Source organism: Cricetulus griseus, chromosome X (genome assembly GCF_003668045.3).
Source record: "Cricetulus griseus strain 17A/GY chromosome X, alternate assembly CriGri-PICRH-1.0, whole genome shotgun sequence".
NCBI lineage: Eukaryota > Metazoa > Chordata > Mammalia > Rodentia > Cricetidae > Cricetulus > Cricetulus griseus.
The window spans coordinates 107,872,320-108,016,498 of NC_048604.1; the positions used below are offsets into that span (position 1 = coordinate 107,872,320).

General features: G+C 39.9%; 2 protein-coding genes and 1 pseudogene across 5 annotated transcripts; 1 reads left to right on the top strand and 2 right to left on the bottom strand.

Moving 5' to 3' along the window:
- Positions 1-14,789: 14,789 nt before the first annotated feature.
- Phf8 (PHD finger protein 8) lies at positions 14,790-112,317 on the bottom strand. Of its 4 annotated transcripts, none has more exons than XM_027432192.2 (22): positions 111,888-112,317; positions 110,445-110,633; positions 91,032-91,117; positions 90,524-90,632; positions 85,545-85,705; positions 84,603-84,744; positions 82,860-83,046; positions 79,615-79,777; positions 69,287-69,374; positions 68,475-68,581; positions 66,587-66,678; positions 63,398-63,487; positions 61,250-61,552; positions 60,406-60,509; positions 55,791-55,969; positions 55,291-55,376; positions 54,625-54,758; positions 53,697-54,007; positions 34,994-35,089; positions 22,233-22,342; positions 18,124-18,460; positions 14,790-17,301 (listed from the first exon to the last, which is right to left on the bottom strand). In XM_027432192.2, the coding sequence occupies exons 2-22, from the start codon at positions 110,540-110,542 to the stop codon at positions 17,213-17,215; spliced, it is 3,072 nt and encodes a 1,023-aa protein (XP_027287993.1). In that variant the 5' UTR covers positions 110,543-110,633; positions 111,888-112,317; the 3' UTR covers positions 14,790-17,212. The 4 variants fall into 4 exon arrangements, with proteins under 4 accessions (XP_027287993.1, XP_027287994.1, XP_027287992.1 ...); XM_027432193.2 differs by having other exon boundaries at positions 111,884-112,317; XM_027432191.2 differs by lacking the exon at positions 111,888-112,317 and adding an exon at positions 111,610-111,749.
- Positions 44,506-46,688, top strand: LOC118239411 (annotated as a pseudogene).
- A 24,630-nt stretch (positions 112,318-136,947) lies between the features above and the next one.
- LOC100761443 (E3 ubiquitin-protein ligase RNF168-like) lies at positions 136,948-138,578 on the bottom strand. The gene is given in 2 exon segments (XM_035450308.1): positions 136,948-137,178; positions 137,181-138,578. Coding segments are annotated over 2 exon segments (1,539 nt in total). The 5' UTR covers positions 138,574-138,578; the 3' UTR covers positions 136,948-137,032.
- Between the last annotated feature and the right edge of the window lie 5,601 nt (positions 138,579-144,179).

Genomic DNA, 144,179 nt, shown 5'->3' on the forward strand with positions numbered 1-144,179 from the left:
CCATGACCATAGCAACTCTTATTAGGAAAACATTTCATTGAGGTGGCTCACTTACAGTTTCATAGGTTCAGTCCATTATCATATGGTGGGGAGCATGGTGGTGTGCAGGCAGATGTAGTCCTGGAGGAACAGCTGAGAGTCCTTCATCTTGGAAGCAACAGGAAGTTGATGACTGAGACACTGGGTAGTATCCTGAGCATAGGAAATATCAAAGCCCACCCCCATGTGACACACTTCTGTCAAAAAGGCCACACGTACTCCAACAAGTCCACACCTCCCAATAGTGCCACTACCTGTGAGATTATGAGAGCCAATTACATTCAAACTACCACACAGTCCATCTGTTGCAAAAAGAAGCTTCTTTAGTTCACTTCGAGAGCTACACGTATCTGTGAATATACGGATAAGTATTTAGAATGAAGTTACGAATTATACTGGTTTAAGAAGTTGGCAGCAGTAAGTTCTCTTCTAGGGTTTAAAGCCTCTCTAACCATGGGTAATTGTCTGTGTTTAGAGTGCCAGAAAATATTTCCTTCCTGTTGAGCATACCTTAAGTCCAATTAGGCAGCTGTTAATTAGTCCCAAAATAAATAAGCTCCACTATTGCACCTTTGGGGATATCTTGGTGGGCTGGTCATTATTGTGGTTCATAGGCTTACAGTTATGTAGACCCATATATTGTTTTTCTCCCTAGGCAGTGTGCATAGCACATTTGAGTACTATAAAAACTAGTCTTCATGGAAGAGGTTTTTGGGTCAGTTCCAACTTGATTCCTCCAAGGCCTGTAAATCATATGTCTGAAGTATGTGTTGTCTTCAGCAATAGGGACTTACCTTCCACTTCTAGGAGGCAACCAAGGGCAATGGAAACAGCCTATGTTGTTTTGGGAGACTAAAGAGTCCCCTATGAACAACTCAAAAGGAGGTTTCTCATTCCTGGTACTGGGGTTTTTGTTAGATAGACTACAGATAGCTCTTGTGGGGGAGTATTATCACCCCAAATTGCATAACTGCACTTAAGCTATATACTCATGTATACATATGCATTTATATGTTGTGATGGCTATTATTGATTGTCAACTTCATTACATCTGGAATTAACTGAAACCTGAATGAATGCATACCTGTGAGGGATAGTTTTCTTTTCTTTTGTTTTGTTTTTCAAGACAGGGGTTCTCTGTGTAGTCCTGGCTGCCCTGGAACTCTCCCCGCAGACCAGGCTGGCCTCAAACTCATGGAGATCTGCCTGCCTCTGCCTTCTGAGTATGAGAGTGCTGGTAGGATAATTTTATTAATTAAATCATTTGAAGTGGGAATCTGGATCTTTGACAAGGGAAGATAAACCTTTAACCCAGATCTTTTGGGGTGGGAAGATCCATCTTTAGACCATATCTTCTGCTGGCAGCCTATATAAAGTACATAGAAGAGGGAAGCTTTTGTTCTCTGCCTGCCTGCTCTTACATTCAGTAGCAAGTCCATTCCTTCACTGGCTTTAGATCCTACTTCTTTGGGATTTAAGCACATGCTAAAGACCTGCTGAGGCATCCAGCTTCATGGACTGACAACTACTGGATTATTGGATTTTGGTGCCAGAAGTGGTTCTAGAGTAACAGAAGTATAAGGATGAATATTTTAAGTATCTGGAATAGGCATTCCAATTTGCCAACCTACAGTAATTGACACCTCTCCTGGGAGCTCACAGAGGTTCTGAAATCCCATAATGTGAACTATTTTACAAACTTAAGGAGACAAATGCATTTGATTATGTTGATCCACCAATTGTGAGAGGCAACAGATTTGCTGACTCTGTAAATGAAATTTTTGTCAATTTGTGGAAAAATAAGGAAAATTATGATGCTGGTTGGTTGCTCCTAGCATCTCTGGATAAATTGACAAAGAAATGAATGATCTTTATGATAAAATTAACCAACTTTTAGCATCTGAGAATATGGTGACAGACAATGAACTCAGTGATAAAATTGACTGGCTCCAGATGCTCATAAACAGTCTAAAGGTTTCTAAGTGTGCCCTGGAAGAGAATCTTCTCTCCAGCAGCCACAGAGCTCGAGTTGTGTAAAATCAAACCAAAGCCCTTATAAGGTTGGCCGAATTACAGCAAAAATCCAAGTCCCAGACTTTGGAGGTGTTGGAGATTAAAGTCAGGGCAATAATTGGTAAAGAATGGGCCTCCTCCAATGACTTGGGATGGGGAAGTATGGGAAGACCCTACTAAAGCTGAGAACTTTAAACCCTCAGCCTCTTCAGGCTTTATGTCACCTGACGAAGTAGTCTCTCCACTCTCAGCAGAAGGTATACCCCACTCCCTGAAAGATTGCCTTTTCTACTTTGACTGAGGAAGTTAATCCTTCATTGTCTGCTAAACCAGCAGTGACTTTCTATGAAGGAGATGCCAAACAAGACAATACTGATGTCCCTCAGAGCCCATCAATAGTTCCCTCTAGATCTACAGCCAAACTTAAGGCAAAGGAGGCTCCTAGAGGGGAGATAGAAACTATAGTCCATGAGGAGGTAAAGCTACACTACTAAAGAGCTTGATAAGTTTCTAATTCATTCAGCAGAAGTCTGAGGATTATGTGTGGGAATGGATTTAAGGGAGCAGGATAATAGTGGAAGGAGTGAAAAACTGGATCAGGCTGCATTTACTGATATGGGCCCTCTGAGTGCAGATTCAAGGTTTAATATGGAAGCTCACACAATTAAAAAAGGTGTCTAAAGTTTGATTGGTTGGCTTAAGCATTTGTCAAAAGCTGGCTTAATGAAAAGGAGTTGAAGAGGCCTGATATCCATTGTCTTAGTGTGATGAAGGGATGTTAAGGCTCAGGGAAATTTTAATGCTAGTGTGGATACACTTCCTCAAACCTAATTCTCCACAATGGGAAGGTCCAGAAGACATGCCCTTCACTTATCTTGTAAGACAAAATGGTGAGAGGAGGATCAGCACATTTGAAGAGTTTTGTTGTTGCCATTTACCTTGTGCCAGCCAGACCTTAGGGTTGGAGACACTGCTACTCAGTTGCATGAATTAAATACAATGGGTTTAATTGGGCCCTGAAATAGCAGGGGTCAGTTGGCAGCACTGAATTGCCAAAGGCAAGGTGATCGTAGTTATCCTAATGGGCAGCACAGACAACACAATGTCCATAATGGCCTAGCATGTTATGGTCAGCGCAGGCAAGGTGAATTTTATGGTGACAGGACTTGTATGGATCTTTGGTCCTGGCTAGTCAGTCATGGTGTTTCTGGGCATGAAATAGATACAAAGCCTACTGAATTTTTGTTTGATCTGTATAAGCAGAAAAATTCTCAAACAAATGAAAGGCTACATTGAATCATGGCAAAAGAGAATCTCAGCCTGTGACCCAATTTCCAGCCTGGAGCCAGTTTGCAGACCCAGAACCTCTTGAATGAAGGGATGGCCAGGTTCTCCTGTTGTTATCTTTTTTGCAATCCTCCCCAGCAGGACTCACAGCCCTTTACAAGAGCAACTGTACACTGTGGAAAGGAAGCAGTCAGACTTTCCAGGTCTGTTGGATACTGTTTCAGAATTGACACTGATTCCAGGAGACCCCAAGAAGCATTGTAGCCTCCCAGTTAAAGTAAGGGCTTATGCAGGTCAGGTGCTGAAGTGTGACTCAAAGTAGGTCCAGTCAGGCCCCAAACTTTTTTTCTGTTGTTATTTCCCCAGTCCCAGAATGCATAATTGGGAAAGATATATTTAGAAATTGGCAGAATTCGCACATTGGTTCCCTGACCTGTGGAGTGAGGGCTATAATGATTGGAAAGGCTAAATGGAAGCCTTTAGACTTGCCTTTGCCAAGAAAAACAGTGAATCAAAACCAATATCACATACCTGGAGGGATTGTGGGAATTTCCCTTTAACTCTCCTATCCGGCCAGTACAGGAAACAGATGGAACATAAAGAATGAGAGTTGCCTATCAAAAACTCAATCAAGTGGTGACTCCAATTGCAGCTGCTGTACCAGATGTGGTGTCCTTACTTGAGCAGATTAACACATCTCCTGGTACATGGTATGTAGCTATTGATGTAGTAAATGCCTTTTTCTCAGTACCTGCCCATAAGGACCACCAGAAGCGATAAACTCTCCAGCCCTGTGTCATAATTGAGAAGAGATCTTGACTGTCTCTTCCACAGAATATCATAATGGTACACTATATTGACAACTTTATGCTGATTGGACCAAATGTGTACGAGGTAGCCATCACTTTGGACTATTTGGTAACAGCATTCCTCCGTGGCCTCTGGTTTAGTTCCTGCCCTGGCTTCCTTGATGGTTATAAGCTAAACAAACCCTTTCCTTCCTAAATTGCTTGTAGTCATGGTATTTTATCACAGTAATAGAAACTGCTAAGACAGGCTCCAACCTGGGCCTTTCTTAAACACTTAATCTAGTTATCAAAGCACTTGACAAAGTTACCAATGTTCTTTTTCTTAGCACAATTCTAGCAGATCAGTCTATATATTTATTTTATGCCTGCACAACACTATGTTAATTGTAGGATTTTTGTTTGGTTACTGAGACAAGGAGTCACTCTGTTGCCTAGTCTGACCTGGAAGTGACTAGGTAGCCAGGCTGACCTTGAAATTATGATCATTCTGCTTTCACCTTCCAAGTATTGGAATTCCATGTGTGAGCTACCACACCTAGCTTGTCATTATCGAAGCTTTGAATTATGTCTTAAAATAGGGAAGTGTGAGTCATTCACTTGTTCTTTTCAAAATTAATTTGGTTATTTTTTTGTTATTTCATATGAGTTTTAGAATGAGATTTTTCCATTCCAAGAATAGAAAATGCCACTAGGATACTTCAGCTACCCCCAAAAGTGTCAGCGAATGCAGGGCTACATGCAAAGATCAAGTGAAAGTATGCTTAAGAAGCATTTAGATTGCTGGGCGTTGGTGGTGCACGCCTTTAACCCCAGCACTGGGGGGGAGGGGCAGAGGCAGGCAGATCTCTGTGAGTTCGAGACCAGCCTGGTCTACAGGACAGCCTCCAAAGCCACAGAGAAACCCTGTCTGGGGCAGGGGGGGAGAGAAGCACTTAGATTTCCAGATCCTCTCCTTACTCTGTGAAATGAGTGATATATTTCCTATGCCCTAGGAGAAAAATATTCTTTTTTAAAAGATTTTATTTATTTATTATGTATACAACATTCTGCTTCCATGTATATCTGCACACCAGAAGAGTGCACCAGATCTCATAGTGGATGGCACCATGTGGTTGCTGGGAATTGAACTCAGGACCTTTGGAAGAGCAGTTGTGCTCTTAACCTCTGAGCCATCTCTCCAGCCCAAAAAAGTAATATTCTTACAAGAGGGAAAACAGATCATCTCTAGAATGGAGGACACCAAGCATAAATGAAGTTATGAATCCCTTAGTACAAGAAAGTGAGCATATTCAAATAGATTATCAGGCATCTGCGGAAAATGTCTAACATGAAAAACAGAGAGATGGGAAGAAACTTTCATGACACTATGCACTAAGAAATAACTTTTTAAGAAAGCTACTAACCTGGGGTGGAGGTGAAGCCCAGTGGTAGGTAGTGCATCTGAGTAGTGTTTGCTGAATGCCTGGGTTTTATCCTTAGCAAAAAGCTATCAACATTTACTTTAAAAAGGAACAAGAAGGGCTAGAGAGGTGGCTCATCATATGACTTAGTGCTCTTGCAGAGGATCATAGTCTTGTCCCCAGCACTCACATTGTGGCTCACAACCATTGTAAAAATCTGAGGACTTCGGGACTTCACAGGCACTAGGCATGCATGTGGCACACACACACACACACACACACACACACACAAACACACACACACACACACACACACACACACACACACACACACCAGAAATCAATCCTAAAAATAGAAACAAGACAATGATGGTATAATTTTAAAGAAATGTGCTCTTAGAACTTAAACTTTATCAGATATGAACAACTTATTAAGTACTACATACGTTTGAAATTGTCCAGAAAGTGGAAGTCAGAGGACAACTTGTGTATATAAAATCACTCTTTCCACTACATAGGTTCTGAAAATCAGGTCATCAGGCTTAGTGTCAAGCACCTTACACCAAGCCACCTGGCTAACCAATTTCAGAATATGTGAAATAACTGGGCAATGTGTAGACTGAGAGCCCTAAATTATCTTTATCATACTCCTGCCTGAAAGATACAAAGATCTGTGTGGAAGAGGGGTAGAAAGATTCTAAGAGCCAGGAGTGATGGATAACCCCAAGGAAATGTCATTTTTCAGACACAATGGGGTTGATGCACATATGAAGCTACAGAGACTATGGAGCATGCATAAAACTTGCACAAAATCAAACCAAACATCCCCCATGGAGACAGCGAAGTGGGTACAAAATCCTACCCCCCCAAACAAGAAGCCACTTGCAATTGCTACCTGCTAGGAGAGGGAAGTCAGTTTTCGTCAATGGAGTGACACTGGGTATATCAACCATTCTCCAGGGCAGGCCTCATGCTCAAGAATGAATAATTGACCAACACAAAGCAAACTCCTTATTTATGTGTGCTTTTTTTGTTAGAGAAAGAATATTAGGTTGGGTAGGTGGGAGAGATTGGAGGAGAAATAATATGACCAAAATGTATGAAAAACTTAAAAACTAAAAACTTGTTAGGAGTATTAGATATGTTTCAAATCTTCCAGAAATTGGTAGTCAGAACACAACTTGTGGAGGTCAGTTCACTTCTTTCACCACGAGTTCTGGGATCAAACTCAAGTCATCATGTTCAGGATTCACTTTCTCCCTATAAATACTCAGTATCTCCAGCACCTGTCACCTTTAAAAACAGTGTTCATTCTTTGTTGCTTTTATACCTTTGTCTTTTTCCCTTCCCTTTAATATCCCCCCCCCCCCGATCACTGAGGCAGCAGGTGTTCCTTGATTTGTGGCTGCATAATTCCAATCGCTGACTCCATGTTCACATGGGTATGTCACTTGTGTCTGTTTTGTCTGATTATTATAAAAGCATTTTCATTAGATTTGGGGGTCATTCAGATGATCCAGAATGATTTCCTCTTCTGATCTTTTGTTTAGTTATACTTGCAAAGACAATTTTTCTAAATAAAATGAATGTCATAGGATAGTTTCAGGGATTCAAATGAAGACACATCTTCTTGAAGATCAACATTCAACACACTATAGCTACTACAGTCACTTTGCTTTTCCATACAGCCATTAGAATAATCTTGGAATAAATATGTTGGAAGTTTCTATTAGAATCACATTATATTTATATATGAACTAGGAGAACTGTTATCCTTATCTTCTAAACAATGAATTTTTTTAGAACTTTAAAAATCTTTCATCAGCATTTTTCATCATATAAGACCTGACTATGTTTCATTATACACTTAGCTGTTACATTTTGAAATTTTATTTGTGTTCAATTTATACATTTCATGTACTTCTTAAATTTAATCTTCAAAGTATAGAGTTCTGGTTAAGAGAACTACAGTTCTTTTATATGTGGTCTTACATACTGCAGCCTTTCTGAAGTCATGTATCAAATCCCATAAGTTTTGTGGAATATTGTATGCAACAATCATTATATCTGCAAATAAAAACAACTTATCTCTTCCTTTCCAATACAGATACCTTTTACTTATTATGCATCACTAATTGGTCTGGCTTCTATAGTTGGTGATTTAGTTTATGATTTATTAAAGTTCGACTGAGGGTACAGAAAGCAAAACCAGCCATATTAGTTAGCTATAGAAGCCAGGCGGTGGTACACACCTTTAATCCCAGGACTCAGGATTAAGAGGTAGATGGATCTCTGAGTCCAAGGCCACCCTGGACTACCAGAGAGTGAATCAAAGCTCAGGCATTTAATCCCAGGATTTGAGAGGTATAAAAGGTAGAGGCACTCAGTCTGAGAGTTAGTCTCTAGCCATGTTGAAGAGAGCATAGCAATCTGAGTGAATCTGAGGAGCAGTGAAGTCGGGAGCAGTCTGAGGATCACCCCTTTGGTCAGAGCATAGCTAGTAGCCGGCTGCTTTGCTTTTCTGATCTGCAGCTTGAACCCCAATATCAGCCTCTGGGTCTTTTATTTATCATGCTACAAATAGTAAGCTGAATATGAATAGTGATAGGAGCCATCCTTATTTCTAATCTTGGGAATATTAAATGCTATACCTTTGTAGGCACTTACCAAGTTTAGCAAGTTGTCACAGACTGAATATTTATGTATTCCTACTCCAAAATTCATTTGCTGAAGTCCCATATACTGTGAGGGATTTAGAAGGTGAGATATTCAGAAGATAACCAAGTTTAGATGAAATTATGAAGGTGAGACCCTCCAAATATGACTAGTACCTTTATAAGAAATCTCACACATGTTCTTACCTCACTTCTACCCATCAAACCACCAAGTGAAGATACAGCAAGAAAGTAGTTTGCAAGATAAACAAAAGCAAAAGGATACTCTGTTGTTCTGGAATACAAAATTTGAACAGCAGGGTTGCTTTGTTTGATGAGACAATTCTCATTAACTTGCCAGATCCTGCCTGTAAGCATGTATGCAGGATATTCCTTTAAATATTTTGTGTGTGTATGAGTGTTTGCCAGATTCCTGCCAGCATGCATGCCAACAATTTTTTGTTTTGTTTTTTTGAGACAGGGTTTCTTGGTTGTCTTGGAGCTTGCTTTGTAGACCAGGCTGACCTCAAAGTCACAGAGATCTGCCTGCCTCTGCCTCTCAAGTGCTGGTATTAAAGGCGTGCACTAGCACTTTAATCCCAGCACTTCCTGGCTCATGCCAACAACCTTTTTTTTCATGACAGGGTTTCTCTGTGGCTTTGGAGGCTGTTCTGGAACTAGCTCTTGTAGACCAGGCTGGTCTGGAACTCACAGAGATCTGCCTGCCTTTGCCTCCCAAGTGCTGGGGTTAAAGGCATGCATCACCAATGCCAGGCACTTGGCCAACAACTTTGAAAATTATTTTTTAATGTGTGTGTCCATTCACAGAAGCCAGAAGCCACCCTTAGGATCCCCTGGAGCTGGAGTTATAGGTGGTTGTGAGCAACCAGATATCATGGGTGCTGGGAAACAAACCTGGACTTGTACAAAAGCAGTAAACACTCTTAACCCCTGAGCCATTTTCTCCAGTACCATGCAGTGGATTCTCTAAGATTAAATATTTAAGTATGATTGTAGAGTATATAAATATGAAGTATTAGTGCACTCCCATTTATATGAATTTCATAGACTATATTTTGATCACACATTTTCCCAACTCCTCCCTGCTCCATACTCACCTAACTTCATGTTCTCTCTATTAAAAACAGACTGTTACAATATGCAAAAGTCCTGCACAAGCTCACTCCAGACAAAAACTCAGCTTTAAGGAGAAGCCATTCTCACAAATTTCCACCCCTAGCCAAGAAGCTTTTTGTAAATGATAGTTTCTGAAAAGGGGACAATCAGTTCTCTTTAATGGAGTGAACTGAGTATTATCAACTACACTTCAGGGCAGGTCCCGTGCTACTTAGTAGTCAGCATTGCAGCAGTATATTGTTTCCTTATGTTGCTTATGTTATCAATTTTGTTTCTTTTCTTGTTCCAGTTTACAGTTTTAGCACAGTATTCATTATAGCTGCCCATGGAAATTGAGAAATATATTATATATAGCTCATATTTATTTTTATTTTACCTGTATAAGTATTTTTTTTCGAGAAAGGGTTTCTCTGTGTAGCTTTGGAGCCTATCCTGGCACTCGCTCTGGAGACCAGGCTGGCCTCGAACTCATAGAGATCCACCTGCCTCTGCCTCCCAAGTACTGGGATTAAAGGCGTGTGCCACCAATGTCTGGCACCTGTATAAGTATTTTGCTTCAATCTGTGTACCATGTGCATACCTGGTGCTCACGAATGTGAGAAGTGGGCATTAGATTCCCTGAAACTATAGTTATGGATGGTTGTTAAAATGTTGTGTGGGTTCTGGGCATTGAATCTGGATCCTCATAGAGAACAAGTGCTTGTAACCACTGAGCCATTTCTCCAGGCCTTTATACTACTTTATATTTGAATATGCATGGATATAGAAGCTTGATACTTTTTCATTATTGTACAAAATTAAGAAATGGTAAAAATGACAAAGTAATAGTTTATGTGATTAATTTTTTTTTTTTTTTGGTTTTTCGAGACAGGGTTTCTCTCTGTAGCTTTGGAGCCTATCCTGGCACTCGCGCTGGAGACCAGGCTGGTCTCGAACTCACAGAGATCCGCCTGCCTCTGCCTCCCAAGTGCTGGGATTAAAGGCATGCACCACCAACGCTCGGCAAAATGTTTGTTTTTTGAACTTAAGATTACTTATGTGATTCCATTATAATGACTGATTGAACATGATTTAAAGCAACAACAAAAACAAACAATGGTCCTCATCAGAAACCAATTGTGCTGGAACTCTTCTGTCTTCCTGGCCTCCAGAACCTTGCTAATGTGATTTTCCTTTTTTAAATTTACTTAGTTACATGGTATATTAGAATGATTTTGCAAAAACTAATCATGCACCTTTTAAATGTACTCCACTTATTCATGATGTATTTTTAATATACTGGTGAATTCTATTTGCTAATATTTTATGAAGGATATTTACATATATGCCCACATTGATTTCCTTGTACTATCTGATTATGGTAACTGCAATATTAGCTGAACAGGATGCATTGAAAAACCACCACCTACTACTACTCTTCTATTTTCTGAAAGAACTTGTGTAGAAATATTAATTTTTGAAACACTTCTTACAATTATCTAGTAAAACCATCTGAGCCTGAAGATTTGGGTGCAGGAGTTTGAATTAATTTTCCTTGGTAGTTATAGGGTCATTCCATCTTTCAATGGTTGTTATTGATGGGACAATCAGGTCTTTTGACAAATGTTAAAATTACATATCGTCTATTATCTCAAGTTTTAAATTAAGTATTGGGTCCAAAAACTAATTATGATTGTATACCTTCTCAAACTACATATTCACAGAAATTCTGCTTATCCCTGAAGTTATAGCTACAGTTAAATTACTTTTTTTCTGAGACAGGGTTTCTCTGTGGCTTTGGAGGCTGTCCTGGAACTTGCTCTTTGTAGCCCAGGCTGGTCTCGAACTCAAACAGATCGGCCTGCCTCTGCCTCCCGAGTGCTGGGACTAAAGGTGTGTGCCACCACTGCCCGACTTACAGTTAAATTTCTTAAACTTTCTCTCCATATACACTTCTTCCTAAGACACTCCACCAAATTACTTAGTCATTGAGCAAGACTTACACTTCAACTCAGTTCTGGAAAGAGAGTAGACTGAAATTAAGGAAATTGTTACCTTCCATTTTTAGACAGACACTCTGAACTGATGGGATCTCCTGCTTATACTGGGTAGTAAGCAGGTCAAATCTCATTTCTATTTTCTGACTTGAAGCTGGTAACACTGCTTTACCCTTTCAAAGATAGTGGGAGTCAGAAGCAAAAATACACTAGCCCACTATTCCTGCAGAGATTCTAAAATCTCTCCACTGTCTCATTTTCTTTCTATCAGAAGACATCATTCCGTGTGTACCAGACATGATTTTTCTTTATCCAAACTATTCTGATAGTAAGAATCTGATTGTGAGAACCTTGAAGTAGTCATTTGGACAAAATAGATGTGAAACCTTGAAGAGGAAAAAAAATCTTAAATTGGGTTCAAATTTGTATTAGTTTTTTTGAGACAGGGCCTCTCTATGTAGCCCTGTTTGGCCTGGAACTAGCTATGTAAACCAGGTTGGCCTTGAATGCACAGAAATCTGCTACCTCTGCCTTCCAAGTGTGGGAATTAAAAGTGTGCACCACTATACTAGGCTCAAAACTTTTCTTAACAGACAGACAGATAATAATAAGCCTGCCCAGGTCACAGAACTCAGTCAGGGTGTTGGTGATTTGAAAGCAAGGTTCTCCCCCCTTTTTCTTTTCTTATCTTTTCTTTTCCCTCCTTCCCGTGTTTTTAAGACAGAGTTTCTCTGTATAGTCTTGGCTGTCCTGGAACTCAAGTCTGTAGACCAGGTTGGCTTTAAACTCACAGAGATCCACCTGCCTCTGATCACTCTGGAGATATTCTTCAGGATACAACTCTCTGCTACACTGTGGACACACAAATCTATTGGATTTGAGATTCAAAATGATCTTCTAACACAGTGAAGAAGGATGGGTTTTGGAATCAGGCAGATCCTTCTGTGAAAGATCACCGGCTGACTTCAGTCTTGTTAACTAAAAACTAGGGCTAATTATCAAATGGTTAAGAAAATTAAATGAGATATATTAGGTAAACTAACTCAATGCCACCAAACACTTAAACAAATGGCTATAAGAGGTGGTAGGACAGGTTGTTAACAATACAGGTTCTAGAACTAGGCTGGTCCCAGAACTCAATACATTTGTGATGCTTAAAAGTTACTTTGTTATTTCCTTACTGCAGAAATTGGTTAAGTGTGTTGGTGCTTCTTAACTTCACAAAATACCCAGATACCTGGTAAGAGGGAATCTCAAATGAGGAATTGTGTCCATTAGAATGGCCTGTGGGCAAACCTGTGGAGCATCTTATTAATTAACAATTGATGTGGGATGGCCCAGCTTACTGTGGTTGGCATCACCTCAGCTCCTGCCTCCAGGTGCTTGCAGCATGTGGTCCTAAGCTGTAATAAGAAGGCAGGCTGAGCAAGCCACAAGGAGCAATCCGTAAGCAGTATTCCTCCATGGCATCTGCTGTATTCTGCATTGTGTTCCCATTTTGACATCCCTCAGTGATGTAAGCTAAAATGAACTCTTTATTCCTCAAATAGTTTTGGTCGTAGTGTTAATCACAGCAATAAAAGGCAAACTAGGACAGAAATAGGTACCAGGAGTGGGTTGGAGCTGGCCGGAACTTATGAGACATGCTAAGTATGATGTGGCAGGTAAGTGAAACTGCACAAGCCCTTTGGGGCCCAGAAGATTGTGACTGAATCACAGATATGGAACACTGAGCTACAGAATTTGATTATACTGCTGGATGGTTTTGCTTTTATTTTATTGTGATTACCTTGGTTCTTCCCTGTTAATCTGAATTTAATTTTGTATGAGTCCAGGGTTGAAAGACTATATTTTAAAGAGAACTTGGGCTTCTAATGTGTTGAAAACTTAAAGACTGGGATTTTTAAAGTTATACTTAGTTTTATATTATGATAAACATGTGATCTTGGGAATAAACAAAAGGAATGGTTATGGTTTAAATAATGATACATCTGTGTGTCAACCTGACATGGGGTCAGTTATGCTTGACACAAGCTAGGGTCATCTGGGACGAGGTTAACTTCAATTGAGAAAATGCCTCCATCCGATTGGCCTGCAGGTTTTGGGGCATTTTCTTGATTAATAACTGACATGGGCAGTGCCACCCATGGGCAGTGCATGTGGCCCTGGGTTCTATAAGAAATCAGGATAAGCAAGCCATGGAGAGCAAGCCAGTAAGCAACACTCCTCCACAGTCTCTCCTTCAGTTCCTACCTCCAGGTTCCTATCTTGGCTTCCCTTAATGATGGATTGTAATCAGACATGAAGCTGAATAAACTCCTTCCTCCCCAAGTTCCTTTTGGTAATGGTTTCTACCACAGCAATAGAAGACAAACTAAAACAGTAAATATGGAATGAGTCAATATACATAAAGCACTAAGAATAATACTTGTTATCTCTTATGAGTATATTCCTTCCATTGCACTTAAGCACAGTAGTCAATCAACATATCTGTAGCCAGTGAAAACTAGGCCATGGCACAGTGGAGCAGGGGTTACCTTGTTCTCATAACTGGTCAACATGCTGAGAATAAGACTATTGAAAGATGAACCCTAAATGGGACATCTATGTGTTTAAGCATATATAAATGGACATCTTTAAGGTGAAAGAAAAATATGAAAGAGGGAAGGGAGAAATATGACCTGGAGGAAGAAGTGAATTTTTGTGGAATGGTTTCTAACAGGTATGACATAGCTGTGACACTTGAACTCTCAGCAGCTGATTATCAAGAAGACCTGCAAAGGACTGGGCCTCTCAGCCTTCTGTTATGGAGAGGGGAAGGGAGGGGATTACAAGGCCTCATCCATATTCATATCTAAGGATATGAATGAAGTTAGTTGATAGTTGCTGGGGGAGGAAGAGATATTTTCTTTACTGGTAAGGTACTCATGTTCCAGTAAATAACCTCCCTTCCATGCTTCTGTAAGCATCCCTAATTAAACTCAGTAGCTACCAAAGAAAGAAAAGACATGATTGGAAGAAGAAGGGGACTAGCAGGAATGGGGAGTAGTAAAGTGTTATGGGGTGGATAAATATGATCAATATATATGAATGACAATGTCATGAAACACATTATCATTTATAACTAGTATATGCTAATAAAAGTAGCTCATGAAAACTATTGAAAGCTTTCTCATCGAACTTCTCAGGATCACTGAATTGTTGTACCTTTTATTTTCTGCTTATTTTGCTTTTAATTCTGTATTTCATGTGTTTAAACTGTGCCTTTGAGAACAGGATCCTGCCAAATTCATACCTCAGGTATAATGCTAGGCACCAGGGAAATGTCCACTGATAAACTGCTGAATGAGAGACAAAAGGAAAGTACAACTTGAACCCCATACCTTACCACCACCACCACCACCACCACCACCACCACCACCACCACCACCCTGATAATGATAGTGATAATAATAATGCCAAGCAACAAAACTGTCAAGATAAATCACTTTTATCTCTACAGGAAAGGGAGTTCTAAAAAATATATAAATTACATTAGTAACACAACATAAGAAAAAACAAGGGGAACAAACAACAGAGAAATCTGGATGATGCTATTCTAACCTATTTATAAAAAGGCCCTGCATCAGAAATCACAATCCTACCCACTTCTAAAAATATATTTAGACATGTACAGAAGCGGTGGGTTTGTTTTTAAATTGTTTGTTTTTTTGTAAAAATATATTAAAGGTGAATAGAAATCCTCTCTGCCCTCTTATCCTACCCCAGCTCTCTGCTGGGGATTGCAGATCAGAAGTAACTATCTCACCATGTTCTAAACCTTGGTTATTCCCAACTCCTCTCCACCTCACTTCACTTAGAACCTGAAACATAAAAACAAAACAACAACAACAACAACAACAACAACAACACACACACACACACTAGCTTCTTTGGAAAAGCATAACTCTGAGGGTAAACTTGCTTTTCATTGGAAACAACACAAAACAACAGGAGACTCTGAGAACCCAACTAAACTAAACAAGCCCCATCAGAGGCTGGGTTTCAGCTCCACAGAACCTTCTAACAAAGAAACAGAGGGAAAAGAGGCCTGGAATGGGTGGGGAGAGGTGCTAGCAATTAGCTGCCTTTGAAAGATCAAGAGGGAGTTTCAATGGATGCAAGGGCTGGGGACCTGTTTTTGGTGACAACAGTCAGCCTTTAGTCAGGAAGTTGCCCATATAGGGTCAGAGGCTTCTCCTGCTTCCCCCTTACTTCCCCACTACTGCCTTGAAATCTCCGAGATAAGCAAAGCTGAGTAGAAAGGAGGGGAGTAGGGACCTCACGTGCTAAGGGGGAGGTAGCCAGGCCTTTTGCCTTTGGTGTGACTAAAGGAGGACTGCTTGGCCCCTGGGGTCCCCAAGGTAGAAAAAGCAATATGCTAAAGTACCCCTGATTCCAAGAAGGATGGAAAGGGTGGAGCTACAGAAAAAAGCACAAACATAAAGATAACACAGAGGCCTCACAAATTCCCCGTGGTCTGCATCATAGCTGTTAAACTCCCCAGAAGCACTAGGCAAGCTGGGGTGAGGACCAGTGGAAGGTAGAGGACACTCCCACTTGGGCAGTGCCAAAATGGGTTGTTTGGAGGGGGCAGTCTCCATTAAGTCCAGATTGCCAGTAAGGCAAGACAAAGGGAGGTGGGGGCACTGTCTGGAAAATGGTGACAATCACAAAGGAGAGGAGAAAAAAAGTGGATCAGAAGATCTGCTACTTTACAGATGGGCATCGTTTCTAAATTCAGACTTGAATAGCCTATATGCAATAGGCTTGAATGTTGGCCTGTGGTCTGGAAGAGTAAAGGTCCAAGGGTGAAGATTTGAATCCTGAAGTCTTCTTCAGACTAAGACCTCAGATGGGGAAAGAAGCATGGAGATTCCTGATAAATGACCCTGTAGGGTTAGGTTGTCTCACCATACCCTCTCCAGAAGGTCCAGGCTGTGCTTTGTGGTATAGGTGGCAGGAGCAGGCTATAGAGCCAGAGTTATCAATGTGGCAGGTACTTTGAATTTCTAGGAGGTGGGTTTGTACCTGCTGGAACCCAGTTATAGCTATGGTGATAATGTTCCACAGGTCTTCAAAATACAGGCAAATTCTTGAAGATCATCATGGGGCTTCATGTGCAGTCAGACAAAAGTAGTCTCCCCTGGTGGGCTAGGCAATAGTCATGATCAAAGGCTTGGGTATATGTCTTCTTCCCCTTGAAAAGTAACAGGAATCTCCTTTTTTCCTCCCAAAGACAGACAGAGTCAGTTTTTCCGAGGCCAGCTCTGGAGATGGCCCATAATAGGGCGATAAAGGCCCTCTTCATTTTCCTCATGAAAAGAGGCAAAAGGAGATAAAGACCACAATCTTTCAGGAACAAGACTGAAGGCAGGGCATATCCACCAGATTGGGAAGAAGGGGTAGGAAAATGGGTGGAGGTGGGGCAGGCTTGGAGACAGGGCTGGATTTGGAGCAAATGTTGAGCACTGGGCCTCTCACTCTTGACGAGGAAATGGAAGGGCCCGGACTCCTTTTATGCTGCTCCTCATTGTTCATTTCAATATGGGGAGAGGGTTGGAAAGAGTACAGACAAGGTGGAAGGGAAATATGTGGGAGAAGCAGGAAAAGGTTCTTGTCAGTTGGAAACCTTTCCCATTTACCTGCTTGCTACTCATGGGTATGGAAAAGGAAGGCAGGATAATCATAGTGGAAGTGAGTAAGGGAGTCGGGGATAGTCCGTGCCTTTGGTCAGTCCCAAGAAAGCAGGACAATGCACCTTGTCCGGGGCTCATAGGATCCAGGAGTGCCCCGAGTTGACAACGAAGAAGGCAATGGGGGTGAAGGGGGTGAAGTAGGACACGATGGGGCTTGGCTCACAGAAGTAACTTGCCATTTCTGTGGATTTTCAGGATGCGGCCAAGTCTCTGCTTTGCTGTGGCCAGGCCCTTTTTAGGACGCTTTCCTGTAAAGGAAGGGCAAAGTAAGCAGAGGCTTTATGAGCAACTTTGGCACCAACTGTTCTTGCACCACCCCCTCCTTTGTTTTTCTCAACAAAGGTTCTTCATCCTTATGCCATATAGGGCAAGAAACCCTCCTTAACGGCTTCTATTCAATGCCACATGCTTGGCTCTTCCTTCTCTGATTGCTGCAGCAGCCATAAACACTACAGTTCTAGTTTTCTGGCTCTTTCCCCCCACTGACTTCTTTGAGTTAAATCATGTTCCTTAGAAAATTCTGTAAGGAGGTCAATATGCTTCAGTGTCATTCATGTTATCCTGACCACCAGTGAGTATAGTTCAGTATCCCTAAGGGTGCCATCCTCAGGGTCTTCTTTCATTAGAAACTCCCATGCTAGTCAATCCTAAACATCAAACCAAACTTAGTATCCTTGAATTACAACCATACTCTAGGGATTGGCCAATGAGTGGAAAAGGAGAGTTTGAATTCTCTTGTTCATGCCCCTGTCTCCCTACATCAAATAATTTCTCACACCCTATATGATCAAAACCATTATTTCCATTCACCATCTCTCTCCTCATTACTCTCATCAGAGATGCTATGTTGTGTTTCTCTATTCCTTCCTGAACCTATGGATGTACATACTACCTACTTCCAATCCATCCTCCACTATGACCACTTCTTCATGGCCTATTGAGCTCAAATAGAAGCACCTGAACTTTGGTTTTCAGTGTTCCTTTCTGGTGTTCTCATCTACAAGAGCACTTAAGATTTAGATCAGGGAGCTTTAAGATTGCTCATTTTAATCCCCATTTGGGTCATGTACCTTGTCCTGCCTGACTGCTCTGGGAGCCAACTGAAGGACGTCTCTGAGTCAGGAAGACTCCAGGGGCCATGGGAGTGGTGCTTCGATTTGCTTGAGCCATGCCAAAGGCATTGGGACGAGCAGTATACTCATGGTCAGCAAGACTTCCTGACAGAGCTTCTTGTTTCGGCTCAGGAGGTGGCTGGGGTGAGGAGGAAGTGAGAGGCTGGGGTGCAGTAGCCGGTGTTGGTGCAGACACTGTAACGATGACATTGGAATCTTGAGGGCGAGGCTGTTCTGCCTCCTTCAGCAAAGGCTTCTTCTTGATATATTTCTTCTTTTGGGCCTTTTGCAACTCCTGAAATACAAGCCAAGTCAGAGGAATGATTAAAGAGAGAAGAAAAGAGAAAGAAAAATCTCCCAGAAAGTAAGGAGACAATGGTCAATAAGTTTCTGCAACCTGCCACTTCTTCCCCAGCCCTTCTAAATTTGCATTATTTGGACCTACAACAAAGGCCATTCCAATGCCTATGGTGATTTCCTTGGTGTCATCTATCCTTAACTCATCACTACCACTTAATAGTCCCAGAGCAAGAAAACTGTAAATGATTTTGAAGACTTGGGTTTTGGTGAACTATGGGCATTTCTAGTAACTAAATTTATACTAGCAGCTTAGGCATTTTATTTACTTTATCTTCTTATTTAATTCTTGTAACAGTCCTATGTGGAAAAAGCTCTTCATTTTACAAATGACAAAACAGAAGTGCAAGGATATTAAGTAACTTAAGCCTAAACCCTCATGTAAAAGTAGTTAGATCTAGTATCTAACCAGCTTACAAAACTTCTCAAAATCAACTGGGAGAGTAAAGTATTAGCTTTGGAATAAAGCAAACCTGAGTTCAAACCCAGGCTTCTGTTTTCTAAATTGGATGACTCTAGTTAAAGTTACTAACCTTTCTGAATTTCAGCTGCCTTGTTTGTTTTTCAGAGTTGTTAGAAAGCTTAAATAATGACAAAAATATGTAAGACATAAAAGGAACCCAGCAAGTAGTTAATTATTATTCTCTATTTCCTCATAATATCTTTTTTCCTTTTGCTGATCTTGTTTTTTGAACAGAGGACTTGACAGTCTTTTAATCACTGAATCTAAATATCCTAATTTGGATAGATTAAATGAATATGAGTTTGTGCCACTTCTTCCAATATCTTGTATTTCATCCACTTATTGCTCTATGGATCATCTATCCACTGTGTAGTGGATAATGCCTGGATAATGGGAATGAGAAGCCCTGAGAACCTGGAAGATGGTGCTGGGAACATGTGAATAAATTTACTTTCTGAAATGCCAATCAGCCACACATAACAATTCTATTTCTTAGCTTTCTCTTGGTAACAAAAGCCTAGACCTGCCTTCAGAAGACCTGTTATGCTATGGCTACCAGAGAAATTTCTGGAGGATGAAAAAAATGACATTAGTAATGCATGTCAGGCACTGTTCCTTAATTATTCACTTAATACTTTTAAGGATGAGAAGAATTATACTGCCATTCTAAGGATAAAAAGACTACGGCAAAAAGGCTAAGTTATTTTTCTTTTGTTTACGTGCATTTGTGTTTACGAGAGAGAGAGAGAGAGAGAGAGAGAGAGAGAGAGAGAGAGAGAGAGAGAGAGAGAGACAGAGACAGAGAGAGAGACAGAGAGAGACAGAGAGACAGAGAGTCATGACACAAGTGTTAAGGTCAGAGGACAACTTGCAGGAGTAGGTTCTCTTCTTGTACCCTGAGTGTCCTGGAATCAAATTTAGGTCACCATGCTTGGTAGCAAGTGCCTTTACTTACAGATAGATCTTTCAATCCCTAGAATCCACTCCCCCCCAGACAGGGTTTCTCTGTGTAGCTCTGGCTGTCCTGGCACTGACTCTGGAGACCAGGCTGCCTCTGAACTCACCTCCTGAGTGCTGGGATTAAAGGCATATGCCACCACTGCCTGACTCCACTGTTTTTGTTAGATTTATTTACTATGTATACAATGCTCTGTCTTCATGTATCCCTGCAAGCCAGAAGAGGGCACCAGATCTCATTACAGATGGTTGTGAGCCCCCATGTGGTTGATGGGAATTGAACTCAGGACCTCTGGAAGAGCAGCCAGTGTTCTTAATCTCTGAGCCATCTCTCCAGCCCCTTTCCCCCGGCTCCACTTCTTAACTATTACTTATCATACTCATCCCCCAACATGAAGTCTCCAATCCAGAAATATCTCTCTCTCTCTCTCTCTCTCTCTCTCTCATTCACTCACTCACTCACTTATTGATTCATCATGTGTGGAATACATCCCCACTCTCTAATAAAGGATGTAAAATATCATTAAGATCATAAGTGCCATGAGATAATGCAATATAGAAATACAGATGAAGACCAAAGAAATAAAATGGTAGTAGTTGATGTGAATGGGCAGAAGGAATGGTTTATGCTAAAACTATAAAGGTATAAGACAATGTGGTACATGTGGTAAATCATGAACACTGTAGTGGAGTATGGTTGACAAAAGATATATATTTGATGGCAGTCAGGTGATTAGAGAAGTCACTATAGAATAAACAAAGAAGGCTTTATGTGTGATAGCAAGGAGCAATATTTTCCTGGAATGCTTCCCTGTTACCCACTCACTCAAAAAACCAAAACTGTCTCTAATACCACCCCCAACTTTAAAGCCTCTTCTTTTAAGTAATTCCATCAACCCAAAGAATAGTTACTCCTTAGAGAGCACTAAGAGTAGTTTCACACTTTGATCTGTTTGTTTAAATCAATAGAAAAACCGTTATTTACTAGTTACATATTATGTGGCACTAATAAATGACATGGGAATATTTTAGTCAAAGATGAGCCAATTGGCCTGCTTGATTTCTGCTGGTTCCCAGTTAATAGTCCCTAGGATATTTCTTACAAACTTTATAGCTATATATTAATATCATATAAAATAATTCTTAAATATTACTTATATAGGATATAAATAGTAAAATATATAAACATTTAGGTATTTCACTTTACTGAAAAATCAAGTGGCATGAAATCAGAAGTTAGAGGATATGAGTTTGAATCTTGTCTCCTCCAATTATTGGCTGTCTTATCCTGGACTAGTCACTTAAAGTGAGCCTCATATTCTTCACCTGTAAAAATGATGAAAATATCTATTGAGCAACACTACTGGGCATATTATATAGACATTGTACATAGGTATGCCTAACATTAAGCAGATGCTCAATAGTGCTCTAAGCTATAGGAATGTGGCATGAGGAGCTATGTGGACACTGTTAAAAAACAAAAACTTCACCCCCCAAATGCTCCTAGGGTTTCTAAGCATACTACATGTTAAAACACATTGTAAACTGATGCTAAGAGGTAAAACTGATTCAGTGAAGGTGACCGTTTTGGAAGAAAAATGGTGAATGCTGTTTTCTTGAGAAAAGCATTGTCTGATAAAGGATATAAAAACCCCTCTTTATAAAAGGCCAAATTTCAGTACTGGTGGGTGACTCAAAACTTAAGTGTACTCAACTGAGTCACTTCCTCAAGACTAAATCTAAAGGCAAATGACTGACCTAGTCTTTTTTATCTGAATATTTTCTCTAATACATATTTTACTTGTTATTTTATACATGCATGTAGTATATTTTGATCACATTCACTCCTAACTCCCCTACTTCCAAAGCCTCAGATTCTCCCAATTCATGTTTCCCTCCCAACTTCATATCCTCTTCATTTTTTAAATAACCTACTGAGTCAAATTAATGCTGTCCATTACACATGGGTAGGGGACTTTTCATAGGGCATTCGTGGCCTACCAGGGACCACACCTGTAGAGACAACTGACTCTCCCTTCCTCTCCTTCTGCGGGGATTTTATATACTTAGAAAGGTATGTGATATCAACAAGGACACTTCTCTGGCCTCCCTTTTCACCCTAAATCATGTCAACTATGTAACCTATGAAAGTAGCTTGTCACAGACTTGGGGTGTAAAGGATATAAGAGGGGCTGGGATACTGCCAGCAGAATCCTACCACCCTAAAGGTCTGAATTGTGAGGCTCTAAGTTATCAGTAGCAAGGTCATGGGTTGGGTATCAACACTTACCTGCTGGGCAAGCTTTGCAGCTGCTGCAGCCAAACCTGTTTCAATAGAGGCCACTCGGGTGCCCTCACGAACAGGACGATCCTGCTTGGGCAGAGTTGGAGTCACACGGGCTGCAAGGGAAACAGGATGCTATCTATTTGCCAATTATATCCCCCAACTTCTGACTACCCCAAAGGTGGCTGTCTTAGTCTTCTTTCTTATAGCTTTTCATGAAAGCCTATTTAATGACCAAGGCATACATGAATATAAATTAACCCCCTTGAACTGGCATTTCAAGTTGCTCATGTGCTTTTTATGTTCTTGTTCCTGGCTTACCTACTTTCCCTACCTTGTTTCTGGACCTATGGTTTGAATGCCTTCTCCAAATTCATGTGGAAACTTAATTATCATTTTAATAGTTTAGAAGGGAGAACCTTTTTTTTTCCAGACTGTGTTTCACAGTAGCTATGGAGCCAGTCCTGGAACTCGCTTTGTAGACCAGGCTGGCCTTGAACTCACAGAGATACACCTGTCTGTGCCTCCCAAGTGCTGGGATTAAAGGTGTGCGCCACCACCGCCAGGCTAGAAGGAAGAACCTTTAAGAGGCAATTAGGTCATGATGTCACTGTTCTCCTGAATGGTATAAAACTATTACTGTAGGAGTGGGTTAGGTTCTTCACCTACCCTCTTACCATATGATGTCTTCTATTTATGGGACAATTTAGCATGGAGGCCTGAACCATGTCAGTATCATGGTCATAGAATTTCCAGCCTCCAGAACCATGAGAAAAATAAACTTTTATTTAGAATTTTCTCAGTTGTGACATTCTGTTATAGCAGCAGAAAACAGACTAAACACTCCTATTTTTTGTTACTCCAGACAGATGGTTTCCTTATTACACCCCCAGAGTATGATATTGCATCATCCTTCCTTCCATACTCATACTTACCTTCTGAACTGCTTAGAGCATGTATTTTCCTTTTGCCTATTTAAAACATACCTATCCCTCATACAAAATATTTGGGACCTCCCTGAATCCAATGTTCTTTTCTCTCTCAGAATTTATAATCTGGGCTAGTGACTTGATACGTAATACATACTACCTATTGAGGATAATTATTTTATATATATGCCAACCAAACAATGAGTTCTTAAGGATCATGGCAAAAGTTTTTTTTTTAATAAGAGTGAATTAAAAAAAACTGTTACCTGTTTATGCTTTTCAATAAGCATATTCTAGGAGAAACAAATATCCTCAGGTGAGAAAAAGATTTTCTTTACAAACAAATCCCAGCTGGGGCTGAAGAGATAGCTCAGTAAAGTGCTTATTATGCAAGCATGAGGACCAGAGCTCAATCACCAGCACCACATAAATTAAAGAACAAACAGAAAAATAAGCATTGATGATGGACACTTGTAGCCACAGTGCTGGGAGGCAGAATCAGGAGGATTCAATCAGCAAGCCCAGGTACTAGTGAGAGATCCTATCTAAAAAGATGATCAGTAAGATGGCTCTTCAGGAAAAAGCACTTGACAGCACAAGCTTGACAACCTGAGTTCAATCCCTAGAAGCCACATAAAGGTGATAGGAGGGAACTAACTCCACAAAGTTGTCCTTTGACCTCCACACCCATGCCCACCCTAGTAATAATCATAAAAATAAAAACTAAAGAACAAGCCGGGCATTGGTGGCACACACCTTTAACCCCAGCACTCGCAGAGGCAGAGAGGCAGAGAGGTGCAGAGAGAGGCAGACAGGCAGAGAGAGGCAGAGAGAGAGAGGCAGAGAGGCGCAGAGAGAGGCAGAGAGGCGCAGAGAGAGAGAGGCAGAGAGAGAGAGGCAGAGAAGCTGAGAGGCAGAGAGGCAGAGAGGCAGAGAGGCAGAGAGGCAGAGAGGTAGAGAGGCAGAGAGGCAGAATCTCTGGGAGTTCAAGACCAGCCTGGTCTATAAGAACTAGTTCCAGGACAGCCTCCAAAGCCACAGAGAAACCCTTTATTGAAAAAACAACAAAACAAACAAACAAACAAATTAAAGAATAAGGGCGCTCAGTGGGTAAAGCACTTGTCCTGCAAATGTGAAGACCAGAGTTCAGATTCTCAGAAACCACATAGAGCCAGATGCAGTAGCATCTGTTCTTGATTCCAGTGCTCTCAGAGCAAAATAGAAGGCAGATACAAGAGAAACCCTGAAAAGGATAGGTCAAGTATTCTGGGGTATGCAGCAGCAAACAACAAGAGATCTTGACTCCCACAAAGTGGAAAGCAATGATGGACATAGCCCAATATCAATGAGCAAGTGTCTCCCCAGCACTGAGATTACAAGTATGCATCATCAATGCTTGTTTTTGTTCATTAATTTATGTGGGTGCTGGTTGTTGAGCTCTGGTCCTCATTCTTGCACAAACTGAGCTATCTCCTCATTCATGCAAGTCCTCTGACATTCATACTCATGCTGTGCATATAAACCATGGTACAACTGTGAAGGTCAGAGGACAGTTTTGGGGAGCCGGTTCTTTCCTTCCAAAATATGGGTCCTGGAGATCAAACTCAGGTTGTTAGGTGTGGTGTCGAGAGCCTTTACATGATGAGTCATCTCAAATGGCCTTATACTTTTGAAAGGTAAACATGTTTTGAATAGTCAGACAGAAGGAAACAACCATTAAAACCTATATCCAAACACATTTGAACACACACAGGTAGGCAGGCAGGCAGGCAAACAAGAATGCCAGTTTACAAATGTAGAAGGAGTGACAGACTTAAAAAATCTTAAGTTTGCAAGTCCTAATGAAACATTGGTTCTAGATAATTGGATATTTGCATAGTAACTAAGTATTAAGCTAGTCCCAAGAATGAAAACTATAAACTGGGCATGTTGGTGCATGCCTTTAATCCCAGCACTTGGGAGGTAGAGGCCAGTGAGTTCTCTGTGAGTTCGAGGCCAACTTGGTCTACAAAGTGAGTTCCAGGATAGCCAGGGCTGTTATACAGAGAAAACCTGTCTCAAAAAACCAAAAAAAAAAAAGAAAAAAGAAAAAAAAAAGAAAAGAAAACTACACTTTTTAAATTGAGACAGCACCAACTTATGTAGTATTCCAAGTATGAACTTTTGGGGTTTTCTTGTTTGTTTGTTTGTTTTCTTGAGAAAGTGTCTTACTATGTGGCCCTGGAACTTGCTATGTAGACCAGGCAGGCAATGCTCAAACTCCCAAAGAGCTACCTGTCTCTCTGTATGGATATTAAAGGCAAAATCCTCCATACCCAACTCCAAGTATGAATTTTCATGTTATTAGTGACAATTGTAGCAAAATAACATGAAACCATGTGGAATCAGGCAATTCATAGCATTATTTGAGTTGTTAAGAAATTAAAAGCAAGCAAACTATTCACAGTATTTTGAGAATTTAAAAAAGACAAGGATAGAAAGGATGCCAAGAGAAAAGGGAATACTTTACACAAATAACTCAGTCTCTCAAAAAGCAGCAATGTCACATGAAAACAAATAGACAAACCTAGAAGATGATATTTGGCTACAGATTAAGAGTGATTTAAGAAGCATGACAGTCAAATGCCATATGGATTTTGTTTAGAATCAATTTTAAGTAAATCCATTAAATATACAATGTTTTGATTAAAAACGCTCGAAAATTGTTTATGTGCTTGGAATTAGATACCATCATGTAATTAATGAGTAATCATTGAATTTGTTATATATAGCAGGACTATGGTTATGTGGGAAAAGCACAGGAGGAAATGGCATAATATCTGGGATGTGTTATAAAAGTCCTTGGTTGGTTTGTTACTGGCATTATAATAGAGAAGAATTTCTGAATAAACCACATGAACTTTGGTAAGCAAGTTATGCAGGAGATTGAAATTAATTCTTTTTTTAATTTTTCAAGACATATTTTTTCTGTGTAGCTTTGGAGCCTGTTCTGGAACTCTCTATGTAAATCAGGGTTGCCTCGAACTCACAGAGAGCTACCTGCCTCTGCCTCCCAAGTGCTAGAATTAAAGGCATGCATTACCACCACACGGCTGAAATTAATTCTTTAATGGTGATATTTTGTCTGTTTAAAATATGATCTAAAAGCAAATCCAGCAAAAATACTAACACATAACTGTGTGTTACAGATATTGGGGCATCTTAAATTTTCCTCTTCAGTCCAGTGTAGTGTTTTTAAAATAGACTATGGTGAGGGATATGGCTCAGTTGGAAGGGTGACTGCCTAGAATGCACAAGGCCCTGGGTCACCTAATATCTCCTAAAACAAGGTGTGGTTGTCCATGCCTGTAATCCCAGCACTCAGGTAGAAGCAGGAAGATTATCAATTCAAGGTCATCTCTGGCTATATAATGAGTTCACATTTAACGTGGGAAACATGATGCTCAGCGTCAAAAAAAAAAAAAAAAAGATCACACATCTTTTGAAACATTTGTCTCTAAACCCAGGATACTGCCAGGACCCTCCCTGACTGTCCCAACCCATAGGCCCCTCCCCTTGCCACATCCAACCCCTCCACCTAGTCAGATCTTACACCTCCTTCTCCAATAAGTCTGCCTGACCCTCCCCTCTACATGCCCTCTCCACCTATCCAGATCTAGCCTGGGTCCCACATCCAGTTCTCTAACCTAGTATGGTCACCCCTGCCTGCGCCACTACCAATCTCTAGGCTTCTACCAAGATCTTCTCTGCCTTCCTCTGACACACAGGCCCCTCCCATGCTACATCCAACCTCTCAGATGTACCTTCACACTCTAGGCTTGAACCAGGACATGATACATCTTGCACACTAGTGCAGTTTTTTCTGTCTAACTGACTTCATTCCACTTAAAACATTCCCAACCTCTAGGTTCAACTAACCTAAGTATCTTCTCTTCTTCTACTCCAACCTGCTCTGCTGGGGTCCAAATGGTCTGCAGATTTTTCTTAGCACAAACCCTGACCCAGATGTGGCCCCCTGACTGCAGAAAACTGCATAGGAGGAATGTCCTTTGGGGCAAAACAAGGCCACAAGGGCAGGAAAATTTGGAAGAAACAACTCAGATAAGAGGACCAAAGATACTGTTCACACAAGTTCTGCTTGCAATGCTATCTCTAGCAGCTAGTTAAACAATATATAAAGACAGTGGGAAAACTAATGTTCATTCTTGAAGTGAACCCAGAGTCTTATGTCTCTGTCTACAATTACCCTATTTCTAGGTCCCTGTGATGCCTATGGCTTCGCTGGCCAAGCCACTAGTCTGTTCACATCAGACATAGAACAAAGGAAATTCATATGCTCAAATAAAAAAAATAGAAACAATATGAAAGATCATGCCCAGATATCCCCTTTAAAATGTACCAGTCCTGCAGAAATGTTTGCCAATGAGATTACCTAGATGAATCCCAGGATACAATTTAAAAGAACCATAAACTTAATCAAAGAATTCCAGGAGTTTAAAGAAGATACAGAGAAACAGCTTAATTAAATTAAAAAAAAATATACGCCTGAGTGATGCCCAAGAAAGCACAAATATAAAGCTGATGGAAATGGTAAAGACAACCCAGGACTTGAGAAAGGAATTCAACTGAGAGATAGAAACAATGAAGAGTTAGCTCAATAGCCTAACTAGAAAATTCAAAGGAAAGCCTGAGAGAATCAAGTAGAAGTTATATCAAAGAAACAAGGAATATGAAAGTTTTTAAAAACACAGGAAAGGAACATATAGGAAATGTGGAACGCCATGAACAGACCAAACCTCCAAATTATAGACATTGATGAAGGAGAAGAATCCAAAGTCAATGGCATAGACCAGATCATGAAATTTCCCCTAACTATGGGAAAAAACAAACAAACAGACAAGCCATAAAGATACAGGAAGTGTACAAAACACAAAATAGATAGGACCAGAGAAAAAACTTTTCATGGCATATCATGATCAAAATACTACATATATAGAACAAAGAAAGAATATTGAAAGCTGCAAAAAACAAAACAAGCAACCAAAAACCCTAAGCCACAAATGAAGGATAACATCTGATTACTCAATGGAAACTTTGAAAGCCAGATGAGCTGGGAGCAATGCATTCCAAGTCCTAAAAGATCATGATGAGCAAACTAGAATAATATAGTCAGCAAAACTCTACCATAGTTTAATAAACAAAATTACCCATGATATAAACAGCCTAAAATTATATTCAACAAATCAAACTTAAAGAAAAGTCAGGAAGTAATATTTTTGGCTGAAGAGAGGAATGAGTATAACCAAGAGACTGTGGGAAGAAATATGAATCCATAACTACTAAACTATAACTACTAAATACTAAACTATATACTAAACTATAAAATACCAGTAGGAATATAAACACAAAAAATTAACAACATGATTACAATTAACACATACATTTCAATAATAACTTTAAATATTAATGGCCTCAATTCTCCAGTGAAAAGACAGGCTGACTGAATGGAACAAGAACCAAAGTCTATTTGTTGTTTATAAGAAACACATCTTAGCTTTAAAGATAAGAATCGCCTTAGAGTAAAAGGATGGATAAAAGTACCCCAATCAAATGGGACTGAAAAGCAAGCAGGCTTTGCTATCCTAATGTCTGACAAAACAGACTTCAAAATAAAACTAATCAGAAGAGATGAAGAGGGATACTTCATTCTAACAGGGGAACACTTAACTAAGACATTACTATTCCAAACATATGTGAGCCAAACTCTGGTGTGTCCAATTTCATAGAAATAGTACTACTGGATTTAAAGAAACAGATTAACATAAACCCATTAATATTAGTAGTAGGTGATTTCAATACCTCACTTTCTCCAACAGGCAGGTCATTGGATTGAAAACTAAACATCATTAAATGGCATCATACATCAAATGGACCTAACATATCTACAGAATATTCTACCCAAACACCAAAAAAATACACATTCTACTCAGTATCACACAGAAGCTACTCGAAAAAGACCACATCTTGGAACATAAAACAAACTTTACAAACTCAAAAAGATTGAAATAACCTCACGTATCCTATCTGGTCACAACCAAATAAAACTTAAAATTGACAGCAAACAAATCACTAGCAAATACACACACTCACGGAGACTAAACAACTCATTACTGAATGACAAATGAGTCAAAGAGGAAATTAAGAAAGAAGGAAAATGAAAACAAAGTAACAAAACCTCTGTGAAACACTGAAAGCAGTCATAGAAGGAAAATTATAACTCTACATGTGTGTATTTAAAAAGTGTGTTTATATATATACACACGTATGTATGTATGTATGTATGTATGTATGTATGTATCTATCTATCTATCTATCTATCTATCTATCTATCTATCTATCTATCTATCTATCTTGTTTAAATGAAAATTTCCCATCTGGGAAGACAATTCTCCCTTCAAGAGCCAGAAATTATCTAACAAAAAAAACCAACAACAGGCATGAGAAGCCCTCTTTGAGTTGTTGGTCAGGGTTCTCCAAGAGATTCCCCAAACATTGTAGGCTATTGCTACTGCCTTTGGTTGCCCCCATCCCAGAGATGGAAGATAAGTCCTTATTGCTGAAGACAGATACCATGCACCTCAGACACATGACCCAGAGGGCCCTGAGTTGGAACTGATATGAAAGCTTCCTCTCTGATGACTAGCTTTCATAATGCCAGAAGGTGCCATTCAAGCTTCCAAAGGAGGGAAACAAGCACAAGTTCTACCCAGCCATGATGCCTGTGAGCCACAGCAATGACCAGCATGGCACAAACCCCCCAAGGGCGCAGTAGTGGCAAATATACCTTGGTGGTAACCAATAGCTCTCTATTGGACTTCATACCCATTCAAAAAGAGGAATATCATGTCTGATTATGGAAATCTAGCCAACTACCCAGGGCTAGTGAAGTCAAGAATCTTGGGGGAGAACCTAAAACCACTTTTCTGAATAAGCATAATTCTTTAACTACATTCTATATATTTGTACTAAAACCCATCGTTAAGTGTAGTCCTTACCCTGCATCAGGAAAACTTCTCTTTGTAAGATATATAGACCATTTGAGAAAACTGTAACCAATTAAAATGCAGAGTTGTGGGGGTCAGTCCCAAGAGGCATATCAAGAAAACATTCCTAAAGATCACTGGGAAGCGGGGACAGAAAGATTCTAAGAGCCTAAGGATCAGGAGCTTTGCTGTGAGATTGTATCTTCTAGGAATGCCAGAAGTGATACCTACAAAGTCTCAGCATGACTCCATAAACATGAGCTGAACAAGTACACAACACTAGACAAGCCAAAGTAGATAGGGAAAGCCCAGAGCACCTCAATCCTATATAAAACACTATAGGGAACTAAGGAAGGGTGAAAGTGGGATAAATAAATAACACCAATGGGTTATCCAATACCAAATTGTTAGTCCTGAAACATACATACAGTTAACATAATACTTACTGACTTAGCAGGTGATATTTATTTAGGAATATATGTATATGTAACAACAAATAATGAAAATAGGTCATGAATTTGAAAGAGAGAAAACAGGAGTATAAGGGAGGAAAGGGAAGGGGGAAATGATGCAATCATACTAAAAATCTCAAAAATAAATTAGTAATAAAAAGAGTCTTTCTCCCCCATTGATTCTGAGCAGACTAATTTGTAAACTGTAGACTACTGCTCAAGTGATACAATGTGTGACTTCTAAGGTGAAGTTAGGAAAGGCAAGTTCTTAGTGGATTCCTTGAACACCCATGCTTGCAAACCTACCTAAGCTGCTAATTAACAAGTCTACCTACTCTGAGATTACATAGCAATGAGGAAGCTAGTCAGATGGGGAAACCACATGAATCCTATCACAGCAGGTACCAGGCTTGTAAAACTTATAAGAATCAAACTCTTGGCTACCAGGATAGCTTCAGCCTTCAAAGGTCTTCTGCCTGAGGTCCCAGAAATCATGAACTAGAGTCAAACTGTTCCCATTATGCCCTTCCCAATTCTTGAAACATGGGCACATAAATATGATAAAATGGTAGTTGTTTTAAACTAGAATAAAAAAGTCCCTCATTGACTGAATCTGGAGATTTTTTAAGTGAGTGAAAAAAGACATTTTTGGAAGGCAGTTGGAATTTTTTTTGCTTATAGACTGAGTATTATAACATCTTATAGAATTCTTAACTGACAAATATTGATATAAACAGTATTATCATAGAAGGAGGCATTCTTAGGAAATACTCAAATATAAATGGGCAAAATGTTGATAGTTATATATTATTTTGAAGTGCCTCAGGAAAAAAAAACTATAGATAGATAAATAAATATGGATAGATGGATGAAACAACTTTGATAAAATGTTAATATTATAGAAGGTAGGTATTAATTAATGGGCATTTATATATGTATACGTTATTTTTCTTATCCTTGTGACCAAATATCTAATAAGAGGTAATTTAAGGGAGAAAAAGTTTATTTTGGCTTGGTTTAAAGTTCTTTTTGGTTACAGTTCATAAAAACAAACTATTGTCAAAGGAATAGAGAAGCAGTCTCATACATCATTTTGTGGGAGTATAAACAATCTTTAAGATGTATTTTTTGGGTGAGAGCCAGGTGTGTTGCACACAGGCAAATGTCTATGAGTTCTAAGCCAGCCAAGACTACACAGTGAGACCCTGTCAAAAAACAATGAACAAGTAAAATGTATTACTAATCTTCCAATTTAATAAAAAAGGCAAAAAGAATCTATACATGGTATTCATATGTAAATGATTGATTTCTGAAAACCTATGAAACTGTAACAGTGGCTTACTCCAAATGGAGAAGTAGAAGGCTATAGAATAGAGTAGGGGAAAGACCTTTCGATGTTTATCCTTATACACACTGACCACTCTATGATTTCATAGAGATTCCGTCTAAATAAATTACCAGAGATACATGTAAATATGCTTACTTCAAATTTTATTACTAATTATAAAACCTGGCAATGGCATAAATGCCCCCACATTAAAGGAGAAGTTAGGTATATTCATGGAGAGATATTTTTAGCTATTAAAGTATTTATATACAAGTACAAAGGAAAATGTTTGTCATATACTAATACAAAAGCTATAATTTGTTTGTATTTTTTTACAGTCAGTCATTAGTAAATACAGAGTGCTAATCACAAGACAAAGTATATATTTCTTTGATAATACAACCAAGAAAGAACAGTTAATGGAAAGATGGGGAAAATAGTAGATCATAAATTGATGAAAGGAGAAATAGAAACTAGGTTGATAAATTGAGAAATGATGGTAAAATCTCTTTGAGACAAGGTCTCACTATGTAGACAAGACTGACTTCAATCTCACTATGTAACCATAAGTCTGAAATACTTTTATTTTCTGAGACAAAGTACTTACCATGCAGACTTTGCTGGCTTGAAAACTACTATAGATAAGGTTAGCCTCAAACTCACAGAGATATGCCTGCTGCTACCTCCCATTGCTGAAATTAAAGACATATGCCTGGCAAAAATATTTTATCATAAACTTATTTACTTACTTACTTTTGTTTTTTCAAGATAGGGTTTCTCTGTGCAACATCTAGCTGTCCTGGAACTAGCTCTGTATACATTTATTTATTTTGTGAAGGGATCAAAGAACAGCTTGCAGAAATCAATTCTCTCCTACCATGTGGGCTCCAGGGATTGAACTCAGGTTGTCAAGCTTGGTGGTAGATACATGCTGAGCCATCTTAAAGCCTAAACTTTCAATCCTTTGGTCCTTCTATCCCCACATCCCTTGGGCTAGGGCTGCAGGCTGTGGTACTACAGCTGGCTTAAATATTATTATCTTGAGTTGGGAAGCATCTACCAGAAAAATAAAAGAAAGGATGTTGCCTTTAAGGCATAGAGTTGAAAGCAGAAAAAGCAGAGAGAGAACGCTGCTGTTTAACCTAAAATCCTCCATATCATTTTATGTGCTACACACTACCTTTGATTAAAAAGCAAAAAAGTATAAAGTTTTATTATACACAGTAATATTTCAACCCCTCTTCCCCCAGTACTAGGGATTAAACCCAGAGTCTCACATGATAGGCAAGTATTCTACCACTGAGCAATATTCTCAGCCCCTACAACAGTGTTATTTCAACCAGAAAAAGAAAAAAAATGATAGAAAAACAAAACACACCGGGCAGTGGTGGCCCATGCCTTTAATCCCAGCACTGGAAGGCAGAGGCAGGTAGATCTCTGTGAGTTCGAGGCCAGCCTGGTCTACAGAGCGAGTTCCAGGATGGGCTCCAAAGCAATACAGAAAAACCCTGTCTCAAAAATCAAAAACAAACAAACAAAAAAGAAAACAAAAAAAGAAAAACAAAACACTAGAAGGAAATGTCAAAATGTTAACAGTGGCTGCTTCTGAATGGCATCATCCTGGATGACTTACATCTTCATAATTTACTTTTAGTACTTTAGTACTTTTCACATTTTTCTAGTATACTATTCAAAAGTTTTTTTTCTTCATAGAAGAAACTAAAGGTTATAACTATAGAAATAGATAGAGAAAATATGTCTGATTTTGTATATTGCTGATTCACTCATTAAAACACATTCCAAGAATTATAGAGATCATAAGCTTAGCCATGTAATTTGCTGTAGTTACTCGGGCAATAGCAAACGTGACACAGTAGAAGCTTGAAAAGTGTGTGTATATTGAGGTTTATTCTTTCTTGCTGATGAAAATTCAATTGGCACTCTTTGAAAAATCCTGGACTGGTCTCCTGGAGGATAAACAAGTGTATGGAAAAAGGACCAAGCTATCTTTATACTACCTAGTCCAAAATTGAGCTGTCTGAGATTGCAGGAACAGCTTAACCAACCTACAGAATCCTGAGAAATGGTAAATATTCTTTTAGGCCATTGAGGTTTGGGTATTTTGTTAAGCAGTAAAAGCACCATGGGCTGGGGAAAAGAATTCAGTGGCTAAACCACTTGCCACATAAGCATGAGAACTGGAGTTTGGATCCCCAAATTCATGTAAAAGTGGCTGTGGTAATGAGCATCTACAATCCCAGAATGCCTACAATGAGATGGAGGCAGAAACAGGAGAGTTCCTGAAAGCATGGCATATTGCAGCACTGAACAAGAGATCCTGCTTCAAACAAGGTGGAAGTCAAGGGCCCACACCTGAAGTTGTTCTTTCACGTCCACATAAGCACAACTGCATGTACATATGAACAATCACACACGAGTGAAAACACACACTCAAACACTACATATAGAAACATACATCATACAAATTCAAATTTTAAAAAGCTCCCAAATGTTAAGTGTAAACATTCAAATCAGTGAGAAGAAGAAAATTATTTTCTCTCTCAAAATTCCATGTTGAACTCACTGACCTACTTTCCCTCTCTTCCTTCCCTTCCTCAGTGATGACTTCTTAGTAGGTTATAATCTTGAGATTCTTGCAGAGCCTAAGAGTCAGCAAAATTTTCCTCCTTGGAAACAAAATTACCATGGGGAGCTGGGATGATGGCTACCAGAATGTTCCTAGAAGCCTCAGATGGCTTATTGAAACTTTCCTGGTTTCCTTCGTCGCTTGAGATGACATCAAAATAAAAGCTATGAGTTTCCTGGCTTGATTACATAAACTGTGTCACACAATCATTTTAGCTCTGGCACCTAACATGATACTAAATGTAACAGATGTTTTTTGACTAAGCAAATGAATGACTGAGTAAGATCTCCTTGTATCACATTATCTCATACTTTAACTTGTTTTCACTTGATCACACCTGCAGAATTTAAGATACAGATACTAGATCACCTTTAGGACTCCATGGAGCATCATCTGAATTCTTCTTTTTTTTGGGTCGAGATTTCAAAGCAGGGTCATCCTCATCAGACTCCAGGGATGGATATACTGTAGGAAGAGGTGAAAGCAGGAAAAATGAAATCTCATCCAAAAAGGCAATGATAGAATGATACATACTTCAGTCCTTCCTACTCCTCTTCAGGTATACTCATTTACTTATTCCTCAGTCAAATGCAGAAGGTCCCTAAATACCTCACATTTTGTGCCTTTTCTATGGTTGTACATTTGTTATGAAAGTCCTTCTCCTACATTCACCTAATTCTGACTTATGTGGCCAACGTCACTCAGGTGAGTTACTTGGCTCACCTTTTAAAAATTTAGCCCTGTAAGATGCTTTTCCTCACTCTTGTAATCTGATTCAGATTCTTCCTTCTCAGCTCTCCATAGCAACCTGTATTATGCTTGCACTGGAGATGCCTTATTGTACTTAGAAACTGATTATTATATCTACTGCCTCTAATTACAGATTAAAGCAGTCCCATACAATGAAGAGCAGCTATTTTGTTTGTGAAATAACAGGAAAAATAAACAGCACATACTTAATACACATAAAACCATTTAAATTGAACTGGGACCAAGATTAGTGGAAATGCATGATCTAACTGATGAAATACCCATATACAACTATCCTACCTTACAGAAACAAATACAAGCATAAAGAATATCACAAAATTAATTGGCAATTCCTTATAATCCATAGGCAAGACACTTAGGATTTAATGGGAATATGGTCTAGAAAGATCCTATTGATGAATGAAAATTTTGATGCCACTCCCAAGCCTAGAAGAGAATTTTAATTAACAACCTCATAGGAATGCTCCTCCTACTTTTTTCCAGAGGGATTCTCTACAGAAAAGTGAGTCTATTTTTCAGACCTTCCTCCTTCAGCAAAGAGGTAAACACTGTGCCTCCTAACTCTATTTTCTTTCAAGAAAGGAGGATTCAATTGTTCTTAGAAAGGACTGAGTACTAATAACACAGCTCTTTCAGGAAAAGCCATCAATATTACTTTGCAGGTCTGAAAGGTTTGCTACTCCAAAGAAAATAAGTATGGCATAGCAGAAAGACTTGGTATCTTAGGGTCAGAAAACTACTCTGAAATATTGCATGACATAGTAGTGGCCTAAAAACAGTTTCAGACATGGATGTCAATAAGGAGGCCTCTGCACTCCAGGGAGCCTCTGATGGTGGATTAGTATTTTTCCCTGGTGCAAGAAGGGACTTTGAGAGCCCATCCCACGTGAAGGGTTACACTCTGGCCCTGGACACATGGGGAAGGGCCCAGGACCAGCACAGGAAGATTTGGTGGACTTTGCAGAGCCCCCGTTGAGGGCCCTACCCTGCCTGGGGAGTGGTGGGTGGATGGGGTGGGGGGGCTGGGGGTGGGGGAGGAGGGTTGGGGGTGAGGTGATGGAGAGGGAAAAAACAGTTTCAGAGTCTTAACCCATAAAATCAAAATAATAGATAATACCTAACCTTGCCTTACAAAGTTGTGTTCAAAAGTTGTACTTGAGAGATGATATGTGTGGGCCAGGAAGATGGCTCAGCAGGTAAAAATGCTTGTTGTGCAATCCTGGTAACTTAGGTTTGGTTCCCAGAACACACATAAAGGTGGGAAAAATGGGCTACATGAAGTTGTTCTCTGACTTCCACACATGCTATGGCATGTGCACCCACCCACACATGATATTTTCAATTTAATAAGAAGAAACAGATAATGTATAAGTAACTTCATAAGAAATTCCATTCTGAGCTTCACATTTTAATCAACAGGTAATAAGGTATAGATTACAAATTAAGTCTATGCATTGAAAGAACATATATTTAAATATGGATACTAAAATACAAGGTTGAAGCCACTTTCTAATTTTAAAACATCTTACTAAACAATAGTAATAACTCAGTGTGCAACGGGCATAAAGGCCTGTATAGGAACCAATGAGAAATAATATTCTTTGTTTTTTGGGACAAGGTCTCACTCTGCTGCCAAGGCTGACCTCAAATATCAAATGCCTCTGCCTCCTGAGTGTTGGGATTACAGGTATAAACCACCATGACCAGCTCTCACTAAGATTTTTGTACCTATTTCCTTTTTTATTAATACTTTTAGTTGGCATACAAAAAAATGGGTTTTGACATTTTCTGCACATATGACTCCACCCTCCTTTAGCTGTTCTCCTCAGTACCGATAAGCTCTAAAAGTCTAAAATAATACAAAGCATCTTCTCCAACTACAAAAAAGCAAAAAAAATCAATAACAGAATGATAAATGGAAAATTCCAAATTAGGTGGAAGTTATATGTACTCAAAAAGAATCAAAGAAATAATCACATGTGTGAGTTCAAAGACTGTGATATGGGATCACTGAGATGGCCAGTGGGTAAAGATGCTTACTACTAAACCTGAAGACATGAGATTAACCTCTGGGATCTACATTGTAGAAGGAGAAAAATCAACTTCCACAAATTGTCCTCAGACCTCCACACATATATAACATAAAAATAGAACATAGAATAAAATAGAAAATAGAAAACTTTAAAAGATGCTGAAAAAAGTGCATAGATAGCAATTTAAACCTGCAAATACTTACACTTAAAAAGATGAACGATCCTAAAACAATAGCCCACCTTCATACAAAAAGAATTATTAAGTCTTCCATCAGACCCTGCCACCATCTCCATACCCAGAGGCCACAGTTTACAAAAGAGCTTTGCCTGGTGACTACAGCCACCCACTCCCATCCATCCCTTTACACAGACCTAGTGACAGACCTGTGATGCTGATATAACCTGGTTAGTCCCTCCCCTGTAAGCCCATCTTCCTCTTCCACTCTTATCTCCACAGCTCCAATACTGGCTTTGCCTGGCCTAGGTCCAATCCAGCAGCTCATACATACATACATACATACATACATACATACATACATACATACAAAATACATACATCAGTTTTACCTAACCTAGTTCTAGACACATGGTTACTGCACTGGTTAAATCTAAGAAAGCTAAAATCACACATTAGACACACAACCAAAGAAGTCCACAAGCCCAGGTCACATCAAAAAACAATATGAAAAACCAAAACAGTATATGTCCCATCAAACCCACTAGTCCTATAGAAATGTTCTCTAATGAGAACTATCTATTTGAACCCCAGGGCATAGAATTAAAAGAACAATAATAATGTCATTAAGGAATTCAAGAAGTTTAAAAGAAGATACAAACACCTCATTGAACTTCAAGAGGATAACAACACACACTTAAGTGATGTTCAACAAAATATGAATATAAAACTGAACGAAATAATGAAGACAATTCAGGATTTAAAAACTAAATTGAGCTGGGCATTGGTGGCACACGTCTTTAATCCCAGCATCTGGGAGGCAGAGGCAAGTGGATATCTGTGAGTTCGAGGCCAGTCTGGTCTCCAGAGTGAGTGCCAGGATAGGCTCCAAAGCTACACAGAGAAACCCTGTCTCGAAAAACAAAACAAAAAACTAAATTGAGTAATGAGATAGAAATGTTGGAGAGAACTCAAGCTGAAATGAAAATGGAATTGACAAACTCAATGACCTGACCCTCAATCCCCAGCCCTCAGCCACTATTCCTAGCTCACTTCCACTTCTTTGTGACTCTCCAACAACCCTCAGAACCACGTTCTACGAGGGGCACCAAAGACACCACACTTGGCTTCGGACCCAGGCAGACTACTAGTAGACACTCTTTCCCTTCCTCTATTCTCAGCTCTCCAGTGCTGAGCCTCCTCCTTCCAGTTCATCTCGATTCCCCTCAGACTGTGGCCATCTGTGGCCAGATCCAAAGTACCCTTAGTTCTGCTTCTGCCACCCGTTGTGAAGCCAGACCCCAAGTCCTAATTAAGACACTTCCAGAGTCAGTCCCCATCCTCTGCCTGTAAAACTCAACTCCAAATGCATAAGGACCTAAACCACAAGTCACATTAAAGGGAAAAAATCAGAGTAATACCTGATTTCTCAATGGAAAATCTTAAGGCCACAAGAACCTGGAGTAATGCACTTCAAGTTCTAAAAGACCACAACTGCCAACCCAGACCACTGTTCGCAGGAAATTTACATAGTTAAGGAGAAAGGAAAATATTCCATGATGCAGACTAAAGCAATCTTTTGGGTGTACAATATGGTTTCCAATTTTGTGTTTTTATGGGAATTGTTTTTTTGTGTATGAGTGTATATTTGTGTATTTCTTTTTTTTTTTATTTTCAAGACAGGGTTTCTCTGTGGCTTTGGAAGCTGTCCTGGAACTGCTCTTGTAGACCAGGCTGCTCTGAAACTCAGAGATCCACTGGCCTCTGCTTTCCAAGTGCTGGGATTCAAGGCATGCACCACCACTGGCTAGCATGAGTATGTATTTCTTACATTTTTTTCTATTCTTGTTTGTGTTTTTTTCTTTTGCTTGCTTGTTTGTTTTCTAAAGAGACAGTAAGAAAGGGATTGAAGTTAGGTGGCTGGGGAGTTGGAGAGGATCTGGGAAGAGTTGGGGGAGGGGAAACCATGATCAGAATACTTCTATAAAATAGACTACATAATACAACACACACACACACAAATCAGAATGACTCCACATATCCAATCTTACTGTAAGATAATAAAACATAAAATCAAAAGAAACAAATCTCTAGTAAATACACAAATTTATGGAGATAAGGAAATAAAACAACTCATTACTGAATGATGAATGGGGCAAAGAAGGAATCAAGGAAGAAATAAAAGAAAAAAAACTGGTACTTAATGAAAATGAAAACATAGCACAATAAAACCTCTGGAGGGAAAAGTATGGCTCTAAGCGCCTACATTAAAAAAATCAGAAAGACTCTGGGGCTGCAGATAAGGTGCAGCGTTAAGAGCATTGGTTGATCTTCCAGAGGTCATGAGTTCAATTCCCAGCTACCATATACAGCTTACAACCATCTCTAGTGGGATCTGCTTCCCTCTTCTGCCATAAAGGTGTACATGCAGATAGCGCTCATGCATAAATAAATAAATCTTTAAAAAAATCAGAAAGACCCATGTCAGCACTGGGGAGTCAGAAGCAGGCAGATCTTTGTAAGTTCTAGGCCAATCTTATCTCCATCGAAAGGCTACACAGTAAGACCCTGTCTCAAAAACAAACTTAAATCAGAGAACACAAATATGTGACTTAAATATATAACTCAAGAATTTGGATAACAAGAACAAAGCTAATTCAAATCCAGTGTATTGAAAGAAATTAAAAAAAAAAACCACAGCAGAAACTAATAAAATAGAAACAAAGAACACAATATAAAGAACCAAGAAATCTATTTCTATAAGAAGATGAACAAAAATTGACACTCTTGGCTCAACTAAACCAAAGAAAGAAATACTGACTCAAATTAACAGAATCAGAAATGAACAGGGAATCATTTATAACAGACAAAAGGAAATTCAGATTATAATTCAATACGTTAAAAACCTGTAGTTTAGTAACTTGAAAAATCTAAAAGAAATGGACAAATTTCACACAAACCACCAAAGTTAAACCAAGAAGTGGTCAACAACTTAAACAGAGCTATAACAGGAAATTGAAATGGTAATAAAAAAAATCATTCTAAATACAAAAGTCGAGGTCCAGATGTATTCACAGATTTCTAATGGATTTGCAAAGAACTACAGCCAATCCTTATTAATTAAAAAGTAGACATAGAAAGAGCACTTCTAAGCTTCTTTTATGAAGCCAGTATTATTCTAATACAATACCAATACCAGGTAAAGACACAACAATAAAACAAAAAAAAAATCACAGACTAATATCTGCTGAACATAGGTTCAAAAATCATGAATAAGATACTTACAAACCAATAAAGACTTTGATCAAAAGATTATCCATCAAGACCAAGATGACTTTATCACAGACATGGATAAAGGAATTGTTAAAAATAAACAAGTCAATAAATGTAACATACTACATAAATGGACTTCAAGACAAAAATCACATGATTGCCTCAATAGATGCATTAAAAACCTTTGATAAAATCCAGCATGTTTTCTTGATAAAAGACCTAGACAGAATAGAATTGGAAGAAAAAAATGCTATGTGACGTGACGAGCTGCCTCAGGTTCTTGCTGCCTTCCCGTTGCTGTTGTCATCGTCGTCGTCGTCTTTTTTTTTTTTTTTCTTTCGAGACAGGGTTTCTCTGTAGCTCTGGAGGTTGTCCTGGAACTTGCTCTGTAGACCAGACTGGCCTCAATCTCAAGACATAGGCCTGGCCAGGTGGTGGTGGCACATGCCTTTAATCCCAGCACTTAGGAGGCAGAGGCAGGCAGATCTCGGTGAGTTCAAGACCAGCCTGGTCCACAAGAGTTACTTCTAGGACAACCAGGGGCACAGAGAAACCCTGTCTCGAAAAACCGAGAGGGGGGCTTGTCTCTGCCTTCCAAATGCTGGGATTAAAGATGTGTCTCACCACCACCCTGTTATTTCCCTTCTTTACTATGATGTATTGTACCCCTTTTCAAATCATTAAGTCATAATAAACCCTTCCTTCCTTAAGTTGCTTCTCAACAAGCATCTGATCATGTGAAAAGAAATAATGAAGGAAATTGGTATTGAGGACTGGGGCTATTTGCTGTGATAAACCTGCCCATAGGTTAATAGGATTCTTTAATTTTTTATTTTTTGTGGACAGATGTTTTGCCTGTATGTTTGTCTGTATATCACATGTGTTCAAGATGCCCAGAGACTAGAAGAGGATGTCAAACTCCCTGGAATTGGAGTTACAGTAGATTGTGAGCCACCACATGGGTGCTGGGAATGAAACCTCCATTCTCTGGAAGAGCAGCCAGTGTTCTCAATTACAGAGCTATCTGTCCAGCCCTGTGGTTGATACGCCTTTAGAACTGGTTTATAGGAGGAATGTAAAAGAATTTGATAATACAGGCTAGAAAAGCCCTTAAATACAGCAAGCAAAAAAAAAGAGACATTAGAATAGGATTTACGAAACCAGAATGCTGAAAGAAATATGGATAATGGAGGCCCAGTTCTTGAGGTTTCAAAAGGGAACAAGATCTCTATCAGAACCTGGCCCAGAAGCCAATTATATTCTAGCAATTGATCTAGCTGTATTCTGAGAAAGTCTAGCAGTGTCCTGAGAAAGTCAATTAGGCTGAATTAAAAGGCAATACTTTTTTGTGTGTGGAATTTCGAAATCTCAAGACAGGATAGCATTTAGGTTAGGATGGGTCTTAGTTACTCTTTGTTCTTTTTATCCAATAATGCAGAAAGAAATGAAAAGTGTGCAGTGTGATGAAGAAAGTAGCTTGACTGAGTTTAAAAAGGTGGCTGTGTAAGGTACAAAAGTAAGTGTAGTTGTTAAAGAGGTAATTAGCACTATTAAAGAGTAACCTGGTACTCTGCACTGGGATGACACGAAAAGTATCCTAAGGGTGAAACTCATCTATCAAACGCTCCAACTAGTGAACACGCATAATTTTTTTTTGGTTTTTCAAGACAGGGTTTCTCTGTGTAGCTTTGGAGCTTATCCAGGAAGTTGTTCTGAGATTCATCTGCCTCTGCCTCTCAAGTACTGGGATTAAGGGTGTGTGGTACCACCGCCCAGCTGCAAATTCATTTTAAGAGACTAAAACTGACAATATCACTAAAGGGGTTCCTGGTTTAAAAGCAACTTAGCAAAAAAGAGAAAGAAAGAAAGAAAGAAAGGAAGGAAGGAAGGAAGGAAGGAAGGAAGGAAGGAAGGAAGGAAGGAAGGAAGGAAGGAAGAAAGGAAGGAAGCTTTTTCTCAGATTCAGCTACCAAAGCACACATAGGGCACTATATCTTTGATCTAAGATGGACAATAAGTATCTTGAGCTGGCAGCTGAACATGGCAGCATCACCCACATGATACTGGTTTTGCAGGCATAAAAGATTCAGAATTGAGGAAGTAATCAAGTTTTGCACCACGGTTCCACAGAGTTGTTGAATCCAGGCACTATGTGGCAGGGTTGGAGTCCCTGCAAGGAGACACAATATGACAATGTGTGAAGCTATGAAAGTAAAGTTCAAGTTACAATAGAGACTCTAGGGTACTGGAGAATCCAGTACCATAAGATCTATTTGCCAAGGAGTGTAGCTGGCACAGAGGTTATGCCTGCTGCAGGGAGCAAAGCTGGAGGAGGAGTGGGGATACTCAGTCCCTTGGAACTCAGATGATTCCATCACAAGCCCCAGATGCCTAGCATGGAAAGCTGTAGCATTTGGTACTTGCCCTGCTGGGTTTCAATCTTAGATTGGTCTGATCATTCCTTGCTATACCCCCATTTCTCCATTTTGGAATGGAAATGTTTACATTGGAAGTGTGTGCCTTCCTGACTTGAATCTTACAACTTTTGGATAGTGTTAGAATTATTAAAGACGTTTGAGGTTGTTTTTTTTGGGGGGGATTGTTTTGGTTTTTTGAGACACAGTTTCTCTGTGGAGCTTTGGAGCCTGTCCTGGCACTTAATTCGTAGCCCAGGCTGGCCTTGAACTCACAGAGATCAGCCTGCCTCTGCCTCCTAAATGCTGGGATTAAAGGCATGTACCACTACAGCCCAGTTTGATGTTGTAATGAATACAATTTTACATTATGAGATGACCATGAACAAACTGGAGAGGGGCCAGAGCAAAATATTATGGCTTGAAAGTAAAATGTCCTACTTAGGTTTATGTGTCTGAATATTTAGTCCTTAGCTGGTGGCTGGAAGTTTCAGGCAGATACCTAGGCAGCTCAAAGGGCCCTGTGTTGTGTGGCCATGTCACTCGTTACAGGGCTGCATAGGGACTCTACACATGCTCGAGCTCCCCCTTTTAAGCCTGTGCCCACACCCCCCCCTCTCTCTGTTTCCGGTGGTTGACCACTAATTCTCTCTTACTCTCTGCTCTGTTCTTCCGCTCTGTTCTTCCATCTCTTTCTCTCTTTGCCCCTCCCTCCTCCCCTCCCTCCCCCCTTCTTTCTCTCTCCCTCTGTCTGTCTGTGTCTCTCTCCCCACCCCTGTAATAAACTCTATGGTTAATGTATCTCCTAGTTTGTGTTCCATCTTCATCTCACGACTTCTAATTTAAGCAGAACAACAACAGTAGCACTGTTGTGGAATGTTTTTATACACTGAAAAGCTATGTCTTTGCCAAGGCACCTTCTGATTTGTTTAATAAAAAGCTAAATGGCCAATAGCCAGGCAGGATTTTCAGGGCAGTGAGGACACTGAGAAGGGCAGAGATGCAGAGAGTTGAAAGCCAGCCAGAGGAAGCAGAATGGGCAATACACAATAAAGGTAATAAAGCCATGAGACAAAAAGTAGATTGATAGCTATTGGCCATACTTTTGTAATTAATAATGTCTCCATGTCATGATTTGGGAGCTGGCAGGTGGGATACTGTTCTGGCAGGTTGTGGAACCTTTAGTTGGAGAACCCTTACTGGAGAAGTGGGTCCATGGCGGAAGGTATTGAGGTTTTGTGGCCTGGCCCCACATCCTGTCTGCTCTGTGCTTTTTGTTTATAGAAAAAATATGATCAGCTGTCTCACATTCCTGTTGCTATCATTTCCCCACTATGACAGACTGTATACTTTTTTTAAACTGTAAACTAAACTGTTCTTACATTAAGTTATATCTTGTTAGGTATTTAATCATAAAAATAAAAAAGTAATTAATATATACATTAATATGTTATTTCTCTAGAGTAAAAAATCCATTTTTCCTTGGAATTATAATTTGGAGTACACATAAAGACAGATGAGCAAAGTCTAAAGTACATCAAGCAGATGAAAAAATTTTATAGAATGAAGATGAGATTTATCAAGATTTCCAGATACAAAGGAAGAAAATAACAGCTAGAGATGAGAATCAGGAACAAAATCTGATGTGTTGGTGTATACCTATAATTCTGACAGTCAGAACTAGAGGCAAGATTTTTGATACAAACTAAAATCATCTGAGAGTCGGGAAACACAGTTAAGGAAATGCTTCCATAAGATTGGAGTGTATGTGGGGCATTTTCTTAGTGATTGATGAGTAAAGGCCCAGCCTATTGTGAGTGGTGCCATCCCTGGGCTGGATGCTGGTCCTGGGTGCTATAATAAAGCAGTCTGAACAAGCCAATAAGCAGCACCCCACCATGGCCTTTGCTTCAGCTCCTGCCTCCAGGTTCCTGCCCTGTTTGAGATCCTGTCCTGACTTCTTTCAGTGAACAGCTATGTGGAAGTGTAAGGCAAATAAACCCCTTCTTTCCCAATTTGCTTTTCAGTTATGGTGTTTGGTCACATCAACAGAAATCCTAAGACAAAGATCAAAACTCTAGCCTGTCTTTAGCTAAAAGGTGAGTTTACGGCCAGCATCTGTCTCAAAAACAAAACAACTGGCTGGGTGGTAGTGTGCACACCTTTAATTCCAGCACTTGGAAGGCAGAGGCAGGTGGATGTCAGTGAGTTGCAGGCCAGCCTGGTCTACAGAGTGAGTTCCAGGACTGTCAGAGCCCATAAAAATGGTTTTGCTTCATCTTGGCTTAATGTCAGAGTTCAAAATTATCCTTACTCTTCCAAGGTTAAAGTCACAAAACCTAAAGGTCTAAGGTGTGGCTACTGTAGGTCTTAGGCCTGGATGTCTTATCTAAATAACAAGACACTTGGTCTGAGGTGTAGTTGCTCTTAACCCTTAAGGCCAGATAACAGGAAATTTAGTCTAAGGCATGGTTACCAAATGTTTGGAGAATTAAGGAAGAAAGTCTGTTTCTTCCTTGTATCTTGATAAAGAAGTCTTTTGCCATTTTCCTCTTTTTGGTTGGGGTATTCAAGAATGTTGAAGAATAAAGTTGGGGCATTCAGTATTCACTGGATTGCCCTCCTGACTCTACTCTGTGTCTCTCTCTTCCTTAGTATCTTTAACTGCTGTTTCTCAAACCACACTCCCCCTCTCAGGTATGAACCAGGCAAGTCAGCTGTATCTGACTGAAGCACCACACACAGACAGGCTACTACAGACTGGCACCACAACGTGGGCTTACTACTGATGGCTACTACACAGGACAGCCAGGAATGTTACACAGCGAACACTGTCTCGAAAAACCAAAAACCAAAACAAAGCAAAAAACAACAAAAAGACACCAAAATTTAAAAAAAAAAAAACCTAAAAGCAAAATATACTTGACACACATTCATTTACTCCCTCTAAGGTCTGCTTTATCACTAAAATATGGAAACCTAATAATAGTTATGTTACAGGGGCTATTTCCTTGGATATCCTGAAAGATCAATAAGTGGCAGTAATGACTCTCATTATAGTATTATTGTTACTAGAAGTACTGCTAGCCAGTGACAGAAAAGGATGAACCACAGGATGCAGTACTACCAAATTAGTAAAACCAAAATACTGAAATGAAACAACAAACACCTTGACTTTGGGTACACATCTATGGCATTTCTAGGCCAGAATAAAGCAAAAAAAGAATAGAAAACCTATGTGTTAAGGCTTTGATAGGAATACAGTAATAAAGGCCTTGTTTTAAAAATCATAGGATATGGACACCAAAATAGAACTGTTTCTGAGTAACAGGCACAGAAAGTTGCTAACAGTCAAGCTTGCTTCATTTTACACAGTACTAATATTTACTACTTTTTAGGATTCTGTATAAATTTCTTTTAAACTGACATCCTTACTTAATGATATTATATAATCACCATTGGAAATAGAAAATTCTTGCTTGTAAACAAAACTAAACATCAGCATAAAATTTTAAAAGGGAGAACCAAAATAAATAAATAACAAATAATAAATCTAACAAAGGAAGTATAAGAGGTGAAAAACTACAAATACAAAAATAAATGAAAAGATATCCAATACCAAATTGGATGTCTAATACTGTTAAGACAATAATATTCAACAAAATGACCTACATATGCAATGTAATCCCTTTCAAAACAATTTTGAAGAAGTGGAGAAGTTGGTTCTAAAGTTTGAATGGAACACAATGGACCCTTAGTAACAAAAACAATTGCAAATGGAATTCAGTCACATATAAAAAATATTAACCTCTGTGATCAAGCTGGCTTTACTCCAGAGACACAGAGATGGTTCAATACACAAAATTCAATAAACATAATCCACAATGTAAGTAGACTAAGGGACAGAAACCACAGGATCATCTCATTAGATGCAGAAAAGGCCTGTGACAAAATTCAACAACCCTTCATGATAAAAGTCCTAGAGTATCTAAGGATACAGAGGGTATATCTCAACAATAATAAAGGCAATATACAAGAAGTTCACAGCCGTCTTTGAAGTTGAGGTGAAACCATTCTGAGCAAGGTAACCCAGTCTCAAAAACACAGGCGTGGTATGTACTCACTCATATGTGGATTTTAGACACAGAGTAAAGGATTGCCAGCCTGCAGTCCATGCTGCTGGAGAGGCTGGTAAACAAGGAGGACCCTAAGAGAGACATACATGGTCCTCTGGAGAAGGGAAAGGGACAAGATCTCATGAGCAAATTGGGAGCATGGGGGAAGGGATGAGGGAACTAGGAGAATCAGAAGGGGAGAAGAGGAGGGGTGAGGAAGACATGATGGGGCAGAGAGGTTGAGTTGGGGGAAGAACAGAGCAAATGAGAGATAATATAATAGAGGGAGACATTATAGGTTTAAAGAGAAATCTGGCACTAGGGAAATGTCTGGAGAGCTACAAAGATGACACCAACTAACAATCTAAGCAACAGAGGAGAGGCTACCTTAAATGCCCTCTCCTGATAATGAGATTGATGACTAACTTACATGCCATCCTAGAGCCTTCATCCAGCAGCTAGTGGAAGCAGAAGCAGATACACACAGCTAAAACTTGAACTGAACTGAAATCCAGTTGCAGAGAAGGAGGACTGATGAACAAAGGGGTCAAGAGCAGGTTGTGAAACCCACAGAAACAGCTGACCTGAACAAGGGAGAGAGAGCTCTTGGTTCCCAGACCGATACCTGGGAAATCAATGTGGGACTGATTCAGACCCCCTGAATGTGGGTGTCAGTGAGGAGACCTTGGAAATCTATGGGGCCTCTTGTAGTAAATCAGTACTTATCTCTAGCATATGAGTAGACTTTGGGAGCCCATCCCACATGGAGGGCTAGACACAAGGGGGTTGGCCTAGACCCTATCCCAAGAATATGACAGATTTTGAATACCCCCTATGGAAGTCCTCACCCCCTGGGAAGCAGAATGGGTATGGAATAAGTAGGGTGTTAGTTGGGTGGGGAGAGGGAGGAGGGGAGGAATTGACATATAAAATAATTTTCTTTCTAATAAAAAGAAAAAAAAGAAGTTCACAGCCAACATCGACCTAAATGGTGAGAAACTCAAAGCATTTCCACTAAAATCAGAAAGAAGACTTGGTTGTCCACTTTCCCAATCCCTCCCTGTTCAAAAGAATACTTGAAGTCTTAGCTACAGCAATGAGACTAGTGATGGAGATCAAGGGATACAAATTGGAAAGGAAGAGTCAAGGCATTTTTATTTTCAGATGATATGGTTCTAGATGTAAAAGATCCTAAAGGTGCTATCAGCAACCTCCTACAGTTGATAAATACATTCAGCAAAGTAGCAAGATACAAAATTAGTATATAAAATTGGTAGTCTTCCTATATACAAATGACAACCATACTGAGAAAGGATTCAGAGAAAACAGTACCTTTCACAATAGCCTCAAAAAAATTGGAATAAATCTAACTAAAGAAATGAAATCTTGTACAATAGAAACTTTAAGACACTGAAAAGAAAAACTGAAAAGGACAACAGAAGATGGAAATATTTCCTATATTCGTGGATTGGCAGAATAAATACTGTGAAGACAGCCATCCTGTGAACAAGCAAGCTACAGATTCAATACAATCCTCATTAAAATTCCAATAAAATTGTTCACAGAAACTGAAAAAACAATCTTAAATTTCACAAGGAAACACAAAAGTCCCATGACAGCAAAAATGTCCTGAATAACAACAGCAAAACTGCAGAGCTATAGTAATGAAAACAGCATGGTATTGACATAAAAAACAGACATGTTGATCAATAGAATAGAATTTTGGACTCATAAACACACTTGAGTTTTGACAAAGAATCTTATAATACTCAAGAGAAAAAGACAGCTGGTCATACTAGACAGCTAGATGTAGAAGAATGAAACTTGATCTTCATCTTTCACCCTGAACGTAAGTCAACTCCAAATGGATCTAGGACCTTAACATAATACCTGATACCCTGACTCTGATAGAGTAGATAGTAAGGAGTATATTTGAACTCACTGGTACAGGAAAGGACTTTCTGAATAAGACTATGATAGTACAGGCATTAAAACCAAAACTTAATAAACTGGACCTCATGAAACTAAACAATTTTTGTACAGCCAAGGATACAATCACGTGAAGAGGCAGCCTATAGAATGGAAGAAATCTTATCAGAGATGTGCTTGTGGCAGTTTGAATAAGAATGTCCTGTGTTTACACATATGTTTGACTCTTTGTTCCTCAATTGGTAGAATTGTTGGGAAGGATTAAGAGGTGTGCTGTGGCCTTGTTAGGGACTAGGGGGTGGGTTTCAAGGTTTCAACAGATTTGTGCCAAGTCCAGTACACTTTTTGTGTCCTGCTTGCAGTTTTAGATGTGGGCTCCCAACTGTTCCTTGATGTTCCACCATCATGGATGCTAACTCCCTAAAAACCTAAGCCAAATCAAACACTCTATAATTTGTGTTGGTCACGGTGTTTTATCACAGCAATGGACAAGTAATTAACACAGCATTCAACAGAGGGTTAGGATTTAGAATATATAAAAACAAAGAATTAAAAATGAAATGAACAACCCAATTAAAATATGAAATGCAAATGGTTGAAAACATTTTAAAATGTTCAACATCCTTAGCCATTAGACAAATACAAATTAAAACTTTTCTTCTAAAGTATGGATAGATGGCTCAAAGGCTAAGAACACTCACTGGCTGTTCTTCCAAAGGACCTGGGTTTGATTTCCCAGCACCCACATGGCAGCTCACAACTGTCTGTAACTCTACAGTTCCAGGGGATCCAATGCCCTCTTCTGACCTCTGTAGGCACCATGTACACACATATCTAAACATGCAGGCAAAGCACCAGTCCACATCACATAAATGAAATACTACAGAAAAAAAAAAAAAACCTTCGGCCAGTTCACAGTAATCCCTGCACTTGGCAGAGGCAGGCAGATCTCTATGAGTTCGAGGCCAGCCTGGTCTACAATGTGAATTCCAGGACAGCCAGGGATACACAAAGAAATCCCGTCTCAGGCTGGAGAGATGGCTGAGAGGTTAAGAGCACTGACTGCTCTTCTAGAGGTCCTGAGTTCTATTCCCAGCAACCACATGGTGGCTCACAACCATCCATTATGAGATCTGGTGCCCTCTTCTGGTGTGCAGATATACATGGAAGCAGAGTTGTATATATAATAAATGAATAAAATCTTTAAAAAAAATAAATCCCATCTCAGAAAAACAAAAAATCAATATAAAACAAACAAAAAATGATGACAAATGCTGATGAGGATATGGGAAAAAGAAACACTTATTCAACACTGCTAGGAATGCACACTGGTATCATATTCCCTAAGTGATAAAAAAGAGCCTTGTAACTATTACTCTGGGCTTAGGTAGTAAATGAGATGATCAGAAGGCAAGAGAGATGGCCTAGTTGTAAAGTGCTTACTATGCAAGCATGGGAACCTGAGTTCAATTCCTTGCCCAACAAAAAAAGCCAGCCAGGGATGATGACATGTGTCTGTAATCCCAGCCCTGGGGAGGCAATGACACAAAGACTTTTGCATCCTGTTGGCTAACCCAGTCTAGCCAAATTCTTTAGCTACATGTTCATTGAAAGACCTTGTCTCAAAACCTAAGGTAGAGAGCAATTAGTGAGTAAAGGCACTTGCTGCTAAGCCTGATGACCTGAATTCAATTTCTAGAACTCACATGGTAGAAGGAAAGAATTGACTTCCCTAAGCTATTTTCTGACCTCAACACATGTGCAGTGACATGCAGCCCCCTCACATATGCATACACATCCACAAAATGAATTAAGTAAATGTTATTTGTTTTAAAGTACAGAGAGGAAAAAACCAACTTTAAAGTAAGTGGTGTTGATATAATTGTACATCCATGAGCCAAAAAATTTAAGCAAACTATGACCCAATATACTGTAAATAAAAATTTACTCAAAATGAATAAAGCATGTAATACCTTAAAATAGGAGAAAATTGTCATTGACTAGGTTTATATAGTAAACTATGTAACTATAGAGACACAGAAATCAAAATCCACTGAAAATAAAATTAATAATTTGAGCTTTGCAGAAACAAACAGATTTGTTACGAAAGTTAAGAGAATAAAAGACAAAATATAGTTTGGGAGATAGTATTCATAAGTGAAATTCTCATAAAGGACTTGCATCCAGACCATAAAGAAAAAGTTTTGAGGCAGTTCAGGCTGGCCTCAAACTCACTATCAAGCTGACTAGCCTTTTCATGGCAGAAGCTATCCTTACCCTCTTCCTCTATCTCCCAAGTGCTGGAATTATAGGTGTGAGCCACTACACCCAGCTCCATTTTCCAGAGTTTTACCCCCCCCCACACACACACAGTTGGGCATGGTAATTCCAACATTCAGTAGTCTACAGCAGGAGAATAACAAGTTTAAAGCTACCCTGAGCTTTCTAATCAAACCTGCCTCAAAAATTAGAGAGCAATATTGTAATCTTCCTGTAAGGAGATCACTTGACAGTGATACTATGATGCACAGCAAAGAGCAGACCAGAAAAAATGAGGAAAGGAGACAGTCAGGAGTCTGGAACTACAGTAGCCAAGATTGGAAAAAAAAATCTCTCCACTTCTTGCCTCTAACTCTTCTGTCTGCTCCCCAGTAGAACTCAAGCACATTAGACCTACAGAGACATGAGAAAAATACCTGGTGCTCCTCTCTAACAAAAAAGGAAGAAAAATTAGCATATCTAAAATATATGAAAATAACCTAACAAACACAGAATAAGAACTCCTACAAGGACTGGGGATATAGTTCAATTGTAGGGTGTGCGCCTAATAAACAAAAGGCACTGGGTTCAATTCTCAGTACCACAAAAACAAAATGAAACAAGGAAGCAAGAATAAAACAATGAGAAAAGAACATCTACAAATCAATAAGAAAAAATTTTGAGAAGAAAAATAGTTGAATGAACAGACCCCTAACAGAAAATGAACAAGGAGGGTCTACTAACATAAAAACCAAAGAAGCAAACACAACCTTTAGCAATGGAATTTAAATGGTCAATATCCACTGCTGGTAAGAATGTATGGAAAAAGGTATTTCTCATACACTATTCAAAAGCTGAAACTTTTGAAGCACAGTTTAACATTATTAATTTGTATCTCGTACACAATCTTTAAACCAATAAGTTTTTCAATCCTAGAGAAACATTTACTAGTAATGGACATAAAAGATTATTGCAAGTATTTTTAATGCAATAAAAAACATTAAGAACAACCTAAATGTCAAATAAGGGAATGATTAAACATATAATGCTACAGACTACTTTGGAGCAAGCAAGACTCTGTGCATTGATGAATCAGATATCTCCATGTACTGATTTGAAAGATAGCCAACCAAACTGTAGAGTCACATACATTAAACAAATACTCTGTCTACATGTAAGTTATATGAACAAAACTAAAGGAAACTTGACTCAGAAAGGAGAGTTTCAGGCCTAAGGAATTTTATCTTTTTCTAGGTTTTTTTTGGTCTCAGTCAATAAAAATTAACTATATATAATTTTAAAAATAGTAAAATAAAAATACATATTATTGTTACCTACATTATATAAACCAGTGCTTTATTCATTATATTACTCCAAAAATCATCCTTTTAATGACTCATCATTTTTAGAACTTGTTTCTTAAGTATGCAAAGTTTAATGAAGGTCATTTCAGTTTTCCATCAATACCTGAAGGAAACTGATTCCAGAATGTCCACTCCTACCAACCCAAGCCCACATGTACTTAAGTTCCTTATATAAAATGGTATGGTATTTGTATACACTCTATGCCCTTCATCATGTATACTTCCAATGTAAACAGTTGTACTATACAAGTTAGAGGAAAATGGAAAGAAAAGTCTGTACATGTTTAGTACAGATGTAATTTTTCCATATATTTTTGATTTATAAGTGAAACTATAGATGTAGAGTGCTCAGTTATGGTTAGCTGGTGTTGAATACCTTCACAAAAAAAATGAACTGGTTACCATAGAACATTAACAACACAGACGGTGGTAATCAAATAAGCAAGAGTGGAAGAAAGTTTGCTAGAGTGAAAGATTAATATGACTAAAACCAGATGACAGTTAATTATAAGAGATCTGCACAATATTGGAGGACTTCCCATGAGTAAGCCACCAAGGGCCTAGTGCACTAAGTATAATTTCTAATTCTTACAACAAGAAAACATGGCTCAGAAAAAAATAAGTGTCTAGCTTAAGGTCAGGCCTGTGTTCACTACAGACTGCTACTTTTAGTGTTAAGACTGAGACTGGGCTAAAGGGAACTCTTTCAATCTAGCCCCATATGCTAACACATTCTTACTATACTCAGCATCCTTGAAGCATGCTCCCAAGCTGTCTTGCTCATCGAGACTGGCATTCTCCTCCTCCTCGCTCTCGTTTCTCCAGTATGCTGGCCTCTTGATGGGCCGCTTCCCTGGGGTACGCTGGGAAACAGGACTGTTAGACACAGTGCCCAGCCCACTGCTGGAGCTCCCACTGCTTCGGTCTTGCCCCCCGGTCCACCAAGCCTGCAGGTTGGAGGCAGCTGCTGAGGATGATGAGGACTGCAGGTTGGCCATACACAGCATGCCCTGGATGGCCTCTTGAGTGCTGGGGGAGGCTGGGGCCTCACTGTAAAGGACAGAGGAGAAACACTGGGGAAGTTATTCTAATCAGAAGAAAGCAAGGAGGAAGAACAGCTATGGCAATCAAGGTGTTACAAAGGGGGAGAACCATCCTTGGCTAAGAAGGAAGATACTTTTAAAAACCGTTTTCATGAAAAGCTGGTTTTGCCTCAAGTCTCTCTAAAGACAAGCAATGAGGGGAGGCAGAATCCTCTTTTTTTTCAATCTATGCTGCATTATTTCCTTCTTATTAACAATTCTCTTTCTATGACTCTCCCTGGACCATTTTCAATGCACTTAAAGTTGATTTCTCTTCAAGTCTACATATCTTGTCACTGCCAGATCTAAAGATTCCCAGGATATTTTCGCATCCACATTATTCTTTCAGCATAAATCTCCTTGCTAATTGTCTGTTTACTTGGCTCAGTAAGTTGGGTATGGTGGTACATCCCTGTAATACCAGCACTCACTTGGAGTCAAGGCAGAAGGACTAGGAATTCCAGACCAGCCTAGGCTAAATAAAGAGACTCTGTCTCAAAAACCCAAAACAAATAAAAATGCTCAATAAATGACCTAGCCCTTTGGGTGGTACTCTTTGATAGCCTGAAAATGGAGATTACTCACGTGAGGGCAGCATAGTCAGGTCCCCCCACCTGCCTGCTGGCCTTAAGTAGATCAAGAATTCCACCAGCTCCACTCCCATTCCCAAGCTTGCTTTCAACCCCTTCCACCATGTCCTCATCTGTTGTATAGTCCTCCTGTTAAGGAAACAGCATACTGCCTCAATTATACAGGGCACATCTAGTAACTTTCCAATACAGTGTTGACAGTGTGAATCCTAACATCCTAAATGTAGACCATTTATTATGCAGTACATTTTTCTTTCATTTTAATCTTTATAGTATCTTTGTAAAAGCACTATAATACCTATTTGACATGTGAGCAATCTAGGGATCAATGCAGTAAAACAATTTGTGAAAGTATATATCATAAACTGCAAATCAGGTAGATATTTTTTGTTAAGTGATACTGCCTTTTGTTTTCTTCATTAAAGGATTTTTTAAAATTTTAAATAAATTATAATCCTCCATTTATTGGTTGATCACAACAAAGCAGCCATTTAAAATTTTGCAGGACTGGAATTGAATCCAGGACTTTGTACATGTTAATCAAGTGCTCTACAGTAAAGAATATCCCCAGCCTAGCATGCAATCCTTTATTTTGTAAATATTTCAGAAATTCAATGTACAACATGTTTGTCCCATGACTAGATCCAGGGCATGCTCCTACCTCAATGTCAAACTCAACTTCTCCAGGTTCACGAACTCGGTTGGGGTCAGAGCAAGGTTTTGCTCGGGGCAACTTCCGGGGAAATTCTAAAATACAATGCAACATATTAGTATGAGGCTAAGATTATGATGCATCTGAGCCAAACACTCAAAGGAAAGAAGAATGTAATTTTGGCCAGGTAGTGGTGGCACACGCCTTTAATCCCAGCACTCAGGAGGTAGAGGCAGGCGGATCTCTGTGAGTTCCAGGCCAGCTTGGTCTCCAGAGAGAGTTCCAGGACAGCCAGGACTAAACAGAGAAACCCTGTCTCAAAAGAAAACAAAAACAAAAATAAATAAAAGAATTTTCTCTTAAGTATTAACCACTAACACATAATTCAAAGAGGTGAAGGATTAACTGAAAAATAAATCTCTAAAGCCTAGTAAATCAGAAAGTCAACAAGCTCAACCTAAAACAAACATGAAATGTCAGGGCAGAGAAGAAATAGAACAGAAACATACTTGATCTTATTATCAGGCTCGCCTTTTCCTTTCCCAGTCTCTCGTCAATCTGCAGCTCATCATCTGAATCCAAGTCAAATTCATCTCCCATGACCTGTTCTGCTACTAGCCTTGCATTGTCTACCTTCTTTGCGATTTTGGCTCTCCGGGACTTGGATAAGCTCTTTACCTTCTTGGTACTAGGAAAACAATGAAAAGAGCATAAAATGAGTCATGTGAAATATTTCCATGGTAGGGCTAAGAATACGAATCAATAGCAGAATGCATGCTTAAAATATGCAAATCTCTGGCCTCAGTCCCTATTCATTACTCTTCCCAAAAGGCAATTTTCCCCTAAGTGTAATCCTCATCAAAATCTACCATTTATTTTTGTAAAAAACATGACATGTACATGAACACCGTATTTATATTATTTCTACCATCCCTTTCCCTTCTCCAGCTCCTCCCATGCCCCCTACTCTTTCAAGTTCATAACCTTTTTTTATTGTCACTTATGTGTTACAATAACATATACATATATACATGTAAATACAACCTACTGTGTCCATTTAGTGCTGTTTGTAGGTTTATGTGCTTAGGGCTGAACACATGTGACTAGATAACCTATTAGGTACCTCATTCCTGGAGAAGATTGATTCTCCCTTGCCTGTAGCTCTTCACCTAGGCACAAGACCTTGTGAGATTTCCCTTTCCATGTTGGGATGACAACTTCTGTGGTCATTGTTTGGATGTTCTGTGTCTTATTTGGATGATCATATTAAAATTAAATTATCAAAAATTATTAGCTGGGGTGTGGTGGTGAACACCTTTAATCCCAGCACTCAGGAAGCAGAGGCAGACGAATTTCTGCAAATTTGAGGCCAGCCTGGTCTACAGACTGAGTTCCAGGACAGCCAAGGCTACAAAGAGAAACCCTGTCTCAAAAAAAACAAACAAAAAAGTTACTACAAAAATAGATGATCAACTGTTCTTAGAATCAACAAACGCATTGTGTATGTGAACGATGACACTGTCAAAGAAACAAAATGATTTTTAAAAACCTGATACATAAAGGAAGAACCTAAAATAAATAACACTTCTGGGGAAAAAAAACACAAGACTTAAACTACTATTTCAAAACTTATGATAAAGTAATTGAGGTACTATGAGATTGGCATAAGAATAGACATATATGCCAGGCATGCAGGTACATACACCTCTTTAATCCCAATATCTTGAAAGCAGAGGCAGCCAGATCTCTGAGTTCAAGGCTAGCCTGGTCTACAAAGTGAGTTCCAGGACAGTCAGGGCTACTCAAAAAAACCCCACAGGGCTGGAGAGACGGCTCAGAGGATAAGAGCACTGGCTGCTCTTCTAGAGGTCCTGAGTTCAATTCCCAGCAACCACATGGTGGCTCACAAACATCTTCAATGAGATATTGTGCCCCCTTCTGGCCAGCGGGCATACATGCAGGTAAGACATTGTACATAATAAATAAATCTTAAAAAAAAAAACCCACAATAACAACAAAAGAAAAAAAAAGAAAACAAAATGGAAAGTACACACAGTAGCACAAGCCTGCAATTTCAGCACTCAGCAAACTGAGGGCAGGAGGAAGAGTTCAAGACCAGCCTAGGCTACAGGGCAAGACCCTGAAAACAAGAATGTCTTCATCAAATCCGTCTCCTCAGAGTTTAGGGATCTATGCAGAAGGGGAAACAAAAAGATTATAAGAGTGTGAGGTATTGGATGACTCCAAGAAAACTGTCTTCCAGACACAACAGGACTGATGCACATGTTAATCCAAAGAGACTGTGGCAGTGTGCACAATACCGACACAGTTTCAAGCCAGAAGAGGTCCCAGCATTGAACAGGGAAGTGGACACAGGTTCCCAGCCCTAACCAAAAAGCTATTTTCAACTGATACTTGCTAGCAAAAGGAAAATCAGTTCTCTTCAATAGAATGCCAATCACACTCCAGGGCAGGCCTCAGGCCCAGGAGTAGTTGGCTAACACAAAGCAAACTTCATGTTATTTTTTGTGGTGGGCTGCTTATTTTGAGTTATTATTTTTTTTGTCTTAGTGGTGTTATTTGTCTGGATTTTCGTTTTTTGTTTTTCTTTTCTTTAGAGAGAAAATTGCAAGCAAGCAAGAGAGAACATGCATGTATGTACACATGAAACTGAATGGGTAGGGAGGTGGTCTGGGAGCAGTTTGGGGAGGGAAAAACAATCAAAATATATTGTGTGAAAAAATTTTGATACTTTATTTTAATTTTATGTACATTGGTGTTTTGCCTGCATGTATGTCTGTATGAGGGTGTCAGATGTTGGAATTACAGACAGCTGTCAGATGCCATGTGGGTGCTAGGAATTGAACCTGGGTCCTCTTAGTGCTCTTAACTGCTGAGCCATCTGTCCAGCTCCCACGAGAAAAAATTAAAGAAAAATATCATAATAAAATCTATTGCTTATTCAAGCTTACTAAAAATAAGGAAACTTAAAAAAAAACTATTTGGGAGAAAACACCAACATTGGTTGTCCATGGAAAGAACAAGGAAAGAGGGATGGGAACAGGATTTTTCAATGAGTGCTGTCACTTTTGATTTTTAATACATTAATTTATTCTATGGAGGAGGTACATACATTTCACAGTACACATATGGAAGTCAGAGGCTGACTCAAGGGAGTTGGCTCTCTCCTTCCACTTGTGGGTTTCAGAGAACAAACTGGTCTCATCATGATTGGTGACAAGTGCCTCTAACCACTGAGCCATCTACCTGAAATGACCCTTTTGAATTTTAAAACCATAAGCTGAATTTTAAGTATCTTCTAAAAATTAAAAATGTAAATAAAAGCACATATATTGGTTTTCACTGCCACACACAATTAATTACATGTATGCCCTTTTAAAAGTAAAGGTAGAATTACATGATATTTTATAGCCTGATTTGTTTCACTGAAAAACGTATCTTAGGGCCAGAGAGACGGCTAAATGCTTAGGAGCATTCACTGGCAGCTCCTCCAGAGCACCCAGATTCGATTATTGGCATCCTGATAGAGTCCACAACTGTGTGTAACTCAGCTCTGGGGAATAGAACTTCCTCTTTTGGTCTCCTTGGGCACTGCATGCACCTGATGCACATACATACAGACAAAAACACTTAAACACTAAAATAAATCTTAAAATGAATATTGCCATTAAAACACACTTGCACATATGTACATGCATGTATGCATATACACATCAAGCCAGAAATGGTGGTGGAACATGCCTACAATCCCAGCAATAAGGATATAAAGGTAGGAGGATCATCATTTCAAGAATTTTGCCTACATAAGGAATACAAGGTCAGCCTGAGATATTCAGATGGACCCTGTCTCAAAAAAGATATGTTTGTGTTTGGTGGGGGAATGATTGGGGAGGTAGTTCAGTGGCAGAGTGCCTGCCTAGCATATATAAAGCCTTAAATTCAATCCCTGGCATGAATTAAAAAATTTAAAAATCTATCTTGTAGCAGGACATGTCTACAATGCCAACTATTTCAGAGGCTGGAGCATTACTTGAGATCAGGAGTTCAAGACTAGCCTGAACAACATAGTGAGACACCTACCTCAATTGGAAAAAAGACACTATCTTGGTCATCTTTCTGTGCTAACAGATATTAAAGTGCTCCAGTCTTTTTAATTCTCTAAGACATGGACTCTACTCTAAAGATGCTGTGTACTATAATTTATTTAACCTATCCTGGTGAATATATGACTGATTTCAGGCACATATCATTACAAGGATGCAGGGTGCATTGAACAATTCCTCTTACACATTTGTACGAAGATCCCCATAAACCAAATTCCTATGTATTTAATTATAAAAGCATATTTTATAAAGTATGTTCTTGAGCTAGCAAGATGGCAAAGCAAGTAAAGGGCCTAGGTACACAAAGCCTGACAACGTGAATTTGATTCCCAAAACCCACATCAGAAGGAAATGGATTCCCAAAAGTTGTTGCCTGACCATCACACCCATGCCATGACATCCCTGTATGTACTTGCCCTTGACTGCCCCCCCAGCCCTCCATATACATAGTGAATAAAAATTAACCAAACCCCCATGTTCTTTTGTTAAAAATTTTGTTCTTTTTATTTTATGTGCATTAATGTTTGGCCTCTATGTATGTATGTGCATCCCATGTGAGCCTGGTGCCCATGGATATCAGAAGAGGGCATCAGATTCCCTGGAACTGGAGTTACAGCTGTTTGTAAACTACCATGTGGGCACTAGAAATATTACAGGGGTTCTCTACAAGAGCAGTAAGTGCTCTTAACAACTGAGCCATCTCTCCAGCCCCAAACCCTGTGTTCTTAACCTGTATACTTAAACTACTACTAATTATTTCTACTAGTAGTGCTACCACAATAATTTGTTAAAATTCTAGAACCTATACAAGATCTTTCTCAAATTGCCAGCTAGATTCTAGACCTCTCCCGCTGTCCACCATGACTTCTGAACAAAGTAAATATCTACTAACATTTAGAAATTAGTCTAAATATTGCCCTTCTCTCACCCATGTCCCAACCTCCAGGTCCACATTTTGTCACTGGCAATCTCAGTTATCTGTTTCTTTTACCCATCTTACCTTCCATTGGCCATCAACAGGGCCAGTGGGTTCTCACTGCCATCAACTTCCATGTCTTGTGTGTCACCATCTGATTCATTCAAGCAGGTACCAGTGATGTTGAACTGTAGAAGGAGGAGGCTCAGTTGTCACCAGTCTGAGACTCCCAGGTAAATCATGATGACCAGTTCCCTCTGGTTTTACTGAAAAACTGTCAAAAACCCTCTGAACCAAGGCCTTCTGATATACCTGTCCCCAACCCCCACCTCCAACAATTACAGGAGTAGGAGGTTGAGAATACATAGCTTGCTTGGGGAAAACATAGCTTGTGAAACATACTCCCTAAAAAAGGAAGAGGGTACCATTATTAGATACCCACAAAGGGCGACATAATATTGAGACAAAGTGAAACCCAGAAGGAGGAGACAAGGACCTGTTCAAGATTCTAACCCGACACACAACATTCTCAAATCTCATTCCCACATCAGTATATCAAGATTCAACTCAAGGGTCATATACCTGGAAAAGAGCTTCTGAGCCCTACCTAGATAGAATAAATCCCCCTCTCTGTCTGAAAAATCCCACACAGACCATTGATTGTGGCATCCACACTTCATTTCACTCATTTGTTTTCACACCTAACATTCTTATTAGCCTATCAGCCTTTTGAGTTCCATTCACAGCACCTATCACAGTGCCCAGCACAGAAAATGTCTCAATAAATGCCTGTTAAATGAGTGGAACTGGTAGCCAAACACCAGGGGCCCTATGAGATGGAAACAGAACAGGATAGCCTGTTCTTTTGATATATTGCTCTTCCAAGGGACCCAAAAGGGTTGGGCTGAACCCATGGGCCAGCACCCACCTTTGCTTTCTGGGAAGAGCCTGTCTTCAGTGACTGATGACTGTATGGGTCCATGAGATTATAGCTCAACTGGCCAGCAGGCCCCAAGGCTGAACTCTCCTTGCCCTTTCGCTCTGCCTTCTTGAAGATATCCTTGGGCTTCAGGCCTTTCTTCTTTGAACCACTTTTGGAGGGCAGTGACAGCCTGGACATGGATACTGAAGTGGAATGGGCTGGCCTGGTTAAGGGATTGGAGCCAGCTGGGAAGATCCTCTGCAGCCCAAAGATATTGCTCGTCTTCCCAACGTTCTGTTGGAAGATGTCCTACAAGAGTATTAGTACACGCAGGGGTTAGAGCTTACTCAAGGGTTCTCTCTATTTTAAGAGCAGAGGTCTGTTCCCAGCACTAATGTTACTGCCATGGAAGTGGCTTACACAGGTGCTCCACATATGCACACCCCTGGTTTCTAAACAGTGAGTCATCATAAATTTATTGGGTGGCATTTCTTTACCCAGCCATTGACAAGTAAAGAGAAGACGAGCAAAGAAAAAGCCCAGCATTACTATCAAAACTGGAGGGGAAAGACTCCAAGATTAGCTGACACAAAATAAAAAAAAATAATCAAGTGTGGTTCAAACTTTATGGACTATAGATTCTAGTTCTAATTTTGCTACCAGCTATCCCTGTGACCTTGGGAAAGTTATCTGACCGAACAAGCTCTAGAGCTTGTTTGCTCACTGTATAATTAAAAGTCAATACTAAAAAGGTATTTTCAAAGATGTTCTGTGTTTTCTTTGAGCTTCCTGAGAGAAATCTTGGAGACTGGTGGGATGTGGAAGGCAGATGAGAGGAACAAGGGGAGCTCTAGATCTCTGACCTTTATCCTATTCAAAGTAGCTATGCTTTGATTTGCTATATGAACTGGCTTCCATATAAGATCTTATTTGGGGAAAAATGATTCCATTGCTTATTTTAAAGGCAATGAACAAGTTTCGGTCTATCTCAAAAGTTTTCTTCTAACTAGACCAAAGTTCTGTATGTAGAAAATTGGGTTAAGTATGAACTGTAAATAAGATAGTCCTTTGACTGACTCCTGAAAGGTTTTAGTAGGTGAAATGGAAGAAATGAGATAGGATGCAGACACAGAAGAGTATGGAGTAGATAGTGAAACATGCTACAAGCAGTGAGGCCAGAAGTCCAACTTCTAAAAGCAAATGACCCTGTAGCATGAATACACATACATGCATACATACATACATATACAAGGAAAGAAAGAAAAGGAAAGAAAGAGAGAAGAAAGGAGGGAAAAAGACAGACAGACACATAGACGATATCTCTTAGGCACTAAATACAATTTTACAGATTCTAAGACAACTTTAACATCCTCAAGTCCAATTCTCCTCTGGTGCCTCTGCTACTTCACCAGCCCACACTGAGTTTTCTCTTCGCTACAAAGTCTCTTAATAACAATGACTCACATTTATTGAGTACTTACTCTGCCAGGCACTGTGCGAGGGGCTCTATATTACCTCTCAATTCTACCAAAGATCTTAAAGGTTGGTAAAGTTATTCCTCACTTTACAGATCAAGAAACTGAGACTATGAAAGGCTCTTAAATGTAAGAACCAGAACCAGAACCCAGGCTTCTTACTACTATATCTCCTGTCTCATGGTATATGCCACCTGTTGAAACATGCCTTTGTAATAATCTTCAACCTGAGGTTGTCATTTTGTAGAATTCAGAGACTGAGTCAAAGTATTAAATGGAACAACTATCACTATGGTCCATCATTAGAATTTATTATGTGCCAACTACATGTTAAGCACTATACTTAACGTTCAATTCACATTACCTTATTTAATCTTCTTAACAACCTTGAGTGGGTATCATTCTCAGTTTAGATAAACGGAAACTGAATTTCAGAGAGGTTAACTATGTGAGTTTGTGGGTAGACACTACATCATTCATGTATCCCGAAAACATAGCCCAGCATGTGGCATGCACTCAGATCACATAATTATTTAAATGAATGACTAAATGAATGAATAAGGCCTTTGGTAGAGTCTTCCCATTCCTTCCCTGGGCTTTACACCAACTACAAAGTCCTGACCTGCCACTTGAGTCTCCGGCCCTTCCCAAATGCCTTCCTTCCTCCCATGCATCTTACTTCCACCAAGCGGATCTCCCTAGCCAGATCTTTAATGAGCTGTACAGTCCGCACTGTCTCCGGGATCTCATCCTCATGGTCTGGTAGAGCCTGTCAAATAAGAAGCACGAGACAACTGATTTTTTGTAAACATGCCAAGGGCAAGCAATGAAGAAAGGATAGTCTTTTCAATAACCAATAGGGAACCAATTAGATACTGGATATCCACAGGCAAAACAAAAACAAAAACTTTAATACATTTCTTGAAATAGACACAGAGGATTACAGACCTAAATTTAGAACTTAAAAATATAAACCCTATATAATCAAGGAGAAAATTTTTGTGAACTTTGCTAAGCAACTATATCATAAGACAAAAATAGCATGAACTACAAAGAACTAAACAAATAAAATTTACTTACAGAAGACAAACACCTGTCTTTGAAAAACCTCTGTTACTTTAAGATAAACAAAGGACTGAGAGAAAACTTTTGTAGAACATATATCTGGCTGAACATAAAAGTACACATCTATAATTCCAGTGCTTGGGACGTTGAGGCAGGAGGATTCCATTTGAGGCCATGTTGGGCTATATGGTAAAATATATGTTTAAAGGAAATAAAAATCACATATCTAATAAAGTACAATATCAAGAAGTGTCAAGAATTAAGATATAAACTTGGGTCATACCTCTCATGAAGACAATGACCTTAGGGAGACCAACTGGGTGGGACAAACCAGCCTCTCCACTTGGGAGAATAGACCTCAGTACCAGCAGGTACAGGTCCACAGCTAGCTCAATAGCAGGGAGATATCTGCTAGTGTTGTGTTTTTTGTGTGTCATCTTTTTGAGTATTAAGATTTAGGTTTTTATATATTGAGATCAAGCTTTTTGTTATTTCTTCTACCACTTTTCATTTTGCTTCTGCATTCAGTAAGCAGAAGATGAATACAATTTCCCAGTACTTTTTTCTTATTTCTCATGGTTCAATTCTTTCTCCCCTTAACAGCTAATTAAATTAGAATTTGAGGGCAAGGCTATATAGGGCAATAAGAACCCATGTAACCCAGCTGGATAACTTTAATGGTTCCCTTCCAGGCAAAGAGGGGAACTGGAGGGAAGACAGCAAGTGCTTCCATGCAAATCATCTGTACTTCAAAGAGGATTTCTTCCATGAGCCTGCCTGGGCTCCTTAAAAGTATCCTACTCTCCTTTAGTTCCCTTTGGCCATGCTATTTGGAGCCATTCCTTGGATCCTGGTTCCATCTTGACTCGGTGTATGAGTGCTTAACAACTCATTCACATTCTTTTTGTGTTCCTTGAAGAGCCTGTCTGAAGTATATTCGGTAGGAAGGATCAGAGATAACACTAAACACTAAAGGTAGCCACATTGGAAAAGGATGGAAAAACAGAACTACAGGCTAAAGAGGAGGTATACTGAGATCAGGGAAAAAGGGAAAACCCAAAATATGAAGTTCAAAAATATCAGGGGAATGCTGGCAACATAAAATGAAGAGATTGCACAGGTTAAACCTACAATGTCTGAAACCTGGGATAGCATTGGTATTTCTTCTATATTTTGCATTTCTTTGTTTTTAACTCTTTGAAACAAATTTTCTCAAATATATTTTGATCATATGTTTCCCCTTTCCTAATTCCAACCAAATCCTACCCATCCAACTTTATGTCTTTTTTATCACTTAAAAAAACAACAAAAAACAATAAGAAACACACATAAAACATACACACACACAACCAGAAATCAACATGGATTCCCACACCTAGCCAATATAAACTATCTGTGATTGATATCTGTTGACAAAGGAGAAATCAGTTTTCTCCAATATAGTCTCACTGGGTATATTAACCAACCTCAGGGCAGAGTGGTTCACCAACACAAAACAAACTCAATGCTACTTCTGCATTTCTTAAGGTTGACATTTTTTTAAATGAACATTTGGAAATTAATATATTTACATGGTTCAAAAATAATTAAAAAGATTATGTTGAAAACCCTCACTACTACCCTGTCCCTAGAATACCTCATTCTACCCTCTCCCCTAACTTTTTCATTCATTTCTGAAACATCCCTACAAATTATGTCTTCAGGCAAGTATGAATATACACAAACACAATTCTAGTTTCCTCCAGTTTTACATAAATGGTTGTTTCTATACATGGTTCTGTACCTTCATTTGACAAAATTCTGGAGATGTTTCCAAATTAGTACATAGATAGCTTAAGAAAGATATAAAAATTGACTTTTATAGCTGTTTTATACTCAGACAGATGAATACTGGTACATTTCCCAAAAGCCATTTTGGCAGTGTGCAGCAAGAGCCTTACATTTTTCATATACATTGATCTAGTCATTGATCTTTCAGGAATCTATCCTGAAGGAATTAACAAGAAAGAGATAAGGGCAAGGACTGATGCATACAGATATTTACTGTATGATTCATTATAACTACATTCCTCCATTTTCTATAAGAAAATAGAAAGCAACTATAAACAAATAATTAGATAAAGATAGCATATTCCTGAAAAATAGCAGGTAGCAATTAAGTATTTATGAGAACTTGAGTAACACAAAAAATTAAGTCAATCTAGTGAGATACAAAATTGAATAAATAATGCAAAATCAATTATGTTTCTAAATGCACGTATGAGGCCCAGGTATACAAGGTACAACACATATGCAGGGCTCTAGAGTTTATCTCTAGTGCCCTCAAAATATGCGCACAGTTAAGTTAAGAAGCTGCTCTTCTAGAGGAGACAGGTTCAATTCCTAACACCCACATAAGTCTACAACTCCAGTTCCAGGGGATCTGATACCCTCTTCTGACCTTTGCAGGCACTGCGTGTATGCTGTGCACTTACATTTGGACAAAACGCCCACACATGTAAAATAAAATGGAAAAAAAGTAATGCATGCAAAAAGATCAAAAGGAAATATAAATGTCAATTTCTTTCAGTTAAAATTACAGGTGATATTTTTCTTCTTTACAACCTTTTATGTTTTCTAATTTTGAAGAATAAGCATGCATTGCATCTTAAAATCAGAAATAAAGGCTCCTAGCCCAGTATTCCACTCTAATGCAGAAGCCTACTTGCCTGTGTGATTCCTTATGTCTGCCCAAACATCTATCAATAGCTAGCCTTTACAGAAGGAAGAACTACTGAGTAGGTATAGAAATAAGTATATTTACTTCTTTCCTTGTCCAGGCTCTAAAGGCCAAATTCAGAGCTTTACCACCATGGACCAAGTAGGAGGCAGGGTGCCTCCTGTTCTCTCGCAAACCTAAAATGAGAAAAAAAGAAAAAGAAGAATCTCAATACAGTCATTCAAAAGGATGAAGGACTTGCTATCTCTGGCAGACAACCAAAGAAAATGCAGAACCTTCAGCTCTGTTACACTAATAGTGTTCAGTTACTGAAAATGTATTATATACTAGGCACTTGTCATTTAATCCTGATATCCACCTTGCAAGCAAAGTTCATTTTATAGTTCAGGAAACTAAAGATCTGAAAGGAGTCTTGATCAAGGATATACACATAGTAAGTGCCAGAGCATGGACTGAAGTTTTCTATGAGGGAGGTCTATATTCTTTCTATTAAATTATTCTGCCTTTTAACTCTCAAATTTGACTATGCTATGCCTTATATCATGAGGAATCTATTAACACCCAGTTTTAGGCTTTATAAAGATTTTTCTATTGAACTAAGCTATTCAAAATAGGTAAATGAGCCATTAGTTATTCCACATTTGAATACTTACATGACAGTCTGTCAAAGTGGCAGAGTAAGGGCTTGAAGTATTGGGTAAGAGACTATACCCACTGGGCTATGAGGTCCTTTGTAACTGAGATACTGATTCTTTCTGACCAAGTTACCTTGAAGAATCAATCTCAGGTCCAAACAAGGGACTCTCTTAATTTCAGACAAGACCAAGTGGTTTCCATCTAGGTTGATACCCAAGAATATGTATGATGAGGCCAGGATGTCAGAACTGGGCCTTATCCCTGAGGGAGGCACAACCAGGATACTAATAAAAGAGCAAATCCTAATAGACACTATATGACTCTATTTATATAATATTCTTCAAATGACAAAATTATAGGGATGGAAAACAAATTAGGTAGTTTCTATAAGTTAGGGATGATGTAGGGGGAGAAAAAGAGTCAAGTGTAATGGTTGTAGCACTTTTTTAGGTCACTTTATTTTTTAGTTAGTACAGAAAAATACAAAGGTTTTTATACATATAAATCAATGTATTTTATTCTATTCACTCAACCCACTGCCCTCCTCTACCCCCTTCCTTACCCCAGAATCCTGGCATCTGCTTCCATGTTACCCTTTGTCCTGCCCATCCCTCATCAAGTGTGTCCAACCCTCTGACATTGCAACCCATTGTGGTTATCTTCAAAGTTCACACTAGATAACCGTGCTGAGTTACCAAAACAAACTGCAGAAACACTTCATTACATCTGTAGCCAGCTTATAGTTTTGTGCTGGGCCCCATTTTCTGCTGTCCTTGGTCACATGCAGCTGGATGCAGCTCTTAGACCACAGGTTTGACACACCTGCTAGACCTCCTTCTCCATACTCATAGTCCCCTTCTACTTTGAGCTCTCTCTCTCTCTCTCTCTCTCTCTCTCTCTCTCTCTCTCTCTCTCTCTCTCTCTCTCACACACACACACACACACACACACACACACCTAGATTCCACATATGAGAGAAAAACAAAACATTTGAGTGTGGTTATTTCATTTAACATAATGATCTCCAGTACAACCACTTTCTGCAAATATCAAAATTTCAGTTTTTCATTATAGCTGAATAAAGTTTCACTTCGTCTAAGCAGCACATTTTCTTTATCTACCATCTATTTATGGACCTCTAGCCTAGTTCTATATCTCAGTTATTGGGATTTTTTATTATAAATATCTAAGGTATTAATGCTGTTTTGATATACACAGTAAGGCACCAGCAGCAGCAAGCTTTCTTCTCCCATTCCTCCTCTCCACAATTTTCACACTCCTCCTTCTTCCTCCTTTCTCTCTTAGCAAAAATGATAGCTTGTAAGGAGACCCATACCTCGAAAGATGTCCAGAATGTGTTTTCCCACATACCAACAGATGGTCTCAAAGTTGGGAAACTTGAAGAGGTCTGCTGTGCTCAGCCGCTTCTCAATCTCATAGGCTCTGTAAAGAAACATAATGCCTATAAAAAGGATCTATTACTGAGAACCTATTGTGTACCAAGAATTATTCTTGGTGATATGTATCTGCTGTATTTAATCCTCACAGTTACCCTGTAAAACCTTACTTAGAAACATTGAACTCAAAGATTATGTGACTTGCCCAAAGACACATTAACAACCAAGTGAAGAAAGGGTGTTAACCTTGTCAAACTGAGTGTCATCAAGAACCAAGATACAGCTCGGTGGTAGTGATAGTGGCAGTGAACGCCTTTAATCCCAGTACTTGGGAAGCAGAGGCAGGCAGATCTCTGAGTCTGAGGCCAGCCTGGTCTACAAAGCAAGTTTCAGCCAGGGCTACACAGAGAAACTGGCTACCTAGAGAAACCCTCTCTAGAAAAACCACACATACAAAAAAATAAGAACCAAGATACTTTCCTTTCTGGCTGTCTTTATCTTACTATACTGCTTATACTGCTTCCTTTTTTTGTTTTCGAGACAGAGTTTCTCTGTGGCTTTGGAGGCTGGCCTGGAACTAGCTCTTGTAGACCAGGCTGGTCTCAAACTCACAGAGATCTGCTCTGCTTCTACCTCCCGAGTACTGGGATTAAAGGCATGCACCACCAATGCCCGGCACTATACTGCATTCTTAATTCAGTGGAAAACACAAGAATTAAAGCCTGCAAGAAAGAACAATTTAAGAACTCACTTGAGCTGCATTTCAATGTTAAGGCTATGTAAGAAGTTCCCTCCAAAGGCAAGGCAGTCCACAGGGGTCAGCACAGCATGGATCCATCCTGTAGTATAATAAGGCAAAGATCACAGCTAGCAGAAGGCCTTTCTTTCTTTGGACACCTCACTGCCTAGTCAGTTTAACCTTGACTCCATAAAAGCAGTCTACAACTGAATTCAAAATATTTTTTTTCACTGTGGCAATATCCAACCTGGCATATTCTGTCATTATTGTAACCCTAAACAGAATCAACTTATGAAGTTAATATACTTCTACTTCTCCCCTCTCCACTTCAAAAATCTTTCTATTGCTTTACCTACTCTCACTTATCTAAAAGAACATCACACTTTTGCTAGAACTATTCTTTCTAAAATGCACACCATTGGAATACAACTATTCATTCGCCTTGTCTTTGATCTAATTTTACATTATTTTTTCCTTAAATATGTTCCATATTCATCTCCCTTTGCCACCCCTCAATTCTGAAGGTTCATGTCCCACCTTATCTCTCATAATGGCTACTACTCCAAACTTTATTTTTACATCCTGACCACAGCCTCCCTCCTCTTTTCCCACTCCTTCCCCCCACCTCTCCTCTGCCACCACCAAAATCCACCCCTCCTCTGTATCCACCCAGAAAGGGGCAAGCCTTACATGGGTATCAGAGCAAAGCGTGCCATATCGAGCTGCCATAGGACCAAGCACTTTCCCTGTATTCAGGCTGGGCAAGGCAATCCAACATGAGGAATAGGTTCCCATGAGTCAGCCAAAGCACCAGAGACAGCCCCTGTTCCCATTGCCAGGATTCACACAAATAGACCAAGCTTCACAACTGTCTCATATTTGCAGAGGGCCTAGGTCAGTCCCATGCAAGCTCCCTGGTGGTTGGTTCAGACTCTGAGTTCCCATGAGCCAGGCTAGCTGTTTCTGTGGATTTTCCTGCAATGTCCCTGGACCCTCCTGGATCCTACAATCCCTGCTCGATCTCCTCAGCAGGACTCCCTGAGCTCTGTCCAATGTTTGATCATCTCATCTCATTAGATGTTGAAAAAGCCTTTGAGAAAATCCAACACCCCTTTATGATAAAGGTACTGGAGAGATCAGGGACACAAAGAACATACCTAAACATAATAAAAGCAATATACAGCAAGCCAACAGACAATATCAAATTAAATGGAGAGAAACTCAAAGCAATTCCAGGAAAATCAGGAACAAGACAAGGCTGTCCACTCTTCTCCATATCTATTCAATAAAGTATTCAAAGTTCTAGCTAGAGCAATAAGACAACAAAAGGAGATCAAGGGGATAAAAATTGGAAAGGAAAAAGTCAAACTTCCGCTATTTGCAGATAATAGTATATATGTTACCTGAAAAATTCTATCAGGGAAATCCTACAGCTGATAAACACCTTCAGTAATGTGGGGGTAGGATATAAGATTAACTCAAAAATATCAGTAGCCCTAAAATATACAAATGATAAACGGGCAGAGAAAGAAATCAGAGAAACAACACCCTTTACAACAGAACAAATAATATAAAATATCTTGGGGTAACTCTAACCAAACAAGTGAAAGACCTATATGACAAGAACTTCAAATCTTTGAAGAAAGAAATTGGAGAAGATATCAGAAGATGGAAAGACTTTCCATGGTCATGGATCCATAAAATTAACATCATAAAAATGGCCATCTTACCAAAAGCAATCTAGATTCAATGCAATCCCCATCAAAATCCCAACGTAATTCTTTACAGACCGCAAAAGAACAATGCACAACTTCATATGGAAAAACAAACAAACAAAATAAACCCAGGATAGCTAAAACAATTCTGTACAATAAAAGAATTTCTGGAAGTATCACCATTCCTGATGTCAAGCTCTACTTCAGAGCTATAATTAAAAACCACATGGTATTGGCATAAAAACAGACAGGTAGATCAATGGAATTAAACTGAAGACCCAGAAATAAATCCACGCAACAATGCACACTTGCTTTTTGACAAAGAATCCAAAACTATACAATGATGAAAAGAAAGCATCTTCAACAAATGTTGGCATGTAGAAGAATGCAAATGGATCCATATCTATCACCCTGCAAAAACTCAAATCCAAGTGGATCAAAGACTTCAACATGAACCGAGTTCCACTGAATCTGATAGAAGAGAAAGTAGGCTTCATTGCATCAGCAAAGGAGAAAACTTCCTGAATAGAACACCAGTAGCACAGACACAGGATAGACAATTAATAAATGGAACCACATGAAACTGAGAAACTTCTGTAAGGCAATGAACACCATTAATAGGACAAAATGGCAACCTACAAAATGAGAAAAGATCTTCAGCAATCCCACATCAGACAGAGGTCTGATATCCAAAATATATAAAGAACTCAAGAAACTAGACATCAAAATATAAATAACCCAATTAAAATATAGGGTATAGCCAGTCGATGGTAGCTTATGCCTTTAACCCCAACACTTTGGAGGCAGGGGCAGACTCTCTTTGAGTCTGAGGCCAGCCTGGTTTACAAAGCTAGTTCCAGGATAGCCAGAACTGTTACACAGAGAAATCCTGTCTTGAAAAACCAAAAAAAAGTGGGGGGTATACATCTAAACAGAGAATTATCAACAGCAGAATCTTAAATGGCAGAGAAACACTTAGAGAAATACTCATATCCTTAGCCATCAGGGAAATGCAAATCAAGATGACTCCAAGATTCCATCTTATACCTGTCTGAATAGCTAAGATCAAAAACATTGATGATAGCTTATGGTATAGAGGATGCGACACAAGAGGAACATTCCCTCATTGCTGGTAGGTGTACAAATTTGTACAGCCACTTTGGAAATCAATATAGTGGTTTCTCAGAAAATTAGGAATCAATCCACCTCAAGATCCAGCTATAATAATCTTGGGCATATACCCAAAGGATGTTCAATCATACCACAAGGACACTCACTCAACTATGTTCAAAGCAGCTTATTTGTAATAGCCAGAACCTGAAAACAACCTAGCTGCCCCTCAATCGAAGAATGGACAAAGAAAAATGTGGTACATTTACACAATGGAGTATTCCTCAGCTGTTAACACAATGACATCACAAAATTTGAATGCAAATGGATAGAAATACAAAAATTATCCTGAATGAGGTAACCCAGACCTAGAAAGACAAACATAGTATGTACTCATTCAAAAGTGGATATTAACTATAAAGGATAACTATTCTACAATCCACAGTCCCAGAGAGGCTAGGTAACAAGGAGGGCCCAAGGGGGGATACATGGATCTCCCTGGGAAAGGGAAACAGATGAGATATCCTGGGTTGACTGAGGGCAGGTGGGCATGGGGTTGGGTTTGGGGTAGATGGAAGAGAGTGCTGAGACTGATGACTGGAAAGGGAGGCTTAATTCAGGGTTGGGTAGAAGCCTGATGAAAGGGAAACTCTCATGAGTCTACAAAGATGGCACCAGCTGAGACTCCTGGCAGTAGTGGATGCACAGCCTGAACTGGCCATCCTCTGTGATTGGATTGGTGATTATCCCCATTGTCAGCAGAGAGCCATTGGATTCAAACTGGTTCTTTATACCTTTAGGTATGACTAAAATCCTTCAAACTGGTAAAACACCAACACCAATAATCTGTGATATGTTCCATATATAATAACCACAAAAACAATAAAAAACCAGAACAAGTAAACAACTAGAACCACCAAAAACCAACACAAATTCTAAACCTAAAAATTCATATGAAAATTCAAGGATCTTAACAAACTAACCTTGGAAAAGATGTACAAAGTGAGAAGACTGACAATTCCCAACTTCAAAACATACTACAAATGTATAGTAATTGAAAAACTGTGCATTATCATAAGGACAGACATAGACATCAATGGAAGATATAAGATCCAAAAAATAAACTCACATATGGTCAGCTGACTTTCCCTGTTTCTTTTTCATTTGATTATTGGTTTTTCAATACTGGAAAGCAAGCCCAGGGCTTTGGACAAACTAGGCAAGCACTCTACCACTGAATTACAACTTGAACCTGAGATCAACCAAATTTTGAAAGAGACATCAAGACAATTCAGTGAAGAAGAAATCATTTCTCAGAATAGTCTGGAACAACTAGATGTCAACATGCTGAAGAATGAAATTGGGTCCTTACCTCAAACTATATATAAAAAACAAACTAAAAAATTAATAAAAGATCTAAGTATAAGAGCCAAAACTAAACTGGAGACTGACACATTCTCAGAAAGCTAAGCAGGAGGATGACAGGTTTGAGACTAGCTGGACTACAAAGAAAGGCAGAGAACAGTCTGAGTAAGAAAATGTCTCAAAAAAAAACTCTATAAAATTTAAGTATTCATGACCTTGAGTTACCAATACCTATAGAAATATCTATAATCCTATCGATCAAAAAGCTAAGGCAGCAAGGTCACAGGTTTGAGGCCTGGTGGCTACATAGTAAGATTGAACACAGCATGAGTCAGACGGACAAAAAACAAACAAAAATTGCCAAACAACCCTGTAAAATATTATGACAACGCAAAGGATACCAGTAACACAAGCAAAGAAAAACAGATCAATGGGACAAGAAAAACAAATAAATTGGACAGAATTCATAACTTTCATTTTTATGGTACACTACCAAAGAATGTCAAAAGACAACTCTAAGGAGTTATAGACAGTTAAGGGCTGCTGGAAAAGAGGGAGTCACGGCCAATGGTTAAGATAATACCCATCCATGCTCATGTAAGCAACCTAATAAATGCAGTGGAGCATACACAGATGTGAAAGTAGAAGGGATACTTGTTTGGAAGAAGGGTTTCAGCAGCAAGGAGAGAAGGGTAAGAGAAGATAATGGGGGATATGAATAAGATATATATATATATACATATATATATATATATGTATGGAAATGTCAGTGAATCAACTTTTAATGTATTAAAAATAATGTCAAAAGACAAATTCAAAAATGAAAAAAATATTTTTGAACAATTATTTGATAAAGATACTGCACAAAAATATAATGAACTCTTGTAACAATAAAATACTATTTAATTAAAGAATAATTAAGGATCTCACAAAAATAAAGAACAAAGATCTATAAAGTACAGAAGGTACTTTTTAGGATGGTCAATAATAATAGTCATTAGGGAAAACACAAACTAGAACCTAAGTGTTATGCCACTTTGCTCTCACTAGGATTGCTATCATCATAAAGACAGAAATGACAAGTATTGGAGAAAATATGAAGAAATTGGAACCCTTATACTTTGCCATCTGGAATGTAAAATAGTGCACATATATACTTTGATAACAGCTTGGCAGTGGCTCAAAAAGGCAAACTATGGAGTTATCACATGACAGAGGCATTCCTCTCCCAAACAGATAAACAAGAAAACTGAAAATACAACCTGAATATTCCTTATCTAAAATACTTCAGATCAGAAGTATTTCAGACTTAAGACATTTTTAAAATTTTGGAATATTTGCAAATACACAGATATCTTGAGGAGAAAAAAAAGTTATTCTGGGAATGGGACCCAAGTCTAAACAAAACACTCATTTATGATTCAAATGTACTTTATACAAACAGCCTGAAGGAAATTTTACATACTTTAATGCACTTATGTCTTTGAGCATGACCCCATTACATTAGTCAGATGTGAAATTCTCTATTTGCAGGGTTGCTTTGGCTCTTAAAAGGCCTCAGTCAGTAAACTACTTGCCATCACCCATGTAAAATGTAAGCCTGGCAGCATGTGTCTATAAACCCAGCACTGGGGAGCTTGGAGAAAAGAGGATGCCTCGGGCATGTTACAGTTAGTCAAGTTTAGTGAGAAATTGTATCTCAAAAAATAAGGTGATGGGCTAGAGATAGATGGCTTGGGGATTAAGAGCATTGGTTGCTCTTCCAGAGGACCCGGCTTCGATCTCCAACACCCACATTGTAGCTCACAACTGTCTGGACTACAATTCTAGGGGATTCAGTTGTTCTCTTCAGGCCTCCAGGCAGACAAGGAAAGCACTTGATGCACATACTTACATTTACTCATATAAGAAACACTAAGACTAAAAAAATAAGGTGAAGTATAACTACAGAAGACATCTCATGTCAAATTCTGGACTTCCATATGCATACACACCAACAGACACATGTACACACACAGAGAACTATGTACATACACAGCACATAGAAAATAAACTCAATAAAACATGATTTGGGGGGAAAGGTTTCAGATTATTAGATACTTCTAGATTCCAGTTTTTTTCTCTGTGGAACAGACCTGGCTATCCTAGAACTTGCTCTGTAGACCAGGCTGGCCTCAAACTCATAGAGATCCACCTGCCTCTGACTGCTGAGTGCTGGGATTAAAAGTGTGTGCCATCACTGCCCAGCTGGATTCCAGATTTTTAATTAGAAATATTCAAATCATTATGCTGGCACAATAACTTGTACATGAATACTCATAGTAGCATTTTTCATAATAGCCAAAAATTATTCTGAGCTAAGTTGTCTGGCATGTAAGTATAACCCCAGCTACTCAAGAAACTGATGTCTGACTGGACTACATGGTGAGCTCAGTGCCAACTTGGGCAATTTAGTGAGACCCTGTCTCAAAAAATAATAAAATAAGCAAGATAAAATAAATAATGAATAGGGGCTGCAGAAATAGTTCACTAGTAGTGCATTTACATAGCATTCACAACACTTTGCATTCAATCCCCAGTATCAAGAAAAAAATTAGAATCAACTCAAATATCTATCAGCTTGTGAGTAAAAATAAACAAAATGTGGCTGGAGGAAGCAGTGTGAAATGGTATGTCAAGGCATGACATGGCTATTTTACTTTTTTTCCCCACTCCAACTCACAGCAGCTGTGATCACAAGATTGGCTCTCCAACACCCAGTCATAAAAGGATGAAGGGTTCATGGGGCCATCCTTCCCTGAAGATTGATATGCAATTAATGGTTGACAGGGAAGACAAGAGATTTTCTTCAGTAGTATAGCCACTGGTTCGGTTCCTAATATGCTCCTGCTAACAACTCTAAGGAAACTCACTGTGTTTCACACACATACAAAAGTAAGCTGGGCAATGTTGGTGCGCACCTGTAATCCCAGCATTCAGGAGACAGAGGAAGTCTAATTGAGGGCAGCTTGGTCTACAGATCAAGTTCCTGGGCTACAAAAAGAAACCCTGTCTCTAAAAACAAACAAAAAAGCTATGAAAGTAGAAAGGGAGGTAGATGGTTAAGAAGGTTGGCAGGTATGGTGGGGGACAGAAGGGAGTAGTGAATAATGAAATAAATTATATACATGCATAGAAATGCCATACTGAGATCCACTATTATGAATAATATATGCCAATAAAACATTTTTAAGTTGGGCAATGGTAAATCATGCCTTTAACCCCAGCACTCTGGAGGCAGAGGCAGGCAGATCTCTGTGAGTTCTAGGCTAGCCTGGTCTATGAAGCGAGTCAGAAAAGCCAGAGTTGTTAAACAGAGAAACCCAGTCTCAAAATAAAAAAAAAAATAAAAAAAGATAAGGGAGGCATGTGGCATATTCACATTATGAAATACTATTTTGCAGGGGCTGGAGTTGTAGCTCAGCTGGTCGAGGGCTTGCTTAGCATGAGCACAGCCCCATGTTTGATTTCTTCTACTACATAAACACTAAAAGTAGGCATGGCGGTGCAAGCCTATAACTACAGTACTCAGGAGATGGGAGGCAGGAGGAGTATAAGTTCAAGGTTATCCTTGGCTACACAGCAAACATGAGTACAAAGACCCTGTTACAAGGGGTGCGGTGGGGAGGGACAATTTTGTCATTAAAAAGAACAAAGTAAAGGTATCACATGCTTGTAACCACATCCTCATGAAGCTGACAAAATATTCCAAGATTGAGGTGAGGCTGAGCTACAGAGCAAATTCCAAGATCACATGAACCTGTCGAAAGAAAAAACAAAGTAAGGTGGTGCACACTTGTAATCGCACCACTCAGAAGGTGGAGGCAGGAGGATCAACAGTTCAGGGCCAACTTCAGCTACATAGTTGAGTTTAAGGCCAGCCTGGGCTTCATGAGATCCTATTTCAAAAACTATTAAAGTGACAACAAATGATGTGACATGGATGAACTCTGAAAACATACTGAGTGGGAAAAAAAACAGAAACAAAAGACAACAATATGGAACACAAGTAAATTTATATGCAATACTCAAAAGAGGCAAATCCATATACAAGGGAGGTAAAACATTCATTGTCACAGGCTGGGAGAAGAGCAGAATAAAAAGTAATGTTGTTGGGAAAGTGTTTCTTTTTAAAGTGATGATCATATCCCTGGTTATACAACCTTATAAATATGCTAAAAACAACCATTAAACTGGAAATTTTTTACAATATGTAAATTCCATCTCATTTTCTACAAGGGCACACTTAACGAAAAGAAAAGGATAACATAAAAATCTAAGAGCTAAATTGGTGCTGCAATCTTTTTTAAATTTTTTAATTTATGTGCATTGGTGTTTTGCCTGTGTATCTGCATGAGGGTATCAGGTACCCTGGAACTGGAGTTACAGACGGTTGTGAGCTACCACGTGGGTGCTGGGAATTGAACCTAGGTCGTCTAAGAAGGGCAGCCAGAGCTTTTAACCACTAAGTCAACTCTGCAGCCCTTGGTGCTGGAATTTTTAGCACTAAATGCTCACATTACAAAAGAAAGGAATGTTTGAAATCAATAATCTAAAATTCTTCTCAAGACTAGAAAAAAACTAGGAAAAGAGTACAAAATGAACTCAGAACAAACAAAAGGACAAATAAAAATAAAAGCAGAAATCAAAATCGAAAACATAAAGGAGAGAACAAAGTTAGACAAAAATAACTTATTGTAAAAGATCACTACAATTGATAAACCTCTAGCAAAACTGACAGAAGTAAAAGAGAAGACACAGGTAACTAGTATCAGGAATGAAACAGAAGAGGAGGGAGAGAGAAAATATGAATAAATGAGGATGGATGAAAATAAAATAATTCTTTGAAAAGAATAGATGACCACAACTCATCTAATATGGAATAGATGGGCTGGCAGGATGGCCTTGTTGGTAAAAGCAACATGGGCTAGATAATGCAAAGAACCTTATAAAGATTAAGGAAATTGAATGCTAAATTAAAACTCCCCCCGAATTTTCAGGTTCACGTGATTTCACAAGGCGCATTCCATTTATTTGTTTGCTTGTTTGTTTATTGTTTTGACCTTCCCCTAACTTTTCAGATCCATCTGATTTCACAAAAGAAACACATCTATCTATCTATCTATCTATCTATCTATCTATCTATCTATCTATCTATCTATCTACTCATTATTTTTGAGCTGAGCAAAGTGGCTCATGCCTTTAATCCCTGCAGTTAGGAGGCAGAGGCAAGTAGAGCTCTGTGAGTTTAAGGTCAACCAGATCTACAGAGTGAGGCCTTGTTTCAGAAAACAAAAAAAGAATCTTTAAAATACTTATTTGTTTTGTTTTAAATGGAGTTTCACTAAGTTGCTCAGGCTGGCCTTGAAAACATAATCCTTCTGCCTCAGTATCCCAAGTACCTGAGATTCCAGGTGTTTCACTATGTCACATTCAATAAGAGTATTTCATTATACAGTTCAAGAAAATTTAATGTTAATTCTGATTAAATAATCAAGGAATATTTAAGTTGGACAGAGACACCTCTTTCATAGGAGACTCAATTAGATTCCAGATACCAACTCTTTCCAGATTGAGACAACAAGGCTATTTTTTTAAAAAAAAATGTACACATTCAGCTCAGGATATAGCTCAGTAAAAGAACACTTGCCTAGCAAAATACACAAATTCAGACTCTACATGAAACATAATAATTCTAGAAGTAAAACCCAGGCATGAGCTATTAAGAAAGAATGTTTCCATCCTGAGTCATTCAACATTATAGACTAGAACACCAGTCTCCCAGTTATTATCCCTAGAGTCATGGAACTAACTCCTGTTCTCTATCTATCTGTATACCCAGTTGATATAAACCCAGTATAAACTCATCAATCAGCTTCCTCCTGCCTGCTTGGTCATCTCCAGCCTCCACAAACAACCACACTACCTACTGGCCACCATATAAATTTTCTTGAGGTCTAGTTCTTAACCTCTCAGCTGATAAGAAAAAGAGATGTCACATAATGAGATTAATCAATTATAGGCAGGATTTACTGCAGTGCTACTATCTCCCTTCTTTCTGCTGCCTTTCCCATCCTCCCATCCTCCCCTCTAGAGGGACTCAGGAATGACCTGTAGGAATGAAAAGTGTTTGTCCTTGCTTCACAGAACACTTGTAGCACTTTTCCACCTGGTCACCAAAGAACATCTCGTTCTGATTAGAGGAGCTGCTCCAGCATTCAAAGAGAGTCAGATTAGCATTGGTTGGGCGGATCAGGTAGAAGATCTTCTCACCCTGAAAGAAAAAAGATACCATACCAAAGGTTTCAAGAAAAGTCCTGAGAAAAGGGGTGTTCCGAAGGACCAAATCTCTCTCTCCCATGCTCCACAACCAGAAGCAGTGTGTCAGAGCTGTTTCCCAGATTTTATATCATTTTTTTAATCAACTGTTGAAATTTTCTTCAAATTTTACAAAAACAACTTGAAGGAGATATTTAAATCAAAGCTTTTAAGTTAGGAGAAATATATACCAAATGTTCTGATTTTAGATGTAATACCAAATGAGAAATGGCCTCTATAGATAAGAACAATCCTACTGGGCCTAGAATTTAAGGCCATGTTACTGATGAGAAGAAAATTAAATCTGGTAGCTACGAGAATGAGAAGGGAAGAAAAGGGAGGATACAGAGGTCATGAGGGAGCAGAAAGGTTGAGTCAGGTGTAGATTAGAAGAAAGGATATGTGATAGGTAGGGTTTTAGTTGGCGGGGGTGGTAGGGGAGGAAGGGAGGGAGAAGGGAACTGGGATTGTCATGTAATTCAATCTTGTTTGTAATTTAATAAAAGTCAAAAAAAAGAAAATTAAATCTGCCTTTAAATGCCAGTTACAGTGTTCCTCCTCACACCTGAAATCAAAGTTAATTAACTTGAAGCTGGGTGTTGGTGGTGCACGCCTTTAATCCCAGCACTCAGATGGCAGAGGCAGGTGGATCTCTGTGAGTTCAGGGTCAGCCTGGTCTCCAGAGCAAGTGCCAGGATAGGCTCCAAAGCTACACAGAGAAACCCTATTTCGAAAAACCAAAAAAAAAAAAAAAAGTTAACTTTAAAAGTTCAGTAACTGCCCAAGGACTTCTAGAAGTTTATTTTTCATTAGATGATTATGTGTTAGAAGGATATTTTATTTCTTAATTTTTGCTTGGATAATCATCTGATAGACAATTCGGTGAAAAAGAACCATGCCCTAACATAAGGATAACTTTGGTAGCTTAGCTAATATATTATAAACTTAAATATAGAAAACTATGATATGCATTAGAAAACTAAACATGCATACTGTACAGCTAGAGAAAACTGACAGCCTTCATAGATTAGCTAACAATAGTATTATATCAATTTCCTGATTTTTACAACTTTTCTGTAATTACTTAAGAGAATACCTTTGTTCTTAAGAACTATATAATGAATTATTAGAGATAAGGAGACACTATGTCTGGAACTCTTCCCAAATGTCTCAGGGAAAAAAATATACATAGTCACTTTATTTGCTTTGGAAAAAGAAAATGGAAGCATTATGAATCTGGATGAAGAACATAAAGAAAATCATCTCATTATTCTTCCATTTTTTCCATGAAAATATTAAATCATACATTTGCAAAACAGCATTTTTATTTACATGTTCCAATTCTTCATGATAAACCAATGAAAACAACTAATTGAAGATGTATGATCATTTTGCACAACCATAAAGCAAGTTTTCTGTTTCTTCTTCATTACATCTGATAAGACAAATAAACAAACAATGGTGAAAACAATCAATATTATTTAAGGAATTGTTTTCTGAATTGAAAAAAATCCTACATAGCTACCATATAGTAATTACAAAATCATAAAAACCACTAAAAAGAAAATCATAGGAATTACTAATTAGAAAGGAATTCTAATATGTCTGTTTTATCTGTGGTGGCAATTAAGTGACTATGTAATTGTCAAAACTCAAGCATATAAATAATTCTGTGGTATATATATTCAAGTTTGGGGGAGGGAAAACTCATATTATCAAGAATTTCTACAGTAAATATAGACATTTTCATACATACTGACAAACTAGAAATATTAGAAATGTTGAATATTAGAAATAATAGAAATTAGTTCATTTAAGAAAGTAACAGTTGGGAATATCTTAAGGGATCTATTATAATTTTAAAAAATTGTTGCTGCAGTGCTAGAGATACATAGAAACCAGAGACTCGCACATGTTAAGTAAGCACTACACCACTGAGTTATATCCCCAGGTCTAAAAATGTATTGTTTCCCCAGGCGTTGGTGGCACACACCTACACTCAGCACTACACTTTTTCCAGCACTCAGAAGGAAGAGGCAGGAGGATCTCTGTGAGTTTGAGGCCAGCCTGGTCTCCAGAGCGAGTGCCAAGATAGGCTCCAAAGCTACACAGGAGAAACCCTGTCTCGAAAAACCAAAAAAAAAAAAAAAAAAAGTATTGTTTTAGTGCTGGGGTGAAGCCTTTTTGTTTGTTTTTTTAGACAGGGTTTCTCTGTGGAACAGCCCTGGCTGTCCTGGAACTCATAATGGAAAACAGGCTATCCTTGAACTCACAGAGATCCACCTGCCTCTGCCTCCTGAGTGGTAGAATTAAAGGCATATGCCACCACCACCAGGATTGCCTAGGGTCTTCTTTTTTTGGGGGCAGGGGGAGTTGAGACAGGGTTTCTCTGTGTTGCTTTGGAGCCTATCCTGGCACTCGCTCTGGAGACCAGGCTGGCCTCAAACTCACAGAGATCGGCCTGCCTGTGCCTCCCAAGTGCTGGGTTTAAAGGTGTGCGCCACCAACGCCTGGCGCCTAGGGCCTTCTTTTGCATCCCTCCCTCCCCATGTATTTTTGTTCTTTGTTTTGGTTTGGGTTTCATGTGACAGTGTCTCATTCTTTTTTTTTTTTTTTTTGAGACAGGGTTTCTTTTGTGGCTTTGGAGGCTGTCCTGGAAACTAGCTCATGTAGACCAGGCTAGTCTCAAACTCACAGAGTTCCGACTGCCTCTGCCTCCCAAGTACTGGGACTAAAGGCGTGTGCTACCACTGCCCAGCAAGTGTCTCATTCTTTAGCTTAAGCCGATCTGAAACTTATCATATAGCTCAAGCTGACCTCTAAACTCATGGCAACCTTCCTGCCTCAACCTTCCAAGTCCTGAGTGGGATTATAGGCACAAGCTACTGTGCCTACCTTCTAAAACTTTTTGCTTAAGCATCAAATTAGAGACCCTAAGTAAGACACTTCAACAGAGTTAATTATGTCAAAGTGTTACCCAAATAGAATATGAAAGGCAGATAAGTCCAGCCGCCTCCAGAAGTCATATTCATTCCTACCTTAAGCACATGGTACCAGACCGAGGTCCCACCAAAGTCAATGTGAAAATCTGTATAACTATCCCGCACACTCATGAGGCAGTACTTCTGTACATTAGGTCTCTCAAAGACACTTTCCTCTGGCCACAAGTTCTCTACCCATGACAACTTTCGAACAATCTTGGGTGTTTCCACAAGGTTTGAAAGCCTAATAAAGAAAGTGAAAAGAAATGTAAGCTGACTGAAAAATTAAAGTTTAAGCCTGAATAAAATACCCTGGTCAGATAAGACAATTAAAAAAATAATTTTCTCCACAGAACCCAAAGGTATATGCAACACTTGTTCCTACAAGTTTGAAGATATTTTATTTATTTTTATTTTATGTGCATTGGTGTTTCACCTGCATGCATGTCTGTGTGAGGGTGTCAGGTCCCCTAGAGCTAGAGTTACAGATACTTGTGAGCCACCATGTGGGGGGTAGGAATTGAACCTGGGTCCTCTGGAAGAGCAACCAGTGCTCTTAACCGCTGAGTCATCTCTCCAACCCTGATCAGTAGTCTTATTCTGCCCAGCTTCCAAAAGTTCTAAGTCCTAGCTCCAAGTCCTTCTGCAGTAGGAAGTGGTCATTTCTCCTATTAAATTATCATGCCTATCATTTCATTTACTGTCTATTCATTCAGCATGTAGTTTATAACAGTTCCTATCTTGATATCTTTATGAAAAGCCCTTACATTACAGAAACCTCCAGGAGATCAGTTCCATATATCTGGCTGTTTTATACCATATAAACCCACAAATCTTATTATATCCTACTCTTTGTTTTAACCTTCAGGAAATTGAATGAAAACTCCGCAGTCCATCTCTACCAACAATTTAAACAAAAATTGTGCATTCATGTATATAATACCTATCCATATGCATCTAGTCCCCCACCTTTATTTTCTGTTCCAGTTTTCACTTTTCTCTTTTCTGTATGTCTCAAAGCTATCTCACAGACTTTGTGAATAAAGTGAATTATAAAGAACTATAGCTTTTAAATACCTTTAGGGTATTTAATCTTAAAAGCAACAGCAAGTGTTTCAACATTATAATCCTATTACCATGTGGGAAACTGAAAAATTCACAGAACCTTGCTGTATGCTGTTTTTGCATCTTCTTGCAAATCTAACTTTTTATTATTTCACAGCTTAAAATGCCAATAATCAACAATCAGTAGGTATCCTAATAACAAAAATATGTTATGATTCCTTGGTATTCACCACGGTACTAAATATACAAGTATAGATAGAATATTTTAAAGATTATAACCTCTCACTTTAAAATCATAGGCAACCTACCTTTAGAAAAACTACTTGAGCTTAATTTGAGATTTTAGAATCTACTTCCAGAGACTGAGGACTTCTACTTCAGTTAGGACAGTTAGGATAAGAGCTGGGCAGTGGTGGTGTTGCACACCTTTAATCCCAGCACTCAGGAGGCAGAGGCAGGCAGATCTCTGTGAGTTTGAGGCCAACCCGGTCTACAGAGTGAGTTCCAAGAAAGCCAGGGCTGTTATACAGAGAAACCCTGTCTCAAAAAAGGAAAGAAACTAGAGAAGAAATTGGCTGTTATTATAAAGTTGGAATCAATATCTACAAAGTATACACCACCTCCCTACTCCAAAGGAAGAAACGATCAGCAGGAAACAAACCAAAATATAAATTCAAGTATATCTACAAGTTTTAGACATGTGGTCAGGCTTTTTTGTTACCTTTCCCCTCCTACCTGGTATCAGAGAATTCCAAACTAATGACATTGAGGACTTTTTCTCTCTTTCCACTGTAATAATATTTCACAAAATCTCCAAGTTTCATCTTGCAGTCAGCCTGGCGGGCCACATCAATCACATCAATCTCTTTGTCAGAACCTGAAGTAAAGAAACGAGTTCTGTACCAAGCAATCTCAGGGACATAACATTCTTGTCCCCTCACCAGCACCTAGAATGAATGGCCTTTTACTCAGGAATTCTGTCTTCAGATATTATTTGTGTTCAGGGCAGAGAGTAGAATCTAACACACCCTCTTCAAGATCTGGGTGGAGGCCTATTAGGGCACTGGAGCTACCTGACAGAGATTCTCATATAGTCTATCGGCCATGGATCTGCTTCTTTATTTCTTCTCTTTCACTTTACCCACGACTCATGCTCCAATAAGAAATAGTATGTAAGAACATGTGTCAGATCCCTAAAATTTGCCAGGTTAAAGGGGAGAGGGTCTACTTAGTTTTGTGTAGTCTATTAAGAGAAGAAAATTAAACAATTAACTACACACACACACACATACACATACACACACACACACACACACACACACACACACACAAATAAGAAAAGAAGAGTAGTAATGTGTCTCTTTGCCTTGCCAAAGAATGACTTTGGACAAGGTACTTCTCTCATATTCTCAAGATGGCTAGAAAGCAAATATAAAAAGGTGGATTAGAGAAGTGACTCTAGTCTTTTTGATTCTGTTTTGTGTGAGACAGGGTCTCTCTATGTAGCCCAGGCTATCCTGGAACTTAGTGTGGGCTGGCCTCAGATCCACTGAGATGTGACTACCTATGCTTTCTGAGTACTGGGATTACAGGTAGTGTATGCCACCATGCCAAGCATGACTCAAGTCTTGACGGGAATAGTTAATGTCACAGTTAAAAGGGTATGTTGTGTCTTACCAACATAGTGTTCCACATCCCTCACAGTGAATGATGGAGAGGGTAGTGTCATCCCCAACCCATCCTTCTTCATGACGAGGATAGGCACACTGAAACTGTTCTCTTCCAGGAATTCCACTGTCAGCTGACTTCCAGTGGGCTTCAGAATCACTTCATCTGAGCTGTGTGAGTCACAGGAGAGAAACCTTGACTTTAGAGATTTTGCTCACTAAAGGCCTTAATGGCCTCTTACTCAAGGGGTGTAGTCTTCCAGAGGGAGTCTTATATGGGTTGACAATTAATGGCATAAGCCTCATATGCCAGGAAAGAAATGGCCTCTCCAAAGTAGGAGACAAGGTCACCGACAGAGGTGGAAATTTATAGTGAACAGACTGCTCTTTTCGGAATAACAAAGGAAACTAGTCAACAGCTTACCTAGGAAGAGATATAACTAATTATTTTGACTCATTTGTTCTGACCCAGAATAGCAACATCCAATTTAAAATGTTAGTGAAGAGTACAAAGACTGAGTATTTATTTATTTATTTATTTATTTATTTATTTATTTATTTATTTATCGGTTTTTCAAGACAGTGTTTCTCTATGTAGCTTTGGAGCCTATCCTGGCACTCACTCTGGAGACCAGGCTGGCCTCGAACTCACAGAGATCTGCCTGCCTCTGCCTCCCGAGTGCAGGGATTAAAGGTATGCACCATCAACGCCCGACCAAGACTGAGTTTTTAAAAAACAGTATATAACCACTTCTTCAATACAGGTACTTATAAAATGGGAATTCCTGTTTAAATTTTTCATACAATATATTTTGGTAATATTCTTTCCCCTCTCTTAACTCCTAGTCATGATGGAGAAAAGATAGTAGATAAATGAAGGTATAGATTAGTACCAGAGCATTTGCATAGCTTGCATTGACTATGATTTCAAACTGTAGAACAAAAAAAAATGGGAAAAGAAAATAGATTATGCAGAAAAAGAAAATGAGTTGAATCAAAATGTATTAAACTCAGTATCTGTTTCACTCTTTATGTAGTTCTAAATAGCCCAAAAATTAAACTGCAAAAAGGTACTAGGGGAAAGTGTGGTACATTTACACAATGGAGTACTACTCAGCAGAAAAAAAAACAATGGAATCTTGAAATCTGCAGGAAAATGGATGGAACTAGAACAAACCATTCTGAGCAAGGTAACCCAATCACAAAAAGACAAATATGGTAGGTACTCACTCATATGCGGATTTTTGACATAGAATAAAGGATTATCAGCCTGCAATCCACATTGCCAGAGAAGCTAGTAAACAAGGAAGACCCTAAGAGAGACATACATGGTCCCCTGGAGAAGGGAAAGGGTCAAGATCCCCTGAGCAAATTGGGAACACGGGAATAAGGGGGAGGGAACTAGGAGAATGAGAAGGGGAGAAGAGGAGAGATGCAGAGGACATGAGGGAGCAGGAAGGTTGAGTCAGGCGAAGAATAGAAGATAACAAGAATGGAGACACCATAATAGAGGGAGACATTGTAGGGAGACACTGTAGCTAGGAATAACTTTCTTATTGTTTAGAGTTGGGATTGGAAGGAGGTGTTCAAGTTAGACACCCTTTCCACATGACTTTAGGGCTTAGCCGGAATAGACATAGTTAGGATGTGCAATAACAGATTATTGTATCTTCTTATATTTCACCTTTATGATCGTTAATTTTGGATGTTTTACAATATTAAGTTTTAATCCTCTTTTAGACTAAAAGGGGAATTGTAGGGAGACACTGTAGCCCCGCCTCCTAGTAGCCCGGACAGGTGTGCTGGGACACACCCGTAAGGGCATGGTCAGGGGAGGTCTAAAGGTGTTGCGGAACGATTCTTAAGGGACCGAGGACACATGAATAGCCCTTTTTCTCTGGCCACACTAGCTTGCGGCCTCTGGGCATGATCTGGCTTGTGTTTGGGATGGTGTTTATCTGAATAAAGAAATCTTAGCATTATAGCCTATGGATCATATTTGAGCGCATGCAATAAGACATTTTAGATTTACAGAGAAATCAGGCACTAGGGAAATGTCTGGAGATCAACAAAGATGACACCAGCTAACAATCTAAGCAACAGAGAAGAGGCTACCTTAAATGCCCTCCCCTGATAATGAGATTGATGACCGACTTATATGCCACCTGATAGGCCTCATCCAGCAGCTGGTGGAAGTAGAAGCAGACACCCACAACTCATCACTGAACTGAACAGGAATCTGGATGCAGAGAAGGACAAGTGAAGAGCAAAGGGATCCAGACGAGGCTGGTGTAACCCACAGAAACAGCTGACCTGAACAAGGGGAGCTCTTGGTTCCCAGACTGATACCTGGGAAACCAATATGGGACTGATCCAGACGCCCTGAATGTGGGTGTCAGTGAGGAAACCTCGGAAATCTACGGGACCTCCTGTAGTAATTCAGGACTTATCCCTAGCATAGGTGTGGACTTTGGAAGCCCATTCCACATAGAGGAATACTCCTTAAGCCAAGACATACGGGGGTGGGCCTAGGCCCTATCCCAAAGGGCATGATAGACTCTGATGACACCCTATGGAAGGCCTACCATCCAGGGGGAACAGAAAGGATATGTGATAGGTAAGGTTTTAGTTGGGAGGATGGTAGGGGAGGATGGGAGGGAGAAGGGAACTGGGATTATCATGTATCATTTGAATCGTGTTTCTAATTCAAATAAAAAAAATCTGCAAAAAAAGAACCAATAAATAAAGGAAAAAAAAACTGAAAAAAGATACTAGGGGAAAAACATTTAAGAGATAAGACGTAGTTGTTACTAAAATGATTAATAAATGAATTGATCTGCATTAAAAACTAAAATTGCAAATAAAACTGTTATAAATCAGTTTTCTTCAATGGACTCTCACTGGGTGTATTAACCACACTTAAAGGTAAGCTCCATGCCCAGCAGTATATGGCCGACACCAAATAAATTCAAAGGTATTTTTGTAGACTTTTTGTTTCATATTGCATTGTTGGGGCTTTTTTATTGGTCTTATTTGTCTTTTGTTGATTTAATGTTTTGTGATATGTTTGTGTGTGTGTGAGAGAGAGAGACAGACAGACAGAGAGACACAGAGAGTGTTTCTCGTGGGATTGTTTGTTTTTGAATTTTATGTTTGTTTTCTAAAGAGAGAGAAAGAAAAGGTGCAGAGTGGTGAGTGGGGAAGACCTGGGAGGAGCTGGGGGAAGGGAAAAGTGTGATCAGAATATGTTGCATGAATACTTTTTCTCAATAAAAATATGGGAAATGTTTTAGAAAAAAGGAAAACCATCAATAAAGAAGACTTATAAAAATCCAGACAGTGGTGGTGCACACCTTTAATCCCAGCACTCAGGAGGCAAAGGCAGGTAGATCTCTGTGAGTTCCAGGACAGCCTGGTCTACAGAGCAAGTTCCATCACAGCCAGGGCAACATTGAGAAACCCTGTCTCAAAAAGCAAAACCAGAAGGAAAAGATGCATAAATATACAAAAATCAACTTATTTCATAATTAAAGTAATAAAAGTTAAATAAAAAGATTTCACTAAATTTTGATTAAAACAGAAAGTTTAATAGTAAAAAAAAAATATTGGTCAGAATATAGTAAAATCAGAGCCTTGACAAAATGTATGTAAAATTATACAACCATTATACAAACAATTGGCAATATTTATAGATTCTTAAGGCAAATCCTTTTTGCCCTAACAATTTCACTTTTACAGTTAAATCTACAACTGTATGTCACATATACAAAAACTTAAGTACAAAGATATTCACTGAGGTTTCAAATATAGTCCACTAGTAGAGTACTTGCCTAGCATGCATATAGGCCTAGGTTCAATACTCATCACTGAAAAACTAAAGAAGTTTTCTTAATAACAGCAAAATACTGGAATAAATTTAAATAGTCAACAATAGAACACTGGTTAAATAAAATGTATATCTATTCAATGAAATACTAAATGACCACGAATGAGAATAAAGAATATCTATCTGTAATGCTATACTGGATTGATTTCCAGGACATATAATTTAGGTTTAAAAACAAAAGTAATATATAATGCTTCCATTTGTGTCAAAAAATAAAAAGGAAACACAAACACATCTATGTGGATACAATGACTGTTTTTGAAAGAATGTAAAAGAAATTAGCTGACATAGGTAGAAGAAAGGATCTGAGGGGTCTTAGGTAGAAAGGGAACTGACAGCCTTTAAAAACTTTTAAACCAATAAATTGGAAAAATAATCCAAATAACACTTGAAATACAAGAAACCTGAAAACATTGAATTTAAAACCACATAATATTTGTTAATTTCCAACTCATTATTTTTGTTCAGTTCATAAAATACTTAACTTGATTTTTAATAAATCCAGGTTAATTGAAAGAAAAAAGAAAACATTTTTGACTGAAAAAGAAATACCTGACAGCAGAATTTCTTTTTAGTTTTGAAGTTTTCTCTCCTCTATAACAAGATAATTAAATTTGCTGATCATTAAAAACCTTTCAGACATTAAATGGAAGACTGTTATGACCATGGAAGAGGAAAGGGGAGGGAATAAGAAAGGGTCACAGAAGAGGTGACTAGGATCAAAGTACATTTTGTAACATATGGAAATGTCATAACAAAATGCCTTACTTTGTATAATTAGTATACACAGGGAAAACAAAAAGAATTCTTCCAATTCTAGCATTACTCAGATGCTTATAAATTGACTAAGACAAATGCTGCTTCCCAAGTACTGCAGATTTTTGTATGTAGGCCATAATGTACTCTAAACATCAAGTGAAACTCTGGCCACTGTTACTTAGAAACTGACCAAAACAGAAGTTCCCACCCAGAGGAGATTTTGCAGGGCCTAGAAGATATCCAGACATGAGAGGGAGGCACAATCAGTGGAGAAACTTAAGGGAAATATGTTCATCTTCCCGTAGCCCTCATGCTTAAGATTTCTTTGGAATATGAGTCCTCACCTGTCAAAAGTCCTATTCCGGAGTTCTCTGATAAACATAGAGCTCCCAGTTTTCACTGGTTTCCCCTTGTGAGTATCATGCCCTTTGGAAGATCCACGGCGTTTTTTCACTAAAACAGACAAAGAAAAGAGGTCATGAGTTAGAATGGCCAAGAGCTAAGATTCCAAGAACAAAGGCTTCAATACTCAATGGTATTTTCAATACACTTATTTTCTAATCTAAAACACCAGGGGGGCATCTAGAGTTAGAGACTCTCTTACACTCAGAAAAGTTCCTGGTGAAGAAGAGTGTTCTTCCTCTAGGCAGTTGCTAAAAAGGGAGGGAGATAAAGCTTTGCACTTCTGCCCCTCTCAGTGCAATAGCTGCAGGCTGCTGGACTTGTATGTAAGCTTTTGCTGTTTCCTAAGGAAGACACATCTGAAGCACTTAGGCAAAGGCTCTCCAAAACTACCTTTGACTTATTTCTCCCCTTGATCACTTCCTGATGAAAACCCTAAAATCTACTTACTAATGGAAGGCCCATGTAAGACCTCACAGTTGGGGCAATGGTATAGGTCGATATCAGCAGCTTTATCCTCTTCAACACCAACACAACTGGAAAAGAAAAAAAAGTTAAGGTTTATAAGATTTTTACTTTTAAAAGTTCTAGAACAGTGAGCGCTGTATAGTACAAGGGGCTATTTGCATTTTTATTAATTAAAATTAAGTACAATTGGGGGCTGGATAGATGGCTCAGCAATAAAGAGCACTGGCTGCTCTTCCAGAAGACCTGGGTGTAACTCAAATTTCAGGGGATCTGATTCCCTCTTCTGGCCTCCACCAGCACCAGACACATGGTGCACAGACATACATACATGTGGGCAAACCACCCATACATACAAAAATAATTTTTTAAAAAATTGTTAAGTAAAGCCAGGCGTTGGTGGCACACACCTTTAATCCCAGCACTTGGGAGGCAGAAGCAGGCGGATCTCTGTGAGTTTGAGACCAGCCTGGTCTACAAGAGCTAGTTCCAGGACAGCCTCCAAAGCCACAGAGAAACCCTGTCTCGAGAAACCAAAAAAAAACAAAAAACAAAAAAAAATTGTTAAGTAAAATTTAAATATATTTCCTCTATCACACTAGCTATATTTCATCAGCCACATACAGTTTATGGCTACCATATTATGCAGATTACAAAACATTTTCATCAATGGAAAATCTACTAGTCTAAAACAATGATGACACAATGTCATTAAAACTTCATTAGGAGCCAGGCATTGGTGGTACACACCTTTAATCCCAGCACTTGGGAGGCAGAGGCAGGAGGATCTCTGTGAGTTCGAGGCCAACCTGGTCTCCAGAGCAAGTGCCAGGATAGGCTCCAAAGCTACACAGAGAAACCCTGTCTCGAAAAACCAAAAAATAAAAAAAAAAAAAACTTCATTAGGTCTGGATGGTGATGGCATACAACTTTAATCCCAGCACTCAAGAGGCACAGGCAGGCAGATATCTGTGAGTTCCAGACCAGCCTGGTCTACAAAGTGAGTTCTAGGAAAAACCTTGTTTTAAAAAAACAAACAAAAACTTCATTAGAATTCAAAATAGTCAAAGCTGAAAGAAACTAGAGCATCCACATGTATGAATGAACAGAAATATGTAAACCAAGTAAGTAATTTTAAATGTTCCAAATAGCCACATTTAAAAGGCAAAAAGGTCAATGTTCTATTCTATACTTCTAATTCTAGTATTTTAGAGGGAGAGGCAGGAAGATTATCATGTGTTTCTAGCTACCCTCAAATATTAGAACAGGCTGGGCTATACAGGGAAAACATGTCTCAAAATATTAAATGCATGTCTTTTTTTTTTGGTTTTTCCAGAGAGGGTTTCTCTGTGTAGCTTTGGGGCCTATCCTGGCACTCACTCTGGAGACCAGGCTGGCCTTGAACTCACAGAGATCTGCAAAAGCAGGTTTTATTTTACTGACATTTCATTTTGCTTTACACATCCAAAATACTATTTTTCTTTTCTTCCTTTTTTGCCTTTTTTTTTCAAGGCAGGCTTTCTTTGTAACCAACCAGTCCTTGAACTCACTCTGTAGAACAGGCTGGCTTTGAACTCACAGACATCTACCTGCCTCTGTCTTCTGATTGCCGGAATTAAAGGTGTGCACCATCATACCCAGCTCCAAACTATTTCAACATAGAACCTAAACTTAGAACTTTGTGAGATACTTTATTAAATAAAATTACTAGAAATATTTTACAGCCAGCAACAACTGAGTGAACAATTATAGGCAATCATTTTTTGCAGCTTCATTGTATTTTCTACTTGCTACAATGACCATGTGTTATTTCATATTTTAAAGTTTAAAACAGATTTAATTTTGTAAGTGTGTACATAAAGCAGTAATTTTACATATTAAACCCTTCCCTCGTGAAGGAAGGTGACAAGAAACCTTCAAATATTGTTAAATGTTTATTTTTTTCAGTAACCACATATAGCCAGATGCATAAAAACATGATAGAACTCAAATTGTTTCAGTCAAGATCATAATGATCAATTTCCTGAAATCAAGCCCCTCCCTTACTTTCATCTTTCCAACAATAACTCTGTTTATAAACCTGTAGGATGTCAAGAAATCAGGACATCATCATCATCAACTTTGTAGAGGTTAGAAGAGTCAAGCAGATAATGTACATAAAGGTCATAGCACAATGAAAACAGAGATTGGCACAGAATAACTGATATTATTTTTTGCCAAATCCAGATATCACCCCTCACTAGCCTAATGCTTTTTGTTGTTTTTCCCTTCAAGAAACACTTACCAGACTTTGTGGTACATGCATTCTGTGATAGTTTGAGTAAGGATGCCCCCCATAGGCTCTTATGTTTGGATACTTGTTCCCCAGATGGTGGAACTATTTAGGAAGGATGGGGTATGGCTTTGTTGGATGAGGTGTGTCACTGGGGACTGACAGGCTTTGATGTTTCAACACACTCCTACCATGCCCAATGTGCTCTCTAACTCTTGCTTAATGTTCAAGATGTGAGCTCTAAGCTATTTCTAGTGCCATGCCTTCTCTCTGCCATCATTGATGCTAATCCTCTGGAACCATTAACCCAATTCAATGCTTTCTTTTATAAGTTGATTTGGTCATGGTGTTTTATCACAGTAATAGAAAAGTAACTAACCAGGAATCTCAGGACTTCAGAGATGGAAGTGGGGGGTGGGGGGGTCAGGTCTGGAGGCCAGCTTTGGCTAGATGAAACCCATTTAAAAATAAGACAATACAAAAAGAACCCTCCTTTACTTTCCAAGTTTAACCAAATACAGTTTTTCTACAAGGAAACTATTTTCTCCATACTAGTACCACTCAAGGTGTATGTAACCCATAGTCTAATATTGATCTATGAACTGTTGCTTTCATATCTATGTTAAGTACAGAAAATAAGAATAGGTATCACTTGTCAGCAATCTGGCAGGATATTTGCTTGTTTGTTTTTCAAGACAGGGTTTCTCTGTGTAACAGCCCTAGCTGTCCTGAAAATAGCTCTATAGACCAGGCTGGCCTCAAACTGATAGAGATCTGCCTGCCTCTACCTCCTGAGTACTGGGATTAAAGGTGTGCACTGACTGGCAGGATGTTTTAATAGCCATTGAATCTAATAATGAAAAACTAGGGCTTGTTATATTGCTTTTTATTCACATTATTTTTCTAGTCATTCTTTTTTATATAAAATCCATTATAGACTGAAAATAAAGGAAACTATGTCCTGGTTCTTCACCATAAAGTCTAAGGAGCACTATATTAAGAGTTCTATCAGATGGAAGCCTTGAATTCTCCCAGGCATTGACAACTCAAGTTCAGTGGATGACCCTTTTAACGCTCCACTGAGGATTTGAGATTATCTCTACTCTGTGCCTTAGTTTCTTTTCCTGTTGCCATAATAGAATATCAAAAACAAAAGCAACTTAAGGACAAAGTGTTTATTTTAGCTCATAGTTCACAATCCAAAAGGTACATCTCAGCAGGAAAGTCAAGGCAGCAGGTACTTGAAACATCTGGTCACACTGAGTCATGGAGTCAGGAAGAAAAAAATCTGCTGCTGCTGAGTTCCTTTTCTGTTTACACAATCCAGAAAAGTGCCACTCACAGTGGGTGGGTCTTCCCACCTCAATTAAAATACAATCAAGATAATTTCCCACAGGCATGCTCAAAGGCCCAACTCCCAGTGATTCTAGATTTCATCAAATTAACAACTGACATTAACCATCAGGCCTTGTGTGAGATGATGACTCATTCCTCTTTGAGTTTCATACCATGCAGCTATACCACTTCCTGCTCCTTTTTACTTCCAGTTACCCTTCTCCCCAACACTTCCCTTCACTCATCAAAGAACCTGCTCACAAATTTTCTCCACCCCAAGTCTTTTCAATATTCTACAAGGTATCAGTATTAACATGGGGATCCAATTTCCTAGGTTCACTCTTCTTTGATTATATCATCTTCAGCTAGTCAGCTTTCATGACCAGCCACCAGACTCTGTCTAGCAATTGTTTCACTTCTGGAATATGAAATACATGCACGATTTCTTTGACCATAAGTATATCCATCCAGCTCTCACAACACCTGTTCTTTGCTCTCAAAAAAACCCTAGCAGCTCCTATTTTTCACCCATTCGTTATTTATTTTGTTGTTGTTTGAAACAAGGTTTCACTGTGTAGTGCTAGTTGGCCTGAAACTCAGAGATCTAACTGTTTCTGCCTCCTGGGCACCAGGATTAAAGGCCTGTGCCATCACATTACACTCAGTGCATTCTTTTTTTAAATTTATGCTTTGTTTTCAGACAACGTCTTACTGTGTAGCTTAGGCTGACCTTGAACTCATAATCCTTATGCCTCAGCCCCCTGAATAATGGGATTATAGGCAAGCACTGGGATTACAGGCCTGTGGCACCAAACCCCTGCCAAATCCACCTATTCTTGACTTCAACCTATTTACTATCTAGCTTAAATTCCAGCATTCTTCACTTGACCCACTACCTTTTATCACATTTACAAACCTATCCCTAGCTCACTCCTACTACCTAACACTAGACTACTGGGTGTGCTAGAGAAAAAAATCATCCATTGAGCTGATGGCAAAATAAATTCACTGTATAAAATATGTATAACATATTGCTTGATAATCCTCCTACAATTTCCTACTTAGCTCTTTCCTTCCCACAATGCACAGTAAACATCAAATCTTTGATCTCTCCCTTCTCTCCATGCAAATGACTTACTTCCTTCTTGGAAAAAGCAAATGAAATAATCAGACAAGAACTAATTTGACTTCCTAATACCAACTCTATTTCCTTCGCCCATCCTTTCCTCCTATTACAACAGAAGTGCTATCTTTCCTTCATCCTAAAGTCAGTGTTTACATCTAGGTCACATTTTTTTTTACTTTCTCAATTAATTGTCCCTTCTTTTTAAAGTATTTTCACACTCTCACTCTGTTGCTTTCTTTCCTTTCTTCACATACCATTTAAACAAGTACACTGAACTTAATGAGCAACAACAAAAAACTCTCATTCTTCTACTTTTCTTTCATTCCCTGTCTTCCCCTCTCTGACAGTACAAAGCCAAACATCTTTCTATACTTATATAGCTCAAAATGACCATTTTTGAATAGGTGACAGTTAAACATGGTACAAAACTCAAAAGATCAGCTCTATATACTCAATTTTTAACTATCAATTGTATTCTTCTGTCATTCCTATTGTTGTTGCCTTAATGCAGACTGTTATGACCTCTAACTAGAATTATTGTTCTGCTCACCCAACTAGATTCCATGACTCTGCTCTGTCTCCACACAAAATGATTCTACAGACTAAAACAATAATTCAAAAAAACCAAGTGTCAGAGAGATGGCTCGGCGATTAAGAGTGCTTACTGCTTTTGCAGAGGATCCAGAAACTCAATTCAAGGAGATCCAAAACCCTCTTCTGACCTCCTCTGGCCACTGCACACATATGGTGTATATACATACACGCCGAATCAGAAAAACACATAAAATCAATTAATTAAATAAAAACACAAATGTGAGCTTATTATCTCCTACATAAAACTCTTAAAAACTCATTTTTCTTTTTTTAATTTTAATTTTTTTTTAGATTTTATTTATTTATTATGTATACAGTCTTGTGCCTGCATGCCAGCAGAGGGCACCAGATCTCATTCAAGGTGGTTGTGAGCCATCACATGGTTGCTGGGAATTGAACTTAGGACCTGGAAGCACAGCCAGTGCTCTTAACCGCTGAGCCATCTCTCCAGCCCCCTAAATTTTTTTATGTATATGTGTATATGTGTATGTGTTGGAGGCTTCCCTTGGAAGCTAGAAGAGGGCATTTAGAACCCCTGAAACTTAAGTTACAAGTAGTTGTGAACTTCCTGACATGGGTGCTGGGATTTAAACCCAGGTCTTCTGGAACTGCAGCAGCAAATGCTCTTAGCTACTGAGCTATCTCTCTAGTGCCTCCCTATGTTTCTTAAAGAATGAATTGACCAAGCTTAGTGATAACGGCGAACACCTTTAATCCCAGTGCTTGGGAAGCAGAGGCAGGCAGAACCCTGTGAGTTCTAGGCCAGCTTGGTCTACAAAGCGAATTCCAGGAAAGCCAGGATGGTTATACAAAAGAAACCTTGCTTTGAAACACCAAAAAAGAGTTGACCACAGCCTATTAATCTGTGGTCTCACCTTTTATCCCTAACACATAGCACCAATTATATAAATGAAAACGTTTAGTGAAAATGGAAGTGTTCCTTCTTCAGAAACATAAAAAAAAGGATTTTTTTCCTTTCTGTGGTCACTCATGTTACCATGGAGTGGTGATTTGAATCCATGTTCCTGGGCAGCTGAATACTTAGTCCACAATTGGTTGCACTGCTTGGGTAGGCTTAGGAGGTGTGGTCTGGCTGGAAAAGTATGTCACTGGGGGTGGGGTCTGAGAGAAAGCCAAGTGCTTTCTCTGCTTGCTGCTATTCCTGCTACCATTCGTGGTGCTTTCTTCCATGCTCCCTATCATGATGGTAATGGACTCTTATCCCTCTGGAAGCATAAACCTGAAATAAACCCTTCCTTCTGTAAGTTGCTCCAGTCATGGTGTTTTATCACAGAAATAGAAAAGTAACTAACACACATGAATTTCAGTTGTTAGTGTTTGTTTTGTAGCTGGAGACATGCTAGGCAATTCTGAGATATGGTCTCAAGCCCAGCATGGTGGCACACACCTTTAACCCTAGCGCTTAGGAGACAGAGGCAGTTGGATCTCTGTAAGTTCAAGGCAAAGCTGGTCTACATAGTGAGTTCCAGGAAAGCCACAGCTGTCTCAAAACAAACAAGCAAACAAAAATCCTACTTGAGACAGGGTCTCACTAAGCTTGGCTTCATGATTCTCCTGCCTCAGCTTACAGAGTAACTATAATGACTGTCTTAGTTAGGGTTTCTATTGCTTTGATAAAACACCATGAGCAAAAAGCAAGTTGGGGAGGAAAGGGTTTATTTGGTTTATACTTCCACATTGCTGTTCTTCACTGAAGGAAGTCAGGACAGGAACTCAAACAGGACAAGATCCTGGAAGCAGGAGCTGATGCAGAGTGTTGCTTACTGGCTTGCTTCCCATGGCTTGCTCAGCCTGCTTTCTTACAGAACCCAGGACCACCAGCCCAGGGATGGCACCAACTACCATGGGCTGGGCCCTCCCCACATCAATCCCTAATTAAGAGAATGCCTTACAGCTGGATCTCATCAAGTTATTTCCTCAACTGAGGCTACTTCCTCTCTGATGACTCTAGCTTGTGTCAAGCTGACACACAAAACCAGCCAGTACAATGACAGACTTATGCTTGTCAATATGAGATTTTTCTTTATTTTTTCTGTCTCTCCTAGGGGTGAGGGTACATCACTCAGCACACAGAGTACATGCCTGGACCCTGAGTTTCTCCACATCTCCACCTGGGGACAGGGTCCCAGGCAATTAGCCAGAAACCTACTCAGGGAGGGAAGAGGTAGAACTATAGAACTCAAAGTTCTAGGTTCTCAGCACACATCCCACTGATGTCACATACAAATATTCCAAAGTACAATATATTAAAACTTTTGGTACAACAGAAGCAGTGCATTTAATCTCAATTGTGAAGCTCCATATGACAACAGCATTCACATGCTCATGAAGCCATCCTTAATCTAAAAAGGCTGAGGATGTGGCTTAGAGGTTGAACACTTGCCGAACACGAGTGAGTCCGTAAGTGCTTGATCTCTAGCACCACAAAAAAAGAGCACAAGAAAAAAAGAATAAAAAGCCAGCTACATTCTTAGTGCCAGCCAATGATGCTCTCTACTGCTCTTTCTCTTCCCTACTACTGACACTCCCCCAAATACTATTTCAGCTCTACCTATGCTGGCCTATAACAAATGTTCATTTACTTGCCATTTGTGCTTACTACATTCAGCACATGGAAATTCTGGTATTCACCCAAAGTTCTCAGCTCCTCCATCTCCCAGTCTTGTTTCATTTACTTACTATCCAGCCTAATTCAGCAATGGGCTAGATAACTCCTCAGACAAGGGAAGCAGATAAACCAAAATTAATATTAGCTTCACTGTCTCAATAATTGGCACTGGTGCCAAGGATAGTAAACATATTGCTTTGGGTAGCTTCCTTGGTAAAGAGAATTATTACAGTATGAGGCATAGAAATTAAGCTGGGCTCACTGTAGGCACTCAACAAGTATTTAGTAATTAAATGAGTACATAAATAAATATTAATTGTATACAGTTACCTATAGAATGATCATTCTAGAGGGAAAGATACAAGCAGCATCAGAACAGTTTCATCAAGTGCTACAAAGTAAGTAAAGCAGAATAATGATTGCTAAGTGGATTAGTACATTTAAAGCCTACATAAAAGTACCCAAGAAGAAAACTGAGCTACAGACTTTAAATATATTATATTGAATCTCTATAACAAATCAGGACAGTCTGTATAGCATTGAGACACTAAAACACAGAGGTTAAAAGATACAAAGATATGGGAGCCAAACTATCTGGATTTGAATTTAACCTCTTCCATATACAGCTCTGTGAACATAGGCATTTTATATAAATTCTTTGTGCTCCAGTTTCTATACCCCTGAAACAGAAAAATTAGTAGTAACCTCTTAATTCAATGAACTTAAAGTATTCAAGTGCCAATACATGATAAATATCTATATCAGATGGGAAATATGGATCAATTACAAAACTAAGTAGCAGGTATAATGTAAAATCTTTGATCTTTGGAACTGACATATAAAAGAAGCTTGTTTCTAATTTAAAATTGATTTAATTAAAATTATAAAAATTAAAAATTAAAATTTTTTTATCTTCATGAGTCTATAATAAGCAACCAAGTATATAGCTAAAATGGGGTAGTTAGAAGAACCAAATGCTACAAGAACACAAAATCAGGCACTTGATTGCTGCATCCAGGGCTATGAAACCAAGTGGGACTCAATATCAAAACAACAGCAAATTTTGCTCGAGATTCTATCTGATTTCCTATCTACTTAGCCTCTTGTCTCTGAAGATGCCCAAGGAGCCAGGTCTTGTCACCAACCTATACCTTGGAAAACCAATACCTTCATCTATAAGGGAAAAAGCATATTTTACCTTCATTCAAAATTTTTTTTCAGCAAAAAAAAAGCCAATTTTTGGTTTCTTGCAACAGCCTTTATCAGACAGAACATAATCTACTAAAACAGAAGCAAAGTTCTGCCTCCAGGCACAAAGGACTTGGGGTAGTGCAAAAGAAACTAAAAAAACTCCCATATACCTGAGAAGTTTCTGCTTTGTCTGTTTAGTACCAGGCACATGAATTTGTCATTTAAAAGACCTCACTAAATTGCAGAATAATTTGATGTTACAGACAAAACAGGTCATTCTTTGTATCTCTTGTGAGCATCTCAGTCACTGTCTCATTACTCTATACCCATTTATATTAAAACTCAAAACGAAGTAATTCCTGACCTGTCTCTTTCACAATCCCAATCCAACCTATCAGTAAATTCTGTATAGTCAAAATGAAACCAATTCTCATTAACACAGATTCTGGTCTAAGTCACCATTTTCTAACTAGACCAGTATTTCTCATCTTGCTTCCACATCCTGAGTGTTAGGATTACAAACATGTATAACCATGCCAGATTTATTAAATGCTGGGATCCAACCCTAGTTTTCACAAATTCTAGGCTAACTCTACCAACTGAGTTATACCCCCAATTCATGTTTCCCATTTTTTAAGCAACATTAGAAACTTCTAGGGTGCCTATTAAAATACAGAAACAAAAATTATGGCACTCTGATATGGTTCTCAATGTACATAGAACACATATTTAAGATGAATTATTCTACACACAAGGAAATGTAAAAGGAACTTAAAAGAGAAAGTTTTAATCCTCACTCAGAAAATATAAGTATCAGGTGATTGTAGTAATATACATTAAATATATACATTAAAATATATATGTAATATATAAACACTCTATAGCATGAAATGAAAAATGTATAGGGACACATTCAAATACTAAAGAAAAAACAAAATGAAATTATAAAACACATATAAGTAACCCACAGAAAGACAAGAGAATGTAAACAGAGGCATATAGATCAGAGGAAATATTGAGGATATGGTTCAGTTGGTACCAAGCTTGCCTAACACACACAAAGTCCTGGGTTCAATTCCCAGCACTGAATAAAACCAGGTATGTTATATCAGGCCTGTAATCACAGAGCTCAAGAGGTAGGTGGAGGCAGGTGGATCAGGAGTTCAAGGTCACCCTCAGCTACAGTCAAGTTTGAGGCCAGGTGAGCTATGTAAGACCCTCTCTCCAAAACCAAAGCAAGGGCTGGCAAGATGATTCAGCAGGTAAAAGTGTTTGCCTCAAAGCCTGAAGACCTGAGTTCAGTCCTTAGAATTTATGTAGAGGTAGAAGGAGAATCAACTCTACAAAGTTGTTCTCTAACCTCCACGTGCATGCCTCCCTGCCCCACCACAACATAAGACATGAGCAACAAGCACACACAATTTAAAAACAAAATCTCATTTCATGTAAGTGTAGACTGAAAAAAAAAGGATGAAGGCTGGGTGAAGTTCAATGACAGAATGCTTGCTTGCATTGTATTGCCTGGGTTTGATCACTACAAAAAGAAAACGGGGTAAAATATATATATAATGTCACCCTTAATCCAAAGAAAATAGGAGTGGGTTTATTAATATAACATAAAGACCCATGAAAAAGGGACCAGCAAGATTGGTCAGTGGGTAAAAAGTGTTTGCCACACAAGCCTGACAACCTGAGTTTGATCTCCAGATTCATTGTAAAAATCAGGTTTAAAGTGGTGCACATCTGTAATCCTAGCAGTCTCTCCTACTGAGAGATGAGGTGGGGATGGGAGACTTGCCTAGAAGTTCACAGGCCAGGTAGCCCAGAGTATACAGAAAGGCAGAAACAAGAGAAACCCTGCCTCAACATGACTGAAGGAGAGAACTATCTTCTGAAAGTTGTTCTCTGACCTCCACACATATGCAAGGCACATGTATGCCCTCACTATTACACATACATCAAAATATGCACATGCTAATAAAAGTTAAATTTTGAAAAAGGGAGGGACAAATAAGAGTACTGGCAAACAGCTAAACAGGGTAAAGGTGTTTGTTCTGCAAGCCTGATGACCTGAGTTTGATCCTAGGGACACACATAGTGGACAGAATTGACTCCAGCAAGTTGTCCTTTGACCTCCACATGAGCACCATGACACATGCACAAATAATCACACACAGGGGGGAAGGGGGAAAGTAGGAGGAGGCAGTGGGAGGGAAAGAAGGAATAAACAGAACCAAAACGTATTTAAAGATGAATTCAGAAGGCATGTCCCTTTAGCAAAATAATAGTAGTGGGGCCTATAATTTCTTTAGCTACAAGTTCTTGGCCAAGTTACAGAACAAGATGTGAGTTTCCCAATGTGGATCAGGCCTTAAGTCCAATTAGAAAGCTGTTGATTACCTCCATAGCATTCATGCTACTATTGAACCAATGAGCATATGTTTTGCCAGGACAATCATTTCTGTAGCTCACAGGATTCACAGCTGGCAAAGACTGTTGATGGTTTTTCTTCCCCACCAGACTACAAAAATCACCTTCTGATGCTCTGAAAGTTAGCTAGGAGGACAAATGCTTCCAGGTCAGAACCAGCTTGAATTTTCCATGTCCTATGATCAAATTATATGGTATATTCAGCAATTGGATCTTACCAGCAAGTTCTAATGAGCAACCAAGAACAATGACAATACTCTGCATTGACATTTTGGGGTGGTAGGGCTCTAGAACGACCTTGACAAATGGGGTATTTCACACCTGGCACTGGGCTTTTTTAATGATCTATAGCTTTGGGGATGAGCATTATCCCTCTATGTAGGGTAACATCAATGAAACTTACCTGTGTGTATATATATATATATAATATATATATATATATATATATATATAATAGGAAGCCTATAAAACAGCATTTTATGTGGCTTTTTCAAATATATTTAGTGCTGATTATTCCTCTACCTCCCAAACTACCCTCATGTCCCAGTCCCCACTTTACCTCCATTATTTACTTTTCCTCCATTATACGGCCTTGTAAATGTTTCTAAGTATCTATAGAGCCCCTCATCAGAGAAGTTTCCTTACATAGTGTATGATGCTTAATACAGAGACTCACAACTGGTCAAAATGCAGAGAATAAGTCATTGTGGAGTGTTCAGCCTTAAATGAAACATCTATATCCCCAAGGCTCAGGGAACATAGTGGAAGGGGGAGAAAGACTGTAAGAATAGGGATCTATATCACACCCTCTTGCCTAAAGGTTCAAGGAGTATTGTGGAAGAAGGGGCAGAAAAATCTTAAGAATGGGGAAGACTGCTGTGAAATAATGTCTTCTGGACAGGATGGAGTCATTGCACTCATAAACTCACAACAGATATCAAGCCAGTTAAAACTCCAGCATTCGGAGGCAGAGGCAGGCAGATCTCTGTGAGGTCAAAGCCAGCCTGGTCTACAGAGATTTCCAAGACAGCCAAGGCTACACAGAGAGAAACTCTGTCTCAAAAAATGCCATTTAATAAGTATGTTCATGCCTATAGAATATTACTGTTCTTGGGTTTAGCAAAAGCAACTTCTCTTGCAGATCATGGTGCCTTTAATGCCTTTAATACTTTTAATCTCAGTACTTAGGAGGCAGAGACAGGTGGATATCTGGGTTTGAGGTCAGCCTGGTCTATAGAATGAGTTCCAGGTCAGCCAAGGCTATATAGTTAGAAAACAAAGAAACAAACAGCTGTGCATAGTGGCACATGCCTTTGATCCCAGCACTCAAGAAGCAAAGGCAGGCAGATCTCTGTGAGGTCAAGGCCAGCCTGGTCTACATAGTGAGTTCCAGGACAGCAAGACTCTATCTCGAAAATAAGCTTCTCTTTGTAGTGGTTAATGGTAGTGAATGCAGACTCATAACTGTTCAAAGAACAAAGCATAAATGATTATTTACTATCCATAAATAGAACATCTACATAGCATTCCCTCCAAGGCTCCTGGAACATCTTGGAAGAAGAAACAGAAAAATATAAGAACCAGAGGAAGGTGGGGGAGCAGTTTGGAACACCAAGTTCTGGACATGACACAGCTGTTAAACTCTTGAATATACAGCAGCTGATTACCTGTAGATTTGCACAAGACTGAGCCTGCTAACATTCTGTCCTGGAAAAGGGAGGGGTTCACAAGGCTCCAACTGTCCCTGAGGATATATAGGCAGTTAATGTTGGTAGGGAAGGGGGGAAAATCTTCAGTGGTACAGCCTCTGGTAAGGGCTCATGATCTGGCAAGTAATCCTGTGCTTTAAGTAAGCATCCTTAAAATCAATGGGTTATCCAAAAATGATATAAAAGTAGAAGAAAGTAGTTGAGAAGAAGGGGATCATTGGAAGAGGTGAGAGAGGATAATGGGTGATAAGGATGATCAAAAATACATATATGAATAGGTCTGCCTGGTGATATGGCTGAAAGGTAAAATCACTTGCCATTCAAGATGCAAATTCAATCCCCGGAACCCACATAAAAAATCCTATGCAGTGGTGCACATCTGTAACCCTGCACTCCTACAAGAACATGGGAGGTGGAAACAGGAGGGTTGCCTAGATCACAGACCAGCCAGCCTGGAGTAGTTGTGCAGCAGAAACAAGGGACCCTGCCTCAACATGACAGAAGCAGAGAATTGACTCCTGAAAAGTTGTCCTCTGTCCTGTTGTCTTCACATGTGATGTGTTCATGTGCAACCCCACACACTCACACAAATACATACATATATAAACACACTAAACACATATTTTTAAAAAGAAATGTCAGCTGAGCAGTGGTGGCACACGCCTTTAATCTCAGCACCTGGGAGGCAGAGGCAGGCGGATCTCTAAGTTCAAGGCCAGCCTGTTCTACAAAGCAAGTTCCAGGATAGCCAAGACTACACAGAAAAACCCTGCCTCAAAAAACCAAAATAAACTTAGGTGGTGGTGGTGTACACCTTTTGTCCCAGCACTCGGAGGCAGAGGCAGGCGGATCTCTGTGAGTTCGAGACCAGCCTGGTCTACAAGAGATAGTTCCAGGGACAGCCTCTTAAAGCCACAGAGAAACCCTGTCTCGAAAAAAAACAAAAAATTAATAATAATTAAGTAAATAAATGTCATAATATCCATTATTACACACTAATAAATCTAAAATTAATATGTATATATAATTTATATTATCAGGAAAACTAAGGCCTCACAGAGATTAAATACTTTGAGAATAATTGGTATATAGTAACGATAATGTTATCCATCCTTCAATATCAGATGTTATATTCTATGCAAGAAGAAACTGACTCTGTTTTAAATGTATGTTTCTCAAATGTGGGCCCCATTTACCTACAGAATCAGAAACTGAGGTAGAGATCTTTTTTTAATGGGTCTTTCAAATAATTTTGATGCACACTAAAGTTTAAAAGGCACTGTTCTACAAATCAGAGTGTTTTGCACAATTCAACTGCCTTACAAGAAGAATGACATTATTTGGCATTTTTTTCTAATTTCTAAAGTCAGAAAGTCACTTAACCTCCACAAAATTCTTTTTCTATTCTTCTTAGTTTTCCTTTTTGGCTTTTGGACACAGGGTTTTTCTGAGTAGCCTTGGCTATCTTGGAACTCATTCCATAGACCAGGCTAGCCTCAAACTCGGAGATCAGCCTGCCTCTACCTCACAAATGCTGGGATTAAAGGCAGTTCCAGATTTTTATCATCTAAACAGCATAGTTGCCTTTCCTTACTACCACTCCAGGAAGTAACCTGTCATTATCACCACAATCCCTAACTGAACTTCAAAAGTCTATCAAAGATGTGAACAGATTTCTATAATCTCTAGGCATTTGTAGAAAAAAATCTGTGAGACTGAGGCATGAGAAATAGCTCAGTGTTAAGAGGGCTTGCTTTGCAAATTTGAGCACCTTAGGACACAGACCCTAGTACCCAGGTAAAAGTGAGGTGTGGCTAGTGACCCCAGTCCTGTGAGGGGCAAAGGCAGGAAGATCACTGGGGCTTCCTAGCCACCAGTTTATCTTAAGGTTCAGTGAGAGACTCTTAAGGAAACAAAATAGAGAAAGACACAGCAAAATGTCCTCCTCTGGCTTCTGTGGGTTCACAAGCATATGCTCACACACACACCAGTTCTGCATGATTAACTATTGTAAGCAATCATGAAAACTCCACAATACTTAGTAATTTCCAATTGAGCTCAAGTAAAAATTTAAGAGTACAGTGAGCATGTGCTGAGTGAGGGTATACTGAGTAAGCAAGAGCTGCCAGCCACCCATGAAGGATCTGGTTTTCAGATAGGCTCCTTGTTTTCTGGCAGCCCACAGAAAGAAGCAGAAGATTTTTTTTAAACTAGATGCTTTCATAAAACATGTGTCAGAATGTACAAACAAAACCAGAATACACCTTAGAAATTTGATTAAAGACAGATCTGACCCATAAACCCATAAACATTTTTAACTTTAAAGATTTTAAGTTTCAGGTGGGTGGTGGTGGTACACGGCTTTAGTCCCAGCAGTCAGGAGGCAGAGGCAGGCTGATCTCAGTGAGTTCGAAGCCATCCCCATTTACAGGACAAGTTCCAGGACAGTTAGGGCTGTTACACAAAGAAACCCTGTCTCAAAAAAAAAAAAAAACAAAAAATAGAAAAAAACTAATACATTAAGTGTACAAACATAAAGGGAATGACCAACTAACTGGTTCCAAACACAGATAATAAGGTATCAGAAACAGGTTTTAGATGACTATTTAACAATTGTGGCAGATACCCACATCATAATGTCTGGTGTGGGGGCGCAAGTCACAAAATGGTATTTATGATATAATCCTAACCTATAAAAACATACATTATTAATCAAAAGACAAGAGTTAATACAATAGAAACAAAATAAACAGTGGATTGTACCCAACAGACTCACAGATGATTTTTTATTTCCTTCTAGTATTTTCTATAAAGGACATGTGTCACCTATACAATCAAAAAAAAATCATTTTTTTCCACAGGTCAGTATTGAAATTCTAATCCCTATTCCTCAGTCTCCAAAGTAGCTGTAATTACAGGCCTGTGTCCCAAAGCTCAGTTTAAAAATGTCATTCTTTTTAAAATCTGGGTTGGGGCTGATGAGATGGCTCAGCAGGTGGTGCTTGTCACCAAGCCTGACAACCTGAGTTCATTCCTGGTCTCACTTGGTGGAAAGAGAAAACTGACTCCTGCAAATTGTCTTCTGACCTCCACATGTATATCATGCCACGTGTGTGCACAAGCAAGCCTGTGTACACACAAAAATCAGGTAATTTTAAAATCTAACTTTCAGGAATTAGAGTGATGGCTCAGTGGATAAGGAATGTTTGCTATGAGATCAAGAGGACCTAAGTTTAAATACTCCAAGCCAACATAAAACTGAGCATAGCCACAAGTTGCATTACCCTAACACTAGAGGAAACAGACAAGTGGATTTCTGGAGCTCACTAGTCAGCTAGCCTAACCCAAGTTCTAGTTTTACTGTGAAAAAGAAGGTGGAGGACAAGAGAACATACCTGGCATCTTCTTCAAGCCCCTGCATGTGCACACATGGATGAGTATACACCATACTCACAGGAGCACACTCTGACAACTCTAACTTTCAGGCTGGGGAGAACGCTTGGTGAGCAAAATGCTTACTAGACAAACATGAAGAACTCAGTTCAGTCTCCAGAAGATAAGTAAAACAGTTTGGAGTACATGTAATCCCAGTGGTAGGGAGACAGAAATGGGAAGATTCCTGGGGTGCTCTGGTCAGCCATCCTAGCCTACTTATAAAGTACCAGGCCAGTGGGAAACCCTATCTCAAAAAAAATAAGGTGGGTGGCTCCTAAGCAATGAAGCCTGAGATTTACCTCTGGCCTACACACACACACACACACACACACACACACACACACACACACACACACACACACACACACACACACACACACACACACACACACACACACAGAAAAAAATGTTAACTTTCAAACCTGGGTATAGACAAAATAATTTATGGAATGTCAGTTATGGAGTAGGACACAGGACACAGAATAAGTACTTAGGAAGCATTCATCCCTGTTTTCTGCTCCCAGATCTCTATACTGTGAGCAAAAGCTGTTTTTTCAGATACTGAACTTCCACACTTCCTATACAATCCACACTAAGGGCCACAGGGCAGTACCTTTTTTTATGAAGAGTGCTTCATTTATTCAAAATATACTCACTGTCTATTCCATGTTTAGCATTGAAACCAGATTCTAGAAATACTAAAGATAAAAAGATCTCTATATTCCCAGGCAGTGATACAGACATAGTACAACTGTAAGGATGAAATAATTTTTTTTAATAAAGATGTATACAAAGTACAATAGGAACCCAGAGAAAGAAGGTGTTTACACAGTATTCTGTGAGCTGTACGGAATGGCATCAGAGGGAATAGTATGTGCAAAAACAAAAGCATAAGGAGGATAGTGTCCCAGAGTTGGAGATAATTTAGCTTTGCTGGGTCATAAAAAACAAGGCTGACATAGGAGCTCACACTTTTAATCCTCACACTTGAGTAGTAGAGGCATGTGGGTCTCTGTGAAGCCAAGGCCAGCCTGACTTACATTTCAAGTTCCAGACCAGCCAGGTTAAGTAGTGAGACCCTGTATCCAAAAACAGGGGGGGTAGGTATGGCAGGAAACTAGATTAAGTAGATCATAATGGGTCTGTCTATCACAGAAAAAAAACCTAAATTTTACTCTGTAGGGGAACCATTGAGAGATTAATTTAAGCTGAGGAGTGATACCTCACCAACACTGTTAAAAACAACCAGGGACATTGACTTCTTTTGGGTGTGTGTGATACTGGGAATTGAACCAAGTCCCTTATACATGCTAGATAAGAGCTTACCACTAAGTTATATCCCACGCTCTTTACATTATTTTCATTTTGAGACAGAATCTTGCTAAGTTGCCCATGCTGGCCTTGAACTGGCTCTATAGCTCAGGCAGGCCTTGAACATGGGACCCACTAGCCTCAGCCAGTAAATGATATAGGATTGCAAATTAGACAGGACTTCCTTCAGGAAGCTGGGATTACAAGTATGTGCCACCATGCCTGACTATTTTTTTTTGAGACAAGCTCTCATGAGTGCCAAGCTGGCACCAAACAACTATGTCACTCTCAAGTAATGATATTATAAGTATATGCCATCACACCCAGTTTATGCAGTGGTGGGGACTGAACTCAGATGTTCCAGTCTGCCAGACAAGCATTTTACCAACTGCAATACATTCCCCAGTCCTTATGAAAGACATCTTAATTCCCACATTTCCAGAGTGAAGGAAAAGGTCTCACCCCAAGTTTGTCCCCATTACATAAAACAACAGGGCAGAACATAGAACTCTGTACCAGGCACACAATAATCAGTAAAAGCCAATTAAAAGTAAACTTGGAAGTGCTACATCAAGGCAGTCCCAGCTTAGGTCAGAATTTGGTATCACCAGTACCTTTACTTTGCTTTCGAGCATAATAGGAACAGCTCCTCTGAAAATTAAGAGGACAACTAAAAATTCTAGACTCTAATATATAGCAGAAGGGTACCATATACTGCTTCTATTATACTCCAGTGTGCAAATCCTCCCAATAATAGGATAAAATTACGATTCTTTATTACATACACTAATCTCAATAGAAATGGGTGACAGGTGCATTCTACTCATTCTGTTGTTTTACCCTGTATCTTTGAAATTCAATTTAGTTAGATGGTCCTGCAGACCAAACAGAAATAAAATACTATTCCAGTTCTTCCTCCATTAATTGAATGCATGCAAACTGCTTTACAGCTATGAAAGGGGTATTGACTTGTAAGGGAGGCTCACAGAAGCAAAAGCAACTAACTAGTCCAAGGCCACTGATAGTAAGTCACAAAGAGGCCCATGTTCTTGGACTCAGATATCTCAAAAATGCAGTACTGCCTCCCCCAAAGCCAGCATATGAGGGAAAATGCAACAGCCAGGATATAAAACGGATACTTTCTTTGTGGCTAGAAGGCAGCTACAAAATCAAATATGCATGCAAGGCCCTAGACTACAAGGAGGGATAGAAAAACCTAAGTTTATGTAGTGGGGAACTGAAAGTAAATTGAGGGAGGGGTTAGTTTCTGAGCAAGAGCAGAAAAACCAGGCTGAGAGGAGAGGGCAAGTGAATACACAACATACTTGGCCAGTGCACCCTGACCAGCCTGGCCTGACCTTCTTACCTGCCGTGAAACCAGTCCTGGCACATGTCACACTCGATCATGAAGCGGGTCACATCATAAGGCAGTCGGCAGAGGCAATACACAGGCACCGAGGCCATCTTCACTGGGGGGTGGATCGTTTTGCGTCGTGCCAGGTTTGGGGTTTAAGAGGTTCAGAAGGCAGCCGCAAGCGCCTTCCCTAGACGAAGGCTGAACACAAACAACACTTGTTACAAAGTGAATCCAGCCCGGGTTTCCAAATCCTCCGGTGTCCCCGCCCCCACCCCACCCCCTGGGTACCAACCTCCAGTTCTGAAATAGGGAGTAACCAAGCCAGGACTCAACACAGCTGGTGAGAGTGCAAAGGAGTTAAGTGGAGAAAGTCCACCCACCCTTCAGGATTTCTTTCACTTAGAAAGAACAGAAAGAACGTACTGCACTCTGCTCGGCCCTGCCTTGCCTTCCAAACGCCTTCCCCAGCCCTCTACCTTCTTTGGCCCTGAAGTCAGTGACAACTTCTTTCCGGGTTCCATGTAAATACCTGAAAGCTTTCGGGAAGCTTCTTTAATCCCTCATCGAACCCTCTGTTCTATGGCCTCTTGCTTCCCAGGACTCCCAGCCCCTTTTATTATGACGCAAACCACAACATAAAGGATGAGGCTTGCAAAAGGGAGGCTGAGGGAGAGACCCTCTCTAGCCCCCCCAAATAGGAAGCACCAGAGATGCGGAAATCCCTGAAAGTCTGCGCAGGTTATTCCAAAATTACCTCCAACGCCTTCAGGAACAAGACAAACAAGACTAGACACCCAACTCAAATCACAGTTGTGGGGTTGCGTCTGGAGAGTTTAAATGCTCCTTTTCGTCATCCTCAATACCATTCCTTCCCGACCAGTAAGGAGTCTCACTATGCTCCAAAATGAAATTAATCTGAATTTTGTCCTCTACTTCAAAGCTGAAAGGAATCTCATCTCACCCCTAACACTAAAAAGGATCTCTTCGAAGCCCCAGTAAACTGACTAGAATTTCCTCACCCGGGAAACTAAGCAAAGATTTTGTTTTCCACCGCTTCCAAATGGCAGGCATTCCTTGCAGTCCCCTCAGACTGCCGAGAGCTCTGCCGAACCCCTCAGCTGACAGAGGTTTCATCTTAGACAAGATTATCTTGCCTGTAGCCCCCAAAACTTACGAGGATCTCTTTACGCCTCCCCGACTGACAGGAACCTTTTCACGCCCAAACCTGACAAGAATGTCCTCGGTTCCAAACCCTACAGGAATCTCTTCATGTCCAAGGCTGCAGGGACTCCTCAAGACGCAGCGCACAGCCCCAGAGACTCGCCAGCGGCTGGGCTCGCTCCGGGGCAACACAGCGTTACGCTAAGCAGAGGCTATGGGGCAGTTCCGGCCCCAGAGGCAGCGCGCAAGGAATTCTGGGATTGCCGCTGTAAAACTGTGAACCTTACTTGCCTTCTCCTAGAAACCACATGCCGCGTCACGCAGTGCCTGTAGTCTGACGGGGCTTTAGGGCAACGTTCATCATAGCACTCCCACAGCCTGGCCGGCTGGGGCGTTCCAGAGACCGAGGCCAAATCCGGAGGTGTCCGCTGGGCGAAATGGCAAGTGGCTTTGTCGCTGGGCCGTCAGGCGGTAGCCTTGAGCTGATGAACCAGCCGCCGGGTCTGCAATAGACTGCCAAAGAAGCCGCCAGGAGAACCCAGTAATAGTGGCAGTAGTTTCAAAGCAGTCAATAAAGTTTATTCAAAATAACGAGGAAGTTGAGACGGAGAGGGGAGGAGAAATATGGTAAACAGCTACCATATTGAGAGTGGCGGCGCTCCGTGAGGAGACAAGCTGGACGCCATCTTATGAGGCTCCGGCGCGCGAGGTGAAGGTGGAGCCCGGAACGTCAAGCCGGCGGGTCTCGCGTGACGTCATGGGGCGGATCGACACCTTGAGAAAGCGGGGCGGTGCCCAGTAAATCCTAGGACGTGCTGCCTCCTCTAGGTGGCCCAATTGCCTCTCGAGACCTTGAGCAGATAGGCGGAGAAGCCGCCATCTTAGGCGAGGCGGTAGTTTGGCTCCATTTTGAGTGGGGCCTGGAACCCAAATCTCCCCTACCCTGCAAACTGGGAGTTAAAGAAACTCTGCCCCTTCCTCCTCCCTCCCTCCTAACACACACTGCTCCTCCCTAGTCCCCTCCTATGAGGGGAGGTGAACTCTGACTCCAAACTGCAAAATTGATAGGTAGGGCCGCGGGGGCGGGTTTCAGCCTTGAAAGGGGCGGAATGCTCCCTGCAGCTCCTGTCCACAGAGCGCTTTTAGCAGGCTAGGTCTTTTTCCCATGGCCGATATATCGTTTAATCTTCACCCTGTGAGAGGAAAATCTGTGATTACAACCGAATGAACAAACAGGTTTAGAGAAGGCAAGTGATTTGAGAGCCTGAAAACGGCTTCTAATTTCCCCCACACTGAGTTGTCATTCTCGCTTTCTCTTCCCAAACTCTCTTCGCCGACCCTGCAGGTTCAATTCCGTAAGGAGCAAATACAGTTCAGGGATTTCCATACATCTGTACCAGGATTTTCTGATTGAATGTAGTATGTTTCAAGATGGCGCTGTTTTCTTTCTTTCTCCCCCCTTCAAACATTAACGCAATAGCTCTAGTTCTTTTGCTGTTATCACTTTCCTAGAGGATCTCATTACTTTATAAAAGAAAATGTGTTAAAAATTGCTTTCTTACTAAAAGAGGAAAAGTGGAGTGGAAAAGAGAATGTGTCTACAATGATTTTTCTGACTGCTGAACAAATATAAGGACGAAAAGATCCTCATAAGTGAAAAATAATTTCCCCTTCCTTGTTCCCCCGTTTCTCCTCTCCACCTCAGCCCCGGGTTATTGAGTGTTGTCATTACCAGCTGCTGGAGAACTCTAAAAAAAGTCTGAGAGGATGGGGCAGGAGAATCACAAGTTTAAGGTGAAGGAGGAGTGGAGAAAAAAGGAGAGAAAAATAAGCTAAGAGCCTCAAAGGCTGCTTGCTGTTGTAAAATGTACTTCAGGCAGACTAAGAGGATAGAGTTACTAAGGCATAGGATGCTTGCAGCTCGGTTGATAGAATACTTGCTTAGCATACACAAAGCCCCAGTGTTCAATCCCCAGCACTGCATAAACCTAATAGCCTTTGTACTCAGGAAGATCGGAAGTTCAAAGTCATCCTAAGCTATATAAGTTGCAGCCCAGCCTCAGATACATGAGATCACTGCTCAAAAAAGTTTAATAACATTTTACACAAAAAAATAAGGTGCACAAATGCATAGAGACACATGGGAAGTCAGACTGTAAGGAATTAGATCAAGAGATATTACAATACAAAAATGCAAAAGTTTCGATTGTATTCTTTAATAAGAAACTACTGACTGTTTCACAAAGTGTGTGTGCGTGTGCGTGCGTGCGTGCGTGCGTTGCGTGCGTGCGTGCGTGCGTGCGTGCGTGTGTGTGTGTGTGTGTGTGTGTGTGTATTATGTATGTCTGTATGTGAAGCACATGTGTGCAGGACTATGTGAAGGTTAGAAGTGGGCACTGGATCCCCTGGAATTGGAGTTATAGGAGGATATGAACTACCATGATTCCTGGCAATTGAACCTGGATTCTCTGCAAGAGCAGTAAGCACTCTTAACCACTAAACCTTCTCTCTAGTAACTGAGTCATATTTGTCTTAGCCGGAGTAGTGTGTAATTTTATTGAGACCTGAAGCTTACATACTTCTAGATGAAGGAACTGGAGGACTTCCTTAGAAAAGACTGTAGACCAATAAATACTAAAGTTAGCTTCAAAGATGTGCAGTCAGAATTTTTTTAGGAATAAATTCAGCACCTGGGTAATAACTGTGATGAGAAATGATACAAACTACATATAAATGTCCTGTGAAACACAAACTAAAGGTAACCCCCAAATGAACTTTTTAGGTGAACCTCAAATTTTCTTTTGTTTGTGTTTAGGGACAGGGTCTCACTTTGTAGCTCTGGCTGTCCTGAAATTCACAGAGATCTGTCCGCCTCTTATAGACTCCCTTGCTGGGATTAAAGGTGTGGACCACTATGCCCAGCTGAGCCTCAAAATTTCTAAGATAACTCTAATACCCCCTAAAATAAGTAAAACTGTTACAAGATTCTCGGTGGAAACAAACAACAGTTTAAATCAAATGTAGACTTTATAAAACATATTAGTATGGGACAGTATAGCAAGATGACAATACTTGCAGCTTAAGCTTTTTTTTAAGTATACGAAGAATCAGTAAGGGGGATAATGTTGCACTATTCTGGAAAAAAAAAAAAGGAAGGGAGATCAAGAGAGTGGATAGGGCCAGAAAGTCGTCTGGTAATCCGGATATTTGGGAGGCTGAATAGGAAGATCTCTAAGACTAATCCTTTAGATGAATGAGGGAAAGAGATAGGAATTCATTTCTGAGTTGAGTGTCAGAGTGTATGATGGTACCACTCACTGAGCCAGGGTATACAGGGAAACAGCTTTTGTGGGGAAGAATAAAATAGAGGTTTAGCTTAGAGAATGTTACAGCGTATATATGGGACAATAACTCACCCAATGATCATTCTCTTCTTCCCTTCTTTTTAACCCTTCTTCCATTCTTCTATTGTTTGGCTTTGCTTTGTTTTTTGACACAGGGTTTCATTGTATAACCCTGATGGCCTCACAATCACTATGTAGCCCAGGCTAGCCTCTAACTCATGCTCCTACTTTCCATCAAGTATTGTTGTAAGACACAGCCAACAATTCTTTATTAACCAGCACCAGGAACTGTACTGGGTGCTGAGCATGTTAGTGAATAATAAAATAAAAGTTGCCTCATGTTTATTGTGTACCCGCTGTTCTAGACTCCAGGAATTCTGGAATGGATAAAACAGACAAGAGCCATATCCTCTTGTGACTCACATTCCAGACAATAGAGTCAAATAAGACAGTTCCTAATTGTAGTGTATGCTATCAGAAAAAAAGGGACAAGTTACAAAATAGACAATGATCCAGAGAGAAAGCTACTTTACATAGTGTAGCCAAGGAAGGCATCTGAGAATGTGGCTTGTAAGTTTAAACCTGCGTAATAAGAGCCAGCTAAGAACAAGACAGAATCAAAATCTAAAGGCCCTAAAATGGTAGTGGGAGGACCTGCTGTGGTACAGGTAAGGATTAGGCTAGAATCTGTAGACACGAATACCATACATGTACTCTTCAGCAGTAAGGTGGAGCAACATTAACAAAATAAAGGGTGACATATGGCAAAGCCTAAGTGCTACCTAAAGGTGCGAGTAACCTGTGTGATAACAAAGAGCCACAGTTAATTTACAGTGGCATGCAATTCCTCTCCCCAGAAAATTCCTCTGCATTGTTCTTGAGAAGTGGGGAGGGGAAGCTAAAGGATATGGTGAAAGGACTAATTGTAAGAAACTGAACCCAAGGCAAGTCTGAGTTGCTGACAAAGGACTCTTGTCACCGTCAAAGATGGAAGTTAGCCTGCTGCTGCCCAGGAAATGTGTGGTCTGGTCTCTCTCAAAATATAGTATGTGATCTGAGTTGACTCTCATAGCTCAAGGTTGCTCTGGAAGCCTTCCTCCCACACCTACATGCCCACTAAACACTTCTAAGCATTTAACCAGACAGATAATTGAATGCATTCAATCAGATAACCACTACTAACCTGAGTGATTCATCCATCCACTAATACCCTGCTAGCAAGACTCTCACAGGGATCTTTCAAACTCATTTCTCTTCATAAATGTACATCTAACTGTTGAGACAAAAAAAAGTGATGAGAGCTAAAGTGAACTACAGCATACGTGAAAAAAGACAGGGACAGAATGGGGGAAAATAAAAGGATAAGATAAGAAAGATTGGTTTGTTTCAAAATAGACTTAAAAACACAATGAATAATACGAAAGAGCAAATGACATTAGCTGAGAATTACTATGTGATTAGCACTGCTCCAACCATAGGCTTGCATGTAGACCAGTAGGGTGGTACTGTCCTATAACCCCAGCTTCTCAGGAGGCTGATGAAGGAGGGTTATATGTTTAAGGCCTAACAGAGTGAGTTTAAGGCCAGCTGGAACAACGTAGTGAGACCCTGTCTCAGAACTATTTTTAAATTTTTATTTTATTTTATATTATAAACATTGGTGTTTTGCCTGCATGCATGTCTGTACGAAGATGCCAGATGCCCTGGATCTGGAGTTACAGACAGTTGTGAACTGCCATGGGGGTGCTGGGAGTTGAACCTGGGTCCTCTGGAAGCTCCTCAAAACTATTTTTTGGGACAGGGTCTCTATATATATCCCTGGCTGTCCTGGAACTCCCTATGTAGACCAGGATGCCTCGAACTCACTAGGCTTCAAAATAAAACTTTTAAAAACTGTGGAAGTAGCTCTGGAAAATTGTTTGTCCAGCATGTGAAAGGCCCTGTAATCAATCCCCAGTTCATAATAAGGAAGTAAATGGATAAGCAATCATAAAAACTCTTCAAATATTAATCTAGTCCTCACAGCAACCCCTTGAGGTGGGTACCAGTGGCATTTCCATTTTATGGATGAGGAAACTGACTATAAACACTTTCTAATTCACTTGCTCAAGGTCACATAACTAGTATGAATCCAACAAAGCTGGCTTTCCTGATGATGTAGGTTGTAATGGTTAATATTGATTGTCAATGTAACAAGAACTAGAATCGTCTAGGATTAAACCTCTAGTTTGTCTGTGAGGGAATTTCTAGACTGAATTACTTGAAGTGTGAAGACCATTCTGAATTGTAGATAGCATCATTCCATGGGTTGGGGCTCTAGAGTAAACATAAAGGGAATTACAAGCTGGGCATCAACTTCCAGCTCAGCTTTCTTACAGTGAACAAAATGTGATCAGCCACCTCATATTCCATTTGCCATGACTTCCCTGCAATTATAGAGTGTACCCTCAAACTGTGAGCCAAGAGCAACCCACCCTTCCTAAAGTAGCTGTTTCCAAGTATTTTGTCACAGCAATGAGAAAAGTCAACCAACACACAGCTCCAGATTCCAGGTTCTTAGCTACTCAGCTGTACCACTAGTGTAGATTTTCTTTTTAGGTTTTCTGAAACAGAGTTTCACTGTGGACCCCATTGCCCCACCCATCCTGGAACTCACTCTGTAGACCAGGCTGGCCTTGAATTCACAAGCATCCTCCTGCCTCTGTCTCCAGGGTGCTGGGATTAAAGATGTTTTGCCACCACCACCCAGCCATTGGTGTGGACTTAACAGCAACTTGTGTATGGATGTAATGAAAGAAGGTGATCAGCAGTTCTTTGCATAATTTGAGTCACAGAGATCAAGTATGGTTTGCTCACTTTTGGAGGAAAAAACAACAGGAGGATGACCCAACTGCCAGACCACACAGCTAGGAAGACATAGGCTGAACTTTTAAATTATATAGAATTAATAAAGCCACTTCCCTAGTCATTATATGATCTCTGTATTTTACAGGATATGACAAGGAAAATGTTTTTTAGTTATTTAAATTTTATTTATTATCTTACATACCAACCACAGTTCCACCTCCCCCCTCTTCCTGCCTCCTTCTAGCCCACCCCCATCCACCCCTTCAAAAGAGTAAGGGCTACCATGGAGAGTCAACAAAGCCTGGCACATCAAGTTGAGGCAGGACCAAGGCTCCCCCCTGCATCAAGGCTGAGCAGGGCATCCCACCATAGGTAATGGGCTCCAAAAAGCCAGCTCATGCACCTGGGACAGAACCTGGTCCCACTCCAAACAGAACAAGTTGTGTGGGTCCAACTTGGTCCCATGCAGGCTCCACAACTGTCTGTCTAGAGTTCATGAGTTCCCATGAGTTTGGTTCAGTTGTCTCTATAGGTTTTCCCATTATGGTATTGACCTCCCCCTCATATAATCGCTCCTCCCTCTCTTCAACTGGACTCCTGGAGCTTGGCCTGGTGTTTGGCTGTGGGTTTCTGCATCTGCTTCTGTCAGTTACTGGATGAAGGCTCTAGGATGATAGTTGGGGTATTCACCAATCTGATTGCAGGGGAGGGGCAAGTCAGGCACTCTTTCCACTATTGCTAGGAATCTTAACTGGGGTCATCCTTGTGGATTCCTGGGAGTTTCCCTAGCACCAGGTTTCTCACTAACCCCATACTGGCTCCCTCTAGCAAAATAACTCTTTCATCCCAGCTTGATCATAACATTCCCTCATGTTGTTATCCTCCATCCCCTCTTCTCCACTGTCCCCTGCCTCCAGTTTGCCCCATAGATCTCATTTAACTACCCTTTCCAGGGTATTCCATGTGTCCCTGTTAGGGTCCTCCTTGTTACCTAGCTTCTCTGGAGCTGTAGATTGTAGTCTGGTTATCCTTTGCTTTATATCTAGTATCCATTCACAAGTTAGTACATACCATACCACATTTGTATTTCTGAGTCTGGGTTACCTCACTCAGGATGATTTTTCCTAGTTACATTCATTTGCCTGCAAATTTCATGATGTCATTGTTTTTTACAGCTGGGTTATATTCCATTGTATCAATGTACCACATTTTCTTTATCCATCTTTCCGTTGAGGGGCATCCAGGTTGTTTCCAGGTTCTGGCCATTATGAATAATGCTGCTATGAACATAGTTGAGCAAGTGTCCTTGTAGTATGATTGAGCATCCTTTGGGTAAATGCCCAAGAGTGATATCGCTGAGTCTTGAGGTAGACTGATTCCCAATTTTCTGAGAAATAGCCATACTGATTTCCAAAGTGGCTGTACAAGTTTGTATTCCCACCAGCAGACAGGGGAAATATTAAAATGACATTGTATGGATTTATATTTAAAACCGAACTCAGACTGAATCAAACAGAAACTGATTTGTATGAAGAATTCAGTCTTTTGGGGAAAGATGTCTAAGAACCATCAGATGTAGATATACTGGAGTTCTACATTTTGAAATAATTTATCAGAAAATCATCCCGATAGGCTGGGGATATAGCTTAATGGCTAAGTACTTAACTAGTATATGATAGGCTTTGGATTCAATTTCCAGGACTGAAGAAAAAACAGGCTTATTTAGGCTAAAATTGGTGGTGCACACATGTAATCCCAACTTTTAGGAGGCAGAAGAACATTGTTGCTGCAAGTTCCAGGCCAGTCAAGGTCAGACAGTGAACCCCTGTCTATAAAAAAAGATAAATGTATCCCAATGGATTGGACTGGCAAATGTAGCTCAGTTGTAGAGACTTGCCAAGTGTGCACAAGGCCCTGAGTTTCATTCCAGCATCTAAAGAGTAAGAGGGGAAGTGTAGGGAAAGGAGGAGCATATCAAAATGTTGTCACATAATGGAAGCCATAGCCTGGGACATACTGATCAAGTACTCCGTCATTAAATAACATCCCTAGCCCTATAAACTGTTCCTCCTCCTCCTCCTCCTCCTCCTCCTCCTCTCCTCTCCTCCTCCTCCTCCTCCTCCTCCTCCTCCTCCTCCTCCTCCTTCTTCTTCTTCTTGCTTTTTGAGACAGGATCTCACTAGGTAGCCCTGGCTGTCCTGGAACTCACTCTGTAGATCAGGCTGGCCTCGAATTCACAGAGATCCACCTGCCTCTGCCTCCCAAGTGCTGTGATTAAAGCCTTCTGCCTCTACTGCCTGGCTAAATTTCTCTTTTCTAAGAATTTTTTATTGACTCTTTGGTAATTTCATATGTGTATGTGTGGTGATTTGACTAAGAATGGCCCCTGTAAGCTCATATATTTGAATACTTAGTTATCAGGGAGTTGCACTACTTAGGTTTAGGAGGTGTGGCCTTGTTAGGGTAGGTGTGGCCATGTTGGAGAAAGTGGGAAGTGGGGGGTGGGGGTACAGAGGTTTTGAGTTTTCAGAGGCCCAAAGTAGGCCTAGTGTTTCTTTCTTTCTGCTGCATGGCGATCCAGATACAGAACTCTTTGGTACTTCTAGAGCACCATGTCTGTCTGTGCGTGGCACCATGCTTCGTGCCATGATGACAATGAACTGAAATTGTAAGCCATCCCTAATTAAGTACTTTCCTTTATAATGCTGTGGGGCCTGGAGAGATGGCTTAGAGGTTAAGATTGCTGACTGTTCTTCCAGAGGTCCTGAGTTCAATTCCCAGCAACCACATGGTGGCTCACAACCATCTATAAAGAAACCTGGTGCCCTCTTCTGTCATGCAGGCATATATGCAAGCAGAACACCGTATATATATCTTGATCATATCCACCTGCAACTCCCCTCTCCTACTCTCCCAGGAAACCCAACTTGATCTCTCTCACCTTCACTTCCCCCACCCAACCCGTAATCCACTGAGTCTTTTTAGTGCTACCTACTGAAATGTTGACAGATCTTCTTGGCTTGATTTTCTGTGTAGATCTTGGGCAGGTGAACAAACTTCTCTTAGCAATAGTGATACGAACCTGCAAATCATAAAGTGAAAAATCATAAAATAATATTGTGGCTTTATAGCTGGTGTTGTTTTCAATTATATTAAAATTGAAGTTGTGGGGCTGGAGAGATGGCTCAGAGGTTAAGAGCACTGACTGCTCTTCCAGACGTCCTGAGTTCAGTTCCCAGCAACCACATGGTGGCTCACAACCATCCGTTATGAGATCTGGTGCCTTCTTCTGATGTGCAGAAATATATGGAAGCAGAATGTTGCATACATAATAAATAAATAAAATCTTTAAAAAATTGAAGTTGTGGACTGAGGATGTAGCTCAGTAGTAGACCATTTATTTGTCACATATAAGACTGTATTTAATACCCAGCACTGCAAGGAAACAAACAAAAAGCAGAATGTTGCTAAAAATATAAATGTTGGTGACAAAATGATTGAATCTGTAGAAAATCAAGCCAAAATATCTTGTGATTAAGAAATCACATTAATAACATTTTATTATGAAAAATTATGACAAAAATGTGTTAGGCTTATGCATTGTTGTATATCATTATTGCTGCTAATATGTTGTATAGGTATTAAAATATTCTTTTAAAAACATCTTATTTAGGAATCTTGAATGTACTTCCCTTCTGTTTCCCTGCCTTTTGAATGAGAAGTACTTCATTTTCAATTTGCTCATGCCCCCACAAACTCCTGCTTGATGGTTTTTATGAGTTAGATTATAGTGATCCAGATAGCTTCCCTCTTCTAACCAAACACCTCTCTATTGAGAGTGGGTGTGGGGTGACTAGATACTGTATAACACCAATGAGAAGACTAATGTGGCTATTTGTCATTTTCACAAACAGAATTATATTGTGTTATGTGGCCAGCTGCTTTTATCACTTGACAAAATTACTTGGAGACCTTTCTATAAAAATGATTCCTGAAGCTGGGTGGTGGCGTGGTGGTGGCAGTGCTGATGGTCTACGCCTTTAATCGCAGCACACAGGAGGCAGAGACAGGTGGATCTCTGTGAGTTTGAGGTCAGCCTGGTCTACAGAGTGAGTTCCAGGACAGCCAGGACTACATAGAGAAACCCTGTCTTGGAAAACAAAAACAAGATAATTATTCCCCAAACCTTTATACTTCTGCAAGAAATTCCCTTCATTTGCATGGTGTGCACTACCAACACCCAGCATCATAGTTCATTTTTTAAAAACTGGGTTGTTTTCTTGATGTTTAGTTTTTGGTCAGCTATTTTTTATAATAATTTAGTTTCTGAAGTTATAATTATATAATTTCCCCCTCCCTTTCCTCTTTCCATACCCTCTCATGTGCTCCATTGCTCTCTTCCAAATTCAGTCTTTTTAATTGTTGATATATATGTGTCTGTGTGTGTGTTTGTGTGTGTTTGTGTGTGTGTGTGTGTGTGTGTGTGTGTATTCCTAAGTATATAAGTACAACATGCTCAGTTCATATGTTACTGTATGTATATGATTTCAGTGCTGACAACTTAGGGAATCCTTTGTGTATTACAGATATTAATCTCCTTCCCAATGTACAGGCAGCAAAGGTTTTCTCCTATTATGTAGCCTGTCCCTTCACTCAACTGGATGTTTTTTCTGATGTGCAGGAGCCTTTTGTTTAGTCCTTTTTATTTACTGTTGGTATTATTTCCTGAGTGACCAAAGTCCTGTTCAGAAAGTCTTTTACCAGTGCCCTGTAAGTTGACGCTCTCTCCTCTAATAGTTTCAGGGAATCACACCTTATGTTGAGGTCCTGATTCATTTGGAGTTGATTTTTATTCAGTGTGAGACAAGAGGATCTCATTTCATACTTTTGTGCCTTGATGTCCAGTTTTTCCAGCACTCTTTGGTGAATATGCTGTCATTTCTATGGTGTGTATGTTTTGGCCTCTGGCAAGGATAAAGGTGCTGTGGTTGTGTGGGCTTCTATCTGGGCTGTCTGGGTTTTTGTTCGTTTTGTTTTGTTGTTGTTCGTTTGTTTTTCAGGACAGGATTTGTCTGTGTAACAGCCCTGGCTGTCCTGGAACTTGCTTTGTAGACCATGCTGGCCTCAAACTCATGGATATTTGCCTGCCTGTGCCTCCCAAGTGCTGGGATTAAAGGTGTGCACCACCAAACCTGGTTCTGGGTGGTCTGTTCTATTCCATTGATCTCTGTGTTTGGTTTTGTGCCAGTACCACGATGTTCTGATGATTACTATGCCTCTGTAGTTTAACTTGAAATCAGGCACTGTGCAATATTCTTTTTGCTGGGTATTGCCTTGACTATCTGGGTCTTTTGTGTTCCCATATGAATTTTCAGATTTTGTTCTATTTCTGTGAAAAATGCTGCTGGAATTCTTTTTTTTTGTTTGTTTGTTTGTTTTTTTTTGTTTTGTTTTGTTTTTCGAGACAGGGTTTCTCTGTGTAGCTTTGGAGCCTATCCTGGCACTCGCTCTGGAGACTAGGCTGGCCTTGAACTCACAGAGATCCACCTGCCTCTGCCTCCCAAGTGCTGGGATTAAAGGCATACGCCACCAATGCCCAGCGGGAATTCTTTTTTTGAGTATCTATTACATTTGTAGATTGTTTTTGGTAGGATGGCCATTTTCACAATATTAATTGTTTCACTCTGTAAGCATTGGAGGTTGCCTAGCTTTTTTGTTTGTTTGTTTTTATGTGATAAAGACCATGACCAACAGCAACATGAGGAAGAAAGGGTTTATTTTAGCTTACATTGCCACATCCCGGTCCGCCCCTGAGGGAAGTCAGGAACTGAAGCAAAGACCACAGAGGAATGCTGCTCATTGGATTGTTTCCCATGGCTCACTCATCTAGCCTTTTACACAACTCAAGACCACCTGCCCAGGAATAGCACTGATAACAGTGGGCTGAGCCCTCCCAATATCAATCATTAATCAAGAAAATGCCTAAACATCTTGCCTACAGATTCATCTGATGAAGACATTTTCTTTTTTTTTTTTCTTTTTTTGAGACATTTTCTTAATTGAGCATCCCTCTTCCCAAATTTCCCAGATGGCCCAGGCTTGTGTCAAGTTGGAAAAAAAAGCTATTCAGCACAGAGGTCTTCTTCAATTTCTTCAGTGTTTTAAAGTTTTTATTGTAGAGGTCTTTGACTACCTGTTTGGGTTTATTTGAAGATGTTTTGATGTTACTGTGAGTGGGGTTGTTTCTCTGATTTCTTTAGAATTACTGATTTTTATGTTAATTTTGTCTCCTGCCACTTTCCTAATAGTGTTTATCAGCCACAGGAGTTTTCTGATACAGGTTTTAGTGTCCCTTATGTATAGAATCATATCATCAGCAAATAGGAGTATTTTAACTTGTTTTTTATTTGTTATCTTTTTATTTCCTTCTCTTTTCTTACCACTGTTACTAAGACTTCAAGCACTATATTGAATAGGTGTGATCACCCTTGTTTGAGTTTAGCATAATTTTGGCTATAGTTTTGTCATACATAGCCTTTGTTATAGTGAAATATATTTGCATAGCTCCAGGGACAGGGCAGTGAAAGGATAAAAAGATACAAACACACAGGCACACAGTAAAGTTGGAATCAGGTGGACTGGGCCTTCTGATGGAGAAACTACAGCACCCCAGAATCTCAGTTTGTTTACTATACAGTTAAATGGGGAGGTGGGGTTATTGCAAACAGCTGAACAGGGGGGTGGGGTTATATGCAGATAAACAAGGAGGCGAGGCTATTATATGGCTGGAGAAGGAGGCAGGCTTAATTTGATTGATAGAAGCAGTTTCTTTAGGGGAGCAAACTTCAGGGAAAATATAAATATCCAGGGAGGAAACGCTGTGGTGGACATTTTCTGCACACACTATCTACATTCACACATGGGCCAGAAGGCAGCTTTGCCATCCTTCTGAGCCTAACTGTGGGACGAAGGCATTGCTATTTTCCCATGGGCCAGAGGCTCTGGTCCTTAACTTGGCAGTGCCTAGCCTAACAACACAACACTCATTTACTAAAGCCTTCACATACTCAGGGCTTCCTCTGCTCCCCACATTACCCCCAGCCTTTGTCTCTTCAGAGCTTTTATCATGAAGGAATATTGCTTTGTCAAGGGCCTTTTCTGTATTTATTGAGATGACTATGTGACTTTTATCCTTGAGTCCATTTGTGTAATGAATTACATTTAATGATTTAATATGGGAATAATCCCTGAACCTCTGGAATGAAGTCAACTTGATCATGGTTCTTTTTGATGTTGTTTGTTTGTTTGTTTGTTTGTTTGTTTGTTTGTTTTGTTTTTCGAGATAGGGTTTCTCTGTGGCTTTGGAGGCTGTCCTGGAACTAGGTCTTGTAGACTAGGCCTGCCTCTGCCTCCTGAGTACTGGGACTAAATGCGTACGCCACCAGTGCCTGGCTCTTTTTGATGTATTCTTGGATTACAGTTGTATTTTATTGTTGAGAAATGTTTACACCTATCTTCATCAGAGAAATTATTTATTTTTATTTTTATTTTGGTTTTTCAAGACAGGGTTTCTCTGTGTAGTTTGGAACCTGTCCTGGAACTCGCTCTGGAGACCAGGCTGGCCTCAATTCACAGAAATCCACCTGCATCTTCCTCCCTGAGTGCTGGGATTAAAGACATGCACCACCACTGCCAGGCTTGAAATTATTCCTTTTTTGTTGTGTCTCTATCTGCTTTTGTTGGCTTCATTAAAAAGAGTTGGGAAGCATTCATTGCTTTCTATTTTATGAAATAATTTGGTAAGTATTGTATTTCATTCTTTTTTAAAAGGCTTGGTTAGAATTCTGCTTTGGATCTATCTGAATGTAGGCTTCTTTTTTTTGTAAGTTGAGAGATTTTTAACTACTGCATCAATCGTGTTTGGTATGGATTTATTTAAATGATCTCATCTTAGTTTAACTTTGGTATATAATAAGTATTTATGAATTGATCTACTTCTCTAAGACTTTCCAATGTGAAGTAATATAGGTTTTTAAGGTGTAATGATATGTTCTAACTTTCATTGATATCTGTTGTAATCTCTCCCTTTTCATCTCTAATCTTATTAATTTGGGTCTTCTCTCTCTCTCTTTTGTGAATTTGGGTAAGAGTTTGTCAATTTGATTATCTTTTCAAAAAGCCAGGTGTTCATTTCATCAATTTTTGTTATTTATTTATTTTTGTTTATTTCTATTTCGGTGACTTCTGCCCTGACTTTAATTGGTTTGTTTTTATTTGTTCAATTTCTTTATTTTTTTGGTTTTTAGACAGGGTTTCTCTGTGTAGCTTTGGAGGCTGTCCTGGCACTCGCTCTGGAGACCAGGCTGGCCTCAAACTCACAGAGATCCACCTGCCTCTGCCTCCCGAGTGCTGGGATTAAAGGCATGTACCACCAACACCCGGCTGTTCAATTTCATTTTTGCCATTTTTTATTGAGTTATACATTTTCCCCACTCCCCTTCCCTCCTTCTCTCTTCCTTTCCACCCTCCTCCCTGCCCCCCATGCTCCCAATTTACTTCCAATTTAGATTTTGTCGTTTTCCCCTTCCTAAGAGGATCCATGTATGTCTCTCTTAGGGTCCTCTTTGTTATTGTTTGTTCAATTTCTTTTTTTTAATTCTTTAATTACTACTCATATTTACATATCCATCCCCCCATTCCCTTGCCCTCCCATTCTCCCGTGTTCCCCACCAACTCCCCAACCCATCCCCCAATTCCTCCTCAGGGATAGCGAGGTTCTCCACGAGGGACCTTAAAGTCTGTCATATCATTTCGGGGCCGGCCTAGGCCCTCCTAGCTGTATCTGGGCTGCAATAGTATCCCTCCATAGGGAATGGGCTCCCAAAGTCCATTTGTGCTATAAAGACTGGCTCCAGTGTTAGAGGTCCCATACACTGTCTTGACCTCCTAGCTGACACCCACATTCAGAGGGCTTGGTTCGGTACAATGCTGTTTCCCCAGCTTTATGACTAGGGTCTCCATGCTCTCACTAGGTCAGTTCAACTATTTCTTCGGGTTTCTGCAGCACCTTCTTGGTTCCTTTGCTCATCCCTCCTCTCTCTCCACAACTGAATTCCAGTAGTGTGGTTCAGTGCTTAGCTGTGGGTGCCTGTTTCTGCTTTGAACAGCTACTGGATGAAGGATCTAGGAATGAAAACCAAGGTAGACATCAATCTCATTATAGGGGAAGGGCATCAATGGCATCTTCATCACCACTGCTTGGATTCTTAGTTGGGGTCATCCCTGTGGATCCCCTAACATTTCCCCTGTGCCAGACTTCTCTCCAAACCTGTACTGTCTCCTCTATCAAGCCATCTCCTTTCTTGCCCTCCTCTATTCCTCTCCTCCCCCCCACCCTTCTTCCCTTCCCACCTCCTTCAATTTCTTAAGATGTATTCATCAGGTTACCTATTTGAGATCTCACTTGTATGGATTGGCTGAGTGAGGAAGTGGGGAAAAAGATGCCACTTATTCTGTACGGTATGCATTTAGAGCTATAACATTCACTCTTGTGTCTGCCTTCATTATGTCCAATGGATTTGGGTAAGGTTTATTTTCACTTTCATTCACTTCTAGGACATTTTTTATTTCCTCCTTTGATTGTTTAATGGTTCCACCTATTATTATTATTATTTAAAGATTATATACTTATCATGCATATACATTGTTCTGCCTGCATGCATGCCCCTGCACAGTGGAAGAAGGCACCAGATCTCATTATAGATGGTTGTGAGCCACCATGTGGGTGCGGGGAATAGAACTCAGGACCTCTGGACGAGCAGTCAGTGCTATTAACATCTGAGCCATCTCTCCAGCCCCATTATTATTATCATCGCTTTGTCACTGTGATTACTGTGCTTCTCTCTGTGTGTCTGTCTGTCTCTCTCTGTATGTGTATATTGGGGAAGGACAAACAAAATATGGGCCCTTGTGTGCCATGGTGCACACGTGGAGGTCAGAGGAGTTGGTTCTCTCCTTCCATTTCGAGTTCTGGGGATCAAAGTCATATAATGTTATACTTTTGGGGAAGTGGTTTTATCCATTCATTCATCTTGCCAGAGAAGGAATTGCTCTCGCACATTATTCAAGTCTGTTGCTTAATCTCCATGGGTTTGGGTATTCCTGTTGGTTCAGGTGCTGGTGATTTCTAGATTTATTCCAGTGTGGACAGACAGAATATGAGGAATGATTTCTATTTTCCTGTATTTGCTGAAACTTGCTTTGCTTCCTAATATGTGATCTAATTTAGCAGATAAATCCTGTTGGTGCCCAGGAGAATGTGTGTCCTGTAGTGTTTGGATGGAATGTTGTGTGGATGTCTGTTAGGTACATTTGATTTATGACGTAATGGAACTCTACTGTTTCTTGTTTTTATGTCTGGATGGTGAGGGTGGCATATTGAAGTCATCCACTTCAACGTCTGTGGTGAGATTGATCAGTGATTTAGTAGTCTTTGTTTTATGAAATTGGGTGTTCAGTGCATTTCTGTTTAGAATTGTAATAATCCACTGAGTCCAATTAGTGCTTCCTATATATGCATGAGTGTAGAGCACCATTCACTGCAAGGCGACGCATCAACTGCCAAAGGAGTCTCACAGGTTTTCTTAAATTTATCACTGACTTTATCTGAGCCACCCAGTTTCTCTCTTTTCCTTCCTTCCTTCCTTCCTTCTCTCCTTCCTTGCTTCCTTCCTTCCTTCCTTCCTTCCTTCCTTCCTTCCTTCTTCCCTTCCTTCCTTCCTCCCGTCCTTCCTTCCTTCTTCCCTTGTTTCCTTCCTTGCTTCCTTGCTTCCTTGCTTGCTTCCTTCCTTCCTTCCTTCCTTCTTCCCTTCCTTTCTTCCTTGCTTCCTTGCTTCCTTCCTTCCTTCCTCTCTCTTTCTTTTTTTAGTTCTTTCAAGACTGCCTGCCTCTGCCTCCCAAGTGCTGGCCTTAAAGGTGTGTACCACCACTGCTTGGCTCAATCCAGTGTCTTTACCATGTCTTCAGGCCCTGGTATTCTGGCCTCTACATGTTCCATTCTATTATTAGGGCTTTCTGCTGAGGTTCTTTTCTTTTTTTTAGGTTTGGTTTAGTTTGGTTTGCTTTGCTTTTAGATTTTTTAAAGACAGGTTTTCTTTGTAAAGCCCTGGCTCTCCTGGAACTAGCTCTATAGAGCAGCCTGACCTCAAATTCATAGAGATTCACCTCCCTATGCCTCCCTAGTTCTGAGATTAAAGGCACATGCAACCACTGTCTGGCTCCATTGAGTTTTTAATTTGATTTAATTACTTTTTCCATTTATAGGTTTGTTTCTGTTTGGTTTTTCTTCAGTAATTCTATCTCACTATTGAATAATTTTTTGTATGCAGAATTGGCTTCATAATTTCATTCAGCTATTTGTGTTATAGAATTCATTTAGGAGATTATTGGTATGCTCTTTGAATTCATTCATGAATTTATTATTGACTATTTTAGTTATCTGAACATATTTGTAATCAGTTTTTCTTAATTAGTTTTCTGCAATTTTGTCTAAGTCCCTCTCATTGGTGGCCATTACTATGGTACTGGTAATATTTTGTTGTTTTTGATTTTTGAGACAGGGTTTCTCTGAATAACAGTCCTGGCTCTACTGGAACTCACTCTGTAGAACAGGCTGGCCCCGAACTCACTCAGATCTGCCTGCCCCTGCCTCTGCCTCCCAAGTGATGGATTAAAGGCCTGTGACACTACTGCCTGGAGATATTGGTAATTTTTGAAAAAGACAAGTTGTCTTGGCTTTTCATGGAACTGGGACTTGCACATCTGGGGTAAGTTTGTTGATTAACTCTTTCTGTCACTCCTGTGTTGAGTGAGCATTTTGATTGATGTTTGATATTCTCTCAGCTTGGTGGTGCTTGAACTTCAGTTGTGGAGACATTTGTTGCTGATCTGTGGATGAGATAGCTAAGATTATCTATCTCCACATGGCTAGGGGTGGGATGGTTTCTGATTACGCAATACAGCAAGGAAGTGTGCAGGAGGTGGGGCTGAGGTGTAGCTCTTTGTCTGATCTCATGAGCCAGGGTGCTTGTAGAGTGACGAGGGGTACCCTCTGTCCTCATGAACCTCTTTGCACACAAGGCTGGAGTGTGGGCCAGGAACAGCAATTGGTAGTTGTGCGTTGTCATGAACTAGGTCTTGGCAGCAAAGCAGAGTTTGTGCTGGAACTGGGGGCACATGGTCTCTGTTTTCGCAAGCTATATGGCAATGCCGTGTGATATGACTGTGCTGGAGGTAGGAGGGGATGTGCATCCACATAGCAGGAGGGGATTCTGGTATGTGTGAAATTAAGCTGTGGAAACTGGAGACGACTGATATTGATTGACAGTTAGGGTGGTTGAGGAACTCCAGCCTTGGCTAGGTGATGGCAGGATGCTGGGTAGGGTCAAAGGCTCCTGGTTCCTGACATCTGGAGCAATAGCCTGGGGTTTTCTGACCTCTGAGTCAACAGGTAGGGGCCAAGCCCTCTGTGTTGAAGGAGTACTGACCTCTAGGGCAATGGGTAGGGGCCAAAGCCTCTGTGGTGCATGCATGCTAGCCTTCAGGGTGACAGGACAGCCCCAAAAGGCTCTGCTGCTTAGCCACACTGGCCTCTAGGACAATGGGTGCAGACTATTGTTTTTAAGATTTTCTTTCTCCCAAGTAACAATAGTACTTTCTATTTAAATTTTTAATCTTTTTTTACAGGGAGGCTTTTCAAGATAGGGTTTCTCTGTGAAACCCAGGCTGTCCTGGAACTCAATCTGGCCTTGAACTCACAGACATTGTCTGCCTCTGTCTCCTGAGTGCTGGGATTAAAGGCCTGTGCCACTGCTGCTTTGCCAAATTTTAATCTTAAACTCATTTTTTTTCCCTCTCTCATCTCTGGTACTCTATTCCCCTAGATCTTTTTATGGCTGCTAGCTTCACAGCTTAACTCAAATATTCCTTTTTGGTGGGTGGTGGCACATGACTTTAATACCAGCAGTTGGGAGGCAGAGGCAGGCAGATCTCTGTGAGTTCAAGGCCAGCCTGTTATACAAAGCAAGTTCTAGGACAGCCAGGGCTATTACAAGCCAAACCAAGTTTTGAAGAAAAATGTGTGTGTGTGTGTGTGTGTGTGTGTGTGTGTGTGTGTGTGTGTGTGTGTGTATTAGAGTCATGTTCTGGTCACCATGATTAGTACCCTCACACTGCTCTAGGATGTATACTATTTTATTACTCAGATTTACTTTCATCAGAGATTATCTCTCGAGTTTACTTTAGTGAATTTAATATTGGTACAGTTTGAGTGTGAAAAGACCTCTGAGAGCTTGTTCACCCCTGATGGCTTTCTGGTTCATGAGTTTATTAACAAAATCAATGTATCACTCCACTGATTTATCATATATAATTTGATAGCATTTTTGAATGGTCGTGGATAGCAGGACTTAGGAACTAGTAGAAAGTAAGTCCTTGGCTACATATTTTTTTGTTTCTTTGAGATGGGGTTTCTCTGTGTAACAGCCCTGGCTGTTGTGAAACTCACTCTGTAGACCAAGCTGGCCTCTAGCTCACAGAGATCTGTTTGCCTCTGCCTCCTCATCAAGGGTTTATCTTATTCCTGGCTCCTTCTTGTTCTCTTGATTCCTGGCTACTATGATGTGAGCAGCTTTGCTCCACCTCATGCTCTCCATCATGATGTTCAACCACACCATGAACCTTGAACCAGTGGGGCCAACTGACCATGCAGCGAAACCTGAACCATGAGCTAAGACAAATCTTTCTTGTAAGTTGTTTATGTTGAATAGTTTGTCATGAAAGTCTAATGAAAAGTCTAGTGTCAATGAAAGTCTAATACAAATATGATACAGAGATATAATCATTGTCTTAAAGGAGAGCTAGTTTCTTTTTTTAAAGATTTTGTTTACTTATCATGTATACAACATTCTGCTTCCATGGATATCTGCACACCAGAAGAGGGAACCAGATCTCATAATGGATGGTTGTGAGCTACCATGTAGTTGCTAGGAATTGAACTCAGGACCTCTGGAACAGCAGTCAGTGCTCTTAACCTCTGAGCCATCTCTCCAGCCCCAGCTAGTTGTCTTAACATCAATATTTTCTCTAAATAATTATTTCAGTCAGTATGTTTTTCTACACTATTTAAGATTGAATGAGTAGATGATGCTGTGCTGCTAGTTTTATGTCAACTTGGCACAAGCCAGAGTCATTTTGGAAGAGGGAACCTTATTTGAGACGATGCACCCCCTAGATTGGTGTGTGGGCAAGCCTGTGGTGCACTTTCTTGATTGATGGTTGATGTGGGCAGACTCAGCCCATCATAGCTGGTGCCACACCAGGGATGGTGGTCCTTCGAACTCTAAGAGAGCTGGCTGAGCATGCCATGGAGAGCAAGTGAGTAAGCAGCACTCTCCCATGGCCACCATGTCAGCTACAGACTCCAGGTTCCTACCCTGACTTCCCTGGATGATGGACTACAAGTTATAAGATAAAAGCCCTTTCCTGTCCTGTGGTTCATGGTTATAACAGATTGCTAAAATCATTATTTAGTTCATTGGTGCTCAACACTGGCTGTATATTTGGAATTTTAAGATTTATTTAATAATATTTAATTATATCTGTGTGGATGTGCCCATGAGTGCAGGTGCTTGCAGAGCTCAGAGGTGTCAGAGCCCCACACCCCAGGTGGACTTACAGGTGGTTGTGAATTATCTGACATGTTTTTTGGGAATCAAACTCAGGTCCTCTGGAAGAGCAATATGAGCTCCTAACCACTGATTCATCATTTCAGGGGCCCCGAGTTTTTCATGGTGCTACGAAAGAAACTCAGGATGTCAAGCAAGATGAGCACACATTGTAATATGGATAGAACCTTAACCTATCACAGGGAGAATATTTTTAAAAAAATGGACGTAGTGTATTATTAATTTCCTCTGAGTACTTTAACAAAATATTATAAATTAGGTGGTGTAATACAACTAAAATTTATTGCCTCACAATTCTTCAGGCAAGAAGTATAGAATCAAAATATTGGCAGAGCCGAGTTCTTATGTCTTCTTTTGGTGGTTGCAATCCTTTACATTTTTTTCGGGGAGGGGGGTGTTTTGAAACAGTATTTCTCTGTGTTATTTTGGAGGCTGTGCTGGCACTCACTCTGTATACCAGGCTGGCCTCGAACTCACAGAGATCGGCCTGTCTCTGCCTCCCAAGTGCTGGAATTAAAGTCATGCACCACCAATGCCTGGCTCCCCCCCCCCCCCCCCCCCCGCCCCAGACCAAGGGTTTCTCCATAGCTTTAGGAGCCTGTCCTGGAACTCACTCTGTAGACCAGTTTTGGTCTCAAACTCACAGAGTTCTACATTTCTCTGCCTCCCGAGTTCTGGGATTAATTGTGTGCAGCACCACTGCTGGCTTGCAATCCTTGACTTTTTTGTTATGGCAGCGTCTCATGAAGCCAGCCCAGTCTGGTCTCAAACTCCTTGTATAACCAAGGATGAGTTTCAACTTCTCATTCTAACTTCACTTCCCCAGTGTTGGGGATATAGGCCCACACCACCACACTCAGTATATTGTGCTAGGGTAGAAACACAAGGCTGCATGAATGCACGCTAACATTTTACCAACTGAGCCACACCCTCAACCTGAACATTTCTTGCCTCGTAGATTTATGACTGCTTCTGTGTGTACTTTCTTTGTGTGTCCGAATTGCTTTCTGTTTTCTTTTGTCATCTTTTGTTTTTGAGACCTGGGGTCTTACTATGGTCTAGGCTGGCTTTGCCTAAGCTCATGAGTCATGGGAATTAAAGCATGTGCAACAGGACCTAGCTTTAATTGATTCTTGTCCAGTCATGGGATTGGACATAGCCTGACATAGTATGGCCTTATTTTATTTTAAATTATTTTATGTGCAGTGGTATTTGCATTCTTTTTTAGATTTATTTATTTATCATGTATACAGTGCGTGCCAGATCACATTACAGATGGTTGTGAGCCACCATGTGGTTGCTGGGAATTGAACTCAGAACCTCTGGAAGAACAGTTAGTGCTCTTAACCCCTGAGCCATCTCTACAGCCCCGTATGGCCTCATTTCAGTGTGATACTATCTGCAAAGACACTGTCCCAGTAATGTCACAAGTTTCATGAAATTTGGGGAATGTTTTTAAAACGGTATGGAGCATTGTATTTTTTCCTGAGATAGGGTTTTACATTCTATCTCAGAATGTCATAAGCTAGTTAGACATTCTCATAGAACACCAGGTTAGAAGCTCAGGCTGACCTTAAACTCATGTTGATTCTCACGACTCTCCTGAGGGCTACTATTGCAAGCATGAGAGCATCATATTTTAAAATTCATATAGAAACCCTGTCTAGAGTAGAGTCCCAGGATTTTTTATTAATCATCTTTCAATTAATTAATTATATATTTTTTAGAACTCATAGAGATGCGCCTTCCTCCCAAGTACTGGTAATATTTAGATATGTAGCACCATGTCCACTCACTTTTTAATTTTTTTAATATTTTATTTATTTATTATGAATACAACATTCTGCTTCCATGTATATCTGCACACCAGAAGAGGGCACCAGATTAAATTGTAGATGGTTGTGAGCCACCATGTGGTTGCCGGGAATTGAACTCAGGACCTCTTGGAAGAGTATTCGGTGCTCTTTACCTCTGAGCCATCTCTCCAGCCCTTAAATTTTTTTATTTTAAACATCTTCACAGCTTTAATATTCTGATAAAATTAAATATTTTCCACAAAAATGAGGAAAAGAAGAGTTCACTATTGACTAATACAAAATGTAATGTTCTCTAACACAAAGACATAAACAGTAGGAATAACAGAAAGGCTAAATGAGAAACAACAAATCTCAAAGCCAACTTCAGTCACGATGACTTCCCCACGGGCAAGCCCGTAGAGAAATACATGAATTCTAACCATATCACTCTTTTTCTTCTTCCCTTTGGTCATGAACTATCCCACAAAGATTCAATGTGATAACTTTCAATTTTGAGTTTTTACACTTAAAGTATTAAATTGATCTTAGGAAAAAATATGCCAATAAAAACATAAAAACAATCTCAAAACTTGGAAGAAAAAAAGCTCAAATGATGAAAATGTGTATCAAGCCAAGCACTGCACCAGGACAGTTCACTATGTTCATAGTAAATGGATGCCAGGACACCAGAAGAAATACTACTGGAACTATGATATGCTAAAAGTTGTTTATCTTAATGAAAGGAAAGATAGTAGTAAAAGTTAAATTTAACAAGATAGTCAGTTCCCTTTGAATTTATCTTTGAGGGCAAGCCTGGGCAAACCCCACATATCACTTTCTATCTCTGCACACAAACACAAAAGTCTGAGCCAGTAAGTAATAAGGGTGGTATCACACAACATTCAATAGAAGCCCACAGTATAATTTTCCTACAGTAAATTCGTGTTTTCTAGAAGAGATCAGTAAAACTAAGCCAGTATTTGCCAAGATACCATGGTGTGAAAAGCTGAAAATCCAAAATATATTCTGTCACTTAAAAAAGGGTTCATGAACTTGGCAGTGGTGGCACATGCCTTTAGGCCTAGCACTCAGGAGGCAGAGGTAGGTGGATCTCTGTGAGTTGTAGGCCAGCCTGGGCTACAGAGCGAGTTCCAGGCCAGGCTCCAAAGCAATGCACAGAAACCCTGTCTCTAGAAAAAAAAGGGAGCTGACAAATGGTGGTACATGACTTTAATCCCAGCACTCTGGAGGCAGAGGGATGTGGATCTCTATGAGTTTGAGACCAGCCTGGTCTACAAGAACTAGTTCCAGGACAGCCTCCAAAGCCACAGAGAAACCCTGTCTTGAAAAACAAAGCAAAAAATAAATAAATAAAATAAAAAAGGGTTCTGCCACAAGAAATCCAGTGCTCATTGTGGACCCAGGTTACAGTTCCAGTGACCCCTAAGAGCCAGCCCACCAGTCAGCTCCATCCCACTCTTAAACCCTTTTGTGTTAACAACCTAGCAGCCCTTTTGTCAACTACTTGATGGAGATCCTGAACTTTTCTTAGGTCCTGGTACTTGAGGGGAGGAAGATTGTAAAATGAGGGAGGGGTTGGTTCCTGAGGGGGTTCAAAGATGAGGGTAGGGAGTCCCAGGACCAGGGAAAGGTTGAATGGTATTTATCTGGGGTGAATCTGACCTGTTTGGGTGGGTCCAATTCACTTCCTGGAACTTATAAGAATCCATTGAGTTTTTTACATTTTATTCTTGTAAAGACTGTCACAGTGAGCCGGGTGGTGCTTTACAGACAAGTGCACAGGAATGACGAGCAGAGCATAGCAATCGCCCTGGGAGGGCCAATGGGCCATAACAACCAGTTGACCAATCAACACATGGGAAGCCTGGAGGCACACCAATCCTGAGCCTGTGCATACCCCTAGACACTCCCCTTATGCTGCCCTATAAGATCTCTATGCAGTGGCTTCTCGAAGTCTCTCCTAGTCATCCACCATGGTGGATGGATGAAAGGCCTGAGCTAACATGGGATTAGCTCGTTAAACAACTGCAATAAAACCTCTTGCTGTTTGCATCAAGTTTCTGCCTCCGCCTGGAGATTGGGGTCGTGGTGGTCCTGGAGGCCTGAGCCTCCAGGGGTCTTTCACTATAAGAGCTAGTTCCAGGACAGTCTCCAAAGCCACAGAGAAACCCTGACTCAAAAAACAAAAAAAACAAAAAAACAAAAAAAAACAAAAACAAAAAAAATGACGGTCACAGTTAACACATGGAAACTATTCTTAAGGACCTTTATCACTGACTTTTGAAGAATCATATTTGTAGACTCTACCTTTGTAACTACGTGTTAGAAAAGAGTAGGTATGCTTGCTGAGCAGAAATTAATGACACATCTCAAGATTTTATGATGGAAATGAGATATCTTGCCAGGCATTGGTGGCCTTTAATCCCAGCACTCGGGAGGCAGAGGCAGGCTGATCTCTATGAATTCGAGGCCAGCCTAGTCTACAAGAGCATGTTCTAAGACAGGCTCCAAAATAATACAGAGAAACCCTGTCTGGAAAAATGAAAAAAAAAAGTGCTAGCTTTACAATACAGCTTTAAAAGACTACAGAACGCTCTCTTTAGCCATGCTTTGCTTGGTTTATCTCTGAAATACTTGGATAATACTTTTTTGTGAATTAACTAGACTGTAGGTAGTAAGTGGGTTTAGATACAGTCATCTTTAGTAGAACTTAACATTTTTCTTCCACTAACTGAAACCTTCCATGTGCTTTTAAAAGGCTGCCAATATTCATCTTCTGTGCTCTTCTGAGATTTTGGATGCTCTGAATTAGTCAGCTTTATGAAGTCGTATCTTTGGAATTCTTCCTCTGCTTATGCAGCTGCCTGTCTGGTTCTGAGTATGTGCGCAAGTCATACTGACCGGGGGATCCTTTCTGTCGGTTGACCATCTTCTGTTCTTTATCCATCTGTTTCTGAAGTTGTAATGCTAACAATCGGTCCTGTTCTTCTTGCTTATGTCTCTCAAAAAACATGTGTTCCAATTCTATCAGTTTTTGTATGAAACTCACTTCTTCCTCTTCTTGATCTGAGGATTCGGGGAACACGTTGCTTGTTTTTGCAGAAGAGCATGGATCCATGCCTGCTTCAAACACAGAATCTTGGTTTTCTCTTTCAGAAATCTCTTTTCCAACTACTAGATGATGCCCACTACTTTCTGGAGCTGTGTAACTGCCAGCTAACTGGGTCACACCTGACACAGAGGCATCTTCATTTTCTATTTTACCAGAAGGCTTAACTGTAGCTTCATCATCACTGTTGATCAGTAGTGTTCCTTCAAGGCGCTGTTCTGCACCCCTGGCACATAACCATGGCACAGGTGACTCTGCCAAAGACTCTGAACCTTGTTCTTGAGTTTCTAGGCATATCTTCAGAGGAAGGGTTGGCATATCCTTTTCAGTGTCTTGGCACACAGGGCTGTTCTTGGATATGCAGCTATTATCCTCTCCAAGGACAGCTTCACATGGCCATGCTGACCCAGACGCCAATGTAGGTGACAAATGTTTCTGAATACACCCAAAGTGTCTTTGTTTTCTTGTACTTTTCTTTTGTGACTTGTTTTTGACTGCATCTGATTTTCCGGAAGTCGAAGGAGAAGCCAAGATATTTTGCTCATAGTTACTGTCACTACTGACGCTGAGCCTCGTTGCCAGTTCTTCGTCTCCTTTCAGCTGTTCTTCCATCTCACGTCTCCTCTTTTCCATCCGTTGTTTTTCCTCCTCCTCCTCCTCTTCTGTCAACAATTTCTGTATGTACTCCTCACTGGCTCTGTTTTCAGTTTCCTTGATGGCTTGTCGTTCGGCCTCCAACTTGCTTATCTCCTCTTCATATTCTTGTCTCAACTCTCCAGGTTTACTTAACTGGCGGCACGGTTGGTCGTCACCATCGATTTCCCTCGATTCCTGCCCAGAGATTCTCATCTGGCACTCCCTTGCATAGTGTTTTTGAATAATCGCCCACAAGTCTGTATTGACCAGAGAATTTCTTCGAGTGTGGTACCGAGCCCACGAAGAGATCCGGAGGCGACAGAAGGGACAGCACAGGTTGGCCTTTTCAACGGTTGCCTGGAAGCAGGGGTAACAGAGCGTGTGGTTGCAAGGAAGGGTTACCGGCTCCAGCAGGATTTCCATACAGATGCCGCACTGACAATCGGCTAAGGAAGGGACGGCCTCTTTGGATGCGGCCATCTCCAGGCGAGGCCTCCTCAACGGCAACACCTGCAAGAAAACAGAGTCATCTTTAGGCTAAACACGGCATGGGCAAAGTCAGAGAGCAGTGGGGTGTATATTCTGACACACACGCAGTTTACTGACACACACGCAGCTTACTGGAATCCACACAGGCTAAACTCGCCCAGGCCAGAGGCGAAGCGGCATTGCCATGTCAGGGTAACAGCGAATGAGTGGAGGACGTTCCTTCGGTTCCTTCTGTTCCTTCCGGGGTGCGGTGGCCTTGGCGGGTTCCTGCTAGGAGGTCACTTCCGGCTCCCCGCGCTGCGGATATCAGGCTCTGGCTCCCTTCACACCCACGAGGCCGCCGGGCCTGCCAGGGCCGGAAGTGCGCAGAACACCGCTCTGAGAGCTGAGAGAGCCTGTGCCGCCCGGAAGCCTGTGCAGGGTCTCTGGCCATTGCCGGGGAGGCCGGCCTCCAGTCCCGCCATCAAAAACTTCACTGCGTGCAAGAATATGGCCCAGTGGTAGAATGTTTACTTAGCACACACAAGGCCTGGGTTCCATCCTAGCTCTCAAAAATTTCACGAAATTGCTGGGCGTTGGTGGCGAACGCCTTTAATCCCAGCACTCGGGAGGCAGAGGCAGGCAGATCTCTGTGAGTTCGACACCAGCCTCGTCTCCAGAGCGAGTTACAGGACAGCCCCCAAAACAATACAGAGGAACCCTGTCTCGAAAAAACCAAAACAAAAAATTTTTAAAATCACTAATTTTAAGAATTTTACTGACTTTATAAATCATACCAATATACCCTTGGAAAAGTAAACATGGGAGCATGACTATAAGATTTCGGGAAACGAGTCTTAGAAAACTCATTCTGCTGGTTGGCAAACAAGATGTTTGGTAAATAAAGGCCCACGATACCCAATCTGATGACCCGAGTTAGTATGACAAGTTGTTCTGTGACCTTCACATGTGTCCTGATACAGGCACACACAAGTACACACATACATAAATCTGCAAAAGAAGTAAAAATGAGTTCTGTCGTAAATTAAAAATACTACAGTTAGGGCTGGAGAGATGGCTCAGAGGTTAAGAGCACTGACTGTTCTTCCAGAGGTCCTGAGTTCAATTCCCAGTAACCGCATGGTGGCTCACAACCATCCGTTATGAGATCTGGTGCCCTCTTACGTCCTGCAGGCATACATGCAGACAGAATACTGTATACTAAATAAATAAATCTTAAAAAATACTACAGTTAAAATTATTAAAGCAATTTAGTACAAGAAAAATAATTACATCAATGGAATAAATAGGTTCCATAAGAAAACCAAAATACATAATACAAAACTTAATTTATGATCATGGTAGCAACTGAAATCAGTTAGGAAAAGGGGGATTATTCCACCAATAGCACTTAGACAACTATTTGGTAGTAAGAATAAGGTATCTTTAGCTCACTCCTTACACCAAAGTATGACTCTAGGTGGGTCAGAATTGGAGATAGGGAAAAGCCCAAAATACAATAGTTCTTGAAGAAAATAGGATGATACTTCTTTCTGCTGTAGGAATGGGAAAGGAAAGACTTTTATAGCAAAACCCAAATTTCAGATTTCTGTCTTTTTTTCTTTTTCTTTTTCTTTCATTTTTTGCGGGGTTTTCAAGACAAGATTTCTTTGTATTGCTTTGGAGGCTGTCCTGAAACTTGCTCTTTAGACCAGGCTGGCCTCTAACTCACAGAGATCCACCTGCCTCTGCCTCCCAAGCGCTGGGACTAAAGGCATAGGCCACCACCGCCGGTCTCAAAATTCAGATTTCATAAAGGAAAATATTGGTGAATTTGACTTTATAAAAGTTAAAAGCCCTTCGAGGCAAAAACATCATAAAGAAATTCAAAAGAACAATAAAGCTGGGAACACACATTGGCTGCATATATGACAAAGGGTTTCAATTTATAACGAAAAATTGGTATGAGAAATGCAAAACGCCCGGGGCTTGAGAGATGGTTAAAAACACAGGCTACTCTTCCAGAGGACCTGGATTCAATTCCAAGCACCCACATGGCAGCTCACAGTCACTTATCTGTAACTCCAGTTTCAGGGCATCTGATGCTATCTTCTCACCTCTGTGGTCACCAGTCATTCAAGTGCTGCACTTGATTTCTGTGACTTCAAGGCCAGCCTGGACTACAGAATGAGTTCCAGGACAGCCAGGACTGTTACACAGAGAAGAGAAACCCTGTCTCAACGCCCCCCCACAAGGAAAGAAAACAAACATAAATCAAAACAATAAAATGCGTTTCATATTAGATTGGGAAACATTTTCAAATCTGTGGCTAGGGATGGTATAAGGAAACCCACTTTCATGTACTGCTGGTGGAGGACCACGAGTATAATGCTTTGAGGGTAGCAAGTAGCAATATGTATTAAAATAGAATGCGTACATGTCCCTCAACTGGATATTGTTGTTTCAATAGTACTTCCTCAGCATTCTTTCCCCACTTTTTTCTTCCTAATAATTTCTTTATAGTGCTATATAAAATTATGAAATAGTTTGCATTTGCTCTGCTATGGCTTGTTTGTGGACTCTGAAAACTTCTTGCTTTGGAACTTTCATGCCTCATTGTGGCAGTGTTGAGAGGTAAGGCCTTGGTAGTGGCACTCACCTTTAATCCAGGACTCAGGAGGCAGAGGCAGGCAGATCTCTGGGTTCGAGGTCAGCCTGGTCTACAGAGCAAGTTCCAGGACAGCCAGGACTGTTACACAGAGAAATCCTGTCTTGAAAAAGAAAACGAGTGACTGAGAGAGGTAGGGCCTTGTTAGAGACATTTGGGTCGTGGGGGTGGAGCCCTCATGAATAACCTAATCCTTTGTCACAGGATTTGGTTAATTCTCCTGGTAGTATGTGAGTTCTTTTGAGTGCTTATTTGGAAGTTCTAGTAGGAGAGTATAACTGCTTGTGTACCCTTGACCAGCCCTCCTCTATTTCAGGAAAGGCACTGACCAAGTTCACAGCCTCAGGAATGATGCCCATGGAGCAGTGAGGGAGGAAGGGGACACCTGTCTAGCCAGATAGATCAGCTGAATCAACCCTGGTGATCATTGGGGTGGCAGATGTCACAAGCAGATTACCCTTACATCCTATGTGAGTTTTCTTGAAGAACCTGATTAGTTACTGTAAAACTGGGTTCTTATAAAATGAGACTGTCTCTCATGTTTTGCCATTCTGCTTTCTGCCACAACTTGAACCTGTGCAATGCCCTTGCTGGTTCCATGCCATGGACTACTCAGTTTCCAGAGTAGTAAGCCAAGATAAACTATTCCTTTTAGTGTTGAAGACAGAACCCAGGATTCCACCACACAGCAACATCTCAACCCCTAAACCTCTTATTGTTTGTACATCATCAAGTCTCAGATACTCAGATATTTTCAGTAGAAAACTAAAACATTTTGCTAGAAAAATGCATCTAAGATATATTAAGTATTAAGATACAGTGATGAAGATGGGCATGGAGTGCATGCCTATAATGCTATGGTTTAGAAGGCTGAGGCACAGGGGAGTGAGTTGAAGGCCCACTTGGGATACACACCAAATTCCAGGTCACCTGAAGATATATTGTGAGACCCTGACTCAAAAAGTCAAGGGCTAAGTGAATAGCAGACTTAAAGCAAAAGATACCCAGACTACAATGCACAACCCCAGAGAAGCTTGAACCCTCTTTCAGAAACAGATGGAAGCAGATGCAGAAATCCACAACTAATAATTGGGTCAAGCTCCTGGAGTACAATGGAAGTGAGGGAGGAGCGATAATATGAACAAAGGAGTGAAGACCATGATGGGGAAACCCACAGAATCAGCTGACCTGAGCTAGTGAGAGGTCACTGACTCAGGTCTGACAAATGGGGAACCTGCATAAGACCGAACTAGACTCCCTTAATATAGGTGACAATGGTGTGACTGGGATGATATATAAGGCCAATGGCAGTGGGTCCAAGATCTAACACTAATGCACAAGCTGACTTAGTGGAGCCCATTCTATATGGAGAGATACCTTGCCCAGCCTAAGACACAGGGGTGTGGAGGTGGAGAGGGACCTTGGTCCTGCCTCAACTAGATGATGGGACAGACTTAGTAGACTTCCTAGGGGAGGCCTTACCCTCTTTGAGTAGCAGATGGGAGGTGGGGCAGGGAGAAGTAGGGGAGCAGGTAGAGAGGAGGGAGGTGGAACTGGGATGGGAATGTAGAATATATATATATATATATATATGTGTGTGTGTGTGTGTGTGTGTGTGTGTGTGTGTGTGTGTGTGTCAAGGGCTGTGGATATAAGTCAGTGGTATAATTTTTGTTTAGCATGTACAAAACCTTGGTTCCATCCCCAGTACTGAAAACAAAACCTGATGTTTAAAATTTATTTTTAAACAAATAAATGTATGCCGACATGTGCACATGTGCTTAATTATTTCCTAGAATGAAACAACAATTAGGAGTAGATCTGCTAGGGGATCAAGGAGTTTGATGTGAGATTGTGCCTTCTAATAATGTCAGAAGCTATACCCATAAAATGTCACAGACATGACTTCTTAAATATGAACTGAACAAGAACAACAACAATAGACGAGCTAAAGTGGATGTAGGAAAGCCCACAAGGCCTCAAATCTATACAAAGAACGACAGGCAACTAAAGAAGGCTGAGAGTCCAGGAAGTAGTTTTCCTCAGGGACCAATAAATATTCTCTTCCAATCCAATTCAAATGGTCAGCCCCAAAACACACATACAAGTAACATTATACAGACTGAGCAGGGTGCATTTATGTATTTAAGAATATATGTGTATACACACATATCTATATAGCAACAATTAATGTAAAAAGAGGTCATGAATTAGAGCAATAAAGGGTATATGGAAGGGTTTGGAGTGAGAAAAGGTTAAGGGGAAATGGTGTAATTATATTATAATCTCAAGAAATAAAAGGGATAATTAAAAAATAGCTCTATTGGGGCTACAGACATAGGTAGAGGTTAAGAGTCCATACTGCTCTTACAGAAGATCTGGGTCAGTTCCTAGCACCCATATCAAGCAGTTCACAACCACTTATAACTCCATCTCCAGAGAGAACCAATGCCTCTGGCCTCTGTTGGTCTCTGCACTCACAGCACAGGCAAAAATCTATATTTTAAACCACATTTTCATTATCCATTCATCAGCTGAAGGATGTTTAGTTTTTTTTCATTTCCTAGCTATTGTGAGTAGAGTATCAATGGGCATGGCTAAGCAAGTATCTATGGATTAGGGTGTTGAGTCCTTAGTGTATATGCCAATGAGTAGTACAACTAGATCACATGGTAGATTTATTTGTAGTTTCTTCACACTGATTTCCAGAGTGGCTCTACCCATTTTTCAATCCCACGAACAGTGACTGATAGTTCTCTTTTCTATATATCCTTGAAAGTATTTGCTGTGAGTTGTTGATGTTAGCCATTCTGACTACAGTAAGATGAAGTTTCGGGTAGTTTTAAAATGTTTAATTTATTATTTAATTCTCTTATATATTAACGTCCCAACCACAGTTTCACCTCTCTTCTCCCAGTCCCTTCCACTTCAAGGTAGTTTTAATTTGCAT

Coding starts and splice junctions, on each gene's coding strand:
- Phf8 (XM_027432192.2), bottom strand. CDS start 110,542: ATGGCCTCGGTGCCTGTGTATTGCCTCTGCCGACTGCCTTATGATGTG. Junction 55,970..60,405: donor CTGTTGATGGCCAATGGAAG/GTAAGATGGGTA, acceptor TTGTTTTCCTAG/TACCAAGAAGGTAAAGAGCT. Junction 17,302..18,123: donor GAGCAGTCAGGCAGGACAAG/GTACATGACCCA, acceptor CTTCCTTTACAG/GAAAGCGTCCTAAAAAGGGC.